At 40.6% G+C, this 139,808-nt stretch overlaps 2 protein-coding genes and 1 long non-coding RNA gene across 7 annotated transcripts; 1 reads left to right on the top strand and 2 right to left on the bottom strand.

Moving 5' to 3' along the window:
• The first annotated feature begins 56,700 nt into the window (after nucleotides 1–56,700).
• DEUP1 (deuterosome assembly protein 1) lies at nucleotides 56,701–102,841 on the top strand. Its single transcript, XM_057399850.1, has 14 exons — nucleotides 56,701–56,891; nucleotides 58,535–58,599; nucleotides 66,436–66,607; nucleotides 67,967–68,062; nucleotides 73,975–74,109; nucleotides 76,637–76,750; nucleotides 79,066–79,278; nucleotides 83,112–83,248; nucleotides 83,870–83,975; nucleotides 85,530–85,724; nucleotides 86,731–86,799; nucleotides 89,772–89,971; nucleotides 96,527–96,746; nucleotides 102,629–102,841. Exons 1-14 carry the CDS (start codon nucleotides 56,781–56,783, stop codon nucleotides 102,797–102,799), a joined length of 2,004 nt encoding a protein of 667 aa, XP_057255833.1. The 5' UTR covers nucleotides 56,701–56,780; the 3' UTR covers nucleotides 102,800–102,841.
• On the bottom strand, nucleotides 89,994–110,568 carry LOC130594128 (uncharacterized). Of its 2 annotated transcripts, none has more exons than XR_008970980.1 (3): nucleotides 110,323–110,568; nucleotides 92,843–92,904; nucleotides 89,994–90,884 (listed from the first exon to the last, which is right to left on the bottom strand). It is a non-coding gene; the product is annotated as an uncharacterized LOC130594128 (long non-coding RNA). The 2 variants fall into 2 exon arrangements; XR_008970981.1 differs by lacking the exon at nucleotides 110,323–110,568 and adding an exon at nucleotides 97,721–98,457.
• Nucleotides 110,569–111,876: 1,308 nt separating this feature from the next.
• On the bottom strand, nucleotides 111,877–139,535 carry SMCO4 (single-pass membrane protein with coiled-coil domains 4). Of its 4 annotated transcripts, none has more exons than XM_057399851.1 (2): nucleotides 139,392–139,535; nucleotides 111,877–112,959 (listed from the first exon to the last, which is right to left on the bottom strand). In XM_057399851.1, exon 2 carries the CDS (start codon nucleotides 112,825–112,827, stop codon nucleotides 112,648–112,650), a length of 180 nt encoding a protein of 59 aa, XP_057255834.1. In that variant the 5' UTR covers nucleotides 112,828–112,959; nucleotides 139,392–139,535; the 3' UTR covers nucleotides 111,877–112,647. The 4 variants fall into 4 exon arrangements, with proteins under 4 accessions (XP_057255834.1, XP_057255835.1, XP_057255836.1 ...); XM_057399852.1 differs by lacking the exon at nucleotides 139,392–139,535 and adding an exon at nucleotides 139,158–139,197; XM_057399853.1 differs by lacking the exon at nucleotides 139,392–139,535 and adding an exon at nucleotides 137,538–137,572.
• Nucleotides 139,536–139,808: the final 273 nt, after the last annotated feature.

Genomic DNA, 139,808 nt, shown 5'->3' with positions numbered 1-139,808 from the left:
AGGTACTGCAGAGATAGCAGCTTCCTTGGGCATCTCTGTATACCATTAATCAAGTTCTAACCTCTATGGCATTATTAGAGGTTGGAGCTTGAGGGTCAGACGAGACTATTATTCCTTTTGGAGATGCAGGCACACCTGTCTGAATTCAGGCAGCAGCAGATAACAAAGAGCAATGAGCAGTGGGGTCACAGTGGTCAGGCCAGGAATGCTAACCCACCCTTTTTCTTACTTTATTAATCTGTTACTCTGAATGTCTTACATGAGCAGCTTAGTCCACTGGTTACTCAACTCACACCCCTTTTGGCTGAGATTAACATTTTTTTTGTTTCAAATTATTATATTTCTTAATCTTTTTACTTTGGTCAGTCTTTGCAAATAGCTTTAGGCAACAGGCTGGACCAGGTTTCTTTTATCCTGGCTGAAGTTAAATATAAAGAGCCATACAAAACTGTGACAATATTCAGACTTTTCTTCTTAAAAAAAAACGTATTCACAAATTATTCAGAGACATTTGTATATTGTACTGTTATGATAGCAGTCTGTAGGATTAATCTCTACTGGGGAAGAAAGGAAGTTCCATTATATGCCACTTAAAAAACAAGAAAAGGAGAAGACAAGGAAGAACATGGAGAAAAAAGAGCATCTGGGCTAAAGCTATACAGAAAGTCTGTGGTATGATAAGAAGTCCACCCTCTTAACACATGGGCTAATACCATTCCTGCCCCATAAAAGCCTTTGGCAGCTGTATTTTTAATAGACCTCATGTAGATGAGATAATGTAAGATGTTCCTTTCCATCAGCACCACAGATGATAGTGGAGATTTTCCTACGGCAAAGCTGTTTAAGGGCAGAGAATTAACAGTTATTCTTAAAACATCCCATTCCTTTAACAATGCAGCACCACCACAACCAATTCGTATAAAAAGTTTCCAGTTCAGTGAATAACCTGTTTAGGTACACTTATAAGAGCGGTCCCAGATGTACCAGCGTGCACCTCCAATGTGACATGTCACAGCTGGCAGTGCAGCTGATGGAAGCTCCCTAAGTGCACTCCGATGCTCCCAGTTCTTAACCAGCTCTTGCCTCCCATCTAGTGGCTACCTCCATACACCAAGTATTTTATTCAGGTTTTTTTGAAATGAATGGGCAGAACAAGAACCTTGTCTGCGTTAGAATAATGGAAGTCAATAGCCCACGGCCTCAGAGTTTTCTAAATAACTTTGCCATGTATCAGTAACTCCAGTCATTCAAATACTGTTGGTTCCTTCAAAGTCTCTACAGGAGCTTTAGTGTTAGGAGATTAAAAACAGAAATCTGAATGTAGAGCTCTTCTATTCCATCTTTTTGAGTCCTGTAAGGAATCCATGCTCACAAATCTCTCACTGTTAAAACAGAAAGCTTACTTTTCATCTCAAAGCAACAGGTTAAAATCTGGTGCGGAAAACTCCCTCCAGAACAGCAGCCTCTAAGGAAAAAACTAAGAGACTGAAAGAACAGCAATAAAATCCCAAAGGCATGCACAGACTCTTGACTTCACCTCATACAACAACCACAGAACCATAGAACTGTCCAGGCTGGAAGAGACAAAGGATCATCAACCTTCCATGGGAAGGGGAGCCTACATGAGATTATCTAGTGCTGTGTCCAGCTGCATCTTGAAAACCTCCAGTGAACAAGGAATTCTTTCTCTTCAACTACAAGCTGACCTCCCTCTGTTTTGCACAAGTCATCTCCCAAGCAGGCAGAGCGTAGCTGCAGCATCTGATCGGAGAACTGAACAAGGTGAAGTCAGTCATGAGTGTGGATCACACAGCCAGAGCTGGGGGAGGGAGGTAGCAGGAAGGATGCCAAAGGGCCAAGCCCAGCTCCTCACTGCTCCCAAAAGCAACTGCATGTTCACAGGGAGGCCTGCAGCTAGAAACAGCATCCAGCCTTTAGGAGAAAGTGCTGTAGGTGGGAAAGGGAGGGCAAAGCAGAGATGCTGTTAGGGAATAACAGGGTCTGGAGTGGGTCTGGGTAGCTACGAGCGTTGTTCTGGCTGCCTCGGTTCAGCTGGGTAACTGCCCAAATGAATATAACTTTTATTAGACATCTATAAATATTAATCATTCACCCTGTTGAGGAGTATAGCAATCAGAATACAAAGCAGGGAGTTATCCTGTGTCAGAACATGCTGACATGTACAGCTAAAATTTAAATACAATTAGTTCTTAAATAGGAAATACTTCCTTTGGGGTTGTTCCAATATAGGGCCTATCTATTTCTGAATTATATTCAGCATCTAAGAATGGCTCAGAACTGATAGAATCTGAGATACTTTGTATTACCAGCAGATACTCCTATTAGCAGTAACAGTAAATTAAACAATGGCAGGGCACAGTCTTAGGCACAAGCAATTGTTTATACTGCTTAATTGTTAGGATAGAGCCTGAGGCATTTTAGTGTTCAAAGGTTCCTGAACAGCTCCCAGGTATAATTTAGGACTTGGCACAGGCCATGCACATGTTAAATGGTTGCTCTATTTTGGAGGGAAAAAGAGTTTGAAAGTCAGTCCCCATGCCAGAGGAGGCATTTAGCATGGTACTACAGACACTGACTTCGGCTACATATTGACTGGGAAATGAAAGAGGTCGACTGAAAGTTTAGATAAGGTCCCCCTACATCCATAAGCTCTGGAGCTTGGTGGGCCTCTGTAAGCAGCTTCCCTTCACCATGGTTTGCAGAGATCAGAATACACTTTTCTGCTGAAATACGCAGCTTGCAGAACCCAAAAGTGCTCCCAGTGTTTGTAGCAGCTGTGTGTAATCCGCCCCCCCTCCTGAAAATACAAGGAAATAGTACAATTTAAATGAAGATTGAATTTATTTGTCTTGCTATTCTTTAAATAAAAGACAAGAAATCCCCAGCAGTGTGTATTCTTCAGTAAGGAATAGTATTCTGGTTCTGGATCTTTATGGAATAGTGATATAGGGAAGCATTACCTTTATGAAGCCAACAGTTTCATTAACTTCAATTAGTTCCAAAGATCCAAAGTGATAACTTTGAGAAAGTGACCATCATTTTTAACCAGTCCTGGTTCAGTTGAATACCTAATAAAGACCATGTATAAAAAAAAACATGGGTTTTACCTAGAGAATTACAGGAGTGACCAGTGTAGCACAGATGTGTAAAGAATTAATATTGAGTGATAATAAGTGAATGCACAGAAAGTTGGAAACCTGTAGAGTCCTCTAACTGCTTGCCCTTAAATTCACCAAGTATCCTGATCTTACAAGTACTACGTGAAGTACAATTGGCCTGCAAAGAAGTAGACATACTGAAAGAAAGCACTGAAATGATAATGCTGAAATGTCTAAAACTCCCTAAGAAGTTACCAAGTTCAATTTTATTCCAAAATCAGCCATTTTTTTTCCACTTTGCAAATCTTACTTGATCTGTCTTTGAAAGGTAAAAGGCAGCTTTACCAATGGATAAAACGGAACCTTACTGTCTTTAGCAACCCTACTCTCTTTTACATCTAATGTAATCTAAAGGAGCTTCACAATAAGCAGTCTGATCCAAAGTCTGCCAAAGATAATGGGAACTTTCCTACAGCTTCAGTAAGTTTAGTGTCAGGCCTTAAATAGTGACATTTGCAAAAGACTAAAGTACTAATATGAATGTAACACTTCATTAATGAAGGATCTTATACTTACTTAACCCCAACAATTTTTATTAATAGTTCTGTGGGTACATATGTGAAGAACTAATACTTTGAGCCAGTTAATTCAGCAGTAATTTCCTGCTTTGCAACTAATGAGATCCCATTGGAATAAATATTATCATAGCTGATCCAAGGCAGAAGTGCAGTTGAGCAAGTTTGGAAAAATAACATCCTATCATCATAAATGCCAACCAGATTTGTTTAATAAATGATACTTCAGGCAGAGTCCTCAAACAAAACATCCATAGAGCCCACAGATTCTTGAAGCCAGCTTCTACTAATGAACGATGTGTGCGCAAACCCCTAACCTCTGTAGTAGTCCAAAGCCAGATCTAGGTTGTTGGGGAAAAAAATTCAAAGCACGTTAAAGATCACCATGGTATACTTTCCTTTTCCACTGAAGTCAGCTGTTCTACTAGAAACTGAGTTCCTCTAGACACTGTGCTATAGTGGCGGGCATGATGTGACTGGTGTTGTGATTGAGATAGTTTGAAGCATTACTGGAAGCAAAGCCCCAGCTGTCGCAATCTCTGGTAGTAGTTTTGTTTTGGGATGGACTGGAAAATAAAAAAGATCCTTGCAGATTTCAGCAAATGATGGTCTTTAGTGTGATATCTACACAAAGATAGCATACAGCTATCCAGCACATGTCAAGCCCACTGCATTTATATGGGCTATAGGGATTCTGGGGATGGACTCTTCATTAGGGACTGCAGTGGTAGGACAAGGGGTAACGGGTTAAAACTTAAACAGAGGAAGTTTAGGTTAGATATAAGGAAGAAGTTCTTTACTGTGAGGATGGTGAGGCACTGGAATGGGTTGCCCAGGGAAACTGTGAATGCTTCATCCCTGGCGGTGTTCAAGGCCAGGTTGAACAGAGCCTTGGATGACATGGTCTAGTGTGAGGTGTCCCTGCCCATGGCAGGGGGGTTGGAACTAGATGATCTTAAGGTCCTTACCAACCCAAACCCATCTGTGATTCTATGATTCTATATCCAAACCATACAACTTGTTACATGTTGAATCCTGTCTAAATTGTATGTGATTCTCCAGTGATAATAATGGTTTTGTGCTGATGTGAACTGTAGTGTAAATACAGATAAGCAATGGTATTTCCACTGAGAAGGAGGAAATATATCGGTATGTTACACCCTATTAACCTCTCTAACTACCTCTAAGTAATTAGCTACAAAGACATTTCAACTCCTTTTAATTCAGTAAAGGTTTTCTGTCCATTATCTTTGTCTTGGTTGCATATTCAATTAATTCACATTACACTCTTGGGAATCACTGGGGGTTTTGACACAGGAGACTATTTCTTGGGCATGAATAGTGCGATACCTATAGGACCACTGTGGGGAGTTTGGGAAGCAGATACCCTTTCATGTTTTTAAGTTCCACTCTGAATAAATACAGGAAAAGAAAAAACCAAGTGACCATTAGTTGTTACAGCTAGAGATCAGCAGACTGAGAAGAAAGCAGAAATCTTGGAGCACTCAAGAAGCTGAGACTTAGTGGCATTTCAAGTGATCCAGAGTTTGGGTGATAAAGTGAAATATATTCTTTATAAAAGCATGGTTTCCATAAGAGTTTTTTATGTGAACTCAGCATCATGAACTGATATTTCTGCTCAGAAAGGAGCATCAGCTATTTTTCATATTCATGTAGCATTATGCAGGGAATCAGAACTCTGTTCCTGAGCGCTGGCCCAACATCTTCAAAGCCTCCAGTCAAGCTCTGGAAAGCAAGTTTAAGTGAACTCAAGATTTCTACATAGACACCAGATGTGTTAAAGCACAAGCCTGTGTAAGCAAGCCCTTGAGAAGGAAAAGACATATAACACCATTCTAATTTATGCTGCAGAATGATTATTGAATCCTCTGTAGAGACGAATCAGTAGCCTTTCGTGTATTACAGAAATTCAGACTTTATCCATAAAGGTAGGACTTTGTATCAAAACACAGCTCTCAACTGTGCTCCTTGCAATGATGTTGTTGCAAACATAGAAGTGATATGCAGTGTGTGAAGAACTATGTGCATGCCCTTCTCAGTGCCTTTCTTCTGCTTTAAAAAGCCTGTCAGACATACACACATTCTGCAAAGAATGCCTGTGTATAGCAACTGTACATCTCTACATCTTGAGCTGCTCCATCTCAAAGTTAGGACAGTCAGAGCAGTAGATATGGGTAGGTAACTATGGGTAGGTAAATATGCCAATAGTTATGGCCATTCTTGGGCTTGTAAGACTTACTTAGTTTACCATTTAACAGTCAATAAAAGTGTCTTTACCTCCTCCAGTACGTTGCTGGCCACAAAATATGGAGGCATTTCTAAGCAGATAAAAGCATAAGTATTCTTAGACATACAGCACGTGACTAAATACTATTTAGATACAGCAGGACAGGATAGTAACAACACAGGTTTTGATATAAGCCAACAGTGCTTCTAAAGCATGTGTGTTTGGATACTTTTCTGGAAGAAAATCAGTTGGAGGTTCCAATGGCATTTGCATGAGTGATGTTTGCTTAAATAAACATGTTTGCATCTATTTAAAGATAAGGGTTTTTTTTTTTGTGGTTACTAATTGCTTGTATTAATGTTCAGTCATGGCTATGACTGAACAACAACACACTAATGGGTCTAATCCCTTCAGGGTGAAGACATAACCAAACAATAAAAAGGACTGTTTGGTCTGACTTAGCTGCTGTGGCTGCCTGGTAATGTTCTGCTCCTTGAGGAGTTTGTGGTTAAGGAGCAGTCCTAATCAAATACTGTAATGGCTACCATTATAGGAATTAAACCATACTAAGTAGAGCAAAATGGCAAATGTCACGCGGAGGAAAACAGCTGCTAACAGGATTACTCTGTGGTGCTGCTTGGTGACAGCAATGACAGGAATGCCAATGGCTCTGTTCTGTCACCAATCACCATGCTAGCACAGGCGTCAAGGGAAGTTTATCCCAAAGTGCTAATGTGATGCAGGTGGTGAACTCCAGAAAAACCATTCCCAAGTCAATAAAAGATGTTCCTGTTTTCTCCACAATTCTCTTTTTTTACAGACTAGAGGACAAGGAGACTCAGCGGGACATTTGGGCTGCCTGCAAACATGGGACAGACTGATTCAGTGCCGTCTGCAAGCTCATTGAAATCGGTTGTAAACTGGTAAGATTTCTTCTGCTGATTCCTCCTGGAGGAATGCCCCACTCTGCTAAGTGGGGAGAGTCAAAGAAATGGAAAATCTACATCTGAGACTGTATTTCTTTGATGAGCATTGTACTGAATGCAGAGTACGGGTAAATCAGAGCACAGAACCCATGGAACAGCAGGTGGGTACGTGATGCTTGGCAACAGCCTCAGGCATCTCACACCTGCTTGAAGGGCTGAGTCCCACATCACCCTCCAGAGGTCGTTTGATAGGGGTTTTTTTATAGATAAAGAATGTCAGATATTGGCAGGTCGTGTGGCTTGCTCCAGCTCCTAGAGTTTTCATTAAACTGTTGGGAAAAGAGAAAGAAAAGAAGTGAATTGTGACTATCAGACACCACTTTTAAGGGTAATACATTCTCTTCTTACCAAAATAAAGCTTTAGAAAACTTCAGTTATGAAGAAAATATTCCTCCATATGGGAGGGCAGGGAAGCATTGTACAACAATTTAAGGATCTTCAGTTAAAGGAATCTAACAGGATCCTCAGCCTTTCTGAGGAACAATCACATCAAATAAATCAATGAAAGGAACTGATCCCTTAAATCTATGAAATCAACAGAAATAGATACAGCAACATTATCCACAGTAATATAGCACCTCTTCAATTTCATACTTATGTGTGCTAAAAAAAATGCCTCTTTTTTCATTAAGGAAAATGAGGGGGAGGTTAAACAACAAAAGAATGTTGAAGAATCTAGTTTTCATTCACAGTACTTCTCTGGCAGGTCTATCACACACTTCCTGGAGATAGAAAATGTCCAGTTCTACTCTCAACAGTGGGAGCCATCATTCAAAATTAAATGAGCCAAATAAATCCTGGGTGTATGACTGATTGTGTTATTTAGTGCTCAGTGAACTGGTCTTCCACCAATGGAAGGTCTGCAGTATATAGGTCTTGATAACTTAGGCTCTCACCTCTGTACTGGGATGTAGCCTGGTCTTGAAGGAGGCACAGGGGACAAGTCAGAGTGCTGATGGCAGAAGAGTGAAGCTGTGGTGTGCTGTGCTGTTCAGTCCTCAGTATTATGCTTGAAAATTCCCTGTAAGTCAGAAATAGTCCAAATATTCCTTAAAAGTTAGCTGAGAAGCTAACTGGACAGAAATTATTTCAAAACCACAATCTTCCAGATTCACATGGAATGGAAAGCAAGTTGTCATACAGTGCTTTTGCATTTTAGTCCTGTTTGGTTCTTGCTGCATTTTTGGATAGTGATGCATTTATTACAATGTAATCTTCTGTCTGTCTGTGCCCAGGAAGAGCGCAGTTCTTACTGACTATATTTTCCTTTCTGTTTATTTGCCCTGTTTTCCCTCATGTGCTAAGCCATATTATTTTGCTGCACAGGCCTAAACCTGAAAGAATTTCAATGCAGTTCCCCTGGGGACAGAGGAATGGAGCAGTAGGATCATTAACTGCATTTCTAAATATATCTCAATAGTAGCCTAACAGACTGTAAAGAATTCCAATATCTATAAGGAAAAACTGGACAAAAATAAAGCCTTATTGACAGAAGCCCACACATGGTGAATACAGCTGAAAGGTGGAAATCTGCCAACAGTGGCAATGTCATTTTCTTCCCAGCTTTTCTTGGGGGCAATGCTCAAATTATATCTCTAGTTGACCCCCTTCAGGAAAAAAGAAAAATCTTTTTCCTGCCAACTATTTATTGACTGTATTTCGAATGGGACATAAAGAAATTATATTGACATAGGTTAGCTGGTAGGTTAATTAACACAGCTGAGAAGTCTCATGCCCAGAAGGCTCAGCTCCTTTCATATGGTGGGAGCTGGTAGAGCCAAAGCCGAGACAAGACCCTAAGTGCTACTGATGAATTCTACATATGTCAGAGAAGGGCTGCTGGAGACCTCCTGGAGTTAATCTGCAGGGTTAGCACATGCTCCATGCCAGAACATACCACAACCCGCAGCCTTGCGGAGTAAAGCATCTTGTTAGGATCAAAGTGAAAAGAACCAGGCAAGGAATATTTGAGAGTCAGTCTTCTGTCTTCGACAGAGAGCAAGAGAAAGGCTTCAGCCTGCTTCATTGGACATCATACATGCAAATGCACGAGAACATCCATCCTCATCCTTCCTACTGCTCTGTTATCCAGCCCCTGACTACAGTCCAAGTAACCCACCCAAGCCAATGGCTGGATTGCCAGCCAGAGATGTGTGAACCGATAACCCTTTTCTTGGGGGCAAGGTAGAAAAGTGTGTGGTAGGTTGTAATGCTCCTTTCTGAGGAAACAAAGAATCCTGGTGGCCAAATCTTCATCTCAGGAGTTTTTCAGAAGTTCAGTGAAGGCTGAGAAGTGGTTTCAGGAATTTGCAATGTGAAAGGAAATAGATAAAGTTATATTTTTTTATGCAAATTCTTGCAGGACAATTAGTAGAATATAAATGCAACAAAGATAGCTGCAATATTTCCAGATGAATATGTGTTGTCAAATTAGTCCTAAGAAGACTCATCTGATGCACAGTGACTGTGTCTCTTTAATTATCACAGTTCTCTTTCCCTCATTCGTTGTCCTAATAAAACTGTTGAAGAAACTTCATTTTAAGGCTGGAACTAATACAATTAGAAATATCAACTTCAATCTCAGCTGAAGTCACCCAGTTAATTAGCAAAATTAATGGCGGTTTGAAAATCAGTTTCCATTAGAATATGGTGGGACCTGACTCTGACAGGATCAATAGCCATTTTCTAGTTGTCAGTAACCAGTGTCTGGAATAACAAGAAGTAAATAGATGCTGATGTGATTTGAGGACTGGAGGTTTGGAATTCTCCTAAAATATATATTTGGATGTAAGGGTGGTCACGCTGGGTACCTATACCCAATGTGTGTTTTAAAAGCTTTGTACTTGCATGTCTTCTTACACAAGACCAGACTCTCAAAATACCTTCCATAAATACGTGGTCAGATATTTTTGAGTGCATTTCAAGTGCTGAGGTGGTTTTTTTGAACCTCATTTTCATTATTTTCCTGGAGCTTGAAGATTTCAACAATGTGATTCTGATTATGGAGCTAAATCCAAATAAATATCTGGAAATATCCCAGCTAGCAATCTGCAAGGCAATACCCAAGTGTGATCCAGGGTTGAGCTCACTCCCAGCACAGCTCCCAAAACACAGTGTGAGTGAGACTACACCACTTTTTGCCTGGTTCCTCCAGAGCTATTGCAGAAAGACCAAACACACCCCAAGTGCCCTTGTGCCATGTGTTAGGCCTGGCAACATGTACCTGCCATTTAATGCTAAGACAAAATCAGCTCTTACAACATTACAGACACCCCAAAATGTGAATATAGAGAAGAGTAACTTCATTGAAGGGCTATAGGGGCAGCAAATGGCATCCAAGGAAGACCAATGCCCAAGTGCAAGCAGTGTGGATGCAGATGGACAACTTCAGCTTTTGGAATTTGATCTGGGAGTGAAGGATCCCGCTCATTTAATTGTGTAAATGTGACCTCACCAGTCTGGATGGTAATGAGATGTAGGTCTCAGGACTTCAGCCCTCTTCACAGCCTGAGGACACATTTGAGGTGTGTTCTGTAGTTAGTACCAAAACTTAGAGAACACCTGCAGGACGTAGATCCTCCCACATAGCAATAAGTAAGTGATAAAACAAGTGTTTGGGCTACGTAGACTATTCCTAAAAAGAAAATAAAAGTAATCCTTTCCAGAAAAAAAGGCTACAGTAGGAGATTTCTGTGTGTGTGCATGAAGAACACTCAGTCTGACAAGAAAATTACATACTTGGCAAAGAAAACTTAAAAATACAGGGCTTGCCTTGCTGGGTGGGTCTGACTGATTGTCATGTGTAATGTTTTGAAAGGTTTGAACTATGTAATTTAGTAAGACAGCAGGACCCCCATCCTGCTCGTCTCTGAGACAAAAAGCCTAACTTTCTCAGGGAGAAGAACTATCAGTTGCTGTTATTCAGAGTAACCCTCAGTTTGCCTTCTTCTGTTGCAGTGGTCGCTCCCTGAGATATTGGAAATACAAAGTCTGGGTTTTCCTATGCATCAGGCAGTGGTGTTTCTGTTGCTGACTTTACTACCCATTTACAGGTCACACCGGCCAACTGAAGAGGCAGAAAGCCTATCGGCGTTTTATCCTAGAGCTGTTCAAGCAGCAAGGCCTGCAACTGACTGATGGTTTAAGACAGGTTCTTTTCATACACTACTTAGTTCTTTTAATCCCTCAAGAGCAGTTCCTTAAAACCCTTTCTCACGAAGTCACTAAGCTGTACAAAACACTAGAGGTAGAGTAAGAGTTGTTACACTATATTATACAGATGTTAGGTAAGCAGCAGGGTGTATCGTGATTTCTGGGAGTGGTTGCAGTGATTGTAAGAGCATCTTATCTTACCAGCTAATACCTGGAGCGTCTTTACTTCTGCATGTGGCACAGACATGAGAGAAAATGCTGAGTTGTGCAAAGCATTGTCATTCTGCATTCTCATTAGGCTTTACGCTTCCCTGTGAGCAAGGCTGTGTCATTCCCCGAGGAATACCTGGGACACTTCCTGCCAAAACAGGGTCAGAGAGAAAGCAAAATGCAAGTGGCACAGCCCCTACTGCAGGTCTCAGAAGAAGCTGACAATATCTGAAACTCATTTTCCAGGTAAAATACACCAATTGTGGCACTCTGCATTACATTCTTCAGAAAACAAGGTGGGAAAATCTATCTCCGAAAGATGACTTGTCATTAGAAGGGGTCTCTGTGAGCACACTTACTCTTCTCTCAGTGGAGGAGCCCCCATCCATCTCACGTGGATTCATGATGAAGGCTGCGTCGAGAGTCCTTGCCTTTGCCTTCTCACAGGCAAACTCCACTTGGCAGGTTTTGCTCTCCCAGTGTCTTTCTGCTTTAGTGTTAGATGGAAAAGGCAGAGAGAAAAGAAAGGTGGTAAAGACACTGTAGAAACCACAGTGAGCTCTGATCTGAAACCCTCAGCTCCACATACCCCAGGCCTAGAAGGATAAATTGAGCTGAAAAAAGTACTTTGAAGGATGGTTATTTCAGTCAGAGGAAGAGAAAACCTCTTCTGGGAGAAAAGCTCAGAGCTGGAGCTTAGCCTAGCAAAACAAGAGCTGAGACATAGCTGCCCTAGAAGGTAAACAGCAAGGAGAAGAAATATTTAAGGTAAAGAAAGAACATGTAGTTATGACTGGTTAGAAATAAGTTTTACTCTTCAGATTGGAAGAATGTTTTTCAACTCTGACTGAGGTTGGGCAAAGCTTCAAGAAGGATTTATAAGGGAAGGAAAACTAGTTTTAAGTTTTGCCAGTAACAAAAAGAATGATGTATGGTGGCTTTCTGTGCCATGAGAACCTGGACCCACTGATCCAGGAAATCCTTTCACAGTTCCTGAGCTTCTTTATTTCCCTGATGAATTAGAACAAAAAAATAAATCTCCAAACCTCTTTATATATTTTCACCAATGTCAAGCACATAAAGAACCACTGGGGGGGGGGGGGGGGGGTGTGTCAAAAGACCTGAGGATTTAATGTGGAAAAAAAGCTGTATGGTTGTTTTGGTTTTAATATTAGCTTTCCTTATCTATTAGAGAAGTAGCATCTAACCTAAATGCCTTTGCAGATCACTTTCCAGTCCATGCCACAATTTCAAACCTTTGTGAGTAAGAGTAATTGAAATCCATGCCACTGGCTGTTACCATATAATTAATATCAAAGATAAAATAGATGCCCAAATGAAGATATGAAAGGCTCTAATTAAATTAAAGATGATAATGTTATATAAGGAAATACACGTTTAAAGCAGACTATAGTATGTGACAAAGGGAAGTTTTATTTTGTAATTATTTTGACTTGATTAACAATCGAATGACAGGGAGGAAAACACTAAATGCCTTAATGTGTAATTAAATGTACAACAATAGATTGATATTCACTAAGAAGCAATAAATATTTAGGTGAGAGCAACAGTTTACTATTGCCAGCAGCATTAAATTATTTATACAGAACAAACTATCTGGCAATAGAGCAAAGGAACAAAATAATGCTTTTTCCAGTTGTTACTCTTTGGAACGTGCCACCAAGTTTCCTTTAGATCTGCTCATCTCACTGCAATGGTGTTGTGTGTTTGCTGGGAAACTCAGTTGCTGTACAACCAACAACAGCTGCCTGATGAACCCCCCATTCTGGGATCTAGTGCTCACACCAACTGTGTGAAACTCATGAGAAGCTTCACAGAAATCATTACCAAGAAAGTTCAGACTTTAAAAACTAAATCTTAATCAAAGTTGCCTGCAAAGGAGGGCTGTAAACGTTACTGCATGTGTAATAAATGTCCTAATAAATGGTTCTTTTGGCCAATATAGATTTTTGGGTGTGACTCCGGTAGGGGAGCAGCTTGTCCATGGCCACAGGTTATAAACACTTTTGATGTGCCTGTGCTTGATTTACAACTGTAATGGATTTGTAATGATTAATAATGTATTAACCATTTAATAAACCCTCCATGAGCAGAATCTAAAGACCTAGGCAGGTTTAAAACGTTGACATTCCTGGCTGTGACCGTTGCGTCAGGGCCTTGTTACACATTTCCCACATTGACCAAAGATGAAACCAAATTGGGATTTGTGGAATTAGGAAATTTTGTTATGCACCGCAGTCATAGAATCTTTTTAGGCCAAAAACCAGTGTGTGTCAATGTAGGTGATGGACAGATTTTCTCACACAGACACCGCTATTCATAACCCTGTCTCAAAGAAGGGAATAAGCAATCAGAGTTAACGCTGACTAGTGCAAGAGATACCTGTAGAGGGCAAAAGTCACCAAACCACAAATAAATGCTCCAGTAAATTAAAGAAGTAGGAAAACATCATTAGAAGCAGGAAATTTAAAAGGGTTCAGTCTCACCTCTGTGCCTGGCAAAATCTTGGAGCAGATTCTCCTGGAAAGCATGCTAAGGCACATGAAAATCAACAAGGTGCTTGGTGACAGCCAGCATGGCTTCACTAAGGGCAAATCCTGCCTGAACAATTTGGTGGCCTTCTATGATGGGGCTACAGAACTGATGGACAGGGGTAGAGCAGTTGATGTCATCTACCTGGACTTGTGCAAAACATTCGACACTGTCCCACACGACATCCTTGTCTCTGAATTGGAGAGACATCAATTTGATGGATGGACCACTCGGTGGACGAAGAACTGGCTGGATGGCCGCACAGAAAGAGTTGTGGTCAATGGCTCAAGGTCCAGCTGGAGACCAGTAACGAGTGGTGTCCCTCAGGGATTGGTGTTGGGACCGGTCTTGTTTAACACCTTTGTCACTGACATGGACAGTGCGATTGAGTGCGCCCTCAGCAAGTTTGCTGATGACACCAAGCTGTGTGGTTCGGTTGATACCCTGGAGGGAAGGAATGTCATCCAGAGGGACCTTAACACGCTTGTGAGGTGGGCTGATGCCAGCCTCATGAAGTTTAACCATGCCAAGTGCAAGGTCCTACACCTGGGTCAGAGAAATCCCAGGCACAGCTCCAGGTTGGGCAGAGAAGAGATTCAGAGCAGCCCTGCGGAGAAGGACTTGGGGGTGTTGGTTGATGAGAAAATGAACATGAGCAGGCAGTGTGCGCTTGCAGCCCAGAAAGCCAACCGTATCCTGAACTAGATGATCTTAAGGTCCTTTCCAACCCTAACTATTCTATGATTCTATGAAAGAAAGTGAGCATCCTTCTCTGGGCCTCAGGCCAGTGCTTCTGGCAGCTTCTTTGCTATCCCACTTCATGTCCCATAAGCTCTCAAAGTCTCCATAGACTTAGTCCAATGGAGGGCTTGAAGCAAGAAGAAACCCAAACAAAAGGAGAAGGTGGAGTGAGACGTTCACTTACAGGGTCTTAATTTCCCTGAGCCTTTCTCCTGAAAAACATGAAGAACCTGAGAATCAGTAATTCACAGTCTTGAATATCACTGCTATTCCTGCTAACCCCTGTGGCCCCTGCAGTATGTGAAACGCCAGATTTCCTGCAATAAAGAGCTAAGATTGGACAAGTGTTTAGATGCCCATCTGTTTACTTCTTCAATTTTTTATCATGGATTTGGTTGTTATGTGCTTTCAAAGGGACACAAGATGGTGGAGTGACACGTATCTAACTTCACAAATAGCAAACTGACTTGTCAGGGAACGTGGTAGATGGACTTTCTGAGAACTTCTGGTTTTCTCCATTACAACTTTTCTGCCCTGCTTGCCAAGCACCAGGCTGAACATGCCACCAGAACCTATGAAAGAGATGTCCAATGCAGCTGACATTTTGGCTCCTTCCTTCAGTTTACAGAGTACATAACTTTACAACAAGGAATAAGTCAGTCTTTTAAAAACTATTTATCCTGGCAGGAATAATAATAATAGCAATGGCAAACATGTCCAAGAAGGTGAGAATGAGTTTGAGTCTCGTTTTTATACTGGTTTCTGATGTGATTTGAAAAATACATATACTATTCCTTAATGTAAGCTTTGAACAAAGACAAGAATGAGAAGAGCAACCTCTGTTCCTCACCATGCAATGTACTGATACACTTCGACCAACAAGAAGGTGAATGAAGCAGCTGCCAGGTGACGTGTAGGTCCTGAGCTGGAGATAGAGCTGAGCTAAGTTACAGCACCTCTGCTTTACAGTAAAGAAAGCTTTCCCCAAAAGGCGATTAAGCTCTTAGGAAACACTTCATCATCTCCACATTAGGTGTAGATTAGGTGCAGATCATCTGCGCATTTGATGTTAGGAATCACCTAAACATCTGCAAATACAGACCTAATTAAAACGCTGACTTGCCTGCAGAGCAGCTGGTTGTCTTGCAGAAAATATTCTTTCAGTACCTGTATGTCCTTTCTGTGCTCTCTGTTTGTTCTCTGAAATTCTTCTGATCTAGTTTCTTCTGCATACACTTCCCTGAAAACAATTGTACAGTCGATGGCAAAAACTTGCTCAGCCTCGGAAGCTATGGATTTCTGGCTGCTCCCTATTTGCAGGGCACACAGGAATTCAGAACAAACCATTTGTACTGAAAGCAGACAAAACCTGAAATCTGAAATACTTTTCTAAGCTTCTGAGGGTTTTTTTAGGAACACGGACTTCAGCTGTAGTAGATCTGGTCTCAAACATAGTTTCATTGGTGGATTTCATCTCCCGTAAAAGACAATGTCTTTGTGCCTCTCAGATTGGGAAACAGGAAGAAGGACTCCATCATCATTACATTCACAATCCAAAGTATACTCAATATTATTCTTAAGAGCCAGTTTTTTGCTGTGAGCGCTCATTGCGGGTCGCTGCCCATCAACACTGAACAGAAAACTACTCACAGATCCGCCTGAGCCTCGTTGCTGTGGGCTCTGCTGCCATCAAGTGGAAACCAGCACAAACACTAGACCCCATCTCTTAAACACGGGGGTGCTGTGTATTAATGCCTCGGTTATTGCCCGGAGGCCATGGGGATGGACAACTCACAGCAGAGCATAGCCTGCAGCTTGCCCTTAGTCGCTGATGGCAAAGCCAGCTCTTCCGAAGTGTTGCACTGCGGTCTGTGCCACAGGGCAAGTGGTGAATAGTCAAGCAAGGCCATTATTTTGGGGAAATGAGCATCCTCATTGCAGTTTTTGAGTCAGCAAAGTAATTTCTTTCTTATACATATAGATATATCTATCATATAGCTATCTATATATCTTCTAGATATCTAGAGTGTCAGGCAGTGGTGGGGCAAAGGCAGGAGACATGGGGGTCAAGAGTGATGGTGAGGGCAATGGCAGCTCCCTTCCCAACACGGTGGTGTCCCACACTGCCCTGCCAGAGGAACACAGCAGGGGAAGGGACAGGAACTGGGGTCAGCCACAACGCAGGTATAGCCAGACCAAACCCACAGCAATGGTAGGTCTCACTCTGGTGGGAACTGAGCTCACATGTGGCACCAACCTGGGTAAACAGTACAAGTATAGTCTGATCCAAGTGATGCCTTCCCATCACCGCTGTTGGAGCTGAGCTGCTTTGCAGCAAAGTGTGCACACTGACTACCAGTGCTCCCCTTCTGCTTCCTCTCCTTCTGGTACCTCACACACATTTCTGGTACTCCATCTTTTGGGGACATAGAGCGTCTTCTCTGTTTCTTCCATTCACAGTACATAGAAACTTACCTGGCTGGCTTCTGTGTTCTACATTTAGAGTGAGATTCACCCCACAAATGTAAGAAAATATGCTAACAAAACAAATGAGTATAATAATTTCTTCCTTGTAGACAGCACTAGTATGTATTGCATGTAGCCATTTCTAAGGGTGGAATGTTTTCAAAGACTGAAAATGGTGCAAAAGTCTTTTCTACACATCATCCGATGAATGCAAGGAAAGCAGCAAACAGGAATTGGCTGCTTCTCACACAGGAGCAACCCTGTCTCCCATTTGACACCAGGCACAAGGGTGGCCAACACTCCAGCACAAATCACACCACCAACAACAGTGACCACCCGAGCACCCATAGATGTTAAATCAGTGTTCAGGTATCGTCTCTTACAACAGCAGCTCTAGGGAGCAGCCTGTCTCTCTGGCAGCAGGCTTCTTCTGGGAGGCAAAGGCAGCTTCTAGGGCTTTTTCTTAAACCAGCTTAGGAAACCCCAAAGTACAATTCCAGAAGTTCAGGATTCATGTTGCCCACTAAGAGGTAGTTTGTTTTCAACTTAGTGTTGGCAATTCATATTGCAAAGCTCAACATTTTAGGAATGTAAGTACAGCCTTTACGGTTCATGTTCACCCAGGATTCGTCCACCAAGGATTCAGTGCAGCACACAGATACATTTCAGCCAAATATTCATCCATGGAGGTATTGAAATGATGCGTGGCAGTGATCCTTTGACACATTTAATGTGGATTTGTAGCAATGAGAGAACTGGACCCTTATACTTCCATAAGGTGTGTGTGCAAGGCACAAAATAGCCAAGAAGTTCTGCTTTTTATCTCAGGCCACTACATCATACAAGTCTTTCCTAACCAGATCAGGTTCCATCCTAAACATACTCTTTTCTATTTCCTTTAGTCTCTATGGATTTGCTTCATAGATAGTTAGAAGTTTCCTGATTTCATAACTGAATGGTTTCACGTGAGGTGGTTTGGGATATTTTCTCAATTTTGTCTTTCAGTTTAGATCATCTTCACCCAGTGAATATTTTCTCCTTCCCTTGGCATGTCTGTCCCGATGTATTTATAGGAAGTAGCTATATTCTTGCTAATCTTTGGCTTGGAAGGTTAAACAAGCCAAAGTCTTGCCACATCTTTCTGCATTAATAGCATAGAATCAGCATGTACTTGCCTTCCATTGCACAAATGTGTGCAACTAAGTAAAAGAATGGCAATTGAAAATGAAGACCAAAAATACTGGGGAAAAGGAAGCCACTTGGAGCCCTGTAAGTAGGGCTGGGAACATGACAGATGGCTTTGTTCCACAGCCGCACTGAAAAATCACAGCAGGAATTTGGTCTGAATCAAAACAGAACAACATTTCTATTCAAATGTTTCTACGAAGTAATTCGGGATGGATAATTTTGGTTTAAGTGGAAAACTTTTACTCAGTTTTAAATGAAGTATTGAATTTGGTTGTCTTGTTGAATATTTGGTCTTTTTGGAGGCCTTGCCCTCTACTTTCTTGTTTAGGAAAGAGGTTTTGTTTAGGAGGCATTTAAGAATTCAGAACTTTGTAGGTTTCAGTCAAAACAGACATTTCAGCAATACAGAATACCTCATCCTGAAAATGTCAGAATTAAATGTTTTAACATGTTTACAATTTATCCTCCTCTTTTGCAGTCTCAACTATTTGTCATATCCAACGTGACCTCACAGTTTGCTTAACTAAGTGTCCAGTTTGGACAAAGTTACTAACCCTTAGAAAACAAAATGGTCCCCATCTACCTACTGGATCTGTCTCCTCTTGTCCTGCATCCTGGGAAAAAAGTTGGTTGATAGTAGGATCAGCAAAATGAGCAGTAAATGGAGATGTGACCAGGACTCGGTTGTTACCTGCTTCTCCCAGTACAAGAGCTAAGAAATATCAAATGTAGGTGGCAGATAGAAGTTTGAAGAAAGGGAAAAGGATAGTTTAACTAGAATTCCTTAGTACAGAACATGATGGAAACTAAAACTTACATGGGCTGGAGGGATGAATTTATGGAAAAGAAATGTTAGAGGATGACTGAAAACACAGACATCACCTCTGGCTCAGGAAGTCCCCGAGCTGCACACTGTGGAAGGTCAGAAGAATATTCTGGTGTGCGATTCTTGTCTGCTTTCTCTGCTCCCCGCAGACATAGTGCTGGAAGGATACTGAGCGAGAGAGACCCTTGGTCTGACCCACTCGTCTGTTCTGAAGTGTGTCAGTGCAAATAATGCAAAGAAACTGAATTAATGAGACCCGAGCTTGGCCACTCTGCCTGTTGAGGACAGCTGTGTTTCAGTGGTACAAACCCTATTAAAAATGTCACATTTGATGTCTTCAATGCTCTTCTGAGCTCCTTTTGGAAATTGAGCAGCTGCCCTTCTGAGACGCTTAAACAACACAGACATTATCTGTTTTATTTCCCTATTGGTAAGATGATGATATCTTGTTCTATCAAACTGTTTACTGTGCCATACCAGTCTACTTTATTTCTTCTTGTCTTACATAGGGATTCAGATTTGTTGAAAACAGCAGGGTCAATAAATAAGCAGAAGGCAACCTGCTAAGATCTTAAAGCAAAAGAAAAGAAGTGGAAAGAGGAAAAACCAATATAACTTCACTTAGATGTTAACTCCATAGCTTCGAGCTCATCAAACAGCAATGCTTTATATTTCCCTTCATTCTGCATAAACATTTAGCACAGCATGGGGGGTGAAGCTATTCCTCAAACCCAGCTCTCCCCTCTCAATGCTGATTTCATTGCATCCTTTACAGAAAGGGCTGGCAGCATTATTCTGCTTTCTCTTCTAAAATGAGCAGGGAGAAAATTAAACTGATTAAACTTTTTTTTTGAAGCCTCAGTCTTTTAGTTGGGTTCTTAAGCATCATGGTAATGTGGCAGCTGCTGGTCTCACTTGAACATATACCCTTGAAAAACTACTTGAAAATCTGTTCTGTGATACATAAGCACCATGTGGAACTCGCAGTCAGTGGAGTCGAACAGCCACTGCATGGAGCACTGCAAGAAGAATCAAGCTAAGGAGGGGAAATGTCTGGTTTTGTAACACTTGTAACAGCTTTTTTATTAATTGTTACCCATAATAACAATAATTTTGAGAATCACAGAATAGTTAGGCTTGGAAAGGACCTTAAGATCATCCAGTTCCAACCCCCTGCCATGGGCAGGGACACCTCACACTAAACCATGGCACCCAAGGCTCTGTCCAACCTGGCCTTGAACACTGCCAGGGATGGAGCATTCACAGCCTCCCTGGGCAACCCATTCCAGTGCCTCAGCACCCTCACAGGAAAGGATTTCTTTCTTATATCCAACCTAAACTTCCCCTGTTTAAGTTTTAACTCGTTACCCCTTGTCCTGTCACTACAGTCCCTAACGAAGAGTCCCTCCCCAGCATCCCTATAGGCCCCCTTCAGATACTGGAAGGCTGCTATGAGGTCTCCACGCAGCCTTCTCCAGGCTGAACAGCCCCAACTTCCTCAGCCTGTCTTCATACAGGAGGTGCTCCAGTCCCCTGGTCATCCTCGTGGCCTCCTCTGGACTTATTCCAATAGCTCTGTTTCCTTTTTATGTTGAGGACACCAGAACTGCACACAGTATTCAAAGCGGGGTTCTCACGAAAGCAGAGTAGAGGAGTAGTATCACCTCCTTTGACCTGCTGGTCACATTTCTTTGATGCAGCCCAGAATACCTTTGTTTTTTTGCCACTTTCAGAATCACATTAAGTGTCTTCCCCAAAAAAGGACAATAATGCTGTAATTGTAAAATTGAAAGAGGTTTTCAAGCCTTGGTTCATACATTATTTGTTAGAAGTTTGCAGAGGAAACAAAAATACAGTTGGTACCTTCTGATTCCCAGCTGCATTAAAAACTGCAAATGTTCAATATTGTCAAAATACTGTTTTCTCTGCCAACAGCTGCTGATTTTGCTACTGAAATGGTGCAGTGCTATAATTGGGAGTTTATTGTCCTTGGTGGTAAAGGGTGTGACAGAGTTCACAATAGATTATAGCAATCACACCAAAAAGCAGGGTAAGTTTGCAAAAGAGACATTATGTAATGACTCACTGCTTAAGGACCAGGTTAATTAAATACTAATCAGGGCCTGAAGTGTCACAATGAGAACTACTGAGCTCAGCTAAATTTGTGGCCCTGATTGCAGCTACAAAACACTTACTCAGAAATGTGCCCAGTGAGACACAAAACACACTGCTGAGGTACTTGGGCAGAGTTCTTCAACTCAGTGCATGATGCTGTATAAAGGGAGGGAAAATAGGGAAGAAAAATCAGGCTGGAGAAAAACAACGGGGATCGACATGAAGCCATAAACATTTATGCCACAGAAAGACACTACTGTTATAGAACCATAGAAACATAGAATAGTTTTGGTTGGAAGGGGCCTTCAAAGGTCACTGAGTCCAAACCCCCTGCGATAAGCAGGGACACCTTCAACTAGACCAGATTGCACAGAACCACATCCAGCCTCTCCCTAAATATCTCCAGGGATGGTGCGATCATTCTTCCTATTAGAGGAATAGTAAGAGGCAGGTAGATGTAAAGAAAGAAGAAAGGTGGCCACTGTTTAGAGGGAAGGTGCAAGAGAAGGGGTGTTGCAGATGGAGTGGTGCACTTCCCTCTTAAGGGAGAAGTAGCACTATGTTTACTGATGTAAACCAGCGATTTAACAAAGTTCGTCGGTGAATGTGACAGTGGTTTAACAAGATTCAATGGAGAGGTGCACTTGGATATTACTGCATAGAGGACAGGGTCAGAGACTGTCAAGGAGACCCTTCTGTTGGGTCATGAGGTTCAGCAAGGGCCCTCTTGCTTTCTGGACGCCTTCTGAGAGAGGAGTCTAGGTGCAGCTGGATCCAGACTTAGTCCCATACTTGGTCAGTGGTTTATGTCTAAAGGATTATATGTGCACCATCAAACTCTTACATCACTTAGCTAAGATTTCAAGGTTTATCCTGCTATTAATCACTTACTGAGAATCTGCTGTGACAAGAAATCTCTCAACCTTGAGGAGTAACCTTAAGAGGTGTCCCTACTCAAATGAAGATCCTGGCGTGCAGCCTGCTGCCATGCAGGGGAGCTCAATGGGCCCTGGGCTGTCCAGTATTTATGGAGAGGGGCAGCTGCTGGCCTCAAGGAAGGGTGGCTTCAAGATGAAGGAAGCCCACCACTGCCCTGCCCTGCAGTACCTTGCCTCTACCCTATTGCTTCCATGCAGTGCCAGCCACTTCGACTGGACATCCCCTAGTAAGGCTGGGATTCACTGAAGAAGAGGTCTAAAATAAATCAGGTGGTGGAGCAGCAGCCAGGAAGCTGATCCTGATAGTTTACTCTGAAGTGGAGGGTCATACGGATGCAGCAGTGGCTTCTAGGTGAGCATTCAGAAAGTCCCACCTAGGTCTCTTGTTTCATCAGATGAAGGTCCCTTGTTTCACCTCTATTCCTCAGTTGCCATTCTACAAAATGAGACTAGCTCCCCTCTATCCTAAAGGATTTTGTGGCAGTAAATGCACACCTGGATGTTCTGATGAAATGAAGTGGTAAGGAAAGCCACAAAAAATCTTGACAGAAAATTGAATATTTTTGGTTTTCAGAGCAAGTTTTTAAAGTTTTACAGCAATAAGGAATGGGCACCATCCACCAAATGAGAGGAAAGCTGATGATGAAAGAGGTCCTGCAGAGGAAGAAAAAGCATTTGATAATGGGTGTGATAATTAAAAACTATGTAATAATGCAGCTGGACAAGAAGTCTGACCTGGGATTATGCAGTGTTTCATTTTTTAGTGCTAGTCTTGCAATTTTAATAGCATTCATTTACTTCTGGCTGGGTACCACGCATCAGAGAGTTCTCAGATCACCTAATGATAGAGCATTCACTCCTTAATTGAGCTAAAATATGAACTAGGGCTCTGCATACGGTGAGATCCACCTTTTTGAAAGTATCTTTTTGTTAAGCTGCTATCAAATACTTTGGAGATTTGAATATTGGTAAATGTATCAGGCACAGAAGTCACTGGTTGCTTCATTGTAGACTTGGGCACCAGGTAGCTCACAAGTACCATGGTAGGGCTGATGAGTCCATCTAAGTTCTACTCATATGTATATATACATAAACAAACACAAACACACGTGCATGCCCTTGTACACACACGAACACACCCATCTCATTATGTATGTATATCTCTCACCCCTATTATTTCCTTATATCTCATCATATATAGGTATATCTCATGTATACCTGTCTCGTTATATCTCATTTGCCTGATTCTCTCTCATTCATATTTCAGAGTTTCAAAAGAACCTCAATTATGTTCTCCTGCACCACATTTCTCTTTTGTTTTCCTTCACCATTTCCCCACAGCTTGGTGGCCTCTGCAGGTTTAACAAGAGGGCACTCTGTCGATTCCTCCAGATTGTTGGTAAGGATGCTACACGGGACAGGTCCCAGGACAGACCCACGCAGCATCCCACTTGTTGGTGGCCTCCAAGGTAGAGCCTGACCCATTAAAATTGACCCTTCAAGTCCAGTCATGCAACCAGTTTTACTCATTTAGCTTTACCCCTATGTAGATCATAGTACCCTAACTTGAGTCATGCCTCTCTTACTCATTTTTCTGTACAGAGTCCTCTGTAACTAATATCAAAAGTCTGGTGTAACAAAGGTGCATACAGGAATTTGTGTTCTCCTAGGAGACAAAGTAAGCTGAATCCTAAAAAATGTCCTTACCATCAAGTAAGTAGTCTTATTAATGTGATGATTGTGAGAATGCGGCGAGACAGAAAAAAATCCAGGTTCACATGGCACAGGAACACAAGAGGACGACAATCATTAGCAGAGATGTTGAAAGGAAAGAAGATGACTTAGGAAAAAGACACTGAATGCTAATTCTCTGCTGCTCATCATTATTTCAGAGAAACTGGACCCTCTCCAAAGCCAGGCACTTTGTGCATTGCTATACAGCAATGAAAGAGCCATCTGGGGTCAGCAGTAACTGTAAAATAAATGGACAGCAAAGGAGTCCCTCATTACTCAGCTTGACTGGAGACAGAAGAATATTTGATGATCACTTTTACATTCTGTCCCCGAAGCTGACCACAATTAAGCCAATCCAAAATGATGATGGCTAATGGGATGCCACTGAGATTCAAATGTAGAATCCCACTGTACGTGAAGTCAAAGCCAGTAGCACATTCGCGTGGTCTAATTAAAAACAATAACGGGAATTTAATGAACACTGTGTTAGTGCAATGGGAGAAATGCGTATTAAAGAATTGTCCTAACAAGAGAAGATGGATCATTTGTGAGAGCTGGAAAAAAGCCCAGCTGGCCAAAGGATCAGAAGGTCAAAGATATTTCACTATCGCTTTTAGTTTCCTGTCAGAATTATAAACAGAAGGATCTCTGAGGAACCTAGTGCAAGAAAAATAGCTTTAGCAGCACCTGAAACTATAGAGGGCAAAGGTATTTCAATGGCATTCATTGTAGCCTGAAAGAAGAAATTGCTCACTTCTCTGGGTGAAACATATTAACCTCCAAAAGGCAGTGAGTCAATAAAAATGATTTAAGACTTCTTTCTGGCCTTAAACTCTGAATCCATGAATACCAGACAACACCTGTGCAAAGCCAACTGCTTGTCATTCATACCATGATCTTCTTTATGTTTTCTGAAGTATTAAAAGGACAATGTACTTCTTCTCTACCTGACCACTTGTACATCTTAAAAGAGTTTGTAATCATATGCCAGAGACTTTGTGAGTTGTTGCTACCCTCTGGATGACCTACTTGGAAACTGTGAACTTGGGATACGTGCGCAGAATTTCAGCTGTGCTGCTATTAGCTCATGATAAAAAGGGGAATGTGACTAGGTCATGGTTCTTTAATTTTTACCAAATCCTTCTTTATAAACTATGGATTTCACATAAATCCTGTAGCTCTCACAGTTCTGTCAGGACATAAACACCAACAGTGACTGCAGAATATGAGTCCTGGTTTTACTCCCACCACAAGATACAGAAGGCAAGAGCATCTTCAAATGAAACAATTCCCAAGTCATAAAGCTTTGAGCACACAGTAGCATGAAAAGATCTTCCACGAGGTAGGGAGCAAAATATAAGCGCATCTTAGGGAGGATGTAGGAGAAGGAATGGTTTTCCAAAAGCCAAGATGGATGGGAAGGGTGACAGGAAGAGAGAGGAGAGGTTGTTGGGAAGTCCTCTGTCAAGCACTGGTGTTAGGGAAAGCATCCCACATCTCTTCTTGAGTGCAGAAATCACTGGAGTGTCAGAGGGGGTTTGTTGCCTGCTGCAGGCCCTATCAGAGGAGTCTGCAATCTGTGCAGTGCCAAGCGCTTTCTATTTGTACCTCTGCTGCTTGCAACACTGCAGTCTGACAGTCACTTCCCTGTGCAGCTGTGCACCTTCATACCCCCAGGGTACTGGGGCAGAGTTTTGTGCACCTTTATCCAAAATGCAGTCATCCTCCCAGCTTTGTGCTCCCTGCGCTGGACCTCAGCCATGGCTTTTGGCTGGATTGCTCGCAAGAAGCGCTTGCTACCACTGTGTGAACCACCCTTTTCGTCTTTCCCTATTCACTCTTTGTTTTGGGGCTTTTAGTGTATAACATTGTGTTAGGGAGCATGTAGTGCCTAGTAGCTCCTAATAGGAGATAGCAGGCTTTTAGGTGCCCAAGAAGCATTGTCTCAGGAAAAAGCTGAGGGGCCAGTTAGCATGGGCAATACTTGTACTCTGAGCAGTATTAGCACAATGAGTAAGGGTGACTAATAAAGAGGTGAAGTGCATCAGGGTGAAACCATATAGCTACTGTATGAAGAATATCTGTGGAGCATCACCGGCTGCACTGGACGGGAAGACTGTCTGGCAATGCTCACCACCACCAGCACCACCACTGCTTCACCTCCCAGCTAAGCTGCCATGAAAGCTTCACTTTTCTCTTTTCCTTTTTCCTTTCTCATATCTCTTTTCATCTTCCTTTTTCCCTTTCCCACTTCCTTTTCCCTTTTCTCTTTTCCCCTTTCTTAAATTTGTGGTTTTTTTAGTCTTTCCTTCAAAATGGCCATTCCCACCAGGGCTGATATCCCTTGGTTCTTCATATCATCAGTCATACCCAGACACACTCTATAAAACATCCATTGTTGGATAAAACAGCTGGGTAATCAGTCACTTCAGTGATTTATTGCTGGTGCCTAGGATGCCAGGGTTTCCACTTTTAGGTTTGCAACAATTTCGTCTGAATTTATAACGATTTCATCTGAATTAATATCTAATAAGCCTAAAAGGTCTTGCTTCTTCTTGTCTGTTCTTTTGCATTTAAAAACTCTCATCCACAAAATGAGACAAACAATTCTTCCTTCAAAAACCAGTCCTCTCTTACTTTCATCTAACAGCCTGGAGCACCTACTGGACAGCTACTGTGTCAGGAGTGCTGCCGGTCATCCCTGCAACCTGTTTTATTGCCTGTCTGTGGGAGGCAGCATGCACCAGTAGACAAGGAGGTGTACAAAGACTGAAGACTGCCGGGTCTATCACTGTCTGTGTGATTCCCTTTTCTGTGGTTTTGGCGAGTTATTACACTCCTGTGTCTTAGTTTCTTTATCTGTAGCAAAGAAAGCATTTATACCAGGTTCTTACTGTTATCTGCAAAGTACTTTGACTTTAGAAATGAGAAGGGATTTAGATAAGTATAAGCATTTTTTGTTAGATCCATCTTGTTGACAATTAAATCTTTATGAACAAATAGGCCCTAAAATTAGAGGTCAGCTTATTTCATGTCACCAAATATAGGAACCTGGTGACAGGAGGGAAGCTGCTTGGAGGCGCATGAAAAGGTACCTACCTGGTCAAGTTCTACTGATGTGCTTTTATACACTCAGTACAAATGAAACACTCTGGATTCGCAGCTAATTATTACAAATGTGACTTATTTTACCTGTTTTACACATCTAAAAAGTGGGAGTCTGATTCAGACATCTAATTTCCTGCTACAGTTGAGAGGGAGACAGATTCCTTGAAGAGCAGTCCATCCAACTGTTAGGATTCTACCATGCACAATGGCATCTTTAGCTGGTATCTGCTTATCTACTAAGCATACTGTAACTGCAACATCCTAGACATGTACCGTTTTGTAGTTGCATTTCTTTGGTTGCTTGCAGTCTTTTTTGGGAAAAAGTAGCCTGCTGAAACCATTCTTCCTGGTTGTTCTCAAGAGATGTCCTCTTGGGTGACTGCAGAAATTCATTCTACTGTTCTTAAATCCATAATTTGACATTTTATGCTGTTCAATTTTTTTCCCATTTCCACTAGTTCGAATCTAAAGATCATCTATTTATTTCTTGTGAGATAGCCTGAACCTCTTCTATATTAATCAGTTCCCATAACACAATGCCATAAGCAATTTTTGTCAGCATGTTTTGACATTTAATCCTAAAATAATGTGAAAATATCTAAGAAATCAGTTACTAGGCTACTCCTTGAGGAACTGCACTCCTGACTTTCCTCCACACAGTACACTGCCCTTCAAAAGCACCCACTGCTGTCTCTCCTCTAACTAATTCCTTATTCACCTGAAATTTCTTCCACTAATTTGCATCTTCTCCAATTTCCCATATGGCATGGTAGTCCAGACAGATAACATCGATGGCATTTCTTTTGTCTAGAAAATGCGTTAGCAAAGAAGGATGTCAGGCTATTTAAATGCGCTACACATTCAGCACACCCAACCTGCAATTTATCTCATTCTTCATTTTTTTCATTGTCTCCTGTTTCTTTTTCCATCAAAATACATCAGGGCCCTGAGGGCACTAATAATCCTTAATTGCCCTGAGCAGCTCTGCCTGAGGCCTCCAGCCATCTCTTCCAGCTCCTCCAGGAACCGCCACCCCTGGCTGTACCCTCACAATGTGTTCTTAAACCTCTCATACCTTTGAGATCAGAATAATAGGCCTGTAGTTACATAAATAACACTTTTAACCATGCTTTAATAATGCCACTGCATTTTCATGCTTCCCCTGACTTGAGCTCTGTGTTGGAAGTACTGCTATTAGACCGATAGCTCTGTGTATTCTCAGGTCTCTTTACAGATGTCTCTGTAATGGAGATGACAGCCTGTCCCTGACCTGAACTCATCAATCTCTCTGACGTTTTTGTGTGCACCTCTAAGTTTTATTTCTATACTCTTAATCACAGAGCTGTCCTGCCTTTGCCCATATGTTCCTCATCGTCGCCTTTGGTAACAACTGAGAAGTACAACAACAATCAATGCTTCATCAGAAAACTTCCTTTTGTAGATCTTCATCCAGCTAGGCTGTTAGGTACATGCTGATGTGAGTAGCTCCAGAGGGGGTGCATTCAGCACCAGAGCATGGAGAAAACACAGCGTCCAGGAGTCTTGATCCTGAACAGCAGGAGCTACCAAGGGAACCCCAAGTCTTTGCCAGGCCTTGCCCAGGAGAGGGCAGCTCTCTGCAGGCATGGTGAGTGGAAAGGATGCAGTAGCCCAGCAGGCTTCAGAAGTGAGCTGCCATAAAAGACAATTAAAAATACTTTTACAAATATATTAACAATAAAAGGAGGGCCAAGGAGAACCTCCATCCTGTACAGGATACTAAGGGAAACCTAGTGACTGAGCATGAGGAAAAGGCTGAGGTACTTAATGCTGCCTTTGCCTCAGTCTTCAATAATCACACCAGTGTACTCAGTTCCCTGAGCTGGATGGCAGAGATGGGGAGCTGGCTGAAGTCCTCATAATTCAGGAAGAAATGGTTAGCGACCTGCTGCTCCACTTAGATGTACACAAATCTATGGGGCCAGATGGGTTACACCCAAGAAAGCTGAAGGAGCTGGTAGAGAAGCTTGCTAAGCCACTCTTCATCATCTATCAGCAGTCCTGGTCTAGTGGGAAGGTCCCAGGGGATCAGAGGTTGGACAATGTGATGCCTCTCTGCAAAAAGGGCAGGAAGGAAGACCCTGGAAACTACAGGCCTGTCAGCCTGAGCTTAATGCCAGAGAATGTCATGAAGCAGATGATCCTGAATGGGATTATAAAGCACATGTGGGAAAACAGAGGGATCAGGCCCAGTTAGCATGGGTTCATGAAGGGCAAATCCTGCTTGACCAACCTGATCTCTATGATAAAGTGACCTGCCTGGTTGATAAGGGAAAGGCTGTGGACATTGTCTATTTGGACTTAAGTAAAGCTTTTTACACCGTCTCCCACAGTGTTCTGGAGAAATTGGCTGCTCATGATCTGGATAAGTGGATTCTTCACTGGGTTGGAAAGTGGCTGTGTTTGAAAGTGTTCAAAAACTGTATAGATGAGGCCTTCACTGATATGGTTTAATGGTGGTCTTCACAGTCCTGGGGTAGTGGTTGGACTTGATGATCATAAAGGTCTTTTCCAGTCTAGCTAATTCTATGATTCTATGCCTAACTTAGAGGCCAGAAAACATGCTTAAACACTTCACCCTGTTGGACACTTGCACCCAGTTGCCAAGCTTGCTGTTACGAGATTAGTGACATTCTACACTTCAGCTCACATGATGTAGTCTTCAGGCATCTCAAGGAGCTGACATAGGTGACAAGAGACACTTCCCAAGGCTAAATACTGGAGCTTGCATTTTAATACAGTACATTATTACAGGAAAATATTCTCATCTAGCAGCCATGCACCATATGGTTATCTACTTTCAAGCAGATTGCTAACCCCAGACCGCCTTAATGCAAATAAATCATGGCATTCCTTAATATATTGGAGACTGCATCTGCTATCCTGCACCTGTCACTACCACAGCAACAGAATGATTTATGGTTCTAAACTTCAGCTTGTTATGAAATGGCACATGGATAGACACACATGCCCCCCTCAGTCTGGGGGACAGATGGAAATGTAGCTGTGTCATAAACTTCAGACATTATTTCCTGATAATACCAAAGCACTTTGATGGACAGGTCTTTGGAGAAACACACCTAGAAACTGGTTACTCACCGACATCTATGTGTTTCTTTGATAACTGGAACTATGCTTAACATCTGCCGGTTTAACTTATATGACATGAGGTTCATTTAAAACATTTGTCCACACTGGAGAAATGAAGATCAGTATGTAGCCTTAGAGAAGAGAAGCTCCCCAATTACTTGATGCTTGCAACTCAATTTAAGGTGATTTTAAAGTAAGTGATTTTGTGTGTGTGTATATATATATATATAAAAGTACACACAACTTAGAGAAAACAGACCTACTACTTGTTCAAGAACCTATAATGAAATATATTCATAACTTGAAACCCAACTATAAACTTGGTTTAAGTTGTTCTTTCTTAAAGATAGAATAAATTTCATGTAACTTTACCAGTCTAATATACACATGTAAGTCTCTTGTGGCTCTATGGACAATGAAGGGCAATGCCTCCCATGGTAAAATACATGTCAATACATAACTATCTGTTAAGTAGGTACAGAAGACTTTTTTTTTAGTATGTGCCAAAATTCAGTCACATAAAAGAAGATCAACGCCAGGACTTTTAAACATTAAATTAGGAATTAGCATGGCTTGCTCAGATTAAGTTATTAATTCATCTGTTTCCCTGTGTTGTTTAGACAAGCTCCTTGCCCTGGCTTCCAACTACCACTTGTCTGTAATATCATATATTACCAAGAAACTCTTACTGATGTGTGATCTTTTCAAAGCATTTAAACAGAACTGCAAATAATTTCAATTACACACTGCTTGAACACCATGAAGATAACTCAAGTAGCTTAAAACATTTCCAAACACCTTGAAGACATTTGACTTGGGAGAGCCTTAGGTTTTTCCTATTCTTCCATTTCGGCTTTCAGAGTTATCACACTCTATGCGGAGAACAGCAGAACATGGCTTTCTTCATTATCATGTAAGTATAATACCTTGAACAGCAAGATGAGATGGACAAGAAATACTATTTCTGTGTAGTCTTTGTTCTCTTTCATGACCAAATTGGAGTAACTAAATTTCTTCTGCCTAAGAACTTCATACATCAGTACAGGCAGATTATTTTTGATTGTGCTTTTCACTGATACCAAGAATCTGTAAAAGACACCAGATCTGGTCAGTAATTTTCTCTAATAAATTGTTGCACTGGCATCTTTTATTCACATTACTTTTTTGATGGTTGCTTGCCTGGTTTCCTGCCAGCTTGCTTGCTTCCTCAGCAACCACCAAGAGACCAAAAAAAGCTTCAGATTCCTCACCTTTTGAGCTCTGTGACTGCAGGGGATTAAACATGAACATAAAATTCACTGTTTCTTCAGAAAATCGCTGGCTGATTCATGAAAGAGAATACACTTGAGTCATTACCTCTACATTCAGGTTATTAAGAGCTTTATCTTGTCCCAAACAAGAAAGCTTGTTGGACCTCCAACCCCAAAACTATCAGACTCTTTTAGGCCACAAAGCAACATATTGTGGAACAGGATCCCTCTAGATCCCTGAAGTGTATCTGCAGCTAAATATTGAGATTTTCAGCTCCATTCAAACGTCTGGGGTATTAAACTCTCATCCCAGTTCTCAAAACTATTTTCACAGGTGCAAAACTTGCTTTTTCAGCAAGCTGCGAATGAACAGATGTTATTATACATCTCAGTAGACATCTCACAGCTCACTAGAGTTATGTATTTGATGCCATGCTGCAAGATTTTCAGGGGGTTTAGACGTGCAAATTGAAGGTAGGGTACTTAACAGGATCTTCAAAAAGTCCTACAGAAATCTAATTCCACTCATTTCAAACATGCTTTTTAACAGAGAAGTAAATAATATGTACAGAAGTACATTTGCACAATATACATTGTGCGTCTGTATATTGAAAACAAACATTTGTGAAATGATTATTGCTTCTGTGGCAAATAACTCTGCAACAGAGGACATGCTGCCTAGATTCGAGTTATTTATAGTCTCTACATATTGTAAGAATTATTGATGTTCTAAGGTTGTGCTTTAGAGCCTCAAAGTTATTTAAAATGCAAAATTCTTTACTAATTGTTAGCAGATTAACACTGGTTTTGAAAAAAAAGAAAAGCAGCAGACATGGGTTTTCATACCTGAATGGAAACTGGTCTTTGAGAACGCACATAAATAAACTTCAGGATATTGGGCCAAATTCTGCCTTCAAATGAGCGCAGTAAAATCTTGGCATTTTACTGAAAATTCCTAGACTGTAAATCAAGAAAGATTTTTGCCAGTGCTGAACAACAGAAACAAACCAGTCTTGGAGGAGCTGTAAGTCCCAAATTTCATTTTTCTGTTAAAATTGAACTGGCTTAGGCAAACTGCAGATCTCAGTCAACAGCTTCGCCCATATGAGAAAGAAAAAATACTATGCCAAACTTCTGCTTTCAAGTGAAAATACATCAGCGTTATTAGCTATTTAAGGCTGGAGCCAAAGCCGGTGGAAGTCTGCCACTTATTTTAATAGACTTTGATACGAATCTTTCTGAGTCATAAACAGATTAATAGTAAATAAATAATACTCCAAAAAGCAATCTCAATTCTCCTTCATTGGTTTAGATCTTGTACAGCTGGAAAACTACCCTATGGAATTACATTTCTGACATGTGAAATTACATATGCAGGGGAATCCGCACAAAGAAATGAACATTCTTCATGTTTCATCTCGTTTCCTGCGTTTTATATATAGGCAATTTCAACTTCAAACACAGCAGCCTGAAAGTAAGTGGGAAAGTTAAGATTTTGAATGAAATAAAAAAGACAAAGAAATCATTGCTGTCTTAAACTGTATGGGAGCAAGCTATTTTTAGTTGTGTTCCTGTAGATTACCAGCAATTATATAGAAATATATACAAATAGAATACCAGATTTATATTCTTTAGGAAAATAATGTTACCAATTTTCTAAATTTAATAATTTTCTTATATATTTTTAGTGCTTTTCTTGTAGTTCCAAATTCTTTGGATACAGTAATAATGCAGCAATTCCAGGCTTCATTGGAAACCAAATTAAATTTCTAATCCCTAGAGCTAAAGAGAAAAGAGCGTGCCAAACAGCTAACAAAAAGATCAATTAAATCTGTAGGGTTTTTTAATCCAAAATCATACTTATTGGAAATATTAGGATTTAGCAGCACTGAACTACTATTAAGGATACAAAAAGGATACACTTGCATCATTGGAGGTCTTTTTATATTCTCATTATATCATTATATGATTATATTCTCATTTATTCTATGTTAATCAGTGTAATTTGGGGGTTGAAAGTAGAATTTGGTTTGTGAGCCAATTTTTCTTATGTTGCTGGCAGTCCCTTTATCCCCCTGCTGAGATACATACTGTTCTCAGAACAGACTGGAACCCCAGTCAGTACTCCCAAAGGAGTCAGGTTAGCAGAAACACTCAGAAACAGAGAAATAGCAGTGGTAAGAGACTTAGAAAATATGGCCTGCCATAAGAGGTTGAAAGAATCAAGATTCTTTAGCCTAAATCAGCCAAAAGAGAAAATGTTTGTATTCTTTTATACCAAATATCGCCAAAACCAGGAAAGGACTTGCTCTGCATAACTGGGATGGACAGGATGAGAAGTCACAGGATTAAGCTGCAGGAAGGATCATTTCGGTTGGATATTAGTAAATGCAATTTGATACGTTTTTATAACAGCCTTTTGACCTGTTCCTCATGATCCCTACCACTGATTGTGTGTTAGGGAAAAAGAAGACTTCTATAGAGGACTTTTTTAACATGATTGATAACAAAATATACGGCATTCAACTGTAGATCAGAATAACTACTTAGGTTCTTTGATTGGTAGAAAGTGAAAAGACAGAGAAGGCAGAAAAGTAGAAATTAACTGGTGGTTTACAGCTGCTTTTTCGATATCCTTCAAGGGTATATTTCATTATAATGAATCCAGAATGCAGAATTTCCCACATCCTAGAGGAATTATCCCATCATTCCTATTCAATTAAAAAAAAAGAAAATTAATCAGTCTCTTTTTGAACAACACTAATCCAGTCTCTTTTAAGGCATTAAGATCTAATTTATACACTCAGTCATAAGTTTCACATATCCAGCTGCATTACAAGACTTTGATGTAAAGGGCTCATTATGCCAACCACTGAAACTCCTGCCACATGCAACTCCTCAATCTAACCTAGAAAAATCATGTAGTTACATTTATTTACTCCTTTTACCTGGAGATATCAAAGTGCTTGAGAAACTTTAATTATCCTCACAATCCAACAAGGTAGCAAAGTATTAGTGCAACCTATTTAAAATACAAGAAAATAGAAGGACAAGACTTAGTAATTTTCTCGAGATCATGGAGAAAAAAAGGAGCTATCATTAAAGCAGATTAAATAATTCTTCGTTTCTATTCACAAGATGGTGCTTCCTCTCTAACCATGACAATGTCCATCAGGTGTGACATTTCCACTTCTCTTGTCATTTGCCCTTTGTCTCAATTTTAACATGCAAAATTGGTGTTTCATAATAGTGTCTGATCAGATCAAGCTTCCAGAGCACCCAATTCACTGAAACGCAGAGGCCGCTAGGTCAGGCAAGACTCGCCCTTGGTGAAACCATGCTGGCTGTCTCAAATCACCTCCCTGTGCCTTATGTGTCTTGCTGACACCAAACACTTCTGCTTCACCCTACACATAAAGCCTTTCAGATAACTGCAGAATAGAACAGATCCTGGTTGCCCATGTGAATGTTTTTTGTCCATGTAGCAGAATACATGCAGTAGGTTTTTTCCACCTCTGCTTTGCCTCTGCTGACATTAATTAACGTAAGTAGTTGTATAAAGTTGTATTATTGGATCAGTGGCTTTTGCTGAGTGCTCACCTGGGCATCTGTCCTGGGTTTAGCAGTAGCAGTCAATTTTTCTCCTTCTTAGTAGCTGGTGCAGCACTGTGTTTTGACTTCCAGCCTGGGAACAGTGCTGATAATACCGATGTTTTCAGTTGTTTCTAAGTAATGTTTACCCTGACCAAGGACTTTGTGAGCCTCATGCTCTGCCAGGGAGGAGGGGAAGCCTGGAGGAAGCAGAGACAGAACACCTGACCCAAGCTAGCCAAGGAGGTATTCCATACCACAGCACGTCATGCCCGGGGAGGTAACTAGGAGTTACCTGGAAGGACACGGGGTCTTCTGGGTCAGACTCTTTTCTTGGCTGGTGGTATCATATTCTCTTCCCTTGTTATTTTCTCTTATCATTGTTGTCATTGGTGGTAGCGGTGGTGATTTGTGTTGTAGATTGGTTGCTGGACTGTTCTTGTCTCAACCCGTGGGAGTTGCATTCTTTCAATTCTCTTCCCCATCCCTCTGGGAGCGGGGAAGGGGAGAACCCCTGGGGCAGGGGGGACGCTGGCCTCGACTGCTTCCAGCCCGGCACCCCTCACTGGGAGTGAGTGAACGAGCTGTCTGGCTGGGTGTAAACCACGACAGCATCTCTGCACTGCTTCTCAGAGGTCCACTTAAGACACTTAAGCAGATAGATCTCACATGTCTTAACCCTGCTTAAATGAAAAGTATTCAACAAAACACCATTTTCATTAAATTGGATCCATATATTTCTTTGCAGAAGAAAATGCAACAAATCAAATAAGAGAAGTGATCTAGCTCTGTGATATTTTTCAAAAAAAAATTATATCCTTAAGCACATAATGGTGTTAGCTATTTCATTTCTGAAGTCTTCACAACCTCTTTTTGATATTGAGGTGCCCACAACAGTTCATTGTTGTGACAGCCTCTAATATCTAATAGCCATTTAACATCTCTGTGCACTCTGGCCTCCTGTACCTTTTCACAGTAGGAGCTATATATCCTCCCTGCCTCAAGGGCATAGCTACTCTGTAGCTCTTTTTTATTATTATTATTTTCTTATTTTGCTTACTTTTCTGGGAAGACAGCATGATTTAACATCTCCCTGGAAAATGCCAGGCAGCATTCACTCCTCTCTAGGTCAGCTGTACCAGTTCCCTTTTAAATTTATTAAACCAACCAGTCCTTCTAGTATTACCAGCATGATTATTACTCATTAGTTGTACTGCAGAAACACTGCAGCGCTTCATCTTGTTACACACTCCAGCAATAAATAGCAAATAATTGAACCTGTTCTCAAGACAAAAAAAAAAAGGGGGAAACTGTGGATATGACAAATAAGTGAGAGGAAATGCAAACTAATCATAGGAAATATTCTGTGCCAAATTTGTTACAGAGGGAAAACAGACAACGAATGTCATTCTGGTGACAGGTAGATGAACTGCTCAGTATATGTAATTACAAACAAGATGCTCTCCTCTCCAAAATATGAACAAGCCAGTCTGGAAAAGGCAGTGCATGCTGGAGCAAAGGGAATGTGTGACTCCTCTTTCTCTTCTGCAGGCAGGAGGGCTTACAGCAAAGCAGATACACAGCCTCCAACACATTTCTGGATTCCTTCTACCCATTTTAATTACCAGATGTCTGTGCACTCCCAGTTCCTTGGTATTTGGATACTGTGATCTCCTTAAGGGCACAAACAATCCCTAAAATCCCTGATGAAATAAAACTTCACTGGCTTTACTTCTTTTCAGGATTTCACATTTCTTTTTATATGCATTATCATCTGCCTTCTGGTACATTCACAACTCACCTCCAAATTGTGAGTATGGTCGTAATGCTTGAAAGGCAGTAATATTCTGAAAAGAAACCTCAAATGGCACTGTATGGATGCAACCTTTTATTGTCTCCCTGCTGCTTCTAATGCAAGCTGTTTACTTTGGCATATTTGAAAGGCCACACTGCTATTTGTCCTAAAACTTGCTGCAGATTGATTTGATAATCATGCCAAGTTCTTTCTGTTTCTGATGTCTTCAGTCCTAATAATTCAACTCATTTATCAGTGCTGGTAAAGGAATGGAATGCCTCTTGCTGTGCAGCGCTCACAGAAGTACGAGTGAAAGAACTTTTATCAATCTTATGTGTCCAAAAAGTGCTATGAAACACTCAGCATGGTTCCTGTATGTTGCACTTCTGAATTCACACAACTGTAACCATTCTATTTTGTCTACTTTTCTGACTTTCAGTCCTTGACATAGATACGTTCGGTCTGCTGAGGGCACAATGCTCTAAAGTTCACATTGAAAAGCAGATCACCAGAAACAGAAAGATTAATTTCAACCTTTTGTTAATTAGAAACTTGTGTTCTGCCTTTAAGAAATTAAACTTAAGAAAGACTCAAAATCCTGTGATCTAGAAATCTACCGCACATATTTCCTGCAGTATATAAATGATTTTTTAGATGCAATTACCACAAATGTAAATAAAAAGAGTCAGTGTTCCTCTGGAAAACTTGTCTATGTTACCATTTGCATCCACTTTTAAACTTTGCAGCTCCTTGACAAATTACTCTTTATATTGCATTGGACACATTCTGAACCAGTGTGACTCATTTTCCTGTGCTAGAGATCCTGGCATATCACAACACAAGAGCTACTAATCTCAGTGTCAATATGCAGTTAATTTGGAAATGGAAATCAGCTTGCCATGCAAAAAACTTAGCTTGAGGTGTGGATAGAGAGCCTGAAAGAACAAACAGAAAAAAAGGCACTTGATTGAAGAGTGCAGCTGATCTGCAAGAAGCTGTGCAAAGATGAGCCACAAACACCGGTGTTCAAATTCATGGAATTGCATGTCACAAGGACTTTATTACTTTTTTAGGTTTATCATAATGGAAGATAGTTGGTTCAATGCGTGAAAAAATAATGCAGCTAGCAAGGTAGCAAATACACTTCTGTAATTTGGCTACCTTTATATAGGTACTTACAGCTGACGTACCTGTGTGGCAGGGCAATTTCTGTCCTACAAATATGGCAAAATCTTTGTAACTTCAACAAAGCTAAAAAAGTGAGAGGAAAAAAAGTAAGTAAAACATGGATGCATAATTGTCTTTATTTTGTATTCCTTACTTTATCCACTCATCAAGTATGGGTAATGATTTTTTTTCTCTGTGCCCTCTAAGCACGTACGCTCATAAACCTGGAAACTGTATCCAACTTTCATAGCACTCTTATTTGTAAAGTGATCAGTGTGCATTTCATCATGTGCTCAATATGTTTGTTTTTTCCTTTCAGTCCTACTTCAGTTCTGAACAGAGATCTGATGTACTGATACACAGTTTGGTCCACTATAAACCACAGTGAATAAAGTACTTGGATATTTTTATGCTTTTTGGACTTAGTGAAAGGAAAAGGTAAATGCATACTAAGGTGATGGGCGTGAGCTTAGATGTTTCAAAGGAAAGCGGAGAAAAGAGGAGCTACCACAGGCAGCAAAAGACAGCTGTCATGTTCAAATACAATGTCTACAGGATAAGGATCCCCACAGATCCCTGGGCTCCCTTGAGAGAATTCTCTTTCTTTACAAGTTCAGACTGTGACTACTAATGCTACAAACACCCTGGTTCCATCTTTTGTGTGCAGTCTGTTTACACTCTCTCCTATTGCAAATAAAGAATACCCTGTAATCTGTTTCTTGAACAGAAGCAAAAGCAAAATATTCAAGGCCTGTAATATCTTAGTTTCTTTGATCACAGCTGGGTGGCAATATAGACTAGAGAGACTAATGACTTGTAATGAAGGAATATTCCCCACACGTTCAAACACATTTACCTTTCCTTTTTTCCACCTTCCCCAAGTAACATGAAGAAATGCAGACAGCCTTTTTATTAATAAAAAAGTTGATACAGAAGTGGATGAAACAGGAGCCAAAACCAGCAGGCACCAGGTAACCATGATACTAATTAGCTGTAATTTTCTTTCAAGCCTTTATCTAACTCACCTATTCAGACTGCACTGTACCATTAGACTGTCTCTTCTTTCTGTTGGGTATACTTATATTCCAAGCTCTGTAATCCAATGATAAGAAGGTTTTTGGAAGTCATTTAGTCTTTAAGTCATATAAAATACGTGAAGACAGGCAACAAGGACCAGGATGCAAAACTCCTTTCTTCTCATCGGAGTATGTACTCTTCTCACCAGAATACAACTCTCTATTTTCTCCTCTGGTCACATTAATCTTGAATTCTTCTATACACAGTAGCTTGATCAAGCTCCAGTAAAAGTGATAGAAATCACACCCTGCCAGAGACCCTCTGGACTTTGAAAGGGTAAGACCAGGTTTGCAAATTCGGGGGTTTTTTTACTAAAACTTCCTCACCACAAGGTTATGTGCAGGAAATATCTCACACCATTACTGCCGAAGTCCAACCGTTGGCTCTCTGATTCCTGAAAGATATAGGAATCAGACATAAAACAGGCACACACTTTGGTAAAGCCAGGTTCCAGCTCAAATACAGCTCTGCATATTGTGTTTCTTCATGCTTTCTCCAGCTGGGCCCTTCGATGTGATATGAAGAGTCAGAAGACTGTCAGTGGAATGTAAACAAGCAGTTTCAGAGAATTTTCATGCTAATACTTCTGGCAGTGAAGAGAGGCGAATAGTAGCAATAGCATTAAATAAATTATGATGATTTTAAAATAATTCTAAAATCCTCTAGTTGTATCAGTCAGTGGTTTTGTACACAGAATTTCTTCTATCAGAAATAGGAGACAACAAACTATAATCAGAATCTTCAAAATGCAGTAAAAATGTGTCAGCCGTTGAACACAAAAATGTAACAATGGGCCTCATCCCATGGGGTATGGCCCTAGAGAGAAGAGGGGTCCAGCAAGCTGGTTGATATTCAGGTATTACCATGTCCAAGCTCAAGAAAGATCCATCCCAACAATCTGGAAATCAAGCAAAGGTGGCAGGAGGCCTGAAGAGGTAGGGAAGGAGCTCCTAACTGAACTTTAGACATAAAAAGAAGTGTACAAGAGGTGGAATCAGGGTTGGGTTAGGATAACCAAGGCCAGCCTGGAGCTGAATTTGGTGAGGGATGTGAAGAGCAACAAGAAAGGTTTCCACAAGTATGTTAGCAGCATAATAGGGAAAATATGGGCCAGCCACTGAATGGGGCAGAAGAACTGTTGACAAAAGACATAAAGAAGGATGAGGTTATCAATGTCTTCTTTTACCTCAGTCTTTACTATTAAGCCTGACCTTCAACAATACCAGACCTCCGAGACCAGAGGGAAAATCTGAGATGAGATGAAGACATACCTTCAGAGGAGGAGAACCAGGTGAGGCAGCACTTAAAACAAACTGGGCATGCAGAAGTCCGCAAGCTGAGGGAGCTGGCTGATGTCACTGCAAGCCACTTCTGATTATCTCTGAACGGTTATGGCATCTGGGAGAGGTTTCTAAAGACTGTAAGAGAGTAATTGTCACTCTGCCTTCAGGAATGGCAAGGAGACAGATCCAGGGAACCACAGGCCAGCCAAGCTCACTTCAGTCCCTGGGAAGGCGATGGAGCAAATAATCTTCTAAAACATTCCAAGCCCATGAAGGACCAGAAATTGACTGGGACTGAAACTGAAAGGGGTGGATGTTGTTTAACTCAACTTAATTAAGACTTTTGACACTGACAGTCTCCATGACACCCTCATCGACAGGCTGACACAAGTACAGGTTAGGTAACTGGACAGCAAGGTGGACTGAAAACTGGCTAAACAGCCAGGTCCAGAGGGTCGTGATCAGCTGCAAAAAAGTCCAGTTGGAAGCAAGTCATTAGAGGTGCGCTCCAGGAGTCAATACTTTTCATTAACAACCTGGATGATGGGACAGAATGCACCTTCAACAAGTTCCCAAGTAACACAAAAGTGGGAGGAGTGGCTAATAGATCAGATTGATGTGCTGTCACTGAAATGAAGAGTTTGGAGACATCAGGTGACAGTAATCTCATGAAGTTCAAAAGAGGGAAATGCAAAGTTCTGCCTCTGGGGAGGAGTAACTCCAGGCAACAGTCCATGCTGAGGGCTGACTGACTGAAAAGCGGCTTGGCAGACAAGACCTGGGTGTCCTGGTGGATAACCATGCTGACCATAAGCCAGGAAATGGACTATCATGGCAAAAAAGGTCAAAAGCTGCAACTAGGAAGAATGCTGCCAGCAGGTTGACGGAATACTCCAGACTGTGATATGTGAGACCACATCTGGAGCACTGAGTCCAGTACTCCCCAGTACAAGACAGATACAGACTTACCCGATTGAGTTCAGAGCAGGGCCACAAAGACAGTTAAGGGACTGGAACGTTTTCCGTACGAGGAAAGGCTGGGAAAGATGGGACCGTTCAGCCTGTAGAAGTGATGGCTCAGGGTGATCTCATCAGTGTTTATAAATGCGTGGTTGGAGGGAATGAAGCCGGACTCCTTAGAGTAGTGCCTTACAGAGGCTGAGAAGACAAGAGATAATGGGCACAAATTAAAAAATATTCAACTCCATCTGCTCTCACTCACTCTGCTTGAGCAGGAGAATTGGACTTGATGATTTAAAGAGGTCCTTTCCAACCTAAATGATCTGTGATTCTATGATAGAAGAGCAATGGAAAATCAACTAATTTCTCCAAAAGTGACAGCACTCATGAATTAAGACATAGTAAAACCTGCTGAATGCCTCATTCTCAGGAAATAAAGTAGCAATTTGGTCTCACGGAAAACCTAGTGTCACAAAAGACTGAAATAAAAGCACAATGTTTCTACAGAAACACTCTGTAGCTCTGGAAACCAAAATCCTCTGTAGAATTATGAGTTTCAGTCATCTTGAATCGCACTAGAACATATTCTTGCAAGGAAAGATAACAGACTGCTAAATCAAAGGAAATAAAAAATCTGCATTGTTTTAAAAGCCCGCCTTCTCATTTAAGAAAGCCTTAGGAAACTCCAAAGCTTACAAAAAGTATTATTATTGAAGTGAAACGTGTCTAAGAGAACTGCCAAATGAAGGTCAGGTTGAACACTCTGCTGAAGTATACATTTTTAACATAGCATATCTCCTGTGATGTCTGCCATAAATAAGCAAAGTAAAAAGAATTCTGAATTTTGAACAAGGAATAAAGTCCATGCCTTCTGATTCTGTTTTCACTGCTTTTTGGTTTAAGTTTTAGAGCAGGGATCTCTGTATAATGTCTATTAATGAGGCTTCAGGTCCTGTGTGTATCCTGTAGGAGTCACTACAGTGCAAGTAAGTATAGTTCAGAGAGGACAAGGTGAAAAAGAGGTAGATGAAAGAAATAGTAGAAATAAAATTGATGCAAGTTCAGCACAGACTTTCTGTGTTAAAATAATTTTCAGGGGAAAATATCAGAAAATAACACATATCTAAGACAATTAGAATCACAGAATCACAGAATGGTTTGGGTTGGAAAGCACCTTAAGATCATCTAGTTCCAACCTCCCCACCATGGGCAGGGATGCCTCACACTAGACCATGTCACACAAGGCTCTGTTCAGCCTGGCTTTGAAAACTGCCACGAACGGAGCATTTACCACTTCTTGGGCAACCTGTGCCAGTGCCTCACTACCCTCACAGTAAAGAACTTCTTCCTTAGGTCTAACCTGAACTTCCCCTCTTTACATCCATTATCCCTTGTCTTATCACTACAGACCCTTTCTGGCCCCTTTCAGACACTGGAAGGCTGCTCTGAGGTCTCCACGTAGCTTCTCTTCTCCAGGCTGAACAGCCCCAACTTTCTCAGCCTGTCTTCACACAGGAGGTGCTTCACCCCCTGTATCATCCTTGTGGCCTCCTCTGGACTTACTCCAACAGCTCCATGTCCTTCTTATGTTGAGAACACCAGAACTGCACACAGTGCTCCAAGTGGGATCTCACAAAAGCAGACTAGAGCAGCACAGCTTTCTCTTCTAACACTCTTGCCTCAAGGAAAGGGTGTTATAAGGCATAGTCTGGATGGAAAAGGAAAAGGAAAGGAAAGCTGGTGCATGAGCTTCAAGGGAGCCATAGCATGCTGGAACATCTGGGTAAACCATGGAGCTGCAGAGGCCATAATACAGAAAGCCAACGTGATTTTTTTTATCCCATTTCCGACAGAAGGAAAATCAGTGGTTCTGTCTGATGAAGACAAGCGGGAAGAAAAAGGTAGGGTTTAGGTGCCTAAACACTGATATATGGTACCATAGACACCATAAGGTAATGGAGATACCTGCTAGCATATATCACACATAAAGGAAAATAATCAGGGGCAGAGGAACATGTCTAGATGAGAAAGAAATTAGTGGTGCATATTATTGCATTATTGGTAGCTACAGAGCTTCAAGAAAAAAATAACACAAAGCTCCTTAGATTTCAATAAGCAGTGCAGTCTCAGAGGAATAAACATCTGAGAAAGCAGCATGGACTCGTATTAATTTTGTGCCAGAAGTAAAAGCTAATTCATAATATTGTAGAAGCTAATGACTGTTCGATGTTAGAATAATACAGTCAATTAAGTTATGAATCTTAGAAAAAGAACCTAAGGATTTGGACAGAATTATCTAAGCAACTAATTACTGGCATGACTGCAACCTTGGCAAAAGATCCGCCAATAATACAACAGAAAGAGAGTGACTTAGGGACCCTGGCAGCACAGTTGTGATTGGAAATCCACAAGTAAAGACATACAGATGAACTGTAGAAATCTGATGGGTTTGTTTCAATATTTATTTTTACTAGAAGTATTCCAAAATCATAAAAATAAGAATAAAACCTTCAGCTTCCAAAGTGAAGTATCATGAATAAAAACCTGAAAGTTATTTTTTACTTAATGAGCATGCATGCCTCAGAGTGAACAAATACCTTCAACAGATAGAGCTCATTGTCCCACTCACAAACCACTGTTCTCTGAGGATAAATGATATTCTGGAAACGCTCATATCTGAATATGATCTATAATATCCAAAGCAACCAATACCAAGTTTGCCAAACACTCCACATCTAACTAGCAATAATTTCCAAAAGCATCAGAAAAGAGTGTGAAAATGACAGAATGTAAAAATACCTGAACAGTCACACAACCCCAACTGCAGTAGTATCTTAATCAGAATTAGTTATGTGTAATGAACCTAAAAGAAACCTTAGAAGTGGGGAAACTTCTCCTTGTCTGCTGTGTAGAAACACCTCAATATAAAGTCTTGGATCTCAAAATGAAATATGTAGAAATAAAATTTCAATAATCAACTGGCTTTGGAGTTCCTGTGAGAGGCTACATCCTCTACAGTTAAACAAGACAAAAACAATATTTGAAAAACTTACCCTTAGAAATGTCACAAGATCATTTTTCAAGATGGGATTAAGCACTTACCACTTCCTGATCCCCTGCATTCAAACCCGTATTCAAAAAGCAGTAAAGAAAAAAGACAGCAAGTCAAGGAATCAAAATTCTATTAAATCACATTTTTCACTTCCTGAGACATTGTTTTGACAGGCTTCCCTGTATCATTAGCAGCAGCATTTTTAAAGAAAGGAATGTCACATTAAGTAGTAGGGCTCTACATTCAAACTGCCTGTGCAGTATTTGCTGCTATTCTAATTACTTTAGATGGTGGGAAGTATCACATTGATGTGAAAAGTGTTGTCTGAGTTTAAGACTCAGTTCACTTAGCTTTAGACATATAATATACAGTTTTCTATGTGAACTAGGCATCCTAACTTCCTTTTATAATTACTGGAGAGAAATAAGAGCTCTGAAGGCAAGTCTCATCAACCTAATTTTAGATACATACATTAGGAAGACATGAATTGGGCCTAGAAATGCTTGTCTCTTCTCATGGACTGTCAAGAGACAAAGTCAGAAATTTCAGCTGTAGACAAATACTACGTAGACCTTCATAGTCTTGAGGCTTTGATTAACTTCATTTGACCTAGAATTGTAGAAAGAAGCAGTACTTTTAACCAGGTATTGAGGAATCTGTTGCATGCTTACATGACATCAAGGTATTTATGTTAATCGTAGTTTTAAAGATATAGGTACCTTAAGAAATCTATTTTTATGAAATACATATATCACAAAATTAATATAATGGAAGTGAAAATGTTGTACACACTTTGTCTGTATTATTCTTTACTTCCTACACATCATTTATCTTAGGTTCAAAAAGCCAGTTGAAAAATCATGGAATATACAGCAAGACTATTATCTCTGCAGACTCTTTTTCCCCTCCTTTGTCTATTCTTCATCCTCATCTAACTGAAAAAGTCCCTATTCACTGCAGGGTGTGTGTGGATTAGGTAAATTTTAAAGGTCCCTTCCAACACAAGCTATTTTATGACTTGTCTCTTAAATTATAAAATTTCTATGGGAGGAATCTCTTACCAGAAGCTTCCTTTATTGAGGGCTAAACCAACTCAAATTTATTCCCATTTGTTGCACATCAAGACCACAAAAATGCTGAATTACTATGAAGCAGCTGCTAGACAGTAACTTGTGAAAGTGTCTAGAACACCACTTGGCACCCTGAACCTACTGCTATAAAAAATATATTTAATGGAATACAAATAATGCAATTGAACCTGACTTGACCGAAATAAAAAATGGTTACACAGTTGGCTCCAAAGAACTACAGAATAGCTTTTAAATCTATGTTTGGCCTTGTATAAGTTGAACAGCTACAAAATTATTTCATGTATCTCACTGAAAGGCATTATTGAGATACAAAGGGTGATAAGGCCTGGGTAAACCCTTTAGTAGCAACAGGCAATGTCTTTACTGAAGGTAATAGTATGGGGGTTAATGTGTGCAAAATGAAAGGTAATAAAAAGGGAGCTGTAATGGGGAACTGCTTAATAAGGAAATAATGTATTAGCATTTGACTAGTGATTCCGTTTTTCAAAGACAGTTGATTAAAATCCTCTTACTGGTTCAAAGATTTCACCTTAGGCTACTTCACTCTGTGTTACATCAACTATGCACACTATAACTTACCAAACTACGCATATACCAAACATATACCAACAATAAATGGCTTTCCAGGCAGTGAGAAGGATGAGGAATTCTAAGCTTGACTACACACTAAAAGTGATAGAAGATATCTCCAAGTCCACCATTTGTACAACAACATATGTCAAGTTTTATAACTATTTAAAAATAACCTACTAGAACCTGAAAAGATACAGGAGGCAGGAATAGAAATGTTTGCAGATTTGGCTCCATGTGGCAGTAACAGATGACTAACCATGTGGCTTGGGAGTCACATTCACTTCCCAAAACTTAAGGAAAGGAGAGCAATGAAGTGAATCCTTTTGGAAAGCAAAATTTGCAAATATAGTTACTCTCTATGCACTGATAAAGAATTCAATACCTCAAAAGAAAGCAAGCTTTTTTGCCAAGGTTTGAAAGAATGCAAAGAGAACACAAAAGTCTTTATCAGCATGTCAGTTGATGCTTTGATCTGTGGATTTTATCCAGCAGAAAACTCTGTGGGAAAAACCCTTTACACTGTATAACAAGAACCATCAAAGCAGCTTAATCTTATATGGTCAAAACTCTCTGCTTTTTAGCACAAAGATGCTAAACTGCAACGAAAATGTTCCCAATGTTTCTAAGCAAATAAACTATTATTTAAATAGATAAATTGAAAAGCATATTAAAAACCTAATTTCTAGATGTGGAAATGTTTAAAAGCCATATAAAAAATTCCAGTATCCCCCTGATTCTGCTAACTGAATGCAATCCTTCTGATTTCAAAACACCTCTAACAGTCATTTTGTAAAATGATCAATGATATGCATTGAACTGCACTGGAAAACAGGATGAGAATGCAGAATGCCTTTTCATTACAGCCTATTAACAGAAATGTTAGTTTGGCTTAGATCTATCTTTCCCTATCATGCAAGATGAAATTTCATTAAACTAATTTTGCTGAAGTGAGTAAGAAGAACAATCTGTGAATGAAGAATGTACATGAATAATTAATGTCATGGTCACTGAGCTATTGAATCCCAGCCAAGAGAATTATTGGATGTAATGGGACCTTGCTAACCAAGCCAAGGCTCTGTTTCCTAAATATTGCATGTACAATAAGTAGGGAATGGTCATTGTGGCAACAGCCAAAGACAAAGGATAGATAGACAAATGAGAATATAATTAATTACATCTATTTTCTGTATCTGGAAATTAATCCAAATGGTTTGCTGAAAAACATATGAAGCCTATGACAAAGTTCAGAGTTAAGTCCAGAACTCATGAGTTCACAGAATCACTCCTTCTCTATTTGCTAAAGGTCATGACTCTATACATTTGGCCATCACAGTTTCTTTTTCTGCAGTAACCATGTGTAAGAAGTCCTAAACTCCACACAGACTGACTGCTTTCAAGCATCCTCTGACACTTTGGGTAATCAGTTATCCCACTGAATAAAGTTCCATTAAGTGCATGGTTTTGGCATGAAGCACAAAATGATTCAGGAAAATTGCAGAAAAATAGGAGTAGCTGATCCCATCTCACTGATCTATACATTATGTAGCAAAAGGAATTTTTTGGGTGGGAGAAGTGAAACTAAGTAAAAGAAAATCTTGGACAAAACCCCCCAAAATACTTACCCAGTAAGCTCTATCTGCCTGTCAAAGAAAATCTCCAGAAGACAGCCACTGTTTCAGTCAATAAAATCTAGCCTGGATATGAATATCATTAGAATTGGCCTTTAAAGATCATTATGGCCTTGAGAGAAGTAATGCAGGATGTTCTCCATAATAATAGGAATTGAGGGGAGAAAGCTATTTTTAGTCAGCAATTTTGTATTTGGGTTTTCAATTTAAACTACTGGGAACGTGGAGAGCTGAAAATATTGCTTTAATATCTCCTCAGCTGCGGACTTTTTCTGATAAGATGGAAAATAATAATATCACCTTATATGTATGTAGCTGCCTTTGTCCCAAAGGATCTTTGGGCATCAATCAGCTATTCATAAGGAAAAGTATATTCACTCAATTATAGATTACAGCAATCAGATATTAGTCAGGAATACAAAACTTGTTAGAACAAAAGATTATACAAGGACACTGGTGTCATATGCAAACCCCTGTGTTTACAGTGTATGTTTAGGCAACCCTGAAAGTCAATAACTTAATTATCCTACAGTTGGATTTGAAAAGTAAGTGGCACCAGAAAGGGAACAAACGTGGAGCCTTTCCTGGGATGGTAGAAGACGGTAGAGGAATACAGCATTTCTAGTCAAGCCAATTTTTTATCTGAATGTTCCGAAAGAAGAATGTGTGAAATTGCTGTGAAGAATTGATATGGAAGATACTGATATAGAACTAGAATTGTTTTAGGGCAGAGAAAGAATATGCAAGAATGTGAAAGGATCACTATAAAACAATTCTGTGGTAGCTTTCATGTTACTAAATAATGATGTTATTTAGTTACTTAGGAACCAATTAGGTTCTTACTGAACTAAGATCTTCTCTGCAGACCTATGTCCACTGTACATCTGGTTTCAATGGAATGTTACAACAGTAGCTAATGAAGTTCTGGAAATAAAGCTATATTCACCATTCAGACTTTCTCCTTCACACTTGTTGCAAAAGTTTGAAAGGAGGATTGATTCTCCATCTGATACTTGTTCAGTCCTGTTTCATCTGACCTGTACTCCTTCACTGCTCCAGCCGCAATGGAGCCATGAAAGGCAGTGCGCTTGTATGCATGGTGGACTCGACAATTGCACAACACAGGTACATCATGAAACTGGACCAAATGCCATAAATGCTGTATTATGGATGCAATTTGTCCTTTGAATGCTCCTTTGCCCAGCACCAGTGTGTGTATAGCTAGCAACTAGCATCCCAAACAGCCCCTAATATACAAAGGTGATTTTGGTCAGTACGGGCAGAATCTCATTCATCTTACTTGACAGCAAACTACTGTTCTCTCACCTCCCTTTCGCATGTGTGCTCTGTACCCACCCTGTCTGCTCCCATTCCCCTTATTCTTTCATCTACCTAGTCCTTCCTGGTGTTTTTGACACACCATGCCGATGTCTGTGAGGGCTGCTACAGGACCATCTGTTTTCTCATGCCTTGTGTTTCAGATACAAAGAAGGAAGCAGAAAATAAATCCCTCTGCTCAAAGGCCAGAGATACAAATAAAACTAGGGCTGATTTCTTTCTTGCTTTCTTGTCACCACTTTACAGTAATTGTCTCAGTTCCCATAGTATGCACACAAAAGAAAAACAGATCTAATTGCTGTTTCATTGGAAGGGCAATGGAAAAGGTGACTAATCAGAGGTTGGAGTTCTTGAAATTCAACAGTGATGCTCCTTCTCATGCTACTGAAAAACTGGCTCAAACTATGGCCAGTTATTCACAAGAAAAACATAAAATTTGACAACGTCCAGGTAAAATCAGCCTTTGCTCTCAGTAGCATCAGAAAACCATTCCCTGAATACACACTGTCTTTTCTGTTGGCATCTTCATTGCTTTGCCTTGAGACCTGGTCAAGGTCAGGCTGGAACCAGCAAGTAGCAGAAAGCAGCAGGCTTGAATGTACTAGTGAGGAAAAACACAGCCCCCAAACCAAGAGGGCTCAGCCAAGTTCAGGCAGGGAGGTCAGCCAGAGCAGATGCTTTGAGGAAAACTCTGCCTAATGCCCCAGAAACATCCAGCAGCAACTTGGCCAAGCAACCCAAAAGCTATGAAAAGGCAGAGGTCAGAGTCAGCTGTAGCACTTTTCTTGCCCTACCAACTGAGCTGGGCGATTGGATGTTTCAAGAGCCATACCTCTCCAAGAATCTTTTGTCCTGGCCAGTCAATCACCCAGAACAAGTGTAAGGTTCAGAGTGCACATTTGTGTTTGTGTATGTTTGCACACGTGTGTGTCTGCATGTTTCCCCATAGGTCCTAGACATTTTCCCCTCTAATTTGACCAGCTACTCTCAATAAAAGCTAAATTGACTGTGGCTTGAATCTGACCAATTAGTCTTTTGGGCAACAGCATAATGCTCACAATGTAACAATGTGATGCCTTGAATAAAGTTGTAACATGGTCTTATGAGGTGGTGTTGCCCAGGTTGGGAGGGAAAGCAAACGATTAAGGATCTTCTAGAAAGAAACTTAACTCTATCCCAGCCAAAACCAGAACAGGCTCCTGGCTCCTCTGCTGAAGAGTGCGAGAGCACTCCAGCCCTCATTTCCAGCTTTTAGAAAATGTACTGTATTCCTGTAATCTCAGATTTTATAGGAAAGCCTTGCTTGCTGTTTTTCCAGTAAGCTGAAGCAAAGTTTTCATTGCTGCTGTTGCTGTTCTATATCTGAAGTACTCATACTAGCCAAAGTTTCATCACTGTGTATTAACGATTGTTACACAAACTTGAGGTTCAGGTAGGTGCAGTATTTTCTCAACCCAAACTCAGCCTTGAGCATGTAAATAATGAAGAGCCTGCAGAGGGCAAAGAAAGTAAGCAAATGTTGTGTTACTGTTATTTGCACTCTAAATAGAATGAAGACTCTCAAGGTCAGAAGGGTGAGTTTAGATGTGAGATTGTTCAAAAGCAGTTTTCTGTTTCTAGAGAAAAGCAAAAGAATGGCATAGCCAATATCCAATCTGCCTGTCTCTGAGACCCTAATTCGACTGACCAAATACCCTCCTACATTCAAGTCAAATGGGGGCTTCTCCTTGCCAGACAAGTCAAATAGCTCAGGCCTCTGAATGAACTTCGGTAGAAGGCACTACAGCAATACATTTTAACTGTTCTACCACTGTACCCCAATTCTAAAAATAACAGTATTCAGATCATTAGAAAACTAAATGATGAACCCAAAGATAAAATAAATAAAATGAATTATGGCAGAGTACATGATCATCAAAGCATAACCTGAAAATACCATCTAAATATAACCAATATAGTGTTGCATTCTATATGAATACATTCTTATGCAAGCAAGTAATGTGAACTCCCACGTCGTCCCCCCAAGTGCTAACTCTGAAACCCTGAATGACAACTTAAATGTCAGCACTGTTAATTATTTCTCTACAAGCTATTTCAACAGAATATTCACTTAATATGCTTGAGTCAAAAAAGTAAATCTTGAATCTTTGCAAGATCACAAAAGTTCCAATTATCCACCTTTCAGCTGTCAAACTTAAATGTGGCCAAAAGCAGCTTCTACAATCCTTATCACATTTGAAATGCCATTGAAAACTAAAATGATAGAGATATAAACTAATTAAAATTTAACATGAAACAAAATGCACAATTTGTTTCCTGTCACCCCTTCAGACAGTACAAACTCAAATATATGATTTAGAGAGCTTATATGTTTCTCTATCTTGCCTATTTTTAACTAGAACGATTCTTAATAAATCCTTATGTCAGTGTGGCACAATACAGCAAATGAAGCAACTTGTGGCACAAGATACAGCAACAGATGAAATGCACAATATGAAGTTTAACAGTTTTTTCTTTTTAATTGCAGAAAAGATCACAGAAAAGCAGCTACTTCATTTTATAAGTAAAAACAAGATAACCAAGAAATATTGCCTAGCACTAGAAACCATCCCCATACTGCTAAACCATGAAGTAGAATTTTTATGCTGCAGTAGCAATAACTACAAAGGAAAGACCATGCCATTCTAAAAGAGGTTTTATAATGCTAAGCATTATTATGAGTTTCCAGAAAATGTCAGCAGAAAGCTTTAAAAAAGAGATTTTTCTTTTGTGCATATATTATCTAGATGAGATTCAATAAGACTTGGTGCTGGGTCCTGCACCTGGGTCGCAACAACCCCATGCAATGCTGCTGACTTGGAGAAGAATTGGCTGGAAAGCTGCTCAGTGGAGAAGGACCTGGGCATGCTGACTGACAGAGCTGAACATGAGCAGCTTGTACCCAGGCAGCCAAAAAGGCCAATGGCATCCTGGTTTGTATCACCACTAGTGTGGCCAGCAGGGCCAGGGCAGTGATTGTCCCCCTGTACTGGGCACTGGAGAGGTTGCACCTCAAATCCTGTGTTCAGTTCTGGGTGCCTCACTACAAGAGAGACACAGAGATGCCAGAACAGGTCCAGAGTAGGACCGTGAAGGGTGCTGGTGAAGGGCTTGGAGCACAGGTGTGATGAGGAGCAGCTGAGGGAACTGAAGGTGCTTAGTCTGGAGAAGAGAAGGCTCAGGGGGGATCTTATCGCTCTCTACAGCTACCTGACAGGAGACTGTAGTGAGGTGGGTGCTGGTCTCTTCTCCCAAGTCACAAGTGATAGGATGAGAGGAAATGGCCTCAAGTTGTGCCAGGGGAGTTCTATGTTGGGTACTAGGAAAAATGTCTTCACCATAAGGGTTGTCAAGCATTGGAACAGGCTGCCCAGGGACATGAGTTACCATCCCTGGAAGTATTTAAAAGACATGTAGATGTGGCACTTAGGGATGTGGTTTAGTGGTGGACTTGGCAGTGTTAGTTGGACTCAACAATCTTAAAAGTCTTTTCCAACCTAAATGATCCTATGAGTCTATGATTAATTTTTGGCATTATTAAAGACTGACACAGAAAGATTAACTTGTAATTGTCATAGAAACAGATCTAATGGCACCTTTATCCCCTTTCTGCATTCTCTCAGAGCAATACCCTTAATTTTCATGTTTCCTATCACAGGATAAATTCTTACAATTCTCCACTTTTAGGTAAGGTCCCAGCCTACAGTATGACTTATCAATCGGTTTACCTGGCAAATCCAATTAAATCCAAGCTCTTTCTCTTCTTCCCTTCAGTGATTTCATAAGCTGCTTATGAAAAGAGTAGTTTTCAGTTTAAACTAGAAACAAAACATTTAGAGACATCTAGCTGCCTCTATGTCTGTATTATGTCAGGATTTATCACCTCCTGCCAGTAAATTAGTTAGGCACCTTCAGAATCCTCAGGCAGATTTTATGCATGCCTAATTTTCAGAAACAGAAATCCCTCTTTCAAAGGTTCTTTTTGAAATGTCATTCTTCTCTTATTGCTTATTTCTTAGGGATTTTTTGTAGGCTTTATTGTCTCTCAGTGACTTCTGCATATTTGTTGATGGATGGTTTATGCTGAGCTATTCCCTTTCCTTTCTGTCTGTCACTTCCAACAGAGCTTCTGTAAATTAAGTTGCTATGTTCATAAACATCCAAACTAACGTACAGAATGTAATTATTAAACTAATGTACAGCTTCTTCGAATCCATCACATAAATACCATTAAACCCATGTGATTTCTATGCTGAAGGAATGATTGTATTTCTTATGAGAGCTACACTGAGCCTACTTCAACAAAATATTCAATCAAATCAGTCATCCAAGATTGCAAGGTAAGGTATGAACATATCCTCTAAATAAAAACTGTATTTAAATACACAAATGCACTTAACTTTTACCTACCATTACATTTTGCACTACAAAAATAACACATCTGGAAGACTTCAGATAATCATCTCTTTTGACTGGCTAGCTTTGATGCACCCCAGGATGCATTTTGCCCTCTTTGTTGCCAGGACATATTGCTGACTCTCACTGAACCTGCTGTCAATCAGCACCACCAGATCCCTTTCTGCAGGGCTGCTCTCCAGCCACTTCTCCCCCAGTTTATACTCACGCTCACTGTTACTCCATCCTAGGTTCAGAATCCAGCATTTCAACTTCTTAAATTTATTTCCGTAAATATTTTCATTATACCACAATGCTTCAATCTATCTAGATTTCTCTGCAAGGCATCTTCCTAACTAACTCCTGTTGGTTTTATACGAATATCAATGTTGCAACTTGTCTCGTTTGACATTTGGTCTTACTCTGTTGTGTCCCTGCCCTGATCTACCTCCTTTTTTTCTGCAGAAATGTGCTTATAGCTTTCCATTAATTTTGATCTATAAGCTGATTTTACAGTATTTTTCTAGGCATTTGCTGGCTATCATAATTTGTAAAGCATGTTCTTTAAGGCCAACAAAGAAAGGTTTTGCACCTCATAAGACGAGCTCTAGTCAAGAGAGGATGTGGATCCGCAAAAGCAAATAGCAAATGTCAATGTTCTGATATGGGACTTTTTTTAATAGAGTGAATGAGGTATTTAAAGACACATCAGGGCATTAGAAACACACCTCTGGCTAATGGCAGTGGATATGTCCTTCTAAAAAGCTTTGGAAATGTTGATATGCAATTTTTTCTGTATATTTTTTAAGTTGCCCACCTCCCCCACTTCTATTTGGGCCTGACAGATGGAAGTTGCATTTCTGAATAACTGATTACCACTGAGAGATGATGAGACAGGGAAGAAATTAAAATATATGCACTGGGAATATGGCTGAAAAGTTCACCTCAGTTGCTGCAAATGAGCAAATGGAAATCTGCTGGCAGTTGCATTAAAAATTATCTCTAGTGCATAATACTTTAAATCAATATAAACTTAAGTATTTAAGATAATACAAACTAAATTTCATTTTTTTAAATAGCTTAAAACAGTAGAGTAGAAGAAATTTTACTTGGAACATTTCAGGTTATCAAAAATCAAATGTTTCAGTGAGATTTCTTTGCATTATTTCTATTATAGTAAGTAAATAATGAAGAAAAGTGTAATTAAAGAAATGTAATTGAAGAAATGTTCAGGGCTCTGAGTGCAGCAAACAGGTCCCACAACTTCCTTCCCTCTTCCCTAATAACCTCAAGATCAGCTCTGACATGGTGTAGCCATAACCTGGGGTCAGTCCTGCTACAAGAAAGAGCAACAGGATGCTGTGTGTGAGATGCCCTCAGGTCAGGAGCAGCATTTCAGCTCGGGGCTGTTCCCCTGGGCCCCATCTGAGCAATGCTGTAGCTATGCCTGTGTTCAGCACTGCAGCTCACTCTCTACTTCTGCTGGGTTGAATTCCAGAGTCACCTCAGACCTGCCCATCACCACGGGCTGTGGTGAACACTGGTTACCACCCCTGTCTCTGGCTGGGTGCTGTGGGTCTGAGCTGTGCTGGCGAGAGCACTGCCCTACACCTCACCATTACCATCAGATCAGGGCTCGCCTGCCCTCATCCTGCAGCTGCTCCTGACAAGGAAAGATCTGAAGTGTCCCTGGGATATTCCTGAAATGACATAAAACCATGAAAATAAAGTGTAAAGCAAAAATAAAACCAATTTTAGTGATCTTTAAGAAAACAACAGGGGAAAATTGTCAATTATCTTCTACAGTAAGCAAACTTTACCAGGAGCTTTCCTGAAACTCTGAATGTAATTTTATTTTACTCTTTCATTTAAAAATATTTTTTTCATAATTCATAGCTTGAAACAGGATTTCTGCTGACATGAAAACCATCTGCCTCAGCACAGCAGGTAGGAACTAAATGAAACAGATTATGCCTTAGAACTGGTATTAAAAATGCAGTTCACTTGACTAATATAAGTAAACAGTCCAAACAAAACAAACCAAAAGCACAAAGTTTAGTGTGCATAAATAGACTAGCAGCTCCCAAAAATGCCACATGCAATTTTAGGACAATAAATACAAAGTGAATTGTACTGTCCTGGCAGAAAAAAAATCCCTGGAGTTTGAAGACATCTATAAACCCTAAGTTTGGAAGCACAAATTATTACTGTACAAAAGTTGAAATAGCTGTGATTCTTAAATGTGTTCTATTGTTGAGTAAGGCAGACTGAAGCCAACAAAAGTGTAGAGAAGTGTCACCCAAACCCAGGTCGTGTGCACAATAATCTGTAAAACTGAAGCCATTTTACAGCAGTATAGCTAGTCATGCAGGAAGAAAAGGTTGTGTTGAGCCCTTTCTAGTAATAATAGCATTTTAAAAGAAAAAAAAATAGGAAAATTTCTACAACCCACAAAAAAAACCCAACCAAAACACCCTGCCTACTGAGTTCTTGAATGATGTATAGAATATATAGAATGATATACAGAATCATAGAATGGTTTGGGTTGGAAAGGACCTTAAGATCATCCAGTTCCAACCCCCCTGCCATGGGCAGGGACACTTCACACTAAACCATATCACCCAAGGCCTCCTCCAACCTGGCCTTGAACACTGCCAGGGATGAAGCATTCACAACCTCCCTGGGCAACCCATTCCAGTGCCTCACCACCCTCACACTGAAGAATTTCTTCCTTATATCCGATCTAAACTTCCCCTGTTTAAGTTTTAACCCGTTACCCCTTGTCCTACCACTACAGTCCCTAATGAAGAGTCCCTCCCCAGCATCCCTATAGGCCCCCTTCAGATACTGGAAGGCTGCTATGAGGTCTCCACGCAGCCTTCTCTTCTCCAGGCTGAAAAGCCCCAACTTCCTCAGCCTGTCTTCATAGAGGAGGTGCTCCAGTCCCCTGATCATCTTGGTGGCCTCCTCTGGACTTGGTTAACGTTAACGCAAACTACATGTTCTTTACCCTGGCGCTACTTCCTGAGGTGAAATTCACTCCACCTTCCTTCAAATCCATGGGCGGCTGGATGGACGCAGGGCCCTGCAGAGGACACGTGTGACACAGGGGTGCCTGCGGCAGCTCCCTGCGGCCCCGCAGGGTCCTCTCGCACGCTCCTTCCCTCCGCATCAAGCAGCAGCCGCCCTGTCCCTCCCGAGCCCGCCGGGCCCTGCCCCAGCCCCTCCGCCTTCCCCTCAGACCCCGGCAGCCCTCGCCGCCACTCCGGCACCCATCCGGAGCCTGTGGCAGCCCCTAACCGAAGCCTGCCTTGCGCCGTGGCCGTCCCGCCTCGCCCTAGCCGCCCTCCGCCTTCCCGCCTCGCCCGGCCGCCCTTCGCGTTACCACGGCGACGGGAGAAGCCGCCCGGCACCGTCCACAACTGGCGCTGGGAGCGGCGGGCAGGGGAGGCCATGGGCGGGAGCCGGGGCGAGAGGGGGCAGCGGGGGAGACCGGGCTGCGGAGCCCATCCCGCGGCCGTAGAGACATCGAGGGCGAAAAGAGCGACGGGGGGAGAGCGGCAGGTAACGGGAGGGGAGGGGCAGCCTCGGGTCCGGGACGTGCCGGGAGTGCCCCGGGCTCCTCAGGTGCCCGGCACAGCCAGGGCTGCTCCGGTTCCTGTGCTCCGTGGAGCCGAGGGTGGTGGTGCTGTGGCAGTGTCACCTCCGGTGCTGGTCCCTGTTAGAGCCGTGACTGCCCTGTGGCAGTGTCACCTCTGGTGCTGGGTGCCCTGTTAGAGCCATGACTGCCTTGTGGCAGTGTCACCTCTGGTGCTGGGTGCCCTGTTAGAGCCATGACTGCCCTGTGGCAGTGTCACCTCAGGTGCTGGGTGCCCTGTTAGAGCCATGACTGCCCTGTGGCAGTGTCACCTCTGGTGCTGGTCCCTGTTAGAGCCGTGACTGCCCTGTGGCAGTGTCACCTCTGGTGCTGGTCCCTGTTAGAGCCGTGACTGCCCTGTGGCAGTGTCACCTCCGGTGCTGGTCCCTGTTAGAGCCGTGACTGCCCTGTGGCAGTGTCACCTCTGGTGCTGGTCCCTGTTAGAGCCGTGACTGCCCTGTGGCAGTGTCACCTCTGGTGCTGGTCCCTGTTAGAGCCGTGACTGCCCTGTGGCAGTGTCACCTCCGGTGCTGGTCCCTGTTAGAGCCGTGACTGCCCTGTGGCAGTGTCACCTCTGGTGCTGGGTGCCCTGTTAGAGCCGTGACTGCCCTGTGGCAGTGTCACCTCTGGTGCTGGGTGCCCTGTTAGAGCCGTGACTGCCCTGTGTCAGTGTCACCTCTGGTGCTGGGTGCCCTGTTAGAGCTATGACTGCCCTGTGGCAGTGTCACCTCTGGTGCTGGGTGCCCTGTTAGAGCCGTGACTGCCCTGTGGCAGTGTCACCTCTGGTGCTGGGTGCCCTGTTAGAGCCGTGACTGCCCTGTGTCAGTGTCACCTCCAGTGCTGGTGCCCTGTGGATCCAAGGCTGCAGTGCCACGTGGCAGAGTCCACACATCTGTCTGTACTGGTATCCATGCCTTTGGGAGCCCCTCTGCTAACCACCACGAGGAATTCGGGCTTTAATGTGTTTGGTTCCTGTTCTTGCATGCCAGGCTTGCCCCACGTCCTTGTGTGCAGCTGAACCCACAGAACTGGAGTGGCCCCAGCAACAGGCATGTTCTGATCTTTCTGCCAAAGTACTTGTGTATCTCAGTGTTGCGTCTGCTGAGTAAAGGAGTGAATCATCAGTAGGAGTCCAAAATTGTGTTGGAGAGCAAGTATAGCCTGGGTATAGATTAATTGGGGTGTGTTGATGAATGCAGCCGTAGGTCTGGTACATACTTACATTTTTATGTTCCAATGTGTCTTGGCAAATCACTGACATCACACAACGGAGAATGACCCAAAGCAGACTTCCCTGGATGGAAATCCAGGGTTATCCTCAAGCTCGCACCTCCTCTAGTATCTCAGTGCTGCACTGAGTGCAAGAGTTACTGACACTGAGCTGAGCTAACCTCAGAAGTTTTCATCTTGCCCATTCCAGCCTGTAATTAGAGCTACATTCCCCTGTTATTTGCAGTGGAAGAATCACAGAAACTGAAAGGAAAGCATAGAACTACCCAGTATGCACTACTTGGCCGTGTAAATGCATGCATTTAAGTATCTGAATGATGTAGTTATGTTATTTCAACAGGTTAAAAGAATTAAGAATAACATGGAGCAGGACTTAGAAGCATTTCAGGAACAAGCTGTCGCTAAGTAAGTAATGACTTAGTGTCTGGGAGTTGAATATACAATGAGATTGAGTTATGAGGGTTTATTAAAAAATGTGAAACATAAAATATTACTGATTTTAGAAGCAAACATGATTATTTTTCAATTTCTCCTGCTGCTTTCTATGCAAACTAGAGAGATTAGTGATAATTAAGACAGCAAACCTTACTGCTTTAGGCAATAATCTACTGACTGTTAGTTAATTATTTCTTTTATATATTCATACCTGAACCAAAGGGGGAAAATGAAAGTTATGTGGGGTTTTATTAAGATGTTAAGAAATGGCATTTGAAACTGTTTTAAAAAATAGTTGAAGTTGCTGGGCTACAGCAGCTCTTAAAGCATTCAAAAATCTTAAAAACAAGGCTATTGATTGCTAAAACCCTGGTCTTATATTGCACAGGTAAGAACCACAGAAGTTCTTCCTAATTATTAAGTGCATTTTTCATCACACCATGATCATCACTTTTGACATAATCCAAGTTTACTTATTTTAGTGCTATCTAAAAAAACATTAGTACAGCAGATCATCTTTCTAAAGAAGTGTAAAAATGGGTGAGATTTGATATAATACCTCATCCTGTCCAGACTGATCAAGGAACACAACAATATAAAAAGTACTTCCCCATATAAATATAATACTTAGCTATTATAATTTGTAAATAAACTTATTACCCATTTTTCATATTAAATAGTTTAATCTATCATTATTACCCTGAAGCAGTCCAAGATAATATGACAATATGACACATACTAAGTGTAAAGTCTTTCATTAAATAACAGAAATATATATTCTATCACATCTTATTCTGGACCAAGAAAGCTTTAATAGGATTTGAAAGTGTGCTCTGTTGTACTGAAGAACAATGTGTGCACTTCTCATGATAGGAAAAAATTGCTGCAGTAAAATATTATATTCTGAACAATGTGTCCCTATTTTTGGCTCTAAGGGACATACTTTTTGTTAGTGAAATGACTGGTAAATACAGTCATATAAAAACTTGAATTTTAAAAATAATCAAAATATCGCTATTCTTTGGGTACTATTTTAACACGACAGAAGCCAGTTTCAGGAGTTCAGACTCTGCCTTGCCTTTGTTGTAATTGACACATGGGAAATTTCAGGTTATTGCAGATGAATCTAGACAGTGATTTGTCCCATCCTAAACCAGCTATTCTCAGTAGCTATTTATTTCCATGAACTGTAAAACGAACCTGAAAGAGTAGTTTGAAATACACATCTAATGGCAGGAGATATTCATTTCAGTCTATGCTGAGAGTATTCCAGAGATAATGCAGATAGCTTTACAGTTTGGGAAGGTGATCGAATAATGCTGGTGGAAATCATGACAATTACATCCCAGCTGCAAGAATTCATAAGTCACAAATTATCCATCCACAGCTGTGTGTGATTCTGTATGGCTGAAAATTGTTAAATAAATTTGGTTTAATTCGTGTAATGGAATTTTGGGATAGAAGATTCTAAAGGACTATTGTATCACAAGAGGTTTATATATTTCCTATTTTTAAAGCAAGTTTAAAGAATATAAAATGAATCAATATTGGTCTAGAAACTGGGTTAAGGATCAATGGCAAGTGAATGAACCATGTAAGATGGAAATCTTTGTTAACGTTGTTCTGCATAAGTTTTGCTTGTTTAGCCTAAATATGGCCATGCATATTTTCCTATTTGTCAGCAAACCTGAGTAGTAAGGGAGGAAGGCATGAAAGAAAGACTGACAGCATGAACCAAACATTTCTTAGAATGTCAGTTTCTGAATTACAACTTTATTCTAAAGTGTATAGACAATAATAATCTTTCTATGTCTTTTGAGAAACAAACAGAAAAATACTGATCTGTGCAGAACTCCAAAGAAAAGGACAGATAAATAGAGCTAGAAAGGCCTAACTAGTGCAAAATTGTTTGTGATAAAGACTCAGAGATGGCAAAACTTGTTACCTGGATTTTGGGTTGTCTAAATTTGGAAGTATTTAGATTTTACATTAAGATAAACAGTCATTAATGACAGCAGAATATGAATAATCTCTATTTTCACCAATTTGGAAAGAGAATAAAACAAATCTAAGAGCTTGCCTACATCACTTTAAAATGGAGATACCTGTGTTTTCTGCTGTTTCAAAGTAAATGCAACTAAGCAAAAAAGATCTGCCACTTGCTTAAGTGCAATTCATTACTTCCATGTATGAAGAATCCATTTGATGTATGCCTTCAGTGAGGTGGGAATGCTGAATGCATATGAGTAAAAGACCATAAGCATACTTCTTCACTTTAGGGGAATACTTGTTCCTTTGTGTGTTTGTTTACCTGATGACATATTAAACAAAATATATCAGTTTTCCATGTTTTCCACATTCACATCCAGTGACCACAGAATCATAGAATGGTTTGGGCTGGAAGGGACCTTAAGATCATCTAGTTCCAACCCTCCTGCCTGTAATTAATAATTACAGCAGCTAGTAGTATCTCTATGCTAGTAGGTGGGGATAACTGCCAAAGACATCCCTATGCAGATCTATTTGTAATACCACAACCACAATACAGAGTAATTCTGGTAGTAGAACAGTAGCAGTAATCGACAGCTTCGGGTACAGCTTTCCTTTTTCAGCTGCAGCTGTACCTACAGGATCTAAGTAAAGAATTAGAGAGAGAAGGTGAAGATAGACTGAGAAGCTGTTTTGGAAGGGTTTTTTTTTTCAACACTACCTTTTATATATTGGTAGTTCTATGTTTAAGAAGCATGCAAGAGTTGTTGAGAGAAGATTTTCTAGCCACAGCTGCAGGACTTGCTTTCTTCGGGATGATCTGAAGGAGACAGGTGAAACTGAAGAGGGAAAGATGTCAGCCATAACATCCGAAAGGGTATTTGAAAGGGTAACCCGATGATCCATGCTAGAAGTTGCATTTCCACTTGCATAACAATATTTAGATGATACATGTGACGTGTAATAAGGTGCCTGTTTCTGAAGGCTAAAATTAGATAGCTGAGTCATTGCTAGTGGTTCACCAAAGTGTTGCCACCTGACATTACATGAGGCTGGAAGGGCACGTCCTTAGAGCAATATCAAAGAAAAGGTAGTCCTGATGCATTGTCACTTCATCTTCTGTTTTCAAAATGCCATTTTATATCGCACCCAGAGGGAATCCAAGCTTGCTTTATCATTAATGCTATTTCGAGATGAGTTTCAGGCCCTCAAAGGGGGGGCATTTTTGTTTTGTGATCCGTACATCACAGTGTAATACTTGCTTGCACTTTGGTTATTATCATTCTGTGACTCATATTAAATTTTTAAGATGGCATTGCTAACAGTTTTAACATTAAAAAGATATTAAGATTTATATTTGCATTTAAAAAGCCTTTCCAAGCTTAGCATAATGATGAAGTTTTAAGGCTTTGTTGATAAAAAAGTTTTAAAGAATTTTATGATAGAAAATCATGTTGAGTTTTAATTATAATACTGTAAATCTAACAAATTTGCTCCATTTTCCTGTAGCAATTATCAAAACAAGCAATATGCATCACTTAAGAACAAAAAAATGTATATTCAATAGACACCTATCCATGCTAAGGAATTCTTTTTTTAGTGTAGTGCGTTCAGAAGTTGAGCATGCAGGGTATGAAATGCAGGGTGTATGGGACCAGTGCTTGACCCAGAGCACAACCTACAGACAGGGGATTTCAACATGGGCACGAGAAGGGCAGACATTTGGAGAGCTGGCTTCACTGCTGCAATATGAAACATTACCACAAAAGAAAGGAAGCATTTTCATGCTAGCATTCACACAAGATGGTGGTATCAACTACCAGGAGTAAAAGCAGCTGCTTACATGAAGTCTTGGTTTGCACAGTCACTTAAAGTGAGGAGCACGTTAGCTGGCTTACATGTTCTTCAGCACTGTGCTGGCAGCCTGCTCAGCAGTTGAAGGCTCACTGGCAAGAGGGATATTGCCTCTGAACACATGGCTCTGTGTTTGGTTAAGTGCAGTTCTGCTAAAGTAGAGCTCCTAATTGCTTGGCACATTCTCTTTTGTCCCCCAAAAAACATACGCAAGATTGCAATGTTCGTGACACAAAATGACATTCTGTGCTACTTTTGGGTACTGAAAGCCTCTCCAGCACTTCCTAGGATGGAGCAGATACAGGCACACTGCTGTGCTTTTTATCATTAACCCTTTCCTAGGTTCCTGCTTCATTATTCACATGCTGCATGGTCTTTTGTCACTGTGTGACTGTCTCTATGGCAATTATTTCATAAAATAATAGCTATGCTCATTTTAAGGAAATAGCTATGCTCATTTTAATGAACCATTGTGCCACAGAGATATTACAATGGCTGCAAACTGATTAGCGATCAGAAAGGCACTTCTTGTGCACATAGAGGCACACAGAGGTGTGTACCGTCAGCAGTCAAGAGAATACATACCATTTAAGTTTTTATAAATGAAAGAACCAATTCAATTATAACCAGTGGCCATCACTTTTACCTTGGGGGAAAATGCCAGTGAGATAAGTAATATTATTAAAAGGAAAATGGAGCATGTCATAACTCAAAATGATGTCACAGCATCCTGAGACCATTTTAAGTGAAGAAACTCATTTTACAGAAGGCTAAATTTATTATCACAAAAAGTAATAGGTTACAATACATCTTTTTGCATCAGTTTAGCTATCAAGAGGGATAGTTGATAAATTTATGAAAGAATACGATTGTTGGCTCTATCAACGGGGAATTCAATACAGGATTCTAATCAAAACCAAAAAAGAATAGGAAGAGACTTGAAAATTATGCAACAGTATCAGGAAATAGAAGCGTAGATTAAACTTCAGTTGTACAATGAATGCTGTGTAACCTGCTCTAGGTGGCCCTGCCTTGGCAGAGGGGTTGGACTGGATGATCTCCAAAGTTCCTTTTCAACCCTAATGTCCCTGTGATTCTGTGAATACACTGTGACAAATGCAAAAAGGGAAGATAAAGCAGATGTACCACTGACAGTTTACTAACAGTGTAACTGGTTGAGATAAGGGTGAGGGAGTTGACAGTGGGGAAACAACACTGACTATATTTGTACTTTCATTTAGATACAGCAGTAATTGGATACACTAACCTCTAAATAGCTGCAAAGGGAAATATGCAGAAATTTGCACAAAGATCAGATCATACCATTGATAACAGTAATTTTAAGATTTTAAATGGGAATAATCTTTTTCATGGCCAAGATGTAGTTGCAATGACTAAAGAACATGTGACAAAGATAAGATAAAAGTATGTCTTCTACAAAAATTAATCATAGAATCATAGAATCATAGAATAGTTAGGGTTGGAAAGGACCTTAAGATCCTCTAGTTCCAACCCCCCTGCCATGGGCAGGGACACCTCACACTAAACCATGCCACCCAAGGCTCTGTCCAACCTAGCCTTGAACACTGCCAGGGATGGAGCATTCACAGCTTCCCTGGACAACCCATTCCAGTGCCTCACCATCCTTACAGTAAAGAACTTCTTCTTTATATCCAATCTAAATTTCCCCTGTTTAAGTTCTAACCCATTACCCCTTGTCCTATCACTACAGTCCCTAGTGAAGAGTCCCTCTCCAATAATAAAGCTGTAGATTAAGGTAACATAAATAGAATCTCTTATTTAGAAAAAAAAAAAAGTAAACCAATTAAAACTAGAACAGGTAAGGACAAAGGTATTAGAAAAGCTCTAAAAAAGAAATGAGAAGTTGAAAAGTTTATAGACAGTTAACTCATGGGAACAGGATGTGCAGGTAAGAGATTGTAAAACAATTGTGTGGGAACAAAATGTTTACAGAAAGTGAAATGAAAGACATGCTACCCCTCAAAAGTTTAAAACTGAACACATTAATCCACTGGTTAAAAACAGTCAGGGAAAGGTTTTCTTTTGCTCCAGTGAGATACGTGCTTAGTATAAAATTATCTACAGCCAACGTTCTGTGTATGACTTTTCCAAAACCAAATTAAGTTGATAAATGACACAAAGCAAGTGATACAATAGTAAGTCTGCTAAAGACTTTTATCAGAAACATTGTCTGAACTAATTCTGATATAGAATTAATATCTCAATTTAAGTAAACTGAGATTAAATTAAAGTCTTCAGTGATTGAGAAATAACAGATTGGGTTTGGTGATGTGTAATTAATCACAGCGATACAAAATAAACTTGACTTTTTTTTCCAAATGACTAGATGGAAATAAAGTTTTATAGAAAATTTATGGGCTCCTATACATAGTGAAGCAATTTGTTCAATAGCTCAGCCTTCTTTGCAGCAGTCCAAAAGCACCTCTGAATGTTAATGGAATAAAATTCCCCTTCTTTATTTTATGGGGAGGAATTAGGCAAGAGTGTACATTGTCTCAAACATCATTTTTCCCAAACTCTAGAATTCCAGGTTAATTCGATAAGAAGCAGTAAATTAGGAAAATAAACAGGAACATTTTAATAAACATTTTTAATTATGACATAAAAATAAAATCAAACTGGAATTTTTCCCAGGAAGATGAACAGATCCATGAGTTCTAGAAAGAGTCTGACTTTTAAATAAATAATTGCAAATGTAAAATGCCAGCTGTAAATGTACAGGTTGAGAGGAGCTACCAGCTCATAAAACAATTGAGCTTAACTGGGCAATAAACTTCAGTAAAGAAATGTCATATACCCCAGAAAGACTGTAACATTTTGATGTGAAATTGTCATTTTCTACAAATAAAATGTTCTAGAGAGTAGAAAGAATTATACAATCTCTTGCATAAAAAAGCATCCAGAGCCAAATTTTCTATAGTCTGTATCTTTCTTATCTCATTTTTTTTTATTTCTATTCATCATCAAATACAAAGTTGGTATCAAAGGGATTTAGAATAAAGAAATCTCCATGCTAAAGTTCAGATACTTTGTGTATATGTGCTAAATGGTATACATCAGCTGATTTAAACTTTGCTTCACACTGTCCAGACAAAAGCAGTTTCTAATATAGCATAAATTCACCATACATCATTATTCTGCTACTTAGGACACATCATATTCTAGAAGCAACAGAGTAAGACATTGCCTATTATTGATAATGAAGCTGTAATGCAGGGGGTGTATTCCAAATTTAACCTCAGAACTATGGAAAAAAAATAAAATGTATATGTTTCAGATATTATACAAACCTCTATGAAATCCACCACACAGTCCCCCAAAGAGAAGTTCTTTTTCAAAATGCACTTCTGTGCTTTGTAGTAGAATAAAACCTTCCTATTATTATACAAGTCACCTTGTTATGTAAGTCCATTTTCCACACACAAAATGGGAAAACAGTGTAGAGTTGAACTAGCAATTAAGTATTGTGCTTTGCTTTAAAGCTGGCTGTTTAACAACAAACTGCTTTCATCCTTATGTACTCTTACTGGGAAGTCCTGTGCCCAGTAGCAACTTAATATTCAGCTTCTCCAGCTTTGTCCATTGAGGTTTGGGCCTGGATATTTTCAACTTAACTTACGCTTACATCACAGCTCATCCCTGAAGGAGTAAAAGGATATCAAACAGCATTTAAGCTAGACAAATAGTTCAGAATATGTTAAATACTCTGATTTTTACTTTAGGCAAACTAAAGATGGATGAAATGAGATTCTACCTGCATTTGAAGGCATCATTTAACGTTCCCATTTCTTTCTTCCTGATATTGAAAAAGTAATTATTTCCATTAGAATTAAAATAAAATCTTAGCAATGTAACTAAAAAAATTGTTTTTTCCCTTATTCTGTATTTGAAAAAATAAATCTCTGTTTTTTACATTATTAGAACTTCTGCATGTGAAACTGAACTTCCGGAACTAGTGCATCAAATTGATATTGTGGTAAACAGCAAGAAAGTGGAATGGGAAAGGAAGATGAAAGTTTTAGAAGCAAAGATGGATATCCAGAATCAAGAATTAATGAGTGCCCAAAGCGAACTGGATCAAAAAGGTCAAGAGGTATTTAAGAATATCACATTCTATAAAGAAAGTATTTATTCTGGTGGTTAGTTAATAGTATGCTCTAAATGCTCTGTAAGAAGATGTGTTTGTTCTAGCATGTAAAAATACCAAACACCCTCTAAAGGTCACTAATTATCCTTAGTGTTATGCCTTAAAGTGTGCTTCTGTTCCAAAAAGTGATTGTAAAAATGTCATTGAAAGTCTCATATTCCTTCTGTTTCCCTAAAGACTAAATTGAATATCCTCAGTTTACCTGTAAAAAGATAACGTGATGTTTTTTCTAAATGCCAACACTTCTAGTTTCATCAAAAATTTTAAATAGAAATGTACAGTTCAAAAAGTTTCAGAAAATTACATCTTTGTATTTCCTGTTTACACCTGATTTTTATTATTTTACATGATATACTGTCTTTGTATGATAATTTTATTATTAAGAGTGAAGATCCAAAGTGTATCACCACTTAAGACTTGCTTATCAAACTGACAGCCACAGTGTACCTGATGTTGCCTGTACTTCACAGTCTTGTCTTCTGAATATTCATTTAGAAGCATCAGTAAATCCTAGCACAACATTCAGTTCTAGTTCAAGACATCTGAAGTTAGGTGTTTACAGTTGGGCATCATCGTGTGAGCTAGGTGTCTTGAACTGCCAGAGGGAGTTTTGAAAATGAAATAACTCTCCCTAATGAGCAATTATGAACTTGCCCTTAGTCACTGCAGCCAGAGAAGCCAAGAGAATAATTCATCTAATCCAGTCCTTAAAGCATCAATTTATTTGCCTGTATGGAGATGTTACCTGAAATATTTTTGCATATTCTACCTATCTTCCAGCTGCTCTCACCTGAAAAATATAGATGTCATGTATGCTCTTTGTCATATTTCTCAGGTCTCTGTGCAACTCAGGTAATTCAAGATTTCTCAAATGGCACTTTACTTAGGAAGCTGAAATGAGACTACAGTATCTCCCAATAATTTGAACATAACTAGTTGAAAGTCATTAATAGGGTTGTGTAAGCCATTCAAGCAAAACTTGCTTAATGGAGCACAGCAGTTCATAAAGTGGGGTCAGAAAAACTGCATTAAATGGTCTTTCATGACAGGCTCATACAGTATTATCATTAAGTCATAGCATAAGCATACAGTGAGACTTTTTACTATAAAATCCCTAACTTGATTTTGACACAATGTGGGTTCGCGGTGTCCAGTTTTGTTATTAAGTTACTGAATGAGTATATATTTTTAGCACCTATCTTTTAAGCACATGCCTGCTTTCAAGGTTTCAAATTACTAATCCAAAAATGATATACTTTGGAACACTTCAGAAAAGGTAAGTTTGAATACTTATTGTAACTGTAGGTGAGACTACTTCAACAGAAACTGGAAAACTTACAGAAAACTAAATATGAAATGGCTCAGAATTATGAAATTCAGCTTCAAGAACTGAAATCTGAGGTAAGAAAACTGTCAATTTAATGATTTTATGATTGCACTATAAAGAACCTAATGCCTAATGGTATAGATGTACCTTTATGGATTTGGGAAAGATGAATCATGTCATACAAATGATAATGACTTCAGCTTCTTACCAGGCTCCAGTGTCATTTCTGTAGTGACATGTCCAAATTCTTTTGATGGATTTTGATGTGATTGCAACATCTGTTATAAAGGCAGATACTTGATGTCCTGACTAATAAACCAAAACCTTGGTGAATGAATAAAATACATAATTAGATTCAGCTCAGTAAGATTCTGATGCACATCAGGAATATTTAGACTTAAACTGCTCTCATCATGTCTTTGCCACAAGTTTTTCTGGGTTTAGTTTGCCTGATTTACAGGGATTATTGATGTGGTCTGATAGCTCTCCATAAGGGAACATAGTATCAAAACTAGAGTAACTTGGACTATTAATGCTGGGAATTTGGTTTGGCTTTATTTATTTCAGAGTGTACTTGCAGCCCAAAAAAAGTAACCATGTTCTGAGCTGCACCAAAAGACACATAGCCAGCAGGTCAAGGGAGATGATTCTCCCCCTCTATTCCACGCTTATGAGACCCCACCTGGAGTGTTGTGTTTAGCTCTGGGGTCCTTAGCACAGGAAAGACATGGACCTGTTAGAGCAGGTCCAGAGGAGAGCCACAGAGATGATCAGGGGACTGGAGCATCTCTCCTATGACAAAAGGCTGAGAGAGTTTAGGCTGTTTAGAGTGGAGAAGAGAAGGCTCTGGGAAGACCTTATTGCAGCTTTTCAGTACTTAATGAGGGCTTATAAGAAAGATGGGGAGAGACTTTTTGCCAGGGCCTGTAGTAACAGAAGGACCAAGGTTTTTAAACTGGAAGACAGGAGATTTAAATTGTACATAAGGAATAATATTTATTTCTTTTAAATGAGCGCTCTGAGGCGCTGTTACAGTTGCCCAGAGAAGCTGTGGCTGCTCCATCCCCTGGTAGTGTTCAAGGCCAGGCAGGACAGGGCTTGGAGCAAGCTGGTCTAGTGGAAAATGTTGTGGTCTAGTGGAAGCCTGTTGCAGGGGACTTGGAGTAGACAATCTTTAAATGCCCCTTCCAACTCAAACCATTCTGTGATTCTGTGACAGTCTTTAGCTGTGTTTGTCCTGTGTCTGTACTTTTGTCTCTTCATTATTTTCCACTTTAATCATGAATCTAAATTCTTGCAAACTTCAGTCTATTCTGTTTTGCAGATTTTAACAAGTTAACGTGCATAATTCTGCATTTTTTTTTGTTTGTTTTTCCTTCTATTCTACTGTTTCCTTCACTAGATTCTCCTACCAAGGGTTTAGTGTTAAAATTAAAAATTCCCAGTCATTAAACTTACCATGGAGTCATTGGATTGCATGAATTGGATATCATTATATTCATTTAGAGGTGATAACACCACCCAAATCCATAAAATGACTAAATGTATAGCTTACTTTTAAGTGCATGTTCTCTGTTATTTTTTTTATATATGGAAATTGGTTTGGCAAACAGCTCTGTGTGTAAGCAGTAAATACTTTGGTTGTTATATAATTAACACTTTAAATTATTTTGCGAAGTACCTAGAAATAAATGCTGTTTTATAATTGACACAAATTACAGGAAAAGAAACAGTATCTTAGCATGATCACTGAGAAGATAAACACCATACAATGAAAAACTGTGACTTTTTACATGGCAGTTGTAAAGTACTCTTAGCAATGCAGAACTATCCCCTAAAATACAGCAGATCTGTTTTCTCATCCTTTTTCACATTTGCTGAAATATTTTTCATTCAATTTTTATTTATCATAAGCTAAAAATGGGTTTATGTTACGTGTTATTGCTCAGAACTTCACTGAAAGGGAACTTTAGGAAACTGTAACTTTCAAAATGTTGATTGTGAAGCTGTTCATTACCTGTAAGTCCTTTCCTTGGGTCAGTACAATCTGTTTTCTCTGTGGTTTTGTTGTTTTTTTTTTACCTTGGGTCAGTATGATCTGTTTTTTCTGTGGTTTTTTTTAACAGTCTTATACCTCCTAATCCACAAGCTTCTCTCTGTAAACCTGGTTATAGTTCTTGCCAGGCTTCTGCATTTTACCCATCATTCAGACAACCTAACCTTTCTTTGAATTTTCTGATTGCTTCTTCTTTTATCTTTATGCAACAAGTTTGTATTTCTAGCTCTTAAGAATATGCATCATTTTCCCAGTCTATGTGTCCAAACATTTCCTTTCTATCAGTCATTCTGTTTATTTTACCAAAGGTTCCTGCAGTGATGCCATTTGCATTTTTTTTTCCCAATTCCCATTCGTCTCCTTTCACCATACCACATTTCTTCATGAAATATCCATCCTGAAAAGTGCCTAAGTTAGGAGGCCTGCCTAGATTCTCTATGTGATGAACAGAAAACTTGCCTGTCAAAACAATTCCAGTTCATTCCAGAAAAATTCCTGTGACAGACAGTAGGTCTATTTTGCTCTGCTCCGCCAGCTTTTGCCACATCTCCTTATTCAGTTTCTTTCTTAAATTACAGTGCTGTGGTGTCTACAATAGAATGACTTCAGTTTCCCTGACTCTGAGCTGCACAAACTCATACCTAAAGTCTCAAGCTTCCCTGACAATACCAAATTTCCTTTGTCTCTTTTGGTTCTTACCCTCACTTGAAAGTTAGACCTCCTTCTCTGCTGTATAATCTTAAAAGCTAAAATTTAGTTTCGCACAAATGGGTGTGTTGCTATTTACCAGTAACATTGTATTTTTCTCTGCAGATGTATTCTTAAAATCCTTCCCAATTTTTGTTCCTTCCTAATTTTGGTACAAATAGGATCTCTTTTTCTCACTCTCAGAATGCTAGCCTATTCAGAACAAATCTCTCTGTTATACTCTTGCTTCTGTGGTCCTCTGTGCTTTTTAACCTTGCTCCTGATAAAAGCAGCTATTTAATAACCAACATTCCCACTGAATTGTGTGTCTTTTGAATGAAGAAAAATCAGTGTTTTTCTTGTATTGGGGAAATAATTTCTGATATGTTACCTGAAGCTCTTAGGGCGCACTGCTGCACTCATGCAAATATACAACACTTTCATAATTAAATAGCAAAAACTTTAGGGGCTTATCTTCATTACTTTTCTCCATACTTTTTTTCAATATTGTTTGGTAGTTATTCTCCTTTTGAAAATGACAGAAATTCTTCAGCAAAAGAATAAGAGTCCATTCTTGCTCTAAGCACTTTGGCAACTAATTGCCTCACTTACACATTTAAAAGCTAGATGGCTACATCTGAGCTAGCTCAGGCTTCCTTTAGTATCAAGGAAATAGACACCCCTAGAATATAATTCATGTCAGTTTGTGACAAGAATTTCAGATAACTGAAATGACTAAGCTTTTGAAGGCAGCTTTTCTAATGCAGAGTAACTCAGGCTTGGATGGCTACTAAACTTAGATAAAGTCTTCCACCCCAGAGCTCACTAAAATGCCAGAACTCACTTGTGCTCTGCGCAAAAAGAACAACTTGGATGTAATTTTTAAATCAAATATCTAGCATTAAATTGAAGGAATCTTGGATTTTAGTCTAGTTACTGGTCATGATAACATCCAGACAATAATGTGTGAGATATCCTACTTTCTTTAATTTAATATTAAAATAATTATATATTCTCATTTTGGATATTCTGTTCCATTTTGGACTGGTTTGCTGAAGTGTTGGATCCTGTATTTCCTTACCTTTTCACATGAAGTCTAATAACTTCATGTGAGTTTGCTCTTCCCAGGCAGTTCACATATTCCATGATATTCAAGAACAAAACTCCTGTTATTTGAAAAAGGATATATTTCTTCCAGAGTCAATGAGTTCCATGTTGCTTGAACCTGGATACTCTGACCCATTTTAAATATTTTATCTTAACTGTGTTCTCTGGCAAGGTCAACTTCAAATACAGGCAGCTTCCCTGCAAGACTTTTGATTCTGTTTTGAAGATGGTATCTCAGCTCTGTACGTACATGTTACTGGATTTACATTCAGAAATTCTAAGTTGGGCAAATCTGTCCCTGGACCTCCTGTTGTGGTATCATGGATTAAACACAGCTGGTAACTCAGCACCATGCAGCCGCTCACTCATTCCTCCCCACCCCACACACCAGACGGATAGGGGAGACAATTGGAAGAAGGTAAAATCCATGGGTTGATATAAGAACAGTTTAATATTGAAATAAATTAATATATAATGATAATAGAAATCATAATTATAATAGGAAAAAGCAAGGAAGAGGAATAAAATTCAGGAAACCCAAGTGATGCACAATGCAATTGCTCACTACCCGCTGACTGATACCCAGCCTGATTCAAGCAGCAATCAGTCCCTTCTGGGTAACTCCCCCCTAATTTATATTCTTGGTATGATGTGCTGTGGTATGGAATATCCCTTTGGCTAGTTTGAGTCAGGTGTCCTGTCTCTGTTCCCTCCTGGCTTCTTGTGCCCCTCCTCACTGGCAGAGCATGAGAGACTGAAAAGTCCTTGATTTAGAGTTAAGCACTACCTAGTAACAACTAAAACATCGGTGTGTTATCAGCATTATTCTCAGACTAAATCCAAAACACAGCACTGCACCAGCTACTAGGAAGAAAATTAACTCTATCCCAGCCTCCCTATTTCATGAAACTTTGTAGTCTAGGGCAATCTATCTTCTGGTCATCTTTTCAATTCTTTTTTGCTGTTCCATAGTATGAGTTCCCAAAATCATTTCAAATATCTCTAGGAAGTTTCCAGATGATTTTTAAACTCCAATTTCTGTTCTGTATCTTTTCTGGACTACTCTGACCACTTTTGTTATCTGCACAGATCTCAATTGCTTATTCCTCATCTGTTTAATAGGATTCAATTCCATTTCCAATTACTTCCTTGGAAGTGATTTCTTTTCCAAACAGTAGTTCACTTGAGCAGTTAACAAAACCATGAGATTTTATGGATTTTATTTGCCTAGTCAAATAACTTTATGTTAGAGTCAGAATTTTTAAGTCATATATACCTGAATCTAAAAGAACATAACAGCATGATCGGTGTTCATAGTTGTCAGCTTTGAAAAGAACACTCAGCATCCATCAAGACCATATCTTTAGTGCTTTCTTTGTCAATATCCTTGATTTTCTTGTTTTTTGATTTCAAACCCAGATGTACACATCTCTACCAGTAAATGTCAGTTTGCTGTGTCAAGCCTGTTAATGGCCATAGTCCCTTTGCTTGTGCAGTATAGCTCACTGCTGATTGTTTTTCTGAAGAAGCTGGTACCTTCTGAAGAGACTGGTACTTCTACTGGTCCCCTTCCTTCTCTGCCTCTGATTCTTTTGCCTCTGACTCCCAAGCCTTGCTTCCATGGTAAGATCCATAGGCAGAACTTAATGTCTAATTCCCATAGACGGTCTTTGGCACTTAATGATTCAAGAAGAACGCAGTCATCACACATATAACATTTCAACTATGTTCATGATAAAATACATTCAAGTTTAAAATGCGTTAATGCTAATCCTTCATCTGGGTAGTGAAGCACCCTTTAAAAATGTCAACACAAGATGGCAGTAAACAAGTATGGAACATTCCATATAGACGTAGTGGAGGAAATGACACTGTGGGTAACTGTGCCATAAAGGACTTCCGAAGAAATAAGCAGCTGTCAGATTACCCCATGTGAACAGTTAGTTAACATTCATATGAAAGCTTACTCTTGTTCATCTTTAATAAATTAACTTTATTGATGGACTGACTCTTTGTTACGCTGATTAAATATTTAGAATGCTGAAGCTGCAGTTGGGGATTATAGTTTAAGGAAAAATTTGGCAAAGTGGTTATCTTTGATAGATTCTGCTTGTTTAACTCTGCTTTCATTTTTAGCTTTCAAAGTTGGCACATAGCTATGAAAAGCTACGGTTACATCAGTTAAAACAAAAAAAGGTTGAAAGTAGAGAAAAATGTGAGGAAAGGATAGAGACACCATCTGAACTGAGCAATTTATACAAGAAACTGCAGGTAAGAATACTTTGTTATTATATTCTAATCTTAATGTGCCTTTAGACTAATTTGTGGCTTACAGTTATGAACTTTAATTTCCTGATAATTGTACAAAAATTTTATCATTTGCTTGCTCTAGCAAGAAAAGGTGCATCTTAAGATTCAGGTTTTGTTCTTTTATCCAAGTTTTATTAGTTTTTTTAATAGTTCTATGAATTCATATAGATAATTTTCTTCATAAGTGTAATTATAAATTGATTTTATTTTTTCCTGATTACTGGATATATTATCCTGGATTATATTATCCTGTACTGGATAATATAATCTCTTAAGGCATGAGATCTTTTACATATGCAGGGTACAGTCATGTAATTCCTACCATTAATTCAAGTTTTATAGATCTCAGGACAAACTCAACCATGTAGGGCTAGATAAGACAGGATTCAGTATTGGAAAACTGTTTGTTACACCCATTTCAGTACAGGCTGGGGGATGAGGGGATTGAGAGTACCCCAGAGGAGAAGGATTTGAGCATACTTGCCTGTCTTCTATGTTATTCCACAAGATACAGGACTAACCTCTGCAATCTTCAGATGACTTTGCCTACATAACAGGACACATCCTAGACACATTCTAGCTTTACGTAATGTTGTTGTCTCTTCCGCATGGAAGAGTCCTTACCATCAGAAGAGCTACTACACTTTGGACTGCAGCGCAGCAGCCAACATCTGCTAATACAAGAATAATAAATGGGTTATATATCTATCATTGACAAAATATATCACTACTGTGAAGCTATCTGATCCAGCTAATTTGAGAATAACCTTCGTCAAAATTAAGATGTGAAAATAATGTAACACAATGCTGTAATTTGATTAATTATGCAGGATGAAAAATGTGTGCTTGGAATATATTCAGCGAATTCTAGTATTCAGAAAATAATTACCATGTTGAAAATCTACTAAGCTCAGCAGTGCTTTAGTAAGGCCTTGAACCAGCCATCCTCATTAAAGAGTCTGAAACTCCGTTTGTATCGCATCTTGTAAAAAAGAATGATATATATTGGTTTAAAATGCCAAACCGGATATGAGGAAAGCTGTAAGAGAGGATTTGTATTAATATATCATAGAACCATATGTTGGTTTGGGTTGGAAGGGACTTTAAAATCATCTGTTTCCAACCCCTCTGCCATGGGACACTGTCCACTAGACCGGATTGCTTCAAGTGCCATAAAACCTGACCTTGAATACTGCCAGGGATGGGGCACAGCTTCTCTGGGCAACCTGTGCCAGGGCCTCACCACCCTTGTTGTGAAGAATTTCTTCCTACAGTCTAATCTAAATCTCCCCTCTCTCAGATTAAAGCCATTCTTGTCTTATCCCTACATGCCCTTGTAAAAAATCCCTCTACAGATTTCTTATAGGTCCCCTTTAGGCACTGGGAGCTGCTCTAAGGTTTCCCCAGAGCCTTCTCTACTTGAGGCTGAACGACCACAGCATTCTCAGCCTGTCTCCATAGCTGAGGTGCTCCAGCCCTCAGAGCATCTTTGTGGCCTCCTCTGGACTCACTTGAGCATGTCCACATCCCTCTTGTGTTTGGTCTTCAGTGTCAAACTGAGAACTCTAGGTGGTATCCCCTATATGTTGGAAAGCAATCAATTTTGCTTCAGCAAATCAATTTAGGGCATAAAATCTTATTTTTTTTAATTTGGGAAATACACCAGTACACAACAATCGTAAAAATTATTTTGGAATCAACATTTCTATTCTGGAAAAGGAAGTTCTTATAACAGATTATAAGTATTACAGTTTTCACTGTATAAAACAGTATACTGTTAATTTGGTAATTCTTCAAAATAAAAGAACAACAGCTCTAGTAACTGGAGTTCTATGTGTTTTTGTAGGATACTGCCTTTAACATTTATTTGTGAACATATAAGATCTGGAACAACTTAAGAGCAAATTCAAACACACTGTAAATAGGGACATAAATGCAAATGCAAACCCAGTACTAAATAAATCAGATATGATAGAATTTCTTTATTAAGTTTTTGATTAAGCTAGGTGAACTTGGAACCAGAAGCAGCAAATGTAAAGAGAGCAAGAAGTAAAACTTATTCAAAGTAGCTGCTGTCCAATTTGGCAAAATAACCCTGTACATTAAAGGTCTGAGTTCCTGCTGATTACTCTACTTGACACTGATATAGCTTTAAAGTCACAGGAGCTGCCCTCCACTAAAATGAGTGTACTATAGTCATAACTCCAAGATCTACAGCGCTGGAAGTCATTTAAAATATTTTATCATTTTTATACAATTATTAACACCCTTTTTTTCAGCTTAACAATCTTTAAGACTTTTTTTTTTCTGGTGGGGATGACTGGATGGCTGCTTTGTATCATTGCTCTTTTTTATTCCTTTCCAAAATTACAGAAAGATTCTGTGTTAATTAAACAACTGGATTTTTCTTAGAACTATACAAATTGCAAAGTTATTTAGATCAAGATTTTTGCCCTATATTTACTAGCCTTGTTTTGCTGTCTTCCAGGAATTTAAGGCAAAATCAAGAGAATGGGATAAGATGGGGACAATCTGCCAAAATTATCTTGATTATTTAGATGCTCAACAAAAATTATTGTACAAGAAATGTAATTTATTTCAGGTCAAATTCTTATCTTCCTGCTTTAGGAAGAAAATGATCTGTTAGCTCAGCTATGGTTCTTTTATCTTAATCTAAAAAAGTCTGAACACCACTAAACTTACAGTGAATCTGACAATACATGGATATATTGGTAGTGAATACATTGCTTTAGGCAAGGCAGGCCTTTAGGTAATGCATGTTAATTTTTCCTTTTTAAATATAGCTTGGGGATAATTTTACCTTTTATGCTATTTACTAATATGCAATTAATTGTGATGACAAGTTATTGAAAAGTATCTTACCAAATAAGAACTGCATGCCATTGCTAGCTTGAATCAAATACAAAGTTCCCTCAAATCTAAGAAAGCCCTCTTTTTTTTTTTTAGGATTGTAACTATATATTAATATCATTTATGCAAAAATTTTCTATATGCTACTTCAAAATCACAACTTGGAGTTGTTTGTTAGATCACTTACCCCTTTTTTATCATACTTTTCAGTTTGAAGTTATCATTCAGTTGTTGCCTGACTTCCTGATTGTTTTATACTTGCCAATTTTCTATTACTTTTTTTAGACAGCTTATTGATCTAGCATATTTTTATTTTTTTAATTCCTTCCAATGCAGAACAGAAAATTGATTTAATGATGTCTTGATGACCTATCCTGCTCTAAAATAATATTAGAAAATAACTTACAAGTGAACTGGGCCACAAGACAGCTCAAAAATTAACTAAGGGGAAGCCAATTACATTGCTGACTGGTAATCCTCTTTTCCACTGTTACCAAGATCATTGGACCTTAATCTAGTGAAACACTTTCTTAACAATTCCTAAGAGAATCTTAATGTTTCCAAGGATGGCAGTTAAGGTTTGGGTTTCAATGCTGAAAGCATTATACTGTATCTCTAACTTCCTTACAAATGTGTTAAAGGAGCAAGACTTTGACAAGACCAAACTAGAGGGATGCATGTTGATTATTTAGGTAGACAAGTCAAAGTACAGTATGCTCATTCACATTTTTCTGTTGAGGCTTTCACTGATGTCAGTGAACTTTCTTTGAAGACAGTTTTCTTCACAACTGTAACATAATACTGACTACTTTATCAAACAGAAGCCTGATGGACTGTTACCCTTTAACTGTTCTGAAAGCGTTAACTGGTCCTGTGACTTTGTCTGAAATTCCTCTTTTCTGAGGTGTTGGATTTCCAGCTGGAGTCTGGGGTGCACTGTATTTTTCATGGGATGTTTTAACAGTTTGGTATGTCAGACTCTGTAACTTGATGTCAAGGGGACCTTAATTTGTCCACTATAGAAATGAATCTTACCTCCAAATTTCTTTTGGCTTTCATTTGCTATGCAGCCAGTGGTCAGTTCTACTTGAGTGTTCAGCTAACACAAATTATGGGAACATAATCAAGTACACCAAAAACTGTCTAAAGCATGTCTTTTTGCAGTCCTTGTCAATGACATACGGCGTTTGTAACCCTATTTATTTTTAATACACATTTTCTTGCTCACTTGATCTCTGCATATGAAATATGGTTTCCAGATTATATTTTATTGTCATTTTTTGGTGAATTCTCAGTCTTCTGAAAAATTACTGCTGCTTGTTAATGTCCCAGTAGGGGGATCTATCCAGATAAGTTTTTAAACAGCAAACCCAGTTGCCATAGCAATTATGATTCTTCTCAAGGCCTGTGAGTTCACAAATCCTGGCAATACCAGTTTTCTGAAGGTTTTGGTTTAGGATTTTAATTAGTACATGAAACTGAATGGAGTGTGGGACTCTGCAGAACGTGCAGATGAATCTTCCCCACGTTTAAGGATAATGGTATCAAAGTGCAGTTCCTGTAGTAACTGAGCTGTTTATACATGAACTATGTAATGCTAGCCTCTAGTCAAAGGTTAATATCTATCCTGAGGCGCACACACACACAACTCCTACCGAGTTCAATGAATCAAAGAAGGACGTTTCTCTCAAATTATTTTTTATAGGTAACTGCCTTGTGTAGGTCATCAGAATCACCTTTTCCACATTTGAGGCTAATTAACATTAAGTAGTAGGGAAATACACAGCAGAGGAGAAATATCCTTGAAAAATTTCTGTGCCCTTCAAAGTCTCTGAAACACTTTTTTGACTGAGGACAAGGAACATGAGACTAAATAAAGGAAGAATCCTTTCGAGAAGTTATGCAGGCTGTTTCAATTGTGCCATCTTTTCTAAGCAGATCCTGGTGAAGATGGAAATAGCTTTATGTTTTAAATAGGAATGGTCTGGTCCTAGCAATTTACATAGAATTACTGAATTTCATTTAAAAGATTTTCTTTCTCTGTAGAAGCAGACCCAGAATTATCAATTCCAAATAAGCAATAAGAAACACGAACAAGAAGAGGTAATTACCTGTGACCAGTCCAAAAGTGAAATGGATGAGTTGATGATTGAAAAACTGAAGGCAACTGTGAATGAAATAGCAATAAATAAGAATAAACTAGAAGAGGAAAATCTGAAACTCCGAGAGGATCTAAAAATGTACCAAAACCAGTGCCAGGTAATGATGGGTTTTCTTTTTCCCCCGATGACTGAGGGATTAATGTTGGTTAATTAGTTACTTAGGAATATACTTTAAAAAGTTGTACTGAGATGCCTTTATAAAAGATCTGTACATGAGATATATGATTTACAGGAACACAGAATGAGCTGTGAACAGTATGTTTTTTTAGTGGCACTCAAAAAGAAAACAGAAATATGTTTGATACGTAGTGCTATATTTTATTCTTGTCTGTTTATCTAGGGGTTTTGTAATTTTCCTATATCCATAGCATCTACAAAAACTCAGCCTAGTTCACTTGGTTTATTGTGCATAAATGACTTCTATGAAACCTCTTTATCTGATTTACACCTTGTTGTACACTGTGCCTGCCACATAGCTAGTAAATAAGTATATAGAAACGTGTGTGGTACACTTTATTATTATTGAGGGAAGATTTTGAAGTCAATGAATTTTTAAGTTGCCAACCATGTAAAGAATCCTCAGCTTTTATCTTATCCCTAGTTTACCGTTTTTCAGCATAGCACTGATGTCTGAAGACAGCCATTTGTGCCTCTTCTTTTGGTCTTGATATATGAGTTCTGACAAGCCCAAGATAATACAAGATCTTTACAGACTTTTTTATTAGCTATGTTTGAAATAGATCACAAATGAGATTCTCGTTGCTGTGTTTTTCTTGTAACAAATATAAATTATGCGTTTGCTTATTCATTGAAGCACTTTAAGGTCCAGTAAAGTATTGAGTGGCCTATAGTAACTTCAATTCTTTCTGAAGAAGGATAATCTATTTCTGTTTATAGGCAACCTTGCAGAGTTATAACTGCATACACAATATACTTCATGTGAATTAACATATATGTTGTGGAGGTTAATTTCAGGTGTTGTTTGAACAGCCAAGTTTAGCTCGTGATGTTCATACATTTCATCTGGACATTAGTATACAAGTTATTGGTATGCAACCAAAAATCTCTGTTTTGAGGCCTGTTAGAAAGTCTGCCATCAAAAGTGGTAGGATTAGAATACGAAGTGGAAGAAATCATGGCAATCGGAGCAGGTGGATAGATGTACAAGAGAGAAAGTAGGTGTTATTGTGCTGTAGCCTTAAAGAAAATCTTCAAGCAAGAGGATTTTTGGAATCGTGTGAATAGAATACAGGAGCTGTAGGAAGCACTGAAGATATTTTAAGTAGCAGCGGAGATAGATGTACATAACATTGTCAGCTAAAGGGCAGAAAGTTGCAGAATAACTGTGCTGGTAGCTTGGAATACTGCTGTGTTAGAAAAGCCACATTTGCAAATAGCTGCAGACGGAAAACACCGATGTAAAATTCAATTTATGGTGAAAAGGTGTAGCTCAGAGAAGATATATTTTTAGGAATGTCTGTGTGAGAAAGCAGGAAGCACAAGGCCTGTTGTCAGCCAGAAGAAGTAAGCAAGTTTATGTGGAGTGCTACATGGAGGATGGAAATAGCTGGACCTGATGTGGGTAAAGAAGGGAGAGGTAAATGGGAATCTAGGTGGGGAGAAGGCTGATGGCAATGGCAGCAAGCCTAGTATTGTGCCTCATATATCTTCCCTATACCCTCATGAAGAAGAAGGAGCAGTGGAGACAGTGTGTGATGAATTGACCATAACTCCCATTCCCCATCCCCCTGTGACTGCTCTGGAGGAGGTGGTAGAGAAATCAGGAGTGAAGCTGAGCACAGAAAGAAGGGAGGGGTGGGGGAAAGGTGTTTGAAGATTTGGTTTTATTTCTTATTACCCCACTCTGATTTGATTAGTGATAAATTAAATTAACTTCCCTGAGTTGAATCTGTTTCGCCCATGTCAGCAATTACTGAGTGATTTCTCCCTGCCCTTATCTCAACCCGTGAGCCTTTCAGTATATTTTCTCTTTCCTGTCCAGCTGAGGAGGGCAGTGATAGAGCTTTGCTGGGCATCTGGAGTCCAGCCAGGGTCAATCCACCACGAACAGCTTTGAGTAGTATTAGAACAGGACTTGATGAGGAAACTTTTGAGACTTCCTTTTGATATCAAACATGGGAAGAAAAGAGGATTTTGAATTTTTTTCAGATTGAAACACATTCTTTAAAAATTTGTATTCCATTAAATATTCTCTAAACAAAACCTAAAGTTTTCTGGTTCAAAATTACTTTTCTTTTTGGTGTTTTAACTAGATGCAGGAAATATCCCCTAAAATAGTAAGTGGTACATATCTAAATGATTTTTTTTTTTGCAGTGATATGTGAAATTCTTGACCTGAAGTTCTGTTTCAATTATTACCGTGGCTGCTGTTGTGGCTGTTGTTGTTCCTGCTGTTATTACAATTCACAGAAGAAAATACAATTTATGTAAATCTGTTTGATGACTCCAGTCACATATGGATTCTACCACACATTTGTGCAGCATTCATTCCTCTTATCCGCCCCAGAATGAAATCAGGGGGAAAACCCTCCCCCAAATTCATATATTATAAAATAATTGTGACTATTTCTTGAATGTTGAAGTCATAAAGATGATCATAAGCAAGTCTTGCAGAGAATTTTAACAGTTCATTAAGCTTTATTTCACATGAATATGCCCAGACTTGCATTTCAGAGTTTAAAAAAGCTCTCTCAGCCTTATATTAACAAAGGATAAAATGAATGAACCTATATATGCAGCAAAAGCACTTCATATCTGTCTGCAGCAGCCCTTTTAGCCAAAGAAAACCCACAGGCTTCTTGGAAGGAAGGTCATTCTCATATAAGGCTCTAAGGAAAACAAACCTTTGAAGTTCCTTGCTTGCAATGTCATTTCTGGATTCCAGTTGTCTTATGAAAGTTTAAAGACTTTATTTTTGCTTTTAAACATGGAAACTATATTAAAATAAAATGAAGAAACTATGAAAAATACTAACGGATTTAGTGTAATGGTGTTAAAGGCAAAGGATCAACATCCTTGGAAAATCCTTTGGTTTAATCTAGAAGATGCTTTTAGATCTTGGGTGAGAGGAAATAAGTATTCTCTGAATATTATTATTGCAAGAATCTGGTTATTATTGCTACTTTTGTTATTCATGGGTTATAGTTCAGAGTTCTTGAGTATGTTCTCGGTATATTTGTGGAAATTCAGAGTTTGTGATGCGAATGTAACATCATAGATCTTCAGGTTGTCTACCACATTATCAGTCAGAAACTAATGGCAAAATAGAGGTAAGATTTGTGGAGTCCCTAAGAAGAATCTTTTTGTGATAGTTCAATAATTTTGTGATATTCACTTAAATAAGCAGTTGACTCCATGCAGATAGAACTAGTTTTGAAGATGACTGAGCACACACCGTGGCTAAGTACAGATGTCTAGATGGATCTGCTCCAAGCTTCCAGGAAATGTTTAATAAAGACATGCACGTAATCCTGCCTTTCTATAGCCTTGTAGTTTTCAAGCTTATCAATTTGGAAATGCCGTTAGGAAAATAGAAAATGGAAGTTACTTGTGGCACTTATTCTTGCATGTGAAGCATGTTCTAGGGTGGAGAAACAAGCAAACTATGTATTTTAGATGCATTTAGTACAATGAAGAACTTCTGAATGATGTTTCCTATGATGGTTTCAGAGGCAGATGCATGGGAACATTGCAAGAGCTAACGAATATTTAGCATCTGATTTTTAGATTACATTTCTGGAAAAGAGAACTGACATGAAAGCAGTGTCTTTTGCAGAAATGAAACTTATAATAAAACCATGTATGTCCTTTCATCCAAATTATACAGGTATTGAAACTGATGTGTTAACACACACCTTTTTGAGCCGTCTAAATTTATTTAACTATTTATGTATTTGCTTGTTTGTTTAGAATATGGAGGCAGGCTTTTCAGACATGAGGAATGAGCTGCAGTGGCGGGATGCTCTCTGGAGAAGGATACAACTGGAATGCCAACAGATGCATACAGAACTACAGAAAATCAGAGACTATAAAGATATGCAGGAAATGTATGTTGAAGACAATATTTAAATTAAGAAGTACTTCTGAGCTAATAACTTTTATTTTTACATTTGATATAAATTAAAGCTGTTTTAAGATACTCTGGATTCAAATGTTGGATTCTAAACAATATTAGAATAAACATTTTCATTGGCAATTATATACAACAAAATGGCAGCAATAGATGCAGGCTCTGTAAAAAGGCTTTAATGCTGCTGAGATCTTTACAAATCAATGCATTTAATCTATTTCTGTTTATATGTTTACAGGCTTTTTCCATTTTCTCAGCATTAAAACACTTTGGAAATAGTGTAATTAAGATTCTCCCTAACATCCCTTGAGTAAAACATTCATCTTTTTATGGTTTATCTAATCTACTTCAGCTATTTGAGGTTATAGGAAATACCAGCCTGCAAGAGATTTCAGGATTCTTTCTGCATGCACTCGCATTGTCCTTAATCTCTAGAAATCTCACAAGATCCAACCTGGTTTAGGCCAAATCTTTGATTGTTTTATTTTTTCCTCAGCACACAGCTCTTCCACAGTTTTAGACTGTAGAGAGGATGCTGTAAGGTAAAGGTTATTGAATGTTCTGTTTGTTTCATGTTTTGTTTATTTCTTATTTAAAGGCATCAGCCATTTTGTGCACAGCTTACTGAGCAACTAGAAAATAAAAACACCAAGTTATTACTATTGGCACAAAGTCAAGAATGCCAGCAAGAAGAGCTAAATGAGGTATTTCATATCATTAAGTATTTCCAGGTCTTAATTGCAATATAGGATTTTTAGAAGAGAGAAAAGTACTGACCTTGGGTATGATCGTATGTAGAAGAGAGAAGGAGATAAATTGTGGGTTTAGGAGAGCATGAAGTTTTCATACATGAGAAAGTTTTCATATATTGTTGCATTTCTGGAGGTAGGTGCATAGCTGTAAAATTGACATTCTGATTCTGTGCAGAGCTAGCTACTTCACTGAAGTGAGGGAAGAGACCATGCTCAAGCATCACTGTGGTTCAAGTAATACCATGCAAATAATAAACCCTCTAAGGCTAAAAGTAATTAATAGGCTTTAGGAGGTAAGTAGTTTGTAGGTGGTCTCAAATGTAAGATATGTCAACAGATCAACTGCTACAAGTCAGTAGGACAGATAGCTGCACAAGGGCAAGCTTAGTCAGTCACCTGCTGCACAATCTATGCCGCGCTCTTTAGTTTGAACTACATACCGCATTGCATTGCACATTTCTCAAGTGCTGTCTGCAAGCAGTGGTGGCATAGCACTGTGGACTGGCATATGGCTTGGCAGGCCAAAACACTTTGAGAGTAGAGGATGCTCAGAACTCCTCTTCAGGCATGTTGTGGTTTTGCTCAGTAGCACTCAAAGCAGGAATATCTCTAATTGCATGCAGCTGACTCAGATGCAGCAATTTTGGCATGATAGGCATGATCTAACTCTTGGAGTTTTTTGCATCTCCATCTATTTGTTTACAATTCTAGTATTTCTGTGTAGTTTGCATAAATAAAAATGAAATGCCATCTGTTACTGATTGTGCACAGTCCTGCAAGGAATTATTAAAATAGGGCTGAAAGGTTGTTTGCTGGGTTACGTAGTTTTGTTTCTTACATAATAAAAAAGACCTATCAATCAGTGCTGAATTGTTGGTTATAGTAAAAGATATGAGAACAACCTTTGTGCTGATTCTTTGAAGAACTGTGCACAGGATACAGTGCAGAAAGTTTGACCTTAAATTTTATGTTACAGTAGGAAAAATTCTCATACAGTGATTTACTGTATATGCTCTTTATTTCTAACATAGTTTCTCATCAAAGAGTCTCTAGATTGATTTATTTATATTGCCCTAAGTTAATTTAGGCTGCATTAAACTTATTTCAAACCTAAATTAACTTAGGAGCAATATAACTAAATCAGACTTAGGTATATTGAATGGATATTTCCTTGGATAGTCTTTGCCATAAATACCAATTTTTAGCATTATTTTTAGTACATTCTTTTTAAATGTCAATTTAAATGTCTTGTATTGTGTTCAATTCTAATACTGAATAGGTAAATGAAAGCACAACAGAAGGGTTAAAAAACCAAACCCATAAAAATAAATAAAGCTATATGCCCTGATTCACGAAGACATTTTATTATGCAATGTCAAAAATCTCCGGTTCAGTTAGAAGAGTTGATACCTTGGAAGCAACAGCAAAAAGGTCACTGATAGGTAGCAAGTGATGCAATCATATATACTGCATAACATTTTTTCTTCTTGAAACCTTTTGCTCCAGATAAGAAACCATGTTTATCAAGAGGAGCAGTCCCATCACTCTGAGAAGGAAAGAATGAAGACGGAAATCTCTGACCTGACAGAAGAGCTTCATCAGGAGATCACTATAGCAACTATCATGGAGAAAGCTAGTCTTCTGGAAAGACAGTTAAAAATGGAGTTGGAGATAAAAGACAAATTGTTAGCAAAACAACAGGTATGCAAGCAGGCAAAACCAGCGTAGATCATTTTACTCCACACTATTGGTAATGACATATATTATCTGCGAAAAAAGACATTACATTTCTTGCTGTAGTTTTCATCAGCAGTGCTGTAATATCTGTGAAGTGTTACTAGAGCAGCCAAATTGACACTGGAACAAGAATGCACTGGCAAATGTCAACTGTACATCTAAATTGCAATTCATTCTGACTATTGACTGTAGTTATCATTTTATCATGCAAAAGAGCTTGAAAACTTCAAGTTTGTTGTATTATATGCACTTTATCATTAGAACTGTTTGTTAGAGTACCTAGAACACTTTTTCAGGGATTTTTTTAAAGCTTTTTGAAGAATGTTACGTATCCATCTGCTTAGAAAATTCTGATAATTTGAAAGCTGAAAACTGTAAGATACCAGTGCTTTAATGTCAATTTTTAGTATTAAAAACAAATATGTTACCTTCATTACTTGGTTTTGTAAACAAAAAGAACCTTCATATTTAGAGTTTTCTGGGGATCTCTGTTTTTTGAGAAGGTCACTGCATATTGAAAGTTGTATTTAATGTAATACTTCATTTTTGACAATAGGAAAGTTAGTGCTTGGGAAAATGAGACATCTCCTATTGTGTGGCTTTACCAGCCTATATTCCCTACCATAGCACTAAAAGAGTGGATGTCGTTTCTAGGCTCCATGACTAAGATTTCACCCAGTTTCAGTGGCCTGCAAAATCTGTCTCTCTTTGTACCTCCTAACTGCAAGTGAACTCCCATATTTTCCTAAGTGAAAAAAGGTAACTAAAATCAGAAGCATTGCACCTGTGTATCTTTTATAGGTGGTTTAAGACTTCTTCCTGCTTTATTATTGCTGTATTTAAAAAACATTGTATTTAGTTTCATAATTATGTATGTTTTGTAAAATTAAACATATATATCTATACTCAGTGTCATTTAAAGTTAACAGTAATGTTCTTGTATTTAACAGAGAATTTAATCTTTTCCTAGTTCCTGGATTCCAAATACAAAGTTGTGAGCTCTGAAAACACACATCTAAAAGAGATGGTGGAAAAGCAGGTGTGTAAAAGTTGCATGGTATTTTTTTTAATCTATGCAATATGCAGAACAGTTACTTATATTTACTGTAAATGTAGATTGAGATCATGGCAGATTTAGAGATTTCTGACCTAAGTAAAACAAATTAATACAGATAAGGTGTGAGACATAATCAGCACCAAGTGGATTTAACTCAGCCTGAAGATGGGTATAGCTAGGAATAATTTTGACCTTAGCTGTAGTAAAGCAGAAGTAAGGTAAATTTTTCAGTAACTGTCTAGACAATAAACAGTTTCTTGGAGCTTATTTATTGTAAGTTACATCACTTATTTCAGAAAATATGTCTTTTTAAACTGTCATCATTCTCACAGATACGAAGATATGTCCTGGTTTTACTATATTACCGGTTTCTTCATATGATATTTAAATAACTGTGTAAAAACCAGACATATATTGCCCCCACCCACCTTATTTTTGGAGTTCAGCATTTATTTTTCTTCAAACAGGGGATTTTTAAAGTTTAATTCATAAAAAGTGTGCCACAAAATCATGTAGTACTGTAGTTTTTATGGGTACAATAAATGTTGTATATGCTGCCTTCCACAAAAAGCTTCAAAATGTCTCCTGTTTACGGAACATCTGCAGTTATTTTATCTATCACTAGAAAAAACACTGCAATGTTGCTTGCAAATTGTGCTGTAAATATATCTTTGGGGGATTTGTAGCCTGTTAATTGCCTTACTCTAGACTGACAAATGTATGAAAGAATGCCACATTTTTCCACACCCTTAAAATAGCACATATGTCTGTCAGTGATGTATTACCTATACATACATGTACACTATTATGGATATATGTATGTGTATATGTGACATTATTGTGGAAACGTAGACAGATGTGTTTATGCATGTCTAGCTCTTCTCTATTGTGGCATTCTTCATGAAGATTGAGAACTGTCTGAAAAGTATCTTTGTAGATACCATGTCTGTTAAATTTGAACAGTAAAATCCAGTCAGTAGATATACCAAGGTCACTACATATATCAATACATTTATGGACTTAACAAGTCTTTCCTACTTTACTAATGTATTGGCAAAATCTAAACATTAAAGATTGTGAGGTATTTCATGCTAAGATTGCAGGAACTGGAGAGATTTTTTACAGATGTGTTTGCATAGTACAGCAGAGCACTACACAGACTCCTCAAACTAATGCTAAGCTTAAGTCGGTGTGGTGTAATGCATCACCAGGCAGGGTTACTTGTTTAGATTTAAAAAGCAATGTAGCTGTGCCATCTCAGTTTTGGGGTACATGCTGTTATAAGTGTACTGCTGACTTGAGAGCTAGTAGTGGTAGTGTGACTTAGTGCTCTCCTTCCTCTGTTCTGCCACTTCACTTTGGAGACACAGCTGAGCCCCTGCCTGCCATCCTTGCAATAAATACTAAATTTCCTTTTACTTTCTGGCACTTCCATGCCAGCTTGGCTCATAAATTTCCCCTAAAATTAGCTAAGTGAGGCAAGGGTTACAGGAAGAGATAACATTAGATCAGATAGTGCAAAGAATAGACAAGCTTTCAAGTTGTGCTAACTGTATACTAAGATCCAAATCCTTAATACTCACGAGTTATCAACTTCCAAAAGAATAAGGTAAATCTAGAAATATATGAAAGCAAAACTTAATAGAATGTTTTGGGTTTTAGTATTCTGTGTATAATCTGGACATGGACCTGTTGGAGCAAGTCCAGAGGAGGCCACAAAAATAATCAGAGGACTCGACCATCTCTCCTATGGAGAGCAACCTTTCAGTACTTAATCAGCGCTTATAAGAAAGATGGAGAAAGACTTCTTACCAGGGCTCGTAGTAACAGAAGGGGCAAAGGTCTTAAACTGAAAGAGGGGAGATATAGATTGTTCATAAGAAAGGGGTTTGTTTGCTTGTTTTTTTTTAATGAAGATGGTGAGACACTGGCACAGGTTGCCCAGAGAAGCTGTGGCTGCCCCATCCCTGGCAGTGTTCAAGGCCAGGGTGGACGGGGAGCTTGGAGCAACCTGGTCTAGTGGAAGGTGTCCCTGCCTGGGGCAGAGATGTTGGAATAGATTATCTTTAAGGTCCTTTCCAACCCACACTGTTCTATGGTTCTATGAAATCATTTGAGATTTTTCTGTCAATGACACTGTACTGCTATTGCAGATATACTTACACAATGCAATGCAGTATTATGCAGAGAAGTAGTTTCGAATTAGCTAGCTCTGGTGTGCAGCATAGGCTTTATAGAAAAAGTGACAGGACAAAAAAGGAATGCAGTATCCTGGGTAGTCAACTTCCAGAGCTAATCTCCATCTTCCCTTCTTTATACCTTAGTGGATGGTCCTCTTTAAGCCCTAGTTGCAGAGCAAATGTTGCTTGCACTTTTAGTATTACGACTTGTATACTGTGTGGACTAACCCAGCTGAGAAGCAGGGTTTAGTAACACACAGAGCACTGTGCTAATGTGGCTTTACTTTACTGCTTCTGAAGCTGAAGGTGACTGTATCTTGACACAGATATTAAATTGTGCCTGTAGACATACCCTATATATAGTAAAGTAATGAACTTCTATAATTTTTTGTTATTATTTCTGGTGGGATTGCTACTGGAGGGAGCAATACAGTCTGCAGCTATAGCTGTTATGGTTTCTTTTATGTCATAAGTTTTACAAAGCAACTGATGAGTTTACAATAATAATATTTTGGAAGCATGTTTGTTGAGAAACTTTAATTTGTTTTATAGTGTTATAGAGGCTGTTATCCATTCTTTTCCATTTATCTACAGTGGATTTTTTTCTGGAGGCAATTCTCTTGGTTTGCTCTAAGTGCTGCATGATTATATATAGTAGCTAGGTCTTTCTTTAGCATAGAACATTGTTTGTGTTTGCTTGTTAAAAATACTAACATCCATTTGTTGTGGAGAAGATAGATAACTATATAATGATGGCTTTATCTTCTTGCACAGAGTATAGATTTATGTAACAAACAACACGGAAATTTCACAGCTTCCATTCACAAACCGGAATATGAGAATGTAAGATTACAAAGTAGTCTTGTTAAACTTCAAAATGACACGGAAACATCACTGCTGGGTCGCATGGGTACATATGGAGAAACAGAGCACAGCTACCAAACCCACTCAAAGATGAAAGAAAAGGAAGAGAGGTAATAGTTAAATTGTCATATATATGAATCTTCCTGTAAGGTTTTTGCAAGCATCTAACTGGGCTGAACTGTTAAGCTTTTCTGCTGTTTCTGCTCATTCAGAACTCCCACCAACATAAATATCAGACCTAGTTAGTATATTTGTAAGAATTCCCTACATTTTTCTAGGTGGCTGACTGAATTTGGCAATAAATGAAGTCCTAGACATGTTTGATCATTTTTTAAATGTTTTTCACATGAAATGACTTTAAAAACTTTTTATGTGCTGCATAAGTTACTCTTAGTTCCAGGTCTTACAAAACAGGACAGGATGTATTTTTACTGCCAAATAAAAACAAGACAAGGAAAGAATATAAAAACCAACATGAGAGGTAAACTGCTCCACAGGAAGTTATCTTAATAAGCAGTTTGAACTACAGCCCCTTCTGAAAACCTCTCTGTCCCACCAGTTTCATTTGTTGGAGGTTTCATTAAATGTATTTTAATGCCTTGTCTAGTTTTGGTGTTCTTGGGTGACCTGATTTTTAAATGAAACATAATTTCAGGTGCCCTGAATAAATAATTACTACAATAAACTCCTTGTTAGGGAAAAATAACGAGACAAAAGTACTCAGGCTATAGAAAACATTGTAGTGATGACTTCCTTCTTATTTCCCTGTATTCAGTGAAGCTCTGAATTGCCTTCAAACATGTTATAATCATGGCATTGCAGTAATAAAAAGAAAATTAAACCCCATGCTAAACAATATTTCACAGTACGCGAGAGTAAAATTAATAGGAAGCTAAATATTTTGATCATTTGTAAAAAGAACTTACATGGTAACACTAATGTGGATCAGTTGAAGCCAAAATTACACAGGTTATTTCAAGCTCATACATTCAGTCATTGGCAAAATCTGAAGTCATTTTCTTGCTGCAAAATAGAAAGGCATCCCATTATATGTAGCAACATTCTTGCTTAAAACTTCCTCTGGAATATTTTGTTAAATATATAGTTTAGTGTTGTAGGTAGTATTCAGGTGTATACAAATACATATATATATATTGTATGTGTGCATGTACATATATATGCATATACATAATACACATATATATATTGAAATGGCAGGTATGGTTGTTTTCCTAAGTTTCAAATGATAGAATTATAGAATCAACTAGATTGAACAAGCCCTTTAAGATCACCAGATCCAACCTTTACTCCAGGACTGCAAAGTCCACCACTAAATCATGTCACTGAGGACCTTGAACACATCCAGGGATGGTGACTTCACCACCTCCCTGGGAAGCCTGATGTTGAAGGTTTTGCTGAAACAAATATTTACAAACCAAGTTACAGAGTATTCTGCACCTCAGAAGGTGCAGGTCTCATAATTTCAACAAAAATTGGTGAGTACATTTTTTGCTCATGCTTCCACTCTCTTTAATAAAGTCAGATTCTCTCAGGAATAAAACTTGCTGTACATGAGGAACTGTGAAATTTCATTTGTGAGCATGTAAGTGCATGAGACAATAGAACTATGCAGGTACTTTGCAGGATTCTGATTATTTAGCTATTGAAGACCAACATTAAACCAAAACTGGGAGAGAGAAACCTGGGGAAGAGAACCTTTCTAACAACAGAAAAACCTCAACCACATAACTGAACACAATTTAAAATACGATTCTAATGAATTTGGTGAAACAGATCTATTGAGCCTGGTTTTCAGGATCTGAAACGTGATTGATTTGCTAAATGAAAAGTTATTTAGCTAAATAAATACATACACAAATTCCACATGTAGTGTACATACACATCAGCCAGCCAGTCTCTTTAAGACTGAGCCCTCTCTGTACTGTCAGTTCCCTGTTCCCAAACAGGAACTACCTCAAGATTTTCCCAGAAAACTAAAATTGAATTTTCAACAATCAAATGTATGCAGATAATTCAGGCAATTTATGTTGGTTGAGTCAAACTCTAGGGTATATTTTATTTTATTGTGAGCATAAACCATGTTATTTCTGTTTTAATTTGCAGTTCTGTTTCCATGGTAATTATGGCACTGAAGAAAGGACAAAACCACTGTTTTTTATAGAGTAAAAGAAGTAGAAAACATGGTGTTTGTGCAAGAGGGGTGTTTGTGTTTTACAGAGCCATTTTCAGAAACTTTACTTTTAGTTTTTCCTATTTGCATTCAGAAACGTAGAAAGGTTTGCACAACTACAAAAAGTCTTTGACCAGCTACATTCCATAATGCTTTTCAGTCACGTCCCTCAACCCGTACTAGAATCCAAGGCATGGGCCCCGGCATTAGCTAGATAGGAGACCTCTAGAGAAAACGCAGGAAATTGCAGGAGGTTCCGTTGTTTAGAAAGAGCCCTGATTTCTGCTTTTATTCAGTATGCAGGGAATTTCTAAATATTACAAAGTAAGATACGCAGGAGTGGCATCTATTACCTAAAAAAGCCTGTAGTCACATCCTACCTACAACCACTTTAAGTAACTACTGTTCTCATGTAGGGTAGTTGACTTACTTCTAATTGCCGTTCACAGAAGCTTTCCCCACCCTCAAGACTCCAATCCTTTATTTAGACCTCAGCCACATACAGTTGATTTGAAGTTTGGTATGGTTGAAGAGGGCTTCCTCTGATGAAGCTGATTTATTTAGCCCATTTCTGCCAAAATTAAAACATGCATGTGAGCTCCCAATGAAAGGCTACTTATTCACCACGAAAGTACACACAAAATAGGTAATTGGACAAGCCAAAGTGCTCTTTCATCATCTGGCAAAAGTGAGGGGTAAAGGCTAGGAATGAATGCCCACTAAGGTAGCTGGGGATCACTTAAAGGATCTGTCTTGACAGTGAACTGTGTCTCAAGGAGGTTTTCACTACCTTTTGGAGTTCACAGACTCTTTGTCACGCTCACCACTGGATCAGGTGTTGCAGTAGATAAACTGGAAGCAGTGAAAACAATCTCTTAGGAAAATACTTTTTAACCATTTTTACAAACCAAGCCAGCAGTTACACTTGCCAGGTGAAAGCAACAAATTCTGAAGACATTCTGGTCACTAAAGATCTGTTGTTTTCTTTCTCAAGACCAGGTATGACAACTAGCACAAGCTGTGTAAGTAATTTGTTTTGCACCACTGAAGTCATTGATCACATAAAGACCAGGCTGATTTTATATATGAGTCTGGAAAAATCGATCCTGTCTATATAAATTCCCTTTGTGAAGACATCATTCTTCCACTTCTTGTCCCATATGTCGCCATGTCCACCATGATATTATTTTTGTGAAGAATGTAGATATGTTCAATACTCTCTGACAATAAACCCATTGAAAGCACAGGTTTTTCAACTGCAGTTATAGTGTATTTGCATTGCCAGTACTAACAAATGGACAGTTTTGAAAAATTGCAGATATTTACCTACCTTTACATTTGCATTCAAAGAAGAACTCTGTTCTTACATACTATATTGCACTAAACTGGCAGATATTTAAACCCCAACTGTGAAGTCTGTCTGAAGTAAAGGCATAGTACCCATATCAAAGCACCTAAATGTAGGTGTCATGTTTTTCCCAGCAATGCTATGGATTATAGTAGGAATGAAGTTCCTTTATAAAGTCAGTCCTTTTTTGGGAGGTATCTGATTTTGCTATCTAAAAGCCACCAGAACTGTAGGCACCTGAGTCTGAAAACTCTGGTCTTAGTGAAGCAAGCCATAGCGTAACAGTAATAACTGTTATTAAATACACAGAGAAGCAGTTCTGGGGGAAAATAAAAAAGAACACAGCTCACAGACTTTACTGTGGGTTTACAGAGAAAATTACTTCAAAAGGGTCAGAACACAAGATGAAAAAATATTTGTGATTTTATTATTCATTCCATCTATCTTCTGTGCCCTTCATCCAAACAATAGATGGAATTGACTTCGGAAGGGGGGGGGGGGAGAAAAAAGGCATCTGTGGCCAAAAAGCAGAGTGTGTTTATTTGTTTATTTAAAGAAAAGAATGAATGAAAGGAGGAAACTCTGCCCCCATAAAAGTAAACATTTTAACTGATTAGAAAACTGGAAGGCTGGGTAAATGTTCTCAGAGAGTTTTATTTTAGAATGTATAATAATAATAATACAATAATAATAATATTACAAATCATGCTTATAATTTGCTTTCCTATAGCATTTGGAGTATCTTTATCACTACATCTTTTATAGCCAGAGAAAAATACGTTCTTCATTAGTTCTCTGAGTCGCTCTGCACAGTCTGTTGATGGAGTGCTCATTTTCATGTTTAAGGCTGTCAGGGTTTAACCTGGCAGGCAGCTGAACACCACACAGCCTCTCCTCACTCTCCTTCCCTTCCTGCAGTCAGATGGGGAAAGAATTGGGGAAAAAAAAAAAAAAAAGTAAAATTTGTGGGTGGAGATAGAGTTTAATGGTACAGAAAAGGAAGGGATGATGACAATGATAATGATGGTGATAATAATAGTAACAACAACAATAATAATAGAATCAGAATATACAAACCAGGTGATGCACAGTGCAGTTGTTCGCCACCCACAAACCAGCCAGCTCCCAGGCAGCGGCCTCCAGCCAGCTTTCCCCCTAGTTTATAGACTGAGAATGACACCATATGGTCTGGAATATCCATGGAGTCTGCTGCGGTTAGCACCCCCAGCCCACTTGCTTTTGGGGTGGTGTGAGGCACAGAAAAGGCCTTGGCTCTGTGTAAGTGCTCCTCAGCAGTAACTAAAACATCCCTGTGTTATCAGCACTGTTTCCAGCACAAATCCAAAACATTCCCATACCAGCTACTATGAAGAAAATTAACTCTACCCCAGCCAAACCCAGCACAAGGGATTAAGTACAAGCAGGGTTCATTAAGACTGCACAGCCACCCTCTCCCAACACCAAGTATTGAAATTAAGATTAGAAAATGATGGTGTGCTCTTTCTGCAGGAAATGCTGTCCTTTCCCTGTGCTTGGCAAATTCTTCTTTATTAAAAAAAAAAGAGCTGTTTTCCTTGGATCTGAGCAGCCCTGCATACTCTTGAATATTTATAACAATTATACTTCAGTGTCAGAGAACTTGTCTTTAAAAGCTTTTATAACTGCATTTCAAATTAGTGAAGTGTTTTAGGATATTGCAATGATGGGATCTTTTCAAACAGCTATCATGTTTAAGTATAGTTGTTACCTCCCAAGACTACAATTCCAATTTTATTATAAGCACAGACCTCACTACAATGGAAATTTTTACATCAGTCAGAAATTTTGTAACAGAAAGTTAATTTTTTTTGCATGTTTTGCTATATAATCATAGGATCATAGAATAGTTAGGGTTGGAATGGAGCTTAAGATCTTCTAGTTCCAACGCCCCTGCCATGGGCAGGGACACCTCTGCCCTAACACCTCTGACACTAAACCATGACACCCAAGATTCTGTCCAGCCTGGCCTTGAACAGGAGTACTCACAACTTCCTTGGGCAACCCATTCCAGTGCCTCACCACTCTCACAGTAAAGAACTTCTTCCTTATATCCAATCTAAACTTCCCCTGTTTAAGTTTGAACCCATTACCCCTTGTCCTATCACTACAGTCCCTGATGAAGAGTCCCTCTCCAGCACCCTTAGAGGCCCCTTTCAGATACTGGAAGGCTGCTATGAGGTCTCCACACAGCCTTCTCTTCTCCAGGCTGAAGTAAATACATAATAATAAATACAAGCAAAGATGCAACTGAAAATTAGTCTAATAGAGCAGGCACATGGGCAAGCTACTCTTGGTTTCAGAATTGTCCATGTCGAACAATATGGTTTCAGAATTGTTCAGTTAACTATCAGGAAAAGAAAATATTTTGGATGGGAAGAAAATAGCTTTCTTTTGTTCTGTACGTTATCATTAAATCGGTGGCAAAATCAGTATTGCAGTAAAAATGCAGGCTCAAAGATACCTGTACTAGTTTTTTATTCAGCAAAATCCTAGCTATTTGAACATAGTTGTTTAAAGTTATATTAGATCAAAATTGGCTAATTATTCAATCACTAATAATAGGTTTTGTTTCTCATCTCATCTTCATATTTCATTTCCTCTATTTGTTGGCTAAATTCACTCTAGATCCTATCAGACTATAAATTGTGAAGACCTGGCTGAAGACTGCTTACTTAGCTTCTCCCACTGAAAAACTAACAGGGTGATATCCTTTGGCAAAGGATGACCAACAAACACTTAAGGAATATTGGTATTTTCAATACCTGAAGCAGGTTTGTGGTTTAGCTCTTGTCCTGCCATAATTATATGGCAAGGTTATCCAACTTCACCTCCAGTGAATAGGTTTAAATTTGTGTGATTTAAGTCATAGCCGAGGCAGACAGAGAATGCACACTCAGATGTTTACAGCAACTTAGCTGGAAAGCTGCAAAATTGCTGCAGCTTGGTAGTTTTTGATCTGCATGAAGCAGTTTGCACAGGTAAGTAATCAAAATTGCGCAAACAAACAACAGTAAAAACATGCTTGGCTTTGCTGTGATAGCTCAGAGTTCCAACTGGTTTTCATACTTTGATTTGTTTTTCTCTTAGAACTTCCCAAAAGAAAGATGCATGGGAAATGGAATGTCAACAGACTACTGGGTTCACAGGATACCACAGAAACCACAGTTCTGCTTTATATGGCCAAGGCAGTATCACTGGTTCAAAAAGTGATAAGTATCCTTTGGGCTTCAGTGGGATGTTTCCTGAAGAGGGCAGAAGAGGCAGTTTACTGAGCCCTGCTTACAGTGCAGAAGAAATCAAATTATCAGTAAGTAACTATTTTCCTGTAACACAAATTCATCTGTGGACCAACCACAGCCCTGGAGGAGCCAAAAACTAGATCACCCCTGTTGTCATTATTATTTATATAATGCCAGCCCAGCAAAAATGGAAATACCTTAACATATAAAGCAGTTTTTTCTGGAAATTAAACATCCCCTGCTGGGCCATACCTTTGTTCTAATAACGATGGTGATAATTACCTGCCATTATGTGACTGTGAGAGAGATTTCTACATTTTAGCTTATTGTCTTCTATATTGGCGCACTCCTTCATACTGACTTTTGTAAGGGCACTCTGCTTTAAGTGTATTTCCATAATGCCTGCAAACTTACTGTCTTAAGTGCTGTTTGACAAATCAAGTTTCTACAGCATTCCACTGATGGATGAAATTAGAGGAATTGCAGCAACTATTTTCTATGTGTTAGCTATTGTATTTGAGAAGGAACAGAAATGATAACTGCTGCAATCTTTCTTTTTTTTGAAATGAAAGAGTAATAGTGCAGCATTCTGCCTTTCAGTCTTCAAAGGCTGAAGGTTACCAAGTTCCATGACAAGTGGGATAAATCTCCCTTTACCTGGGGCAACTTCTTAGGAAAAACTTTCCATAATTCTTTGACTTTAGATCTATCTTGAAAGTCGAGCTTTATCCTCTTCCTTAGTATCTTCTATTCTTCCTGAGGCCTCCACTAAAGGCCACTATGGTTTTCCACTTGAAAATTTAGCCCTTATTTTCCAGACCTCAAACCATATAGCCACACCATCATTAAATAACAGAACTAACAGATTAGTAGGAATAGACTGTAGCCATCTCTCTGTCCAGCGGTGATACATGCATTTTGTACCCAGTAGATCCTGAACTGCAGGTGTGTGGCTGAGCCTTATGGCTTGAGAGTTTTTATCTTTAAATTATTAATCATGACAATAATTGTTTGGACTTTTTCAGCAGAATTTGATAAATACCAGGTCTCCTCCTCTCTTCTGTCGGAAGTGTCAGACAGAGACTCCAGACCACAGATCCCAGAGCTTCTATTTCCAGCCAGCCCAGGTAAAACATCCATTCTGAGACACTTCTGCAGTCTGCAGGGAAACTATTTGCCATCTGGCACTCAGAACCAGGTTGATGCCAAGACTAGATTTAAAGGAAAACACTTTCCAGCTCCTGTGTAGGCAAAGTACAAAATGAAATTATTAAGCAAGGTATATTTCTCGTACTGAATCTAAGTCCAAATCAGTGACATTGAAGCAGGTACAAGCCCAGAAGATCTCCAGAATGAAATCATTATTCAGACTGACGCTGGATACCACAGCATTAGTGCAGAGAATACTCAAGTCTATTACTTTGGAGTTCTGTGTTCAAATGGAAAGCCATTGCATCAAGGAGAAAGAGTAGAAAAACATACAATATGTTATAAATAGAGTTCTCTGACAGAACTTGCAGGACTGATGTTTCACCTAAGTGCAATCTCCAATATGTTCAAAATGTCTAAAGATGTTATAAGGGACTATTTTTCTGGAGAATATTTCTAGCACTAACTGAAAACATCAGCATTGCAGGTGATGTCCTGATACCTACCAAAATTACTCTGTCGGTGTCTAGGGAAGACAGAAAACAGTCTCTAGGGCTTTATGCAGAGACTAACATCTCTCCTCCCAGTAAGGAATCATCAGACAACCTTAGCAAATGTTCCACTGGAATCTCTGTCCTTTCACATTCTTACTTAGAGGTTACATATGTAAGAGAAAGTCACTCTTACCTTAAAGTAAACTAGAAAGCTGAGCTAGGATTCAGTGGGAATTCACATAACCCCCATACTTCTTGGTTTAAGGCTTTCCAAATCTAGGAAAATACTTTTTCTCTGAATAGTACTTTGGACTGTGCTCTCTCTCTCAAATTAACAACTTCTGAAAATGGTTGCCTGATCTATTCCCAGTTTCTGGGAAGACTATTCCATACAACAGTCCAATGTCCTGCTTCAGAAAATAGATAGATAGATACCCAAAAAGATTATCTGCAGCTTCAGAATACTGCGTTTCTACACAATTTCTCCATTTCAGCAAGCAGTTGTGTACATTGTGCTTCTTAATCCAGAGCTTTAACTTTTAGTCACAAACACCTTCTCATGTTCTCTTCATATGGTGTACAGACATTTTTTGTTCTTGCTTCCGAGGCTTGGATAGACAAGAAAGACTTAAGCTGTAGCAAGGAAAAAATAAATGAGACATTAGGAAACTTTGTAATATTAAGTATGGAAAACTGCTTAATAAATAGATTGCAATGGAAAGTTGTGGAAATTCTACCACTGGACACTATTAGGACTGATTTTGACAGTCTTGGTCCTACCCTGAAGCATGCTGTGGTCCGTGTGCCCACTCTTAGCTATTGTGATTACTTAGCTGATGAGGTTGCTAGGCCCTCTAAAAGCCTTCCTGTGTTTCTTGGCAATTTCCTAGGCATCTCAATTTTTATTTTCATATATGAGCAGAAGCATGTTGAAGACAGGCATCTATACCTGCTACCTAAGATGTATTGCAGTGTAGGGTTGGAGAAAACTACTCCCCAAAGCCCTCAAATGTAGTCACAGCAAGACTAAAATTAGCCAGACCAATTTCTACTTTTGGTGTTACAAGAACTTTCCTGGAAAGCAGAAGAGGCTAAACATCAGGAGACTTTAACACTCTGGGATTTGACCACTCACGATTTGACCACTAAATGTTGCAATATCCTAAACGTTAAAGCTGTGTTGCTGCCCTGCTGAAGGTGCATCCAAGAATGCTGAAACAACTCATGGGAAAAGAAAGAGATTAAGCAAATTAATTAGGCAGTCTGTGAGAGAGAAGAGACCTAGCTTCCTGCAGTGCCGCTCCCCAGCAATCCAGAGTTAATTCATAGGCACTTTGGGTGCTTCTTGCTTAAGGAGAAGACATATTTAGCATATATTTCATACGTGGAAGTACACATTTCTGTCAAGTGCACTCCTTCATTTCCAGCAAATCATGAGGCAAAAAGGTGATTACTATTCTTGGTGTACAGCAAAGAAATACGGGATCAGCTGAGTCTGTAGAAATGAAGACATAGAGTCCTTGTTGCCTAACTACCCAAACAGTTTAGGGTGAAAGCTTGCCAATGAACCTATTTCTATTCAGCTTCAGTTAGAAAACCAAAAGACATAAAGAAGTGTTATCTGAGGAAAAGAAATTCAAACCTAGGGACCATGAATCTCAGCTGAGACACGGATTAAAGTAGTTTCTTTAGTTTTAATTCCTCAGGCATCAAAAGTAAAGACAATAAAGAACACAGTGAAAGAACAGACCAGAGGCTTGGAAAGCAAAGTTTAATTGCTAACAAGAAATGTTGCCTTTTAGACCTGTTTAGATACAACCTATTCTCAAAGTGCATAAAACCCAGTGCATTAGGGACCTATCCAAAACGGTAATCGGCGTCTGACCCTCAGGTAAGGAGCTGTAGGGAACCATGATCTGCTTATTCTAAGTGATGAACATTCTTCTCTGATCTCTGAGGAAATTCAGAAATGTATCGTTCGGAGTTTACAGTGTATTTGAAGGAAAAACCCATCAAAGTAAGTCCCAGTTATAGCAAAGGACACTAGCCTATTAGGAAGATAGCTTGGTCATCGGGTCAACGTGTTTCTAATGACAAGCCAGCAATTGTAAACAGTGTTATAATGAATCTCTGTGAAGCTCTCATAACTTGATGCAACATTTCTAAAGACTCACGCTCATGTAAATTTGCTGTCCATATGGAAAAGCCCAACATAACTTTTTTTCTCTTGACGCCACCTATTAAATTTGCATTTCAGATTTACATTTTCCCAGTTTTGCACGCGTCTCACTGGAAGTATTTTCTTTGCACAGTGCTGAATCAGTGATTTCAGAGCTGGCATTCAGTAAATGAAACACATGGTGATTCTCTAAGTAAAGCCTCCAAATCCAGTGTCTTCTTCATAATACAAAAGCCTTCTTTAATACTTCATAGTAGTAGTGCCACCTCTATTGTTGAATCCAAATGTTGCAAGGATAGGTGTGTAATCTAGCCCATGAAAGAATCAATGTTCATGTAGCCATGGCATTCAAACTGTCAGCAACAACTCTTCATGTGAAAACATTGATGATTTATGGCTGGGACATCATGCATGCATCTATAAGGAAAACCAGAAGGCAGGTGATCTGCCTCTGGATTTTCTCAAATATTAGAAGATTAACTTTCTTTCTATTCACTGCTAGTTCAGGGATTGGTACAAGAGTTTTGTGGCACAGAGTGATCCAATAGCTTTGGGTTCTTTATACAAGGCAGATTAAATAACTTTTTCTTCCCTGTCCTGTTAAATATTTGGAGGGACTGAGAAAAGGAAGATTCTGCTTTATCTGTGAATTTCATTTTAGGAGCCCTATACATCAGAAAGTCTGCCTCACTCTAGAAGGATGGTACTTCATTCAGAATTTATTTCCACCTATCACTTACTTACTCTACTTTGAAAAGAAAAGGGGTTTCTTATGGGAAATCTCTACATTTTATCTCAAGGTCTGCTGCAAAGAGTGTGGAGAGAATATTGCTTTAAAGCATTTACCTAGTTAGTATCTTTTGGCCTGCAAAAACTGCTAAAGGGCAGTTTTAAACCTGGCTGAAAGCAAAGACCAAATCTGCCTCTAGTTGCTGTGGAAATGGCGAATAGCCGATTCTGATGGACTGCAGCTTAGGATAAAAAGGTACAGGTGTCATAGAACTGGCCTTTCCACAAAACGTTTGAATATATAAACCATTTGAAGCCCTTCCTATTTGATGTGCTGACAGAGAAACTCTCTCTTTTAAATTCCAGGAGAAACAAAACTAAAGATTCTAAACTTATAACTCAGTCAGTTATTAAAACTATTTTACGTATGGTTTAATTAAGATAATAAATGTCAAACACCCTTCTCAATATATGATCATATAAAGACAGAAAATTATCTCTCTCACTCAGTATTACAGCTCCTATACTGTTTTTTTCTCAGTCAACTTAAAGATTCATGTCATAAAACTATTCCTCTATACAAACAAACACTGAATTTATTTAAACAAGCATAATATCTTTAGGCAAAGAAAAATTGCTTCACGTTTCTTTTGATAAACACATTCCAATGAATGCATCTTAAGCATTAGCGAAAGAACTAAGAAAAAATGCTGCTTAAAAATTTAGGACTTGTTCCATCAAAAATTCACTCGTCCTTTGCTTTCTACAACTCTGCATCCCGTGACAACCATTTTAAGACCGATTTCAGTATGGTTTATGTCTCAGTCTACTAAATGCTCATTAAATGGAAAGCAGATTTTTCAGTGAACTACTTGCAGAGAATAAAATTTAGTACACTCTCCAGAATGTCAGGGTCTGAAGTTGATGGCACTGAAATGCACGTAGGTTTTCCTCCTTTCCTCAGAAAGCAGCACACCACAGGAGGAGAGAGCTAACATTGCAGGAGGCAATCAGCCATATCCAATGCTGTAATTCCAAGAAACAGATTATTGTCCTCTGTCCTGGTCTAAATTACACAAGTGACTAACATATCCTGTAGCTGATTCAAAGATTCTGGAGGTTCTGAAGCAGCTTAATTCTGTCTAATGGGATTTTTAAGTTTTCAATGTCAAGTCTACATCCTAATGCTGTGGATATCACAGGTATTCAAACATCATGTTCGCATTATGCCTTTAAAAATATCTTACTAAATTCATGCTCTCTTGGAGAGCTATAAAGTGTTTTAGAATTATTAGCTGCTCTAGGTTGAAATGGTTTTCAAAGCTACAAACTTGATAATGCAAACACGTTGTAGTACTTGCTGCTTTTTACTAACCATCATTTTCTATTCATTGCTCAGTCCTCCCCTGAGATGTCCTTCCTTGCAACAGCAGAAAAGTTCCTTCAAGAGGAAGAGAAGCACACAAGAGAGTTTGAAGAACGTTTAAATTTGCACCTTGAAGAATTGCAAAGACACTCTGAAAATACCCTCCAAAAATATACCAGGTCACAGCAAAGCAGACACACTTAAGCCAGTCACACAATTAAGGAAATAAAACCAAGTAATCACCCATGACTTTCTTAGAACTAAAATCTGCAATGAGCTGCTTAATATAATTAGGCCCATTGCCAACAGCATGTATTTTTAACACCAGGGTTTCAAGTAAGATAATAATTTTAGGATTTAGATGTATTGTAACTCAACTATATTACAGAATACTGTACTCTAAACATATTCTAAAATATACAGGTTGGTTTTGCATAGTTAAATTATGTGCCGCAGCGACCCTGGTGCAGCACTGTGAATTAAGTAAGATACTTCGAATTCTGTGATGTATGGAGGGATAATAAGTGGAATTATTCCCTTGAAAATACAATCAGCCAAAAGAAATTCTCTAGATTGCACAGAACAAGAATAACAGGGGCCTTTAGCCATGTCATAGCTCCTGGCATAAAGAGCTTATCTATGCTCTAGTTATTCTTGGCTATAGAAACAGCCCTTGGGACTCCTGAAATGAGAAGTTTGAGCTCTTTCTTTCTTACCTCTAAGCCATGCAGGTCAGTGAGAGGAACATGAATAGACAAAGCACATATTTTGAAGCTACCCATATTGCCCCTTTTACCAGACCTATAGCCTTCACCTGGGGCAGAGCATGATCTCAGGTGCTTTTCATGCTTTACAGTAATTCTGTATAATTTTTTAATCCTGTCTTGAAAAACACCTCTTTTGGTAACAGTGTTTTGATGCTATGTTGGCTTCTTGTTTGAATACATTGGAACAGGGAGAAATACTTTAGGCAACTTGTGGTCAGTCTTATGTAAGGGGCTAAAGTCTTTATAGTTCTCTACAACACAGGAAATCATTGTAAAACTGAGCAGAGTTAACTGAGCTCAATGTGCCAAAAACCTGCATAATGTTGAGATTCCTTTTATTTGCAATTCATCCTGAACTCTGTTGCTGTGCAAGTGAAACAGAAATTACAGCCGGTGTGGATGAAGCACCGATTTCAGTGAAAGAGATACTGAAGAACTGCCTCCCAGCGTAGACTGTTGCCAACTTCCTGGAAAAATATGGATAAAAATAATACCAGACTGTCAAACAGCTCCAGTTTGTGAGTAAAAGAAGTCTCATTAATATTCAAGACCATAGCAAAAAATGTGAATTGGTTTTGGAAGCTCTATTTCCATTAAGACAAAATACACTACATCACACTTACACAAAATACCGAGATTTTAAATACGGGTTTGGCTCAGTTTGCAATAAAATGAGTAATGAAAATGAGGACATCAAAGAACCTTTTAGAGGAAAATTCAGGAAAATTACTAGACTCAGCTGTAGGAACGAGGACTGAATGAAAAGATGATGGGAAGACATCTGAACAAACTAAATATATATGTGTCCTCAACTTAAGGGGAGATCCAGCTGGGTGTTTCAAAAGAACTAATGAAGAAATTTAAGACCTTCTGGAAAATGAAGCTAAATTTTAAGATGGGAAAGATCTGTAGAAGCAAAAAGATGTCAAAATGTTGTCTTTCAGGGAGGCAAGAGAAAAAAAATATGGGATATTAGCAGTTGGCCAGATTCTGTCACAACTGCACGGTTTAAAAATACAAGAGGACAGTGTGCTTCTGATCTTCAAAGAACCTACATGTCTGAGTCCAGTCCAGGCCTGAGGATCCATCTCATGATACAGGTCTGTGTGATGATACAGAATGAACGAATGAAACGATCAAAAAATGAGTTAGAATTTTTTCTAAATCCTTGTAAGATCCCACCAAACTACTATCTTTGGCTAATTAAATAACAGTTAGTTTCAGCCTGCCTTTGCATAGAATCATGGAACAGTTTGGGTTGGAAATGACCTTAAAGCTCACCCAGCTCCACTCCCCTGCCAGGTAGAGGGACACCTTCCACTAGAGCAGGTTGCTCAAAGCTCTCTCCAACCTGGGTTTACTCTTATGCCCTGCTTAGAACATACTATGCCACAAACATGCAGAGACAGTATGGATCAAAGCGCCCTTCTCTTTGCTAGCCAGTACCAGCTCATCTGACAACCCCCAAATTAAACAAGTCAATTGTCAGACCACAGCTGGAGCCACACCGCTGGTTCTGAATACTTCCATTGTATTAAAAGGTAGAAACGTGATTGAACTGGTGAGAGGCTCCTGAAGGCACATACATATTCCTAATGTCAACATGGCAAAAATAGTTTGTACAACATGTACCACATTTCAAGTTATTTGAAAAACTTTTGAAAGAATGATGGACAACAGAAATAACAAAGACCAAGAATGATGTACCTTATGAAGACGGGTTGGAGATGTATGAATATTGTACAAAAAAAGAATAACCAGGAGGCTCCAAAGCAATAAATGTCTGAAATCACCAATAAAAATGAATTATTAATTGTACAATCATTTGACAGGACAAGGTGCGATGTTCAGGAGCCACGGATTACCCAAAACATACAGAGCAACGAAGATGATTAAGGGAGCGGAGCATCTCCCTTATGAGGAAAGACTGAGGGAGCTGGGTCTCTATAGTTTGGAGAAGAGGAGACTGAGGGGTGACCTTATTTGTGTATATAAATATATAAAGGGGGAGTGTCACGAGGATGGAGCCAGGCTCTACTCAGTGGCAAACAATGATAGGACAAGGGGTAATGGGTGCAAACTGGAACACAAGAGGTTCCACTTAAACTTGAGAAGAAACTTCTTCTCAGTGAGGGTGACAGAACACTGGAACAGGCTGCCCAGGGAGGTTGTGGAGTCTCCTTCCCTGGAGACATGCAAAACTCGCCTGGACACATTCCTGTGTAACCTTATCTAGGTGTTCCTGCTCCGGCAGGGGGATTGGACTAGATGATCTTTCGAGGTCCCTTCCAATCTCTAGCATACTGTGTGATACTGTGAAACTCACTATTCTGCTTTGTAAAGAGCCAGGCAATGGAAAATTCTTGTGAGCTGCTGGACTTCTTTTCTGATTTTCCAAAGCTTTACCAAAAAGGATGGGTTTGGCTCCCGGTTGAAAGATTTATTTTAAATAAAAAGAACAATGGTTCAGGCTGCCACCACCTTTTCTGGCTTAAGGAAAACCAGAGGTCATGTTCACACAGCTGCCAACATGTTTCATGGAGGTATGATATTGAAATACTTGGTGGTATACGAGCTGCCAAACTGTTGTTGCCCAATTCACTTCCCCAGACTTACTCTGATTTGGCTGTCAGTAAGTGAACAGAAACTTTGAAAGAGGCTCACATAAACGCTGAGTATTTGGACCATTTTTCTTCCTACTATTTTGTACTCTCTTCCTTTTTGCGTGGGAAATTTAGGAGCTAAATTTCACACAAAGCACCTAAACCCTCCAGTCCCACTGTTCTGGCTTTATCACAGTGTAACTGGTTATAATTCCTGGTTTCACAGGGGAACGGCAGTGCACAGGAACAAGCCCACCACCACTTAGCAATTCAAAACCTGACGAAACACCACCACTGTGAATGAGAAAGAAGTCCCTAGAGACTGCCTAATGGGACGAGCCCCAGGTGATTTTACATCTGTGGAATGGACAGTGGGATTGAGTGTGCCCTCAGCAAGTTTGCTGATGACACCAAGCTGTGTGCTTAGGTTGATACGCTGGAGGGAAGGAATGCCATCCAGAGGGACCTCGACACGCTTGTGAGGTGGGCTGATGCCAACCTTATGAAGTTTAACCATGCCAAGTGCAAGGTCCTACACCTGGGTCGGAGCAATCCCAGGCACAGCTACAGGCTGGGCAGAGAAGAGATTCAGAGCAGCCCTGCGGAGAAGGACTTGGGGGTGTTGGTCAATGAGAAAATGAACATGAGCCGGCCTCAGTGTGCGCTTGCAGCCCAGAAAGCCAACCGTATCCTGGGCTGCATCAAAAGGAGCGTGACCAGCAGGTCGAAGGAGGTGATCCTGCCCCTCTACTCTGCTCTTGTGAGACCTCACCTGGAGTATTGTGTGCAGTTCTGGTGTCCTCAACATAAAAAGGACATGGAACTGTTGGAACAAGTCCAGAGAAGGGCCACGAGGATGATCAGGGGACTGGAGCACCTCCTGTATGAAGACAGGCTGAGAAAGTTGGGGCTGTTCAGCCTGGAGAAGGCTGCATGGAGACCTCATAGCAGCCTTCCAGTATCTGAAGGGGGCCTATAGGGATGCTGGGGAGGGACTCTTCATCAGGGACTGTAGTGACAGGACAAGGGGTAATGGGTTAAAACTTAAACAGGGGAAGTTTACATTGGATATAAGGGGGAAATTCTTTCCTGTTAGGGTGGTGAGGCACTGGAATGGGTTGCCCAGGGAGGTTGTGAATGCTCCATCCCTGGCGGTGCTCAAGGCCAGGTTGGACAGAGCCTTGGGTGACATGGTTTAGTGTGAGGTGTCCCTGCCCATGGCAGGGGGGCTGGAACGAGATGATCTTAAGGTCCTTTCCAACCCTAACTGTTCTATGATTCTATGATCTATGAATGTCAGTGAGTCATCATAGTTTTATTTACACATCCAGTTCAGGTGTGTGCTGATCTGTGTTCTGTCCCACCACTTTCTGCCCAGCAGCTCCCAGAGACCAAAGAGCTGGAAGGAGGCTAAGGGCATGGCCAGAAGGTCCTTGGCCTTATCATACAGACGGTGGCTTTACAACCCACAACAGCCAATTACATCATTCCCAACCACAATTTTCCATGTAATTCTATGCAACATAGCTATCCACTAGATTTTACACCTTCAGCCTTGTGCTAGGAAAGGTTTTTTTTCTTCTCAGACACCGCAGTCTGTTGAGAAAACACTAGGTGCAAGACGTGTCATAGCAGAGCTCATTTGGACTGGCCAAAGCAATGTGGGAACTCTGTTGTTTTTAACTCACTGCAGGGTTCAGATCTCAGAGTTCACTGTGTCAGAGTTACCATTTAATCACACGGGCCCCCTCAAATCCATAAATAGGCTGTAATTTAATGTACTGCATCTGAATTACTGCTAGTGGATTGAGCAATACCCCTGGACACTGATACGCCGCACTGCAGCGTCCCTAAACCAACAAAGCCATTGGATTGTTCCTCTAATCTACTTTTCAGCAAACTGCTAGTGGCTTTAAAACAGATTTATTGAGAATGTTTGTCCAGTTACCTTAAGAGAACATGTCTGAATGCAAAGACCAGTCCTAAACCAACCTCTCACTGGATTCCTGCAACAGATGTAGGATTTACTTTACTTGAAGTGAACCCTTGTACAATTCCAGATGGAGCAAGAAATCCTCCAGAAGTCTCCAGGGAGACTTGTAAGTCTTCAGTACCTAAATGGGGATACAAGAAAGCTGGAAAGGGAATTTCGACAAACACAGATAGTGACAGGACAAGGGGGAAATGGCTTTAAGCTGAACGAGATTTACATTAGACATTAGGAAATAGTTCTTCACTATGAGGGTGCTGAGGTGCTGGCACAGGGTGCCCAGAGAAGTTGTGGCTGCCCCATCCCTGGCAGTGTTCAAGAACAGGTTAGACGGGGCTTGGAGCAACCTGTTCTAGGGGAAGGTGTCTCTGCCATGGCAGGGAGTTGGAACTGGATGAGCTTTAAGGTTCCTTCCAACCCAAACCAGTCTGGGATTCTATGAAGTCCCAGTCCTCAGTATTCCATGGAAGCCCCATAACAAGAAATGTTTCGGTTGAAACTTTTCAGCCAAATAAAGATGGTGCAGAGAAGACAACAGCAGCTGGCAGCTCCACCTGTAGCAATGATGGGGATACTTGACTGGGACATGCATGGCAGGATTTAGCTTGCTCGTGTGTGGTGTGTGAACTGGAACCACCTGCCTTGGGAAGAAACTTCTCCAGGTAAGAAATATCTCTGTGGTGCAGATCCAATCCAGAGAATCCAAGTGCAGGTTCCAGTTCACACCCTCCAGAGCTATGGGAGCATCCAGGCCTGTGCATGTACTATCCAGGCACCGAACATACAGAGTCTGGAAGAAGAACAGTGCATTTTCTCTGCTGCCTGTATTTAAAAGCACCATTTTCTGAACATCAGGATGTGAATAAATATTTTCTTGTAGATGGATTGAAGCAGGAGACCAAGAGCCAATTTCTCTGAGCTCTGAAAATATGTGTTGTTCTTTCTTCAGACCATGGGCACTGGCGCTGGCTTCTCTTGCTTGGCTTTGGGGAGTGGGGCCATGGTTGACACCGATGGGCAAGGATACCCACCTCAAGGATACCTGACACAATTCCACCGTTTTCTTAGCACTTAGAAGGCATTTACAAAACTCCATTCAAACCATGATCTTAAAGTATTTGACTCAGATTTGATTTATGCTTTGAAAAATAGGGTGTAAAAAATTGCTTCTGTAACCCGATTTACCAGAAGTCAACGGCAAGTTTTAATGACTTGACCTGATAATGAGCACTTATGGAAAGCAAAAGGTACCATAGACACTGCGGAAGAAGTCTCTCAGCATGAGTTTTCTGGTAAAATGCCTGTAATAAATCATTCCATTTTGCCCACGAGCTGCTGTGTGCCGGGGAAAAATCCTATTTCCAAAACAGTTTTGAAGGCAACTGACAGTCAGAGTAATACGCACCCTTAAAAACCAGAGACGCACTTACACCTTGGGCTGCGAAGGTTCTCAGGAGCTGACATTTGGGCAACTGCCATTAATTTACTTGCCCATTGCTTCCCAGAGATTTTTGACAGCTCCTGTCTACAGAGGCTTCCACCCCCCCCCAGTCTTCTATGAATGTGTATTCTCACATCCAGCATTAGCAAAAGGGAATTTGGTTGAAAATGTCAGAATCCAACTTCATTGTTTACTAAAGAAAAATACATTCCTCTTTTTCCTTTGAAGCATCAAAGTGTGAAATCAATTTGGCTTCTGCATAAGGAACAATTCCGAATGTGCAAGTTTTCCTCTCAATTAGCACCCAGTAAAATTGCACATTTCAGGGACGGAAATCAACAGTGTCTCTTATTAGCATTTAGCTATAGTTCATATTAATAAACATTTGGCTCCGAGAAGATTATTATTGTGACCTGAGGAATTCACAGATGACAAGAGAGAAAGGGAGTGCAGAAGAGAAAGCAGCAGAAATGAAACATCTCATTAGAGAAGTAATCTTAAATACTACCTAACCCAGCTGACCTGCTACCTCTTCAGTTGTTACCAGCCAGTTAATTGCTCTTATGTGTCACAGACTCAGCTCTTGCAGAAAATTAAGGGAGGAGAAAATACCTCAGGGCTCTGAACAGCCTTTCCAAAGGCAAATTATTGCCTGTGCTGATAAAACAGCCCTCAGGTGGAAGGGGCTGAAATACACCTGCTGCTCTGAGATGGGAAATCACAGGGACTTTGACAGAGTTGTCAGACAGTACCATGGAATGAACAGGCACAGGAAAACCCTGATTAAGGATCTACAAAGATGAAGATGATAAAGAGGAACCTATAGAAGAGATGAGCAGGAATTTTGCTTCTCTTCTAGACAGCCAAGGTAGCAAGCACCCTGCAGAACACAAGTACCTAACTAAACCACACATGTGTTTGCTCACATCCTCAGGCATGGCTTTATTCAACACCTCCCTTCAGAAACAGGCAAATGACCGGAGCTCCATTTCATTTTATCCCGAAGCGAGGATAAAATTAAAATAGGACAGAAAGGATTTGGTGCCAGGAGAACAGGAGCAGCTGTGAAATAGCGCAGACTGAGCAATTACTGTTCCAGCTGCATCGTTTCAGATCTCTCCAGCAGAAGGAAGCGGCTCCTGTACCAAAGCACAAGTAATTTCCAGTGGCAGTGCGTGGTTTGGTGAGCACATCCCAGCATCACCAGGTATGTGTCTTGTTCTGAACTGGGTTAGTTCAGAGCTGGCCAGACTCACCCACGTGATGCCTCAGGGCGAAATCCACTGCAGGGAACTACATGTGCTTGCCTAGAGCGTTTTTACACCAATCTTGAGAAGTGACCAGTGTGCACCTGCGACAAAGAAAGCAAACAGGGTGCTGGTGACACCAACATGGGTATCATCAGCAGAGATGATGATGTCATTGTCCCACTATACTCAACACTGGTCAGGCCAAACCTTGACTGTGTTCAGTTTTGGTCCCTGATACACAAAAAGATGTGGACAGCCTGGAGAGGGTCCAGAGAAGCCACAGAGAAAATCCAAGGATTGGGAAGCCATGTGAGGAAAGGCTGAGAGCTGGATTTGTTCAGCCTAGAGAAAAGAAGACTCAGGGAGCCCTCACCACCCTGTTCCAGTATTTAAAGGGCAGCTACAAGGCAGACAGAGTGTCTTTTTACAAGGAGTCACATGAAAAAGACAAGGGGTGATGGGCACAAGTTACACTTGGGGAGATTCCAACTGGACACAACAGGAAAAATTTTCACATTGAGAACAACCAGCCACTGGAACAATCTCCCTAGGGAAGTGCTGGACTCCCCAGTGTTGGACATTTCTAAGATTCAGCTGGACAAAGTGCTGGGCCATCTAGTCTAGATCATGCTTTGCTTAGAAAGGTCGGACCAGACGATCCCTGAGGTGCCTTCCAACTTGGGATTCTACAATTACATGATTCAGAGAACAGTTTTGGCTGGCAGCACCACTCACACAGGATCAATACTCAGGATAACGCAGAAGCAAGGCAGCGCTGTCACTGGTGCACATGTGAGGGGCTAGGACCATCCTTGTGCCAAAAGGTAGCACCTACAAGGATGATTCAAGGGGCCTTTGCCTTTTGGCACAGAAACATCCCCTGTTGCGCTTCAGTGCACTGCAGCATCCCATTCTTCCTTGCTTGGCTTGTATTTAAACAGCAGTCAAGGGTTCTCAGATTTCCTCCCTCAAGTCTGCTGAAGGTAAATGCTTACCAAGTGCCTTGAAATATTTGGATGAGAAAGGGCTGTAGAGGAATATGGGATTCTTGAAGCACTTACGGCTTGATCACCTGGAATAAAACTACTCAAGCTCTCCTCACAGCCTCCCTGGAGTGAGGAAGAGAGTGGAATGTCACAGGACAGCAGCTCATTGCAGCAAGCACAGAAGACTTAAGTTCTACCACTGTTACTTTTCCTTCCTTTAAAATAAATCAAATCAAATCAAGGGTTGTATCCAAAATCATCTTTTATTGCCACTTACACAGATTTAAATATTTAACATTCAGATAAACAACTGTCTGTGTTCACATCACTCATTGTTAGTTACTTCCCCATAAACTCATAGAAACCTCCATTTCTAACCTCTGTAAGATTCCTTTTGGCAGATCCTGAAGAATTCAATTGATGTGGTGGCATCTCACAGCAAAAGAAACTCTTTTTAGGGGAACTCTGGTGTGTTTAATGAAAAAAATCACTACACAATGTGGGCTTTCACAATAAGTCACATTCTTTGCAAAATAATTTGAAGATTCCAAGACTTCTCTCTTTTATTCAAAAAATAAATATCTCCTTTCTGAATCAAAGCACTTCTTATGACAGTAAGTACAAAGAAGAAATGCACTTCTTTGGAAGTTCTGAAACAGACATCCAGGAGCTCATGGGGGCAACATTATCCGTAACAGTGATAAAAGCTGAAAGCTGATTTTATACAAATTTATAGCAGAGCCCAATTTCCTTTTACAATCTAGAGCTTCCAATGGATTTCAGAAAAACACCATTTTAAAAGTCTGAAAGGCACAAGAACTGACCATAAAACGTACCGGCACGCTCACAAATACGTTTTATGTTACATTCCTAAAGAGGCTCCACAGGACCCTATGAGAGAAAGAGTGAGAAGCTGACAAGTTCCTCTGTGAAGTACTAAGGGAGCGGCAGGGAGTTCCTTCTGGCTTTTGATAAAACAGTTAAAACCCCAAGGCTGGGAGTGTGAGGAGCTGCATCACTCTGTTGTGTTTGGGCGAGTGGCTACATACACGAACACAACGATCAGCAGTACTACAATCGCCAGCGTGGGCAGCACGACGGTGGTGATCTGTTGCCGGGCCTCCTGCATTGCCTGTTTCCTCTCCTTTTTATCTTTGGAGGTCTCTTTTTTGGGTTTTCCTCTCAGCTGCCTCATCCTCCTCTTAGGGTCTTTTGTTCGTTGAAATGGGAGAGAGAAGGGAGTTGCACAGCAGGAAACAGTCCACAGTCTTTTGAAACAAGAGGTTGAAGAATTCCTACTCCTTCAAGGGGCTGGCTGCACAAGAAACTGCAAGAGAAGGAAAGAAAACAATTCTTTTGAACAAGATCTACATGCATTCCAGTTACGTTCCACAAAGACGCTCCGAGGGCTGGAGCACCTCTGTTATGCAGACAGGCTGAGAGAGCTGCAGAAAGCTCCAGGGAGGCCTCAGAGCAGCTTCCAGTGCCTAAAGCAGCCAACATGAAATCTGGAGAGGGACTTTTTACAAGGGTGTGTAGGGACAGGACAAGGGGAATGGCTTTAAACTGAGAGAAGGGAGATTTACATTACATTTTAGGAGGAAATTCTTCATTATGAGGGTGCTGAGGCGCTGGCACAGGGTGCCCAGAGAAGCTGTGGCTGCCCCATCCCTGGCAGTGTTCAAGGCCAGGTTGGACAGGGCTTGGAGCAACCTGCTCTAGTAGAAGGTGTCCCTGCCCATGGCAAGGGGATGGAACTGGATGAGCTTTAAGGTTCCTTCCAACCCAAACCAGTCTGGGATTCTATTATTTATTAAAGCCATTTGCAGCTCCACTTGGTATATCTTCTAAAGAATTTCTTCCTAATATCTAATCTAAATCTACCGTCTGGAAAAGAAGAAACAATGCCAGCTGCAGTGTTGAACTCAAAACACAGAACAGATTTAGAGAGACCAGAAGTGGTCAGTGAACTCCATAACGGGGAGGTAAGTGGGAACTGGATGCAGTAACTACACACACCACCCATTCCATCTTTCAGTCAAATGGGACCATTTCATTTCTAAACTTTCATAACTGTTTCTTCTCAGCAAATCCTCAATTCTCACCAATTCAGGGCAGAGTCTTTTTGGTATTCCACCTTCTGCGAGCTGTGGGCTTTTGGTTTGGTTTTGCCGTTTTATCACTTCTAATAGCTAACTCTTGAATGTCCACAGGGGCAAAAGAAATCTCTGTTTTACCCCTTCCCTTTCCATGCCCTCTCCTCCTGCTTGGTCATGAGCTTTATTTTCAAACTCTAGAAAACAACTACTGTGCAAAACTCAAGTTTGATGTTTGCCCTTTGGGTGATCAGACAACCAGAGCATTTCAGGCTGCAGCGTTTTCCTAATGCTTTCTGTCTCCACTGTTAATGTACGTCGGGGGGGTTGTATTCAGATTTCTCACAAGACCCAAGAAGTGATGGACAGTAAAAGCCTTTGGAACTTCTGTGTGCCACAGTAATGAACAGGGTTGCCATGAAAACTAACCTCTCCAACAATAAATGTATGCCTTGCTCCACACAGCATCACTTGCTACCCAGACATTAAAAACATCAGCGTGGTTTTTTAAGTCTCTTTTGAATTAATATTTCATTCTGAAGCAAAATTATACCAAGTTAATTACATACACTAGCTAACATCTGACAGCTTAGAAGAGAAAGCCTTCCTGCAAATGTCAGCACCACTTGAGCTGCGAGCTGATGCTCTCCAGTTTGGGAATCTGGCATCAATCTCCAAGTACATTTCCAGTAGACTGGGTTACTTGGCTTTGCTACTGGCAGAGAAGGACTTGCACAGAAACTGGACCCTAGTTTTCAGAGAGATGAGCCTTAGGGTTCATCTTAACTGAACCATGAAATGGAAGCAGTGAATCTCTGCAAGCTGCTGCCAGGCTCCTGCTGCCGGTATGAGCACAGAGGCTCCTGCCAGGATTAGACAATCACTGCAAGAGACAGCGCTTCCACACAGGAAAGGTCTGGGATGTTGTACATGCTGCTGTGTTCATGTGGGTATGAAACAGCACTTAAAATCCGGTGCTCAGTTACACAAGATGAAATCCTACAGCCCATGTTGTGCAGGCAGAGTAAGAGTGCCACAGGTATTCCCTTCTGCTGCCAAGGCTCTTACCGGCCACGTATGGACTCCACTGGAAGGCAAGTAACTACTGATAGGGGAAAGGAAGAAACAGATCCATGAAGTACAGCAGGCCAGAGCGAGGGTTACACAGGGTCTCAGTCCCTGTGGTGTGCATGGCCTGTGAGAATAAATTAATCTCATGTTACTGAGCTACATCCTCCTTCAGCCAGCGATCACCCTGCCTGTGCCTGAGGCTGAATCACGTGAAGAGAGAAGGAAATACTATAGCACTGGGATGGGTGTCATTAGGCTAGTTAGCAATGCCCATTTAAAACATCTCCGAGCAAGCTGGTTTCAGAAGGGCAATAAGAAAGTGATCTCCTGCAGGTCCTTCAATGTTGTGCACACTCTAACCTTCGTGACCAGCCAACTCACACTGCAGGAGAAGTGGAAACTCACCTTTGCTCCTCAAACACAAGCTTCCCACTCCCAGTCTCCCAGAACAGGAGAGGGCTCATTGCCGCAGACCGCACACATCTCACTAAGACTGATTCCCATTTCTCTTAACGGCTCAGCCTGGGCCAAGCATCTGCCAAGGCTGGAAATTATCAAACTAGGAAAATCAGCAACTCGCTTCACTGGGATATTTGTAGGAATAGCAACAGAAGAGTTTAAGAGGCTCCAGCAGAAGCGGGGTATCTGTAGTCCACAACAGCATGACAGGAGCCTGGCACTAACCAGAGACTGGAACTTCACCTTCCTTCTATGAATTTTGCAATTTCAAATTTGGTAATAGAATTGTCTGGGGTGATGAGATTATTATTAAATTCACTATAGCAAAGTTCCTTCCTCCCCCCCCCTTCCCCCGCAGGAACCTTCTGGCTACAAAGAAACCATTCCAATGGTCAAGAAAATGAGTGTTGACTTGATACATGTTTGAAGCATCCGTTTGGCAGAGCCTCACCCTTTCTTCTCTCTAACACTGAAGTGCTCCATCTTGACACTGAAAGGCTGAGGTTTCAAGCAGAACAAATCACTAAGAAGTTCCATCTACTGAAGACAAACCTAAACACATCATTCTTCAACACAGTAAAAAAATCACAAATTAGTACCCTGCCTTGACATCCCCTACAGCAATGACATCCCTCCTCACCAATCATCCACCTTGCTTCCTATATATATATATAAGCGCTCTTCATTCTACCTTCTGGGTTAAGTCACTCTGAACTGCTTTTGCAGAGCTAACCCCAAAACCTAAAAGCATCAATCAGTGGGCTTGCTGAAGTCACTCATACCAATGCCGAGGCACTTGCCAGCATCTTAAAGCAAGTCAACTACGGTTAAGCAGAGATCATTTTGTACCAGAAGGCTGTAGTGAAACTTGGGGGGGCTGATACCCTTCAGAACACATCAACCATCTCCCAGCCAGAATTTATGGCAGTCTGGTATAAAGTATTGCAATTCTGCATCTCCTTCTACATGCAACACATGCACAGATGATTTCACTTATCTGCACTTAGTGTACTTGTACGTCTAGACATCTAAAGAACTTATTATCACCAGCCTTCCAGCATGAATTAGCGGTGTTAAGCTGAATAATTTTCCTCCAAATCCCAAATTACAAGGGTTTGCAAGGCAATTTGGGTTAACTTGGCCTCATGATCCTGCTTGCTGACACTGTAACATTTCTGCAACAGCAAAACATCTTGAAATTCAAACAATGAATCTGACAAGAATTAATTTTTATCATTTAAGTTTTACCCCCTGGGGCCATGGATGTTATCGAAACATTAAAAATAAACCTAAACAACAAAGCAGCAACCAGGACAGGCTGTATTCAAACTGCCTGCCAACCGCAGTGAGAAAGGACACAAGACACCTAAGCAGCAACAATTACCAGATTATCTGAGTGTTGAACAGCCCCAAACCCAGCAGTTCCCAATCACCAGCACACACCAGCATCAGTCAAGAACTAAAACGAACAAACTTATCAGCTTTTACCTATTTTTGCTGCTGGGCTGATTGCTTCAGGGAGCTGCAGCCAGAGCTGCTGTATAAGAAGAGTCCAAGAGATGGAAAGAGGCAGAGGTGGGGACACCAGGGGCAAAAGGCAGCCTGGTTAGCAGGAACTACTACTCCGTGCTGAACAATCCTTACAACAGGAGCACTCCCTGGCCTGATGGTAAGGACCACGCTTCCCACTAGTGAAGCAGGACTGTTCCCTGCTGCCCAAGCCCCGGGGCCATGGGCACAGGGTGCTCTGCTTGCACGGTCCCAGCAGAACAGACACAAAGCCAGGAACAACACGTTGACTGAAGTAGGATCGTTCTTACTTCTACCCTTAATTAAAGTGGGGTCTAAATGATAGATACAAGTTACTTCCTACCTTTGAAACCGTGCAGATGTTTGGGGCTTTTGTAATAAATGACTGAACTGTAATACTGTTAAACAAACCCTGGGTACTAAGGGCAAGACTTGTTTTAGGCTACCCCATATTTTTTATCATTACTCCAGAATTGATTTTACCTTGAGGTGAAATGCCACATTTGGATGTGGAATTTTCTTTCCTGCAGCTTTAAGGTCTGGCCATTGCTAGAGCAGCATCAGCAAGGTCACCAATTTCTAAGGTGATTTGGCCAGCTTACAAATGCAGCTAAATGGGACTTTTTAAGAAGTATTTCAGTAGGAGGCTGGGACAGATTTACACAAGAGGAATATTTGCGTACAAAGCTCTTGCTGGAGTCTCCAGAGACCTCAGTTCTGCATGCAGCCTTCATCCATCCATCCATCCATCCATCCATCCATCCATCCATCCATCCATCCATCCATGTCCAGCTATGTCCCTTGTTTTTAACCTGGTGTTTCAGTTTTGGTAGGTTTAAGAGAGTACAGTAACAATTCTCATGCCCTCTCTAAAGAACACCTTCACCCTCTTGGGTGTCTGCTACCTCCGTATGATTTGCAGTGAACGCTTAGACCAGTTTGCACCCAACTCCTGTACTGAGACAGAAGCTAAACCTGCTCCTGTGCTTGTATCAGACACAAACCTGGCTCCAAAGAGGGAGATTTTGCTTTGAAAAGCTTGATTGTAACAGTTTTAATGCAACTGCAGCAGTGGTTGTCCAGTACTATTTCCATCCCATTCAAACACAACTGCTACACTGTTTTAAACACTAAATGTAAAATGAGAGTTAAAAAAATACTTTCATTATTTGACAGGCTCTAAAGGAGCAAAATGCTCTGGGTAATCACTTGTGTGGGTGACAAAGATGGATACAGCAGGGATTTGCCAATTTAACTAAGAGAGCTGAACCCTAAACAGCACGCCTGCCCAGAGGATTAACAGAACGCTTTAATCCCAGCCACATCCTCCTCCCTCCCCTCAAACCTCCCCAGCCAACCCACTTTCAGCAACACAAAAGTGGCCTCATGACAAAGTGAATATTCCAACTGTGGGATGATTCCTTTTGGTCCCGAAGCACAGCTCTGTGCCACCACTAACAAGGAGAAATGATTATCACCTGCTCAAAAAGGAAATGGCCTCTGTACAAGCCACCCCCTAATGAAACAACCTGAGCACATGAGGGCTCTGCAGGAACAGCCACACACCTAACTCCAGGTTCGGCACTCTCCCATGCTCTGGATCCCCCAGTTTGGTCCTTTTCAACCCAAGTTGCACAGGGGAACCAGTGCAGAGCTGAACGCAAAGCCTGAAGAGATGCTAAACTTGAGATCTTCTCTTGCAGTGACACTGTCCTGATTTCAGTGTGCTAAAAATGAAGAAAAGCATTAAGAGAAAATGTCTCTCTCTGTGAAAAATGGATTTTCATGTTACAGCATGAGGCCAATTCTTATTATCATGAAAATTTACCTCAAATCTATTTGACTGCAGCAAGGAATTAGGATCAGCAAATCAAAACAACCCTGCTTTCAAGGGTAAAAGCTTTTAATTAGACACACAACAATACGGGACTATTAAGATTCTGTTTGAAGTCAGTTCAGCATTATTTTGTAGTGAGGGGTGGTGGCTTTCTTCCTCAAATTACAGACCTGAATCTGAATTGACCCATCATTACTACAACATCACATTTACTGGAAATGTGGCTTATGAAAGTCTCCAAACTACTCAGAGCGCTTGGAAAATGAAAGTCAGCACTGAATGCTGCCATAAAGTCAGAGAGAACAAGGCCACCACAGCACAAAGCTACTTCAATGCGGTTTTCACAATGCTGAGGACTTGGATAGAGCGAGTAATCTGTGTTAGAAACAAAAAGCCACGGATCTCTGCAGCTGGGAAGGCATTGTTAAACAGAGGTGAGGTGACAGTGGTTTTGGCATGCACAGCACTGGAGCGCAATGCTATCTGCCCTGAATGCAGCAAAGAAACCCAGCAGAATGCAATTAAAAGGAAGTAAATTAAAGGCAAATCCTTCTGCTCCGCACACAGGTATATAAATAACCTGTATTCCTCTTTGCGGGTGAAGAACCAGCATCAAGCCAACTTGTGCAAACAGGAAGTCCAGTGGAGAAACAGGACTAATGTTTCTTATAAACACAAGGAAAACAAACACCTAATTTGTGTCACTGCATGGATTCAGTTCCTATGGGAGGCCAGAAAAGAAGAGCTTGTCATTCCCCACCCATACAGCTACCGAGGATCTTACACATAAATGCAGTAAACTACAACACCTAGGGTATGACCCGATATTATGCGTTTGCTCAGCTGCTTTCTTAAAAAGCAATTTTCTCGGCTGCTCCTGAGACACATCCTTTTGTGTCCTTTGGATACAAACCATCCCTCTTCCCACTGCATTTATGGAAACTCAGCCCGTTTCTAAATAGCTATGCTAAATAAATAAATACAAATGAAGGAGCTGCTTGTGTCAGAGCCCCTCAGAATGTATATGCTGCTTTCCCACACCAACCCCAAGTGTTAGGCATCTACAAGAAGGTGCAGCAAAAGGAAACCAGTGTGAAAGTAACACTTCTGTTCTCAGTGCTGCTGCGTCCAGGTCATGAGCCCCCGAGACCCGGGCTGTGGCTGCTGACTCACACCATGAGCTTAACTATCACCAGAGCTCATCATCCGAGCCGACAATGACCTGGATGGGAAACATTGTTCCTATGATCCACTGTGGGGTCTGGTCATTTACTTCTCCCATTCAAACTACTGGTACCGCATCACTATCAACGTGTTTGAAACAGATCCCCAAGACACGCACCCAGCGGAACACCAGCCGGTCTGAAGCTTCATGTTACAGAATGCAAACAGAAGAGCTGAGGGACTGTCACTGCTCTTTATTATAATTCTACTGTCATTAAAATGGTGCTGAAAATTCAGGCCAGGCTAAAGCTTGGCTGGCAGAAAAATCCATACCCACAGCGAGAATTGGTCATTAAATCTAAACCCACAGAACCCACAAAGGCAACGGGTGAGCCTGGGGTGTGTGCATGCAGCAAGAAGGGAACGGTGTACACAGGACTGACCCACAGAAAATAGCTGACAGAACAGCTTCTAAGATACCAGGGCAATATCTAGGAACAATGTGTGTACTTCCTGACCAACAGACACTCTGATGATGCTGGACTCAAACTATTTGTGAAACAGTTTGTTTCTTCAGAAGGCATGAAGTGAAATCTTGCTCTTCTAGTTCAAGACAAACCTGCCACAGGAGAAAGGCAAGATGGATGTGTACCTGGAGTCCTGAAGCCCTCCTGAGACAGGCCTGTAGGGGAAAACGAAGACCACTGCACCAACAGTGTCACCTCCCATTTGATTTTATGAAGTAACTGGGAGGTATTCACGGATTGAAAGCAAGCTGGATGCAACACGAGAGCACGCCGAGTGAGGGGTTCAGATCCCAAACTCACCCCCTTCAGGGCTAGTCTGAAGTTCTGGTTTTTCCAGCTTCTCTTGGCAAGGCTGGTTTCCAGTAGGAGGCTGAGGAAAGCCTGCTGGCACCACGCCTGCCTCTCCCTGCTTGTACACGTGCCAGGGGAGGATGCTGGAGATGAACTAAATCACACAGAAATCAACCCAAACGCAATCGCTGGAGTGGGTGCCTGTGTTACTCCCTTCCTTACTTGTTTTCTAAACAGGGAAGGCGTTTTAGAGCGTATGCAGTGCTGTCATTTGGCAGATTTTATTCCCAACTCTGTTGCCTTCTAGACACTCATTTGATCTGGGTAATCAAGTTATGAGTGAATGAAACACACCCCTCCACATTACATTACAACAGCACTGCAGGTTTAAGCTACAGCTCTTCCTCCAGCAGCCCGAAATCTGCACTTTCCCAAATTCCTGTCAAAGTACAGAAACATGCTCAGTATGAGTGTGACAACAATGCAATCAGGACACCTTTTCTTGGGGGGAAGATAAGAACTGGGCCTTGCTACACAGGATGGGTGGGAAGGTTTCTCTTCCTATGGCTGGGCTCATTAAAGTCTCATTCTGTTTACTCCCCAGCCAAAAGCTGAGGCCTCACTACATTTCACTAAACAATCCCACATTATAATAAAGCCGCAGGTTTCCTGCCATGATAGGTAGGCTCTGTTTGCAGTTATTTAAGGAGAAAGCACATAATTACATATAGCTGGATTAGGCTGATCAAATCCCTGTTAGTGCCCGTCAATATGCACATAAAACAGTGTGACATTAATGTAAACTCATTTAATTGCAGAAAGTTTAATTAAGACTTAATAAAATTACAGAGACCGAAAGTTTTGCACAGTCTAACCAAGGAGTTTCCCAGCAAAAACACCTCCTAAACACAGCCTTGTTTTGCTCAATCAGTTCTGCAACACTGGTTCTTGCTATTTATTAGTGCTCCTATTTACAATCCTGTCGTGGTTTAAACCCTAGCCAGACAGCACTGCACTTTACACCGGCTCAAAGCTCAGAAGCAAAAGCAAATGCTATGGAGCCTTGTGTGTAACAAAGTCCATTATGAGCAAGCTCAGGTAGACAGAGGATGGCTCAGAAGTTCCTCTACAACATTCAGCAAACAGCTACGGATCAATACCATAGTTCAACCACCATGAAGTGCAAGTGACCTTCTCTTGAAGCACTTACCAAGACAAAATATTACATCCCCCTCCATAACAGTATTCATGTTCTCCCTTCTCATTTATTCCTCCTGCACAGCCTCCCTTTCCACTCGGGTTGTTTCTAAAGCAATCTGCTATATGCACAGTGCTCTCAGTCACCAATGATACACAATCGTGCATTGACCCCGATACGCTTAGTGCAAGGATATCAGCATCATTCTCTGCTGAACAGATCCAAACTATTCCAAGGGTAGTCATGCTCATGCACTGCTTAAGTTGTCTTTTTTGGCTGCCCAGAGAAACTGCGGCTGCCCCATCCCTGGCAGTGTTCAAGGCCAGGCTGGATGGGACTTGGAGCAACCTCCTCTAGTGGAAAGTGTCCCTGCCCATGGCAGGGGTCGGAACTGGGCAAGCTTTAAGGTCCCTTCAACGCAAATGGTTCTGTGACTCTATGATATGGATGCAACTGAATTCCTAACCACAGATGGAACACATTAAGTGCTCAGTATGGCATACAAGCCACTTGAGCTCCTGTAAACCCACACATGCAGTGCCAGGGAGATGTGGGCATGGATGCCAGGTGTCCTGTTGGTCCACACGCATTTCCTTCCCCACTTCGCTCTGTGACAATGACTTCCCTTGTTCTGCATGTGCAGGTGTGTTATCTCTATTTCTAACCCAGCAACCTTCACTGTCTGTGTGCAAGAGACTGAGACAAGAAGGGCCAGGAGTGCCACTGCAGAGCTTCTCTCCACCAGCAAGCATGCTTGTGCTTCTCTACATTCAAACTTTGGCAATTTTTGGCACACAGGGCAATGCACTGCTCCCCAGAGCACCCGTTTTGCCACACTAGGGTTTCCTGGTATGCTCCCTGCCAAATCACATCAATCTAAGGATCTCAAATAAAAGAACATAGCAAATTCCGGTTCATCTTTAATAGTCTCTCTGCCAGTTGAGCCTCCTGCTCTGATCCGGTTTACTTTAAGCTTTGTTTGCTCCTCAGCTTAGCTCCTCTCTGCACAGGCCCTACAGTGTTTCCAGGATTCCCGAAAATGCTGAGATGCCATGAAGGAGCCTCACCAGGCCCTTAGCCAACAGGGCAGAAAAATCTCTGAACGAGTCCATCTCCCAAACATGGATGTTTCCTGCAGTTTTTGTCAATGGGGGGAAGGGGAAAGGAAAACAAGGAAAAACTTGAGGAAATGCAAGTGCTAGAAAGCATTACAGTGCAACCTGCTGGAAAATGTATTATAATTCAATACTGTATTAAAAGTGACCAAAAAACTTAAGCCCTCCCTTGGTCAGTCACATCCCTCCAAAGCTCTTGGAAAAACTCTCCATGCTAGAGACAGATCTCTGATAGATACCACGTTCTGAGCAAGTCTATCACTTACTCTGATTCCTGTCCCCTTCCCTTTGGCAGCACAGCTATTTGCGTCACCCTCCTAACCCAGAGCCTCTGGTAATTTCTCTTCTCTGTTCCACTGAAATTCTTCAAAGCATCATAAAGGCAGATTTAATAAGCACCTCAATTTGTATTGCTTTCTATTTATAATACTGCAAAAGCACCTGCTGCTGCTGAGATCTACACAGGTATCTCTCTTACTTTGTAGAGATTAATTCAGATTAATATTAATAGTTCCACATTTTAAAGCAATTGCAAGCAGCACTGCCCCAGGCTGTTCTGTGGGTTGGTTGGAGGGTTTTTTTCCATCTTTGAGGTTTATATTTTCTGTCTTTGGGGGCTCTTTATTCATTGGCTTTGTGGTGCAGTTGTTTCCCCCCCCCCACCTCCATTTTTACTGAGATGCTGCTGACCAGCTCTTTAAAACAGGGCTCATTTTGCTTCATTGTTCACATCAGCCACATTCAATAGTATGCGTCCTGGAATATTCAGTAGATCCCTCATGCCAACAAAACAGCAGGCACTCAACAATCAAACCACTTCAGGTTGTACCCTGAATCCATAACAGTGTCAGTCAAGGCAGCACTGGGGCCCATGGATGGTTTGGGAACTGTGGGTGTGCAAAGAAAGGGTGTGTAAAGGCACCTGCCCATGACACAGTAGGCACAGGGTTTGGATCACGTATTACCCGACCTTCTCTCCAAATGGGGATATATTAGTTTTTAATCTCATCAAAGTGCCTGTGAACACCAACTGACAGCTAAGGCTGCACAGTACAGAAGTCCCACGTCTGACCTTTCAGAGGGACTCAGGAATCATGTCCTTAGGCATCTCTTCAGAGCCTGTCTTTCACAGCTTACTGACAGAATATTAATGGCTGCACCCAGGGCTGTAGGCTCCTGGTACCTACAACATCCACACCAATTGCTCTTGCTGTTATCTCATTTAACACCACCACAGATGGGAAGTTTAATGCAGTGGGGGGAAAGAAAAACATACATAAATTGTGGTGCAGTGCGAGTAGGTGAGCAAGATGATGAAACCCAGAAAGAGCAGGAAAGCCCCCTCAGTGTGCAAGAAAAGAAGCAGAACAAAAGGAAAGATAAACCAGTGCATGGAAGAAAAGCTGCATGAAGTGAAATAAAGACTGGAATAAGTGGATGGAAGAGTCAATCCATCAGAGCAGACAGACAGCAATGATCAGTCTCACCTCTGCACTGTGTTTATTTACTCTTAGTGGCTGCCAAGTGAGGTTTATACTGCTCATCCATCTCCCAGCTATGTACTTAGGTGTGATGTAGCACACTCCTCCACAACCAGCCAGGAGAGCTCAGGGAAGAATTCACAGGACATTCTGAGTCAATTTCATCTCAAGAGTGACTCTTGATGCCTCAAACTCCTACTCCAGAGGGATGCTATGCTATTTGCCTCTGCAGTATTTAATATGGGCTTTGCAAGGGTAAGATTTTCAGTGCTCCCATTAAAAATGGGCATCTTTCTGAAGAAAAGGAAGTCTTGTTGCTGTTACTATTCATCCCACCCTTGCCAAGATGAGAAAAGCTGGTCAGAAATACACAAAACAGTTTTGAAACTGGTTTTAATCACTTTCACTGAAAAACTAAGCAAATTTAAAGGCTCACAGACACAGGCAAACATCATTGCATTGTACGCAGTATCATATCCTCCTCTTACTTCTCTGTCAACAACAAAAGCTCAATATAGCCATTACCTTGGGAATTCACAGATTTTAACTTTCTATTAATGTGAGAGAGATGAGGATACAGATTTGGCCAGAAAACAAGCGAGACACAGGGACTTGCATGTCATTTAAAAGAGGAGATGCCATCTATCTTTTCAGCCTCTGTCCCAAAACATCTGTAACCTTCATGAGTTCTCATCCTCTTCCACAATTATTTCTTATCATGCAGGGAGGTTTTGAACTTTTGCAACAGCTACATTGAGTACATCAGCTATGGGCAGACATGCTATAGATACCCCAAGCCGATAGCTAATTGTGATTTTCAGTCTTTCAAGCAAATAGGACAACTTAAAATGGCAAACATTACTCTATCTACTCATCCATAAATTAGGAGTGACAATAGCAGATTATTACTCATTCACTCAGAGTGTTTGTTTGGCCCTGAGAGAACTGGCTTTACTCCAAGAGCTGGCAAACACTGGTTAATATACATGTAAATGTTTTATTCCTCTCAGAGTAAGCAATTGCACAAAATGAAATACCAAATGAAAGACAAGCTCAGTTTTTCTGCTGATGCCTGTCTCGGATGCAGTGCTGCTGAAAGCCTCTGCAAGCTTTTTCACACCGAGTCAACAGGGAAAAAGCCACCTTTTCTTTTGAGAGCGAGACAATTTCACTGTGGAAACACAAAAGCTTTTATATAAATATTAATCATCCAAGTTGTCCTGGAGTTAAGTGGATGGAGACTGGCTTACATAAGGTTGCAGTACTGGCTTAGTAATAGTGAGATGTACTGAAATGGTTTTGCAAACACTGCTCCAAACAGGCTGTTCCTCAATACAAGATCTGCAGTGCCAGAAGTAGATTCAGCGACCCCAATATTTAATCTGACAGTACTATAAAATAGTACTTCACTCCCAAGAGTGAAAAGGTGTATTTTGTCCTTTGAATTTGTGGTGCAGGCATAAAGGAAAAGGAAACTGTTATTTTCCTCAAAAACTGTCACTAATTTGAACTAGAAGGAAGCAGGGACACTAACAAAAGGGACAGAGGTTCAACAGAGAGAGAGAGGCAAATAAACCAAGTACCTGGACAGAAAATCAGGCAGTGATTTAACAGAGCCCTTAGCGCAGAGCCTTAACCAGTCCAGAACCTGAATATTCTAAATAAAGCCAAGTGTAATGCACCCATACCCTTGAGCATGGGCTCTCCAAAACACAAGAGAATCAACAAGCACATTCTGTGCATTTGGATGCGGGGACAGTATGCATCACCTCCAGCAGGATGCTAAGAACCATCCTGCCTACAGAGGGCTAGAGATAACAGAAGATACTTAGATTTACTTACTCCTCCTATGTACATACAGGCCATCAAACATTGCTTACCCCTCTGTCCAACAGTGAGGTGAGATTTACTCCCCCCTCAATTAACCGAGCCTTGAAACTAGAACTACAATCACGAAGGTTTTTAAAGGGGAAAAGGAGAAGCATAGCCTTTTATCTTGGGTACTGCACCATATGCAGCAGCTCACTTTCCTAGAGAGCACACTAAAGCAGGATGGTAGCAACAGGTCAAAATTGTTTATAAGCCTTAGACAGAAAGGACACCTATTAAATGTACTTCAGATAGCAAGTTTAGAATGAAAAACAAAACAAAGCAGAAAGCTCTGGCTTAAGATCATGGTAACCTGATGGAATCAAAGTGAAAAAAGTGTACCGCACTTAAAAAACAATCATCAGGACACCTACAGTCAAAATTCATCTGTTCAAATGAAAGGAAAGATGAAAGATGAGCAAACACTGATGGGAAACAACACTATCAGCACAAGGGACCTTCAAAGACATGGGACTATGTACATGTTGCAAGAGCTGATGGGAAGTTCAGCTCCCATCTGGCTACTTGTTTCAGTTGCTATTACAGTGCTCCACAGGTTTTACCCACGTCTCTCCATGGACACAAATATCTATGGATATGCAGCAGACAGCAGATCTGCATTTTACATAAATTAATCATAGAATAGTTAGGGTTGGAAAGGACCTTAAGATCATCTAGTTCCAACCCCCCTGCCATGGGCAGGGACACCTCACACTAAACCGTGTCACCCAAGGCTCTGTCCAACCTGGCCTTGAACACTGCCAGGGATGGAACATTCGTAACTTCCTTGGGCAACCCATTTCAGTGCCTCACCATCCTAACAGGAAAGAACTTCTTCCTTATATCCAATCTAAACTTCCCCTGTTTAAGTTTTAACCCGTTACCCCTTGTCCTGTCACTACAGTCCCTAATAAAGAGTCCATCCCCAGCATCCCTATAGGCCCCCTTCAGATACTGAAAGGCTGCTATGAGGTCTCCACACAGCCTAGAATTGCTCTTCTTCAACATTCTCCATTTTATCAGAAAAACAATTTACACTTCACAGGCTGTTACATTAAAGCTACTTTTGACATCTTTCCCTCCCAAAAATTCTGTGGATTTCTTCTTAACCTGCAAAAAATTACAGAGCTGGTTATGGCTGGAGCAAGCTCACTGACTAGTACCTGACAGTACTTTACCTTGAACCTCGACCCTAACACTGTGCTTCTCAGGGCAGCTTTCACACAAAGCAGACTCTCCCTCTTCTTGTATGCTAGTGCTTACATGACACTTTCAGATCTCACAAGGGGATCTACTGAATGGAAGGGCAACTCAACAGAACAAGACCCAGGCTCAGCACTGAAGAGGATTTTAAAACTTATTACAGGGTATCACTTCGACATTCAGTGTTATACGTGGCTGAAATGAATACACATGCCAGGCTGAGCTGCAAGAGAAGGCACCTCTAGAAAAGGCAACCGCACTATTACCAGATAAGCCCCCAGTTAGCACGGATCACCACACCGGACAGAGATTTAACTCATCTAGAGAGCAGACAGCTAATCGGATTTCTTAATGGGCTTCTCTCTGTTTCACTGTGGCTGATGTATACTGCATACAGGATTTTGGAAAGAGATTTTTTTTCCTCAAATAGCACATTCTGCTCTACTACAGCATTCTGTTATCATCTTAGCTTATGCTTATATAAAGTACCAGATGGAAAGCCAAAAGTTACATCAGCAGTCACTAAGAGGTTAATCATTAAATTCAAGCTATGCCAGGGCAGTGACAAAGCTGAACTCTTGAATAAATGGAGCTTGAATAAAGGTAGCACTGATTTTCCTGAAGAGGCTTCATTACTTAACTCCAAAAGTGTGATTTCTTTTGAGAGGATGAAGTTAAGAGTTAACCCAAATGTATTATTTCTTTTCTACCGGAACAGAAACCAACCCATTTACGATGCAGGCAACACAACAGACCTCCCTTCCTTTCACTGTTCTCTCCCCCCGCAAGAGAAACTCAACTTCACAAGACTTCAAATCTGAGAGAAAAAATAGCCCAACAACATAACCAAAAACCTTAAGAAAAACCACCCCAGTTCATCTTTATCCTACAAGCTTTTCTTCCAGTGCACATTTTCTTCCAACTACTTTCATCTCCGTGTTGCTCTTAATGCTTTCCTAGAAAGGAGTTCCTTTAGCATGCAAGTGAAAAACTAATTTGATGAAGAGACAGGGAATGTCTGGAGCCCAGTGAAGAGACACGAGGAAAATATTTGGATGTTCCAGACTTCCTACCATATTTTACGCTTTCCAATTCTGATCTTCCTGTTTCCAATTTTAAAAAGGTACCAGAATCAACCAGCTGACTACTACAGGCTGTACCACTGAACAGAAGAGTTACTCCTTTACCTCCTTCAGGTCTGATTAGGATCATTCAAAAGCAAAGCGATCTGAGTTTTGATTTCCCACAAGTACTCCAAAACACTTATTGAACCATGGCAATTATGCCCGTGACAAATCCTAGGGACTCAGTGTTCCCTGACTTTCCGAAATCACTGTTTTGACTCACTCACATCTCTGGAAATGTGAAACTTACTTAGGTAAGGTTTAAGAAAAAGCAAGAAGATTGGAGAGACCAAGTTAATCAGGAAAAAACAGGGAAAAATAGCTCCCCAAACAAATAACTACATATCTTTCCTGCGAGAAGGGGCATAATTTCTTACTCTCCTATTCTGAAAGCACTACCTCTTTCACAGTTAAGCAACGTTTCTCCACAGAAGCCATCACTGATTGCATTCATTTGAAATTTTTTATGTAAACAAGTGTTGGAATAGAGAATGAGAAGCCAAAAAAGGATATTAAATTACAGGATGTATACATCCCAGAACGTTGCATGTATCTCTTTGGAGAGCAGGAACAACAACAAATTGGACATGAAATAGAAATAAAAGTAGACAAGAACGCGGAACCTGAAAGGGGTTTGCATAAGGTCCCTCATGTCTTAAGAATTTATTAGAAGATGGTGTTAGAGCACCTGAATTTCAGAGAATTAATTCAGAGATAGCTCCTGTTGCAGCAGTTTCTGGTAGAATATTTTACCCTGGCTGTCAGCCAAATCTCTGCTATGCTGATGCCAAATAAATGATACCCAATTTCAACGACAGATGCTGTTGTGTTGACACATAATTGATACGTTCATATGCAGGGCTCCCTGGAATTCTGTAACAGCAACATTTTATTCGCAAGAAATACAACTGACAGTCGAATTCAAAAGGATTTGCACATAGCTGATGCTGCGACACTGCTGGCACTGCGATTCTGAAGGGAAGAGATGGCTATCCAGGGTGGTCAGGAGCAGGGGAGGCCATAGATTTTCCAGGGCCATGAAAATACGAAGTGAATGCAAAGTGGCTCAGGCAGAAAGCTCAGAGAAACAGGAAACCTCAAAGTTTTCAACACAAGTTGCATATCCCTTTCCTGCAGAGCTTGTAACTGTGTAGGAGATGGAAGTCATAGAAACGCCACAGCACTGAAGTAACAGATAGGTCCATAATCTCCTCCTCTCTTTGACTTCCTCGGTTTCCTAGGCAGTAAACAGTTTAACAACCTTTAAAAATACACTTAGCAAAGGTATGTTCCAAAGAAAACATTCTGTCCCCACCTCCTTGTATGTTCACTCTCCTGGAGTTAACTTGAAATGAACTTTCATAAACAGTATTTATTTTGGGAAGCAACCATATCCCTCCTCAAGCTTAACAAACCTTCAGCATCTACTGTGATTCTTACAGGGAGAAAACAAAAGACAACGACACTGTGAGATATGCCTGCAACCTAGATTTTCCTTGGGTTTAGTAACACAGCATCGTATTATTTTCACACAATGAACAGAAACATTCACAGAATGAAAATATTCAGAGAAAAACTCATACCCCTTCATTTCACACCAAAAAAAAAACCCACCCCAGCAACAACTAACATTTGGCACAAAACCCAGCAGTGACTAAATGCCATATAGCAGAGTTGTCAGTCAGTTATTCAGATAGTATATGTTATTCAGCACAAACGCAATGTGAAGTACCTTGCCATGATGCCTCTTTTTAATTAAAATAACGTTAAGCTTAAAAATACTTTTGAATTGCAGGTGTATGGATTATTTGAAGCTCAGAGATGAGGAGGAATCACTAACTGGAAGTCTTTTCAATCCCTGGAAAACCTATTTTGTTGGCTGTTTCTCAAACTACATTTCAGAACACTGATCGCAGCCCAGAAAGCTTCTGTAGTGTAATATGCTGCTGCTGCTTGTGGGGCCTTATCTGGCTTTCAAATATTGTCTGTGCTTCCCTGCTAGTACCAAAGGGAAGATTTCTTTCTCCAGTCACCTCTTTCCTTACATTATATGAAAAAAAGACTGATGTTAATTCTTCAGACTCTGCACACGGCGGCTCTTTCCTTTCATTCTTCCTCTCCTGTGCTTCTAAGGGTTGCTAAGGCCAAAACTGTCAGTAGACCTCTCTTCACACTGAGTTTCTCCTTCAGGAGTGCCCAGCAGAGAGTTTAAAGTTATCCAGACGAAAAAACCCCAATGCATTTATCATCAAAGCTTGTATCTCTCGCAATGCCAAAACTGTCATTTAGTTCAGCAACATGGCATACGTAAAACATCCAGGTTTATATCCTTGCAAAAGCTCAGTGATTGAAAAGGTCAAGGAAGTGCATTAAGCAGGAAAGCTTTAGGCGTTCTTTTCACTCTTACGACAGGCATTGGAAAACCAATCTTTGCCAAGAAAACACATCCAGACATCAGACGTCCACAGGCACCAAGTGCACAGGTACCTTCTTCTGAATGTCCCAAACCCCCCAAACCAACCAACTCCCCTCTCCCCAACTAAAAACAAACCCACCACCACACATACACAGAGACCCCACAGCTGTTTTTCAGAGTCACAACAGCCAGCTGAGACTAACCTCCTTATGGCAGCTGGGCATCCCAGGAACACATACAGAGGGTGGTTAGGCACTGGCACAAGTTGCCCAGAGAAGCTGTGGCTGCCCCATCCCTGGCAGTGTTCAAGGCCAGGCTGGACAGAGCTTTGAGCAACATGGTCTAGTGTGAGGTGTCCCTGCCCATGGCAGGGGGTTGGAACTGGACGATCTTAAGGTTCTTTCCAACCCAAACCACTCTGTGATTCTATGAATGAGGAAAGGAACATGAGTAAACAGTTAAGCCAACTGTCACTTGCATTGATATACCAGAACCAGTCATGGGGCATGACAGGTTGGTACACCACGGGCAGACCCACCCTTCCTCACTCCTGTCCAGAGGATCAGATGCAAACCATCTCCAGTTCAGAAGCTGCAGTTATTAGTTAGACTGGTGCTGTACCTGAACTAAAACAGGCCAGCCTCTCAGTGCTGCATTTTAAATTGAGCATGGTGTTGAAATAACAATGCCAGAAGGCTTAGAGAGAAGCTCCAACTCCTGTCTAATTATTTGAGAGTGTGGGCAGAGAAGTGCAGGTCAGCTGCAAGGCACTGTATAGCTACTCCCTATCTGTGTTAGGAAGGGCATTATTAGTCCAGAAGGACTGCACCAATTTGAACGTTTGTGCTCCTAAGATTTATTCCTATAGGTTTCTTTGGGTGTTGGGAACTTCCCTTAAGCACACACTAAATTTAATAACTTTCTTTAAAAATAATAAAAATCATCATGTTCAATAGTAATAACCTATCCTGTTATTAACAAAGGCAAGGATTTGAAAAGTCAACAGTAGGAGTGAGAATCAATTTGGCTTCTGCATTTTGTTCAGTTCGGATACAGAACAGAAAGGTCTCACTTTCTCCCACTCAGGGAGGCACTGCTATAGCTGGAAGATACAGAAAAAGCAATAAGACAATTGTATACAAATAGTTCTGTTTCTCTTCCCCAATTTATAATGTCATTAAAAAAAAACCAACAACCCAAAGCATGTTTGTTGGAGGTTACTGTACAATGAGTTAACATGCTAAATAAATCACAGAATCATAGATAATTCTATTATAATTCTATTACCAGCAGAAAGAAGTAAAAGCAAGTCAGCTTCAACCTGCAGAAATATAAAAGACTTAAAAACAGTTCAGGCTATCAGATTTCAGAGCAAATCTTCCTTTGACAGGCACTGTTTCCCATCCTGTTAAGTATTTCTCTTACCACTGTGGGAAAGACTTAAACAATGGAGGGAAACTGGCTATGGCTTGCTCTGCAGGCTGAAATAACCTCAATTCAGCAACAAGAATTAGCATCAAGACTTCTGAATAACAGTATCAAACCCTAAAAATTAAGCAAGAAGTTAACATGCAGCCCTTTCCCCCATGCCAATGTCCTTCACCACAAGGAACTTTAGGTCTCCAAGCCTTCAAACATACCCCACAGCAGTATAATTACACTCCTTTACACAGTTAGGAATTCAATAAACTTGAGTTGTTTTGCACTTAAGACGGATGTTTATCCTTCAGTTCCTATCCTAAACTATGCTAAAGTTTAACTCCCACCCAAAGTAGGCTGCAGCATGATGGTACGTGTGCTGGGCTGATAGTGAGACCCAGCCAGCACAGTAAATGTAATAGTTTCTAAGCAAAACCAAACAATTACAGGAGAATACCCTGAGCCTTTTTGTGGCACAGCTCCAGGCTCAGAGCCACATTTTATACTGGCACCAGTAAGGTCTAATAAAAGCTCAGGGATCTTGAATCTTATTTGTATCATGACAGCCATGTACCTAAGCTATGTTTGCGGGGGCACTTCTGTAACTAAAAGCGGTTTGCTGCAGCTTCCCTGAACAACTCCTTCTTTTTGTTATCCTTCTAGTTGGGTGTCAGAGTCAAGCACAAGATCTTTCATGACACAACAATGCTATATAAAGTGCAAGACACTACTGACATCTAACTACCAGTAAGCAGCCACTCTAGGAACAAACACTTCAGAGGCAAAGCACATCAGTGAGTTTCAGTAACAGATTTATGCAGCACACCTCCTCTCCAGACCTAATGCTAAGCACTGTACTGTGGTCAGAGAACTTCTTTCCAAATGCACACGCAAAGCCAAGGTGTCAAACAAAACCAAACTGACACTGGGTAAAAAAGCAGAGACCGATTTATAAACAGAAAGCAGACTGAGGAGATGGATCCACACTCTGAGGTTGGGTACATCCAAATCATGATTATCCATGCCTCTAGCATGATACAGAGCCCAAATCAACATGGCCTGAATAAAAGGTTTTTATACTTAACAATTAATAAGGCTCAAGGACCCTTATCAAAGAGCCTATCTGAAGGCAGGTAGTACTTTGAGCACGAAAGCCCAGCCAGGCACCTGCTCAGATTCCATTTTTTTTCCAAGTTTACTATTACACAGCCACAGCTCCTCAACTCCTTAACCACAGTGTATCTTTACACTTACTACATGCTTTTAGAGCTGCCTATGGCCAAAAGAAAATAGAAAAAATACAATAAATCACAGCTACACAAGTGCTTGTAAACAGAAGTACCAAGACAATACAGTCCCAATCAAAATGGATTGGGTTTGCTACTGCCAGAGTCTCAGGGGTGCCCACATAAGTAAACAGGAGGCCACATCATTCTGTACTCCCCTCACCAGCTCATTTCAGCCTGGAGAAGTCGTTTGTGCCTGCAGCAGGGCAGGCCACAGTTCTACTCTTCAAGTGACAAAGCTGCAAACACATTGGCTTAGGCAGAAGCAGCTTTTGCACTGATGCAGCTCTTTATTTCCCACTCTTTTTGTGAAATACAGAAACAATTTCTGAGCAAAGCCTTTGGGGAAAGAGCTTTACTCAAAATCACTAGTCCTCTGTCTGGCACAATAAGAGCAGAGAATGCAAATGAGCTTCAATAAAAGCAGCTGGCAATCAATACGAAAGGGCTGGTCTCCAAGAGTAAACCGAGTTCCTCTAAGGATAAGAGTTAAAAGGGGAAAAATAGAAGAAGATGGATAAAGGAAGAACAAATGTAAACAACACGGGGGGATGCACAGAAGGAATACAATCTAATGATGCAATTTAAAGAAATAAAATCAGACCGACTGACAAAGAACAGCTTGGAGTAAATAGGAAAGAAAAATACAGATCACTATAGTGCAAGGAAAAGGATCATTAGGAGAAGTCTAATGAATACATGTGCAATCCAAACAAGACAAAATAAGACTCATGAAAGGGAGGAGATCAGAGGCTAGGTGGCACGAAAGCTTAAGGCACCACCGAGTTCATGCTCTAGCCTGATATGCAGCTGGTGGTGAGTCCAATAACGAGTTACAGCATTCCTGCTATACACATCTGGCCACTTCACAACACCTTGCACACTCATTCCTCTGACCTTCTGCCATAATGCAGAAGATCAGTACTCACCTGAATGGAGCAGAACCCACCATGCATGCAGTCAGGCTCCTTTTCTAAGTTTCCTTACCTCAGGAAGTCCACAGACACCTGGCAAAGGACCTGCAAAAGCCCAGCATTACTGTTACCAACTGTGTAAAGAAAAAGCATTCCTCAAGACTGACACATTTGCTGACTTTTCCCTATTACTGTGTCTCATTTTGGCTCATTGTGCCTCATATTGGGCTCATATAAGTCCATTAGAGAATACACTGTGGTCACAGCAGCAGCCTTCCCTTGCAGCTCTTACAGACAGTACTCAATACAGAAGTGAAAATACAACTATTTTGGCACTGTTGGCAACCTCTGCTCAAGAAAAACCCAAAAATCAAGTGTCTTGCATACTCCAAGTCAGCATCACAAATCACCCTCCATCTTCCATCTACAAACCCAGCTTCATTGGCTGGTTTTATCAATGTCCTCCACCAAACACTTGGTTAACATGGAACAAAGGTCCCTATTTCACAAGTGCCATTAATACTGCATATTAGCACACAGGAAGACAAGCAGTTCCTTTGCTCAGAGGCTTTTTAGCCCCAAAGAATCCCACCAGCAAACTACACAATGAAACTCTTTTGATCCCAAGAATGTATCTTCAATAAAGTAGCTGCCTAAATAGCATACACTAATGATATAGGGTGTAAAGTAGTATTTTTCTACACTCCTATGAAACTGCAGGGGAAGTCGTGTCACCACATACTATTTACTTAGATTGTTTTGAGGAGCATACTGATGGCACAGACTTCTCTGTCTAGTCAAGTTGTTAATACACTTAACATTATGCTTATACTTTCAGAACTTTAATAGCAATTTGGAATAATTGAATAATTAAGGAATTCCTGTGAGATTTCTAATGACAAAAATGGTCAGAAACTTTGAGGCACACAGACATCTAAAAGCACAGAACTTGCATTTTAAAGAGACAAATCTGAAGAGGGACTTTTTAAAAGGGCATGTAGCAATAGAACATGGGGCACTGGCTTTAAACTTAATGAACGTAGGTTTACATTAGGCATTAGGATGAAGTTCTTTACTGTGATGGTGGTGAGGCGCTGGCACAGGGTGCCCAGAGAAGCTGTGGCTGCCCCATCCCTGGCAGTGTTCAAGGCCAGGTAGGAAGAGGCTTGGAGCAACCTGCTCTAGTGGAAGGTGTGCCTGCCCATGGCAGGGAGTTGGAACTGGATGAGCTTTACGGTCCCTTCCAACCCAAACCATTCTGTGATTCTGTGATGAAGTGACTTGCTTCTTTGCAACTAAAATCAGCATACAAGAATTCAAACAAAGTAGGATGGAGAAGACAAAAAAAAAAAAAAAACAAAAAACAAATCCAAAACTAAACCAGTGTTAGGGCAAAAGACAACAAAGAGAATATTATCACACATTCTCATCCCCGCGCAATATAGATGTGCCTAAAGGGCTCAAAAATACCTGATCTCTGGCTGTTTGCCACATCCAACATACAAAGCCTACTTCTTCAGTTGCCTACAGCAATTACTTTAGGGTTTGTTTTAACAAGTAAAAATCTCTTTCTCAAGAAAAGAAAAAAGTAGGGAGGAGAGGCCTGCACTGCCGCATTTTACATCAACAAACTCAAGGCCTGCCACTACTGCTAAGACAATTACAGCATTTTAACAGCACATTTCCCTAAGGTAGCAAGCAGTTAAGACCTTTATATACTGAAAGAGATGGCCTTTCACATTAGCATGGCCTATTAGCCACAAACAGGATTAAGAGCTCAGCAAATCCTCACACAGCCCACATCTGTCAACATAACTCTTTCCCATAATGGGCAGAAAGGAAGGTAATTTCTCAGCTTTACTGAGCCCTTACTGGAAAGTTGATACTGCAGTAATTTAAAGGAACAAAACCAAAAGGGGAACAAAAAAAAAGGGCACAATCAGGGAGGGCCCTCAGGATCTGTTACCTTGTAGAAAAAAAACATGCCACCTGATTACAGAACTTGTGGTCTTACAGAGCAGCTCTGCCATTGCTCTGGTGTCCCTGTACAGCAACCAACCCTAGGAAATCTCCAGAGAAGATAACAGCCAAGATCTCCTCTCAGGACATTTCTATAAGCGTGACAGGAGTTCCATAATCCATCCAAAACCAGAGAGATCCAGACTGGGATGCTACTGAACATCAACCTGCCCATAGGTGCATCTTGCAGCTCATGACAGAGATTAGTACAAAGACAGAGACAGTTTTATTCTGGAGCACCTGGACCAAAATAGTTGAATCAAGAGATGCCAGATCCATTCTGGAAGGCCCTAGATGGCTTTGGGAGCAGCTGGGACACAGCTGTAACAGTCAAAGCAAAACCCAGCCCGATTCAGTACAGCGAATTGGTGCTCAGTTCCCTCAAACCCTGATGCCACTGTAAAGGATCAATGTGTCTGAGTGCAATCCCCACAACAGCAGTGCTACCTGCTGAACCAGGGTAGGTCTCCTGGGACTCTTAATGAAGAAATTCTTTCAGCCCCTCTCCACCACTGCTTCTTGGTAGTGTACACCCCATCAGGACAAGTCTCGCTGGGCTTCAAAGTAACAGGCAAAAGAGAAAGATGGTGGAGGGGGAACATTTGTAACAAAAACAAACACAGAAACTGCATTGCATTACATTACGTATTAAGTGCCATGGCCGAAAGACTTAGGGTATAGTCCATCTACTGTTCCATAAGCCAGCTCCTACCACCTAATCATCATGTATATCATATATATGTAAAAGCATTTCACTGTCTATTTAATGCATGGAAAAACACGATTAAATAATAATAAAGTAAAAGATCAAGATTATTTTGCTAGCACACAGATACAGCAGTGACTTGTTGGCATACAGTCCACTCCTCACTGTTACTACACACACCTCTAAACAAGCAGCAAGGAAACAGCCATCAGCTGGGGAACAGCCTTGTGCCGCCTCACACAGGGCACTGTCCACCCAAGTCTGATGCTCTGGTGCAGCGTTAAAGCTCAGGTGGTGCTTCATGGACAGGAGGTGTGGGAATGCGGCCACTGCTAAATGACCTGATGTCTTGCACAGAGCAGTCCCATCGACCTGTGAACACCAACCACATCCCTGATGGGTGTTAAGTGTGCTAAGGACCCATGAGAAGGAGGGCTTTCCCATGTCCACTCTGGCAGCACCCAAAGATGCCCAGCTCTGTAAATGGCTTCTTTACCTTTCTATGTCTGCAGTGCTGTGCTGTATCACTCTGCATTCGTGACAAACAGCTCTGACAAAACCCCCTGAGGAGCAGAATCTTACGCAAGTCCACCCTGGAAGAAGCACTAAAGAACAGGCAGTTCCTAGAGTTTCCCATACAATAAGGAGTATTTGACAGCCGCACACAAAATTCCAGTTGATAGGTACGTCCCTTCCACATTTCCCACAAAGCATGAGGGAAAGCAGCAGCTAACATTGCTATGACAAGGAGCAGCTCATTTACCTGACAAAGATCTGTGAAAATTCTGTCTACAAAGGCTGAGAACAGTCTAAAATCAGCTTTCTTCTTAACTTCAGTCTAGGAGGGCTCTATGTTATAAATAGGCCACTTAAAGGCAGTTAAGAGAGAGGGGGGGAAGTTATTAAAAATGTACTAATGAGAAACTCATCTCACTTTTTTTAACAGGGCATCAGGGAATTCCTGCAAGGCTTCTGGTTCATTTAAAGGAGGAAATTCCTTAACAAAGCTGAAGACAACTGACAATCAAATCTTTACAACTGAGAGGAACACGGAACCCCCGGAGGTCCCAGCACAGGGTGGTACTGCAGACCCACACCATACAAACCTCAGGCAGGATCGGGACCTTGGAATGGAAATCTCTGTGACTGAGAACATCCAATTCCTGCTGCTTTAAAAGATGGTCTGAACCACAACCGGTTACGAAAGAACAGAAAACAAACCAATCTCTTACAGGTAACCAGCGATGAGAACCAAAGAACTATGAACCGAACTCATGTTTGTATGGACAAAACACACACAAATTAAGGCACAGAGGTTAAAATAAGAGAGAAAAGCCACATTTTCACTTTCAGAAAATTCTCTCTTTTTTTCCCCGGGTCCCATTTTAACGCTTTCCTGAGGGCTTTTTCCCCCCCAACCGGTTGCTTAAACACAAGTCTCAGTCGTTCCCCGGTACTCGCGACGGGTGAACCGAAATTAAGAAGGAAAACCAGATCAAACCCTTGAAGTCTTCCCCGAGTCTCCTCAGGAGCTGCCCTCGCTGTGTCCGCGCTCAGCTCCGCTTCCAGGGGCTGCAGTTCACACCCCCCAACCCCGCCGCGGCTCCGCTCCGCCACCGGCTCACCTGAGCTCTCCCCGGGCAGCGGGACCGGGACCGGCCCCGGTGGGGTCCGTGCCCGGAGCGATCGGTGTCAGGGCTCTGAGGCGAGAGGCGCGCTGCGAACCGCCCGCCCCCCCCGCGCTGAGGCGGCGGCTCCCCGCGCCCCGCGCTCGCCCCCCGGCTCCCCGCCGCCCCGCACCGGCTTTGCAAACTTTCCGGTTCACCCGCGGCCGCCGCCGAGGAGCGCTCGGAGCCGAACTCCGCAGGAAGTTGGCCCTCCCGGGAGCCGAGCCCACCGCTCCCCTGGGCACACCGCGGGCTGGGCTCGGCCCGCGGCCCCCCCTCAGCGCTCCCTGCAGCGCGCCGCCCGCTCCCCGTCGCCCTCCCTCAGGCCAGCGGGCCGCCAAGCGCCCGCACTTGGACTTGCGCTCACCGGAGGGACGGGCACAGCCCGAGCTGGCCGCCGGCAACTTCCCCGCTCCGCCACACGTGGAGCTGAGGCGCGGGCCGGCTGCCCCGCCGCTCGGCGCAGGAGACGTGGCAGCTCCAGCCCGCCCCGGCCGCGCCGGAGGCTCCTCCCGGCCCCGCGCTGAGCGGAACGCGGGGCGCCCTCTGCCGCACGCCGAGGGACCCGCTGCCCCCGGGCCTCGCCGCGGCTGCGCTGCCGCTGCCGCTGCCTCCTGTGGTGGAGCGCGGCGGGAAGCAAGGAACGAGCCGGCGCCGCCGCCGCTCCTAGCCCGCCTGAATGGAGGCAGCGGTGGGTGGGAGGTGAGTGAGTCACAACCTGGGCCCCGCCGGCTGTGCGGGACGGGAGGGCAGCAGCGGGGAGTACGGGGAGCCCGAGAGCGGA

This window comes from Pezoporus wallicus, unplaced genomic scaffold (genome assembly GCF_028554395.1).
Source record: "Pezoporus wallicus isolate ANWC-B61680 ecotype Strahan unplaced genomic scaffold, APGP_CSIRO_Pwel_v1 scaffold_6446, whole genome shotgun sequence".
Classification (NCBI taxonomy): Eukaryota; Metazoa; Chordata; class Aves; order Psittaciformes; family Psittacidae; genus Pezoporus; species Pezoporus wallicus.
The sequence above is the reverse complement of the archived record's forward strand: the minus strand, read 5'-3'. Positions and strand labels throughout refer to the sequence as shown.

Coding starts and splice junctions, on each gene's coding strand:
- DEUP1 (XM_057399850.1), top strand. CDS start 56,781: ATGGGCGGGAGCCGGGGCGAGAGGGGGCAGCGGGGGAGACCGGGCTGC. Junction 66,608..67,966: donor TGGATCAAAAAGGTCAAGAG/GTATTTAAGAAT, acceptor TTGTAACTGTAG/GTGAGACTACTTCAACAGAA. Junction 96,747..102,628: donor CAGAAGAAATCAAATTATCA/GTAAGTAACTAT, acceptor TTCATTGCTCAG/TCCTCCCCTGAGATGTCCTT.
- SMCO4 (XM_057399851.1), bottom strand. CDS start 112,827: ATGAGGCAGCTGAGAGGAAAACCCAAAAAAGAGACCTCCAAAGATAAA.